Source organism: Amphiura filiformis, chromosome 1 (genome assembly GCF_039555335.1).
Source record: "Amphiura filiformis chromosome 1, Afil_fr2py, whole genome shotgun sequence".
NCBI lineage: Eukaryota > Metazoa > Echinodermata > Ophiuroidea > Amphilepidida > Amphiuridae > Amphiura > Amphiura filiformis.
Window position 1 is genome coordinate 8,522,403 of NC_092628.1, and position 111,248 is coordinate 8,633,650.

A 111,248-nucleotide genomic window follows, 5' to 3' on the forward strand; every position below is an offset into this window, starting at 1 on the left:
ACACACACATACCTAATTCACACCACAGCTACACCACACATGCCACTGAGCTCAATCATGCTTCAAAACACCTGGTACTCCTTCATGCTCCCACTCACACATACAAATAAAGAGATATATATAATATATAATATAATAAATAAATAATAATGACACCTGCATACATGTAATACATCAAAACTGTTTTTAAAGCACTAAAAATGGCAAGTGCAAAAGGATAACTACCGATTCAATAAATTAATAAAATATGGCACTGGACTATTAGCAAACCTGGATGTTCTTGCATTTCCTGAAGAGGCAGAAAGAAAATATGTAAAGCCATTTGATATCTGTCATCGCCAGTTTGTGTAACAAATCGAATAAATGTTTTTCCTGTACATATATATGCTGCTGGCAACACGTAGACATATCAAAAACCTTCGCAAATCAGTATTTGTACCAGACAATTTAAACCACAATATTGACATGTTAAAAAATGTGCTTGTCCAATAATAATTTAGTCATCGCCAGTTTGCGTAACAAATCGAATAGATGTTTTATCTGTACAGATTCTGCTGGCTACACGTAGACGAAACAGGATACCAATTTAAATATTTGCTTATCCAATAGTAACTTGTTTTCAGATATCAATGATTGCAGCCCTAACCCATGTCAAAATGGAGGTAGTTGTACAGATGGAGTAAATTCCTATACCTGTACATGTGCTGCTGGATACACTGGAAACACGTGCGATACAAGTAAGTAAAAAAGTAACGTATTTGTTGCACTGCCTGAAATTTCAAGATGAATATTTGTAAAAGCATTTGTTTCAATATATAAATGATTACGATCCTAATCCGTGTCAAACTGGAGCTGAAGAGCGAATGCATTTGTTCATTTGTGCATGCTCGTGTTTTACATAATTGATGCCCTTGTTTGAGCAGCCAAATGTTCCTAGCAAAGTTCCTTGTCATTCATAATGCTTCTTGGGTGCTGGTTGCTTAAAAACAGCATTTTTATCAGCTTTCTAGCATCTTCATTGGCTATGCTCTCTTTGCTTAGTATTTCTATGGTATTATTTGGTTTTTGTCTGTCACACCGGAAAGATGGCTTTTTGTCTCACCAACCCAAATATGGGGGTAAAGTAATGGGACAATATAAATTTTATTGTCCGGTGAACAAAATAATATTGTGCTGATTTAAATTTTATTGGTAATTTGTTTAGAATTATTTGTAAATTGTATACTTGTATAGTTGTATCATGAAATAATCTTCCTTTTGGGGATATATTTCAATGGGTCTATGCGTAAAAAGGGTTAGTAAAATGCTGAGTTCCTTTATATCCTGAGGGAGCTCTTTGGTAGAATTGAGTTCCCCTTTTCTACCCAAGATTTAGTTTAAAAGCAGAGTTCCTTTATATCCTGAGGGAGCTCTTTGGCAGAATTGAGGTCCCCTTTGCATGGTCTCCAATTTGGTTTCTTACAAATTCGTTGGTCTTATGTTCTTTCCACGATATTCTCAGCATCTTCCGCCAGCACCACATTTCAAACGCCATGATCTTTTTCTTATCTGTCATTCCAACCGCCCACGTTTCACAGCCATACAAGGCAATCGGGAAAACCAGAGCATCCATAATATGAATCTTGGTAGCTTTGGAAATGCCTCTGTCTTTCCATATATCTGTCAACGCAATTGCTGATGATCTTGCCATGGCTAGGCGTCTTCTGAGTTCCTGTGAACTGCCCCCTGCATTGTCTATAAGTGATCCCAGAAAGTTGAAAGTGTCAACTTGTTCCACATCTTCTCCATTCACCTTCATTTGCTGATTTGTATCTCCTCCACAGATCATTATCTTTGTTTTCTTGACATTGAGATGCAGCCCAAATTCCTCACTGCTTGCTTTTACTTTGTCTATGAGGTCCTGAAGCTCATCTGATGACTTTGCAATAAGGGTGGTGTCGTCAGCGTATCTGAAGTTGTTTATCTTTCGTCCTCCGACTGACACCTGACCTGTAACACCAACCAATGCTCTCCTCATGATGTACTCTGCATATAAACACAGCCAAAAAAGAAAGTCTCCAGTAGTTCCATCCCCATTTAATCAGAGTCTGATGAGTTTATGGCAAAATAATTTATATAATAGTTTTCTATACACTTTCTTTCAAACGTTGATACCAAATTTGATATAAAAAGTTTAATCATCATGAGCATAGGAGCCGTTGTTTGGAAATTCGTGCAATTTTAAAAATTACAAATTACGAATTGACCACGCAAAATCCAATGCATGGTATCAGCTTATTATGTGGCCTGAAGCAACCCGTACAGGAATCATTGCACACTTGCCTGCGCACAATTGAAAGAGCGGGGTATTTGATTTGCATTTTGACATGCATGGGTAAACCTTTAACCTGGCGGTCTATTCAGGCGACGTAATTCCTGGCACTCACGCTAGCTCTGCTACGTGATACAATTCCCTATGTCATTTTTAAAATTGCGCGAATTTCGAAATAACGGTTTCTATGCTCACGATGATTAAACTTTTGATATCAAATTTGGTATCAACCTTTGAAGGAAAGTGTATAGAAAACTATTATATAAATTATTTTTCCATAAACTCATCAGCCTCTGATTAAATGGGGATGGAACTACTGGAGACTTTCTTTTTTGGCTGTGTTTATGTTGAAAAGGTACGGTGACAGAATGCATCCTTGACGAACGCCTTGGCCAATAGTGAACCACTCACTGTCTCCACTCTCTGTTCTAATGGTGGCTTCTTGGTTGTGATATAATGAGCAAATCAGATTGGTCACATGCTCGGAGAACCCCATTTCTTTCATTATTCTCCATAGCTGCCTATGCCGCACACAATCAAATGCCTTTGAGTAGTCAATGAAGCAAAGGTATAATGGTTGCTGGAATTCTCTATTTTTCTCCATTAAATTCCTCAAATTGCCAATTTGGTTTCTTGTCCCTCTTCCTCTTCTAAAGCCAGCCTGCTCTGGTGGTAATTCATTCTCAAGATGATTTCTAATTCTCTCAGCAATGATATGGAGGAGGACTTTACTAGCATGTGAAATTAAGGCGATGGTGCGGTTGTTAGCACATTCCCTTGTGTCTCCCTTCTTTGGTAAAGGTAGGAATACTGCCTTTTTCCAGTCCTCTGGCCATTCTTTACTGTGGCAAATCTTGTTACATAGTCTGTGAATTATTACAACACCTTCCCCTTCACTCTCTTTCAACAGTTCTGCCTGGATCTTGTCAATTCCTGGTGATTTACCATTCTTGAGCCTCTTCATTGCTTGGTTTACCTCGCTCATCAGGATCTCTGGTTCACTGTCAGTGTCATCGCTTTCAACCCCATCTTCCTCCTCTGCCTTGTCTTCTTGAGATGCATATAATTTTTCACAGTATTGTTTCCATCTTGATTTAATTTCTTCAACCTCCGTTAGGATGGTTCCATTTTCATCCTTCAGAACGTTGAGTCTTGGAACAGGTTTGGAAGTCAGTGCTTTGATATTTTTATACATATCTTTGGTGTTGCCTGATACACTATCCTTTTCCACTTCAGCACATTTCTTGGTGATGAAAGAAGTTTTATCTCTTCTGATTTGTTGCTGGATTTTCCTGTTCAACTCACGATACTCTCCACGTTGATCTTTGTTCTTCAAACCATTTGCTTTAACCTTTCTTCTTTGATCCGCCAATTTGAAGACCTCTTCTGTGAGCCAGGGTTTTTTCTTGCTCTTACATCTGGGAAGAGTCCCTTGAGCTGTTTCTGTCACTGCTTTCTTGATGTTTTGCCACAGTTCTTCTGGGGTAGATTCTTCGGAGTCAGTCTCCATTAGACTCTGGAACTGGTTCTTAACTTCCACTCTGTATTGGTCATTGATCTTGCTTACATCAAATCTGGCTGGATTTCGCTGTCGCTTGATCCTCCTTAGTTTCATTTTCATGGTAGATATCAGAAGTTGGTGATCAGATCCACAGTCCGCTCCTGGGAGGGTCTTCGCAGATATGAAACTAGATTTCCATCTTCTTTGTACCAAGATGTAATCAATCTGATTTCTGGTGCTTTGATCTGGTGATGACCAGGTATATAGTCGTCTTGGGTGTTGTTTGAAGTAGGTGTTGATGATTGCAAAGACAGCCAGTGCAGTAAAAAGATACGGAGTCCAGTGACTTTTCTAATTACTGATTTCTTACTGATTATTAGCCAATAATATCGCCAGCTCAAAAATAGCTTGGTGTTTCTGAAATGTAATACATTTGGAAAGCTTAGCTAAATCTTCATAAAAGTGGATCCTGTTCATTCTTCATAGACAATTGTTTGTTTTAAGCCTTTGCTAATGTATTACATTAAGTTTATGCCACTTTGGATCTTTTTGAAACACTGATTTTTCCTCCAAAGGGTCTGTTTGATCCATGAAGTTGTTGGTGAGGCTGCTCTGTGTGATGTGGCTTTGTTGTCCAATGGCAACTGCGTACACAATATTACGGAAAAAGTGCGTCACATAGTGGCGTAGCTTTGTTCCATCCGATAGAAGGAAAAAAGAAAAGGCCATGCCATATCCCTCGGTCAGTGGACTTTCGCGGTTGGTGGGTGGGGCATTCAGAGTCTATGGGTAGACATTGTACTGCAGTTTATAATGTGGCCCTGTGATGTTCGTGACCAAGGGATAGTGGTCCAACTTCTGAGCACAGATGTGTTGGTGACTTATGCAGCTTGCATAGCGATATTCGACAAGCTTCTGTAAATTGTACTCGTGGTGGTATGAATTTTTGATAGAATGGTTTTAGCAGGCAGAGATTGGCCTTTTTCTATACATCTAATTTGCTAGTCACTTGCCTGGGTTTATTTTATCCGGGGATCACTGGATCTTCTAAAGGTACTGCGAGGGCTCTGATCAAGAGCTAATGGTGACGTATAATATACTATGCACTAGTAATACTATATATGTTTACGGAAAAGTGCAACATATAATGGCGTGATGCAGTTTTCCGTAAGCATATTAAAATGTGTATTTTTCTTTTTTACAATTTTCTTACCATTCCATACGCCAATTTAATTCAAGTACTATTATTACTTACTTTTCATCTTTTTGTCCTTGGCGTAATTGAAGAGAACGATATATAAACCCATAATACCAAAAATTGCAAAATTACCAAAAACACGATACGTCACTATGTGATGATCCTGACGAATTGCGATATAAATGGAATGATGTGTTCGTTCCATTCATTAGCATGAATAGCTAAAAACAAAATATGTCAGTTGGAAATTGCAGTCATACTAAATTTTACACACACGTAAGAGTTTCGTAAAAGGTTAGAGGGTGTTGAAATAAGGTACCGCTAAGATGTACCTCATTTCCTATCATATATACTGTACCGCTTGTCTTGAGTCAGTGAAATTTAAATGTAGTAATTGGATTCCTTGCCCCAATAATATACATAACTTTTGTTACCAGTGTGTTATTATTTTTTGAGAAAAATGCAAAAATAGTCACAAATTTACCACAGAGGTGTAGTACCCCCTTAACGCGTTAACGTCACTGCCACATCAGGGTGAAAATAGTATAGTTACGGCTTGTACTTTCCGAGCATGATCAATTTTGTTTGATTAACTTGCTTATAAGCGCAGCGTGGCAAACTGGTTAAGGTATTTGCCTCGTGGCACACTGGTTAAGGTATTTGCCTCGTGGCACAATGGTTAAGGTTTTTGCCTTTGGTGCGAGAGGTCCCGGGTTCAATTCCCAGCAGGACCAAATACAAACTTACGCGCTCTCCCCGTGGCTCATCTGGTAAAGGCGGGGCAGATGACCCATGATAAAAGACCTCGTTACAGTCGGTTCCGATCAGAATAATAAGCCCGATTGTTGGCTACACTTGACTGTTCTGTAAAAATTGCCCCGACCGACCAGCTATCTACGGCGACTCCCTTCATTAACCAGGTCACTTGTGCCTGGCCGAAGCGTTATCTCCTACATTTCAGCTGTTGATGCCTAGATATGCTACATTATCCATCTCACCAATATTATGACGTAAATATTCTTGGTAGCCGAAAAGGGCCATCTCAAATCCAAGTCAGTCAGTGAGTTGGTCAGTCATGCCAATTACCTGATTCAAACGTGGTCGCAAGATCACAAATGGCTGCATGTGTACATATGTTTCTTTAAATTTCTTTTTGTTTTGTATGCATATTTTGCTCCCGTTAGATGTAAGCGATTGTCGGTTGCAATCATGCCTTAATCACGGACGATGTGTGAGTGTTGTTAATAGTCCTGGCCCTGTCCTACAGACCCGTATACAATTTTTCAGGGAGAAAGTTTGAATGTTGATTCGAGTAGGGTATGCATAGGTCTTTCAAATTCTACTAGGTGGAAAATTCCAAACCCGGGCAAACTCTGTATATGGCCGTTTTTCAAAATGGCCGCCAAAATGTACTTATGAACCAGGTATAATGACAATAACTCTGAAACTATTTGACCTAGAGGGGTGATTGAGGTGTCTATCCCCACTAAATCAAGGCTGTCTGATTGAATGAAGGGGGTTTCATGGTTGTCCGAGGTATAGGACACCTGAAATCCAAGATGGCCGCCCGTAGCAACCATAATCATCATATTCGCCAGATGAAATGACAATAATTCGGAATCTGCTTGACCTACAAGGGTCATTAAGGTGTCTATCCCCACTAAATCAAGGCTTTCTGATTGAATAAAGGGGGTTTCATGGTTGTCTGAGGTCTAGGACACCTGAAATTCAAGATGGCCGCCCATAGCAACCAGATAATCATCATAGGCCTATTTAATATTAGCCAGATGAAATGATAATAATTCGGAATCTGCTTGACCTGCAAGGGCCATTTAGGTCTCTATCCCTATGAAATCAAGACTGTCTAATTGAATGAAGAGGGTGTCATGGTTGTCTGATGTCTAGGACCCCCGGGTCTAGGACACCCACAATCTAAGATGGCCGCCCATAGCAACCATATAAATATTCATATTAACCAGGTGAGATGACAATATCGCTAAATCAAGGCTGTTTAATTAAATGATGTGATATCATGGTTGTCTAAAATGTCATCAATTAGAACCTCTGTAACATAGAGGCTGGATTAATGCCGCCAAAATATGTTTTTTCGCTAAAAAAAATGGGTTAGAGTGTCATTGAAACAACATTATAAGCAATAAATATTCAAAATAATCGATGAAAAATGGCTTTGAGGGTTATAACAGAAACGTTTCTCCCTAAATGATGTTGCTAATATGTTTTTAATCCAAAATGGCGCCGATTATGAGGTCCAAAATGGCCTTGGTTAGAGTGGCATTAAAACAGCATTTAACACATTAAATATTCAAACTTATCAATGGTAAATGGCTTTGAAGGTTACAGCAGAAACATTTCTCCCCAATTGTGTTGTTAACATGTTTCAAATCCAAAATAATGCCGATTATGAGGTCAAAAATGGCCACCAAAATACTTTTTTTCACTCAAAAAATGGGTTAGAGTGGCATTAAAACAGCATTATAAACATTAAATATTCAAAATAATCAATGAAAAATGGCTTTGAGGGTTATAGAAGAAACATGTACAATACACATTGTGTATTCCTATACTTAAAACCCAGTCACTACCGGTTATTGATAAAATTCCCTTAAATGGAAATGCTTTAGCTAAATCTGACCATTAAAGGGTATCAAGAAAGGTAAATGGGGTGTTGAGGAAGCCGGTGGGTGTCAGTGTGAGATAAGGGTGTCATGGTGAGTTAAGGGGTGTCAAGATGGGTGAAGGGTTGGCAAGAGGGGTTAAGTGGCATCAGCAGTGGCGTAGCCAGGTTTTTTAAAGGGGGTACAACTTGTAAATGTACCGACAGGAATATTTGTTGCTGTTAGAAGCTGTGAATTGTTGACCCCAATTGTTTTTGCCCAGTGCGCTCACGAGTCAAAAAAGTGTGCGTTTATGTTTATATGACAACGTAAACATGCAAAAGGGGAAGAGTCACATCAAACATTTGAAGCATTTGAGCAACATGTATTTTGTTTCTTCACCCATCACAAGCAGTGCACAAAAAATTGTTTATTGTTGACCGCATTTTTATTCACCAAAGCCCGTCGTGTACCGACGGCTTAAGATGTACCGACGGCCATGATGAGCGGGGGACACCCCCACCATCACCACCACCACTGGCTAGGTATCAGTATGGATGGAGAGGTGTCAAGAGGGGTCATGTACTTGTACTTGTACAAAAATGTAAAATGTTATAAGATTTAGTATTTAAATGCTGCTGTGATTTATTGAAGGTATTAAAGCAATAATGTGCGATAATGTCCTCTTTTAATTTTGGGCCGAACAAATGAGCTAAAACAGAAAAAAATATATGCTTCATTCCGGGGCCAATATTTTTCACTGTGTGTATCAATGAGTTGTCGAATAAAACAGGGATTATGATCTTATTCTAAAAAAATTCATCATTTTACTGAATTAGAGCATTAAATCTTTGCTTATCCAATAATAATTGGTTCTCAGATAGCAATGATTGCAGCCCTAATCCATGTCAAAATGAAGGTAGTTGTAAAGATGGAGTAGATTCCTATACTTGTACATGTGCTGCTGGATACACTGGAACCACATGCGATACAAGTAAGTAAAGAAAGTATCATATTTGCTTCGGATTGTCACTATCTGAAAAGGTACATTAAATACTTGTAAAGCCATGAGATTTGATATATAAATGATTGCTCCTATTCTATGTTAACCTGGAGGGCCAGATCGAATGGATCTTTTACCTGCAAATAATGCTGCTGGCTACACGTAGACATATGTGAACACAAAAATCTTGTTTTTTTAAACCACAGTATTGACATGTTGAAATATTTGCCCATCCAATAATAATTGGTTTTCAGATATCAACGATTGCATCCCTAACCCATGTCAAAATGGAGGTAGTTGTACAGATGGAGTAGATTCCTATACCTGTACATGTGCTGCTGGATACACTGGAACCACATGCGATACAAGTAAGTAAAAAAGTAACGTATTTGTTGCGGGTTTGTACTGCTTGAAATGGTAGGATGAATATTTGTAAAGCCAATTGTTTTTCGTCATCGACATTTTGCATAACGAAACAGAAATGTGGGTAACACATTGTGTATTCCTATACTTAAAACCCAGTCACTACCGGTTGTTGATAAAATGCCCTTAAATGGGAATGATTTAGTAAAATCTTATCATTGATTTCAATACACTCAACGTGGGTTAATTTAGTGTTATTTTTTGATCGATTAAGGGGTATCAAGAAAGGTAAATGGGGTGTTGGGTAAGCCGGTGGGTGTCAGTGTGAGATAAGGGTGTCATTGTGAGTTAAGGGGTGTCAAGATGGGTGAAGGGTTGACAAGAGGGGTTGAGTGGTATCAGCAGTGGCATAGCCAGGTTTTCTGAAGCGGGCAAAACTTGTAAATGTACCGACAGGAATATTTGTTGCTGTCAGAAATTGTTTTTACCCAGTACGCTCACGAATCAAAAAAGCGTTTTAAGTTTATGTTTATATGACAACGTAAACAGGCACAAAGGGAAGAGTCAAAACCAACATTTGAAGCATTTGAGCAACATGTATTTTGTTTCTTCACTCTGCACAAGCAGCGCACAAAACATTGTCTATTGTTGACCACATTTTTCCACCGGGGGCGGTGGTGGGGCATCACCACCACCACTGGCTACGCCACTACGTATCAGTATGGGTGGAGGGGTGTCAAGGTGGGTTAATACATGTTACCCATTAAGGTGTATCAGGATAAGTTAAGGGTTGGTATGGGTTGTTCAAGAGAATAGAAATTGGTGTTTGCCCAAACACAACTGTGACATCAGACATTAATGACTGCGCAAGTGTTATATGTGTGAATGGTCTATGTCAATGATTACACATGTGTGTGTGTGTGACCCAGGATGTACAGGCACTAAATGTGATATTATAAAGTACCTGTTCAAGCTGAAGACAGTATACTTGCGTTGACCATATCGTATTGTTATGCCAACTATGACATTTAACTCATGCTCAGACATTAAAGTCCGATTCAGTTATCCCAGCGCAAGCGTAAAAAAATTAAAATTGTTTCGGGGCTGTGCAATAATTATGAGCCCTGGGGGAGGGTAAAATTGGGGGGGGGGGTTGGCGAGCCGAAAGGGGGGCAAGCAATTTTTTGGTACGCATTCACGGGGCGCCTTTTTAATAAAATGCTCTAAAATGGCTTAGGAAAACGGTACGAAAACGCTTAAATATGCACTTTTTCCTTCCATGCTGCGCTCGCAACATACATCTAGAGCATTTAAAGTTTGGAATTTGGGATCCCACAAATTTGGCATGTTCAAGGGGGGGGGGCAAAGAATTGTTGGCGAGAGGGGGGGGGGGGCAAGCGATTTTTGGCGAGCCGTTTAGAAATTTTACCCCCCGGGGGCTCATAACTATTGCACAGCTCCTATATATTTCCATCAAAGTGCAGGATAAGTCATTCAAATTGTCATTTGGTATTTTTGTAATGAAGAATTTGGCAAAAAAAGCAAAGCAAAGTAATGAATAATTTGGCAAAAAAAAAAAAGCAAAAAAAAAAGCTAATTTATATACTGTCAGTTTATAAATAACAGATTCATGAAATGCCTTATTTTGTCTTAAATACACGGCTTTCGGCTATGTTAGTACATCTATGATAATGACAAAGGTACCAAAATATGAATTTTGTTGATTTTTACAATCGTCCGGATGAGCAAATCACTGAATGGGCCATAAATGACTGCGCAATGTGTATATGGACGTGTGGATGGAATTAATGAATACGCATGTGTGTGTAAACAAGGATTGACTGTCATGTCAAGATGCACACATTGCTTAAAATAAAGACGTAATTCCCGGGGGGGGGGGCATTCCAACTTTGGAGGTGACGCGTATGTAGGGCTGTTAAGACCCCCTTTTTCAGCATCGCTGTCACCCAAAGACCCCATATTTTTTTACGAACACATGCTCGCTCCGCGCTCTGTCACCCGAAGACCCCCTATTTTTCCATTTGATCTGTCACCTAAAGACCCTTACAAGTTCAATTTGAACAGCAACTTTCATTTATCACTGATTTTGTTACTTATTTTGAAAAAATAAAGAAATTTGAAGCCATTTAGAACTAGAAATTCGATTTTCGAGGTTTTTGTGGCGCTGTTTTGGTTCTCACCCAAAGATTCCATTAAAAAAAAGGTCATGTTCTCACCCAATGACCCCATATTTTTTACATTTTGCTCTCACCGAATGCCAAAAAAATGCTCTCACCCAATGACCCCATATTTTTTACATGTTGCTCTCACCGAATGCCCCTTAGTGCGAAAGCGCCAGTCCTACACCTATATCCATTTCAAATTGAAGTGCCCCCCCGGGACGTAATTACTAATTACCAATTAACGTGGTTTAGTCGAAATCTGGCAAATGTCACAAACATTTGTATCCTAAGCTACAAATGATTCTTACTAAACTTTCGACTTCAGTTTTTAACCGTTTTCGACGTACAAAATCTGTATTCGTTTTCACTAATATATCTAAATAACCAAAAATCATATTTTCATCAAATAACTGTTATTTTGTAGCTTCAAAAGTATATAATCATGGGTAATTTCAACTGCCTGGCACGTAAGATACCAGAGATGTGATGATGGAAGTAAAACTTTTTGAATGACCCTCGTAAAAACGGAGATACAATATATTAATATATTCTTCCTTGTTGCCGAAATATCAAATCACGTTAAGACCAAGGAAAAGTTTCAATTTCGTGATTCCAGAGCTAGGACGTATTAAATATAACCGTATGACAAAAACGCATGAAGCTGTTGGAACTGAAGAAGCAGATCAAGAGCAAGTTCCTTAGCAGTGGACATAAAAAAAAGCAATAGAGAGATTGCGATTTCCAAACGTAGGTATCGGACGGACGTAGATCTATTCAAAACCACTCTCCTGTATCGAAGCGAGGTCACGTATTTAGCCATTTTTGAAGATTGTCCACGTGCGAAATCGACGTAGATACATCGTTGAAAATTCACAAAATTTGTCCATTTCACAATATGTTGAAGACAGTCAAGGATAATGAACATACGAAGGAAAGTCTAATTATTATTATGATCCTTTTGTTTGTAACAAATCATTATAATAAAGGTACAGCGATGTGTTAAAAATGGACTAAATTTAAACGCGATATTCATACGCAGAGATTGTCCTTTGAAATGTGTGTGATACTTTGCGTATAAAAAATGACATTGCGATTTCACATTTTGGACTCAACGTAGTATTAAAACGTACGTTCTACGTTGAAATAGGCTGATTTTACGTCGTGTCTAGGTAAAGTAAACGTAGAGAACGAGTGTTTCCCTACGAATCTTTTAGTCAACATATCATGTATTTTGACAGGTGAGGGGTGGCGCAATAATTTTGTGTATCCTCGGGGTGGGGAATTATTATAGGGGAACAGGTTTGTTGGCAGGTCAAAAAGGGGGAGGGGCAAGCATTCTTTGGCAGTGGCCCCCAAATATTTTTCTCCCCCCCCTCACTTTTGAGACAAAACCCCCAAAATTACGTAAATGTCCACCTTTTGCGGCAATTTTGCGCAAAATTTGTCGATTTGACCCCTCCCCTGAAATTCACTTTGCCCTCCCCCCATGCCCCTCGGAAAAAAAATTCCCGGTGCCGCCCCTATTTTACATAACCCCGATAAAGATTACGGTACTGTTTTGTTTTTATGGTAATCTAATCTTCCATTTTCTTAAATTATCTTGGTGTTCTATGCAAAAATCTTGAATAAAAGGGGGAAACCCAACGCATATACCCCGGGGACTATTTATATAGGCCTACAAGAAAAATGGCAGGCTCCCTATGTATTATGCGCAGCACAGTACACGTATTGTTGTATTTCTACTCTTTACGCTTGATAAGTGCCGTCATAATCGGATTAACTCCCATAGCAATAGATGAATACATTGTTTGAATAGTAGATCGCTCTGCACTTCAGCAGGTTGCACTCATCACCTGTCTTCATTCATATAATAGTACAGCAGTGATCGCCATACGCCAGAGTTTCTAGAATGTTGCTAAAATAAGAAAAATTTTAATGCTAATTTATTGCACATTCTAGGGAAGCGCGGTTACCTTTTTGAAATCTTCGAGTGGGAAGGTTTTTAATGAAATATTTTTGTGTTAAAACTGAAGCATCCTATGTATAAAAGAATATATGAATATTAACTGCACATCATATATAACGATTCGTGATACCCAATTGTGCTAAAATTTATGTGGTTTAGGAGGCAGAAAATTTTATTTCAATTTTATATACACCAAAATATTTTCTGAATTTAGTCAAAATTAACACTCAATTGATGGTGAAACGTGAAATCTAAGGCTAATACTAGCATTGTGGATCGATATCCCTGGGTTTAATAGGAATACCGGCATGGCTACAGTGTTGCCAGAACTTCAATATAGCAACGAAATTCCCAGGCCTAATAGCGCTCCTACTGATCATGTTTATAGCACGATGAGGATCTTTAATCACGTGAGTGATTAATTATTTGATTTCATCATCACCGTGATCATCGGACCAATGTGTTGAAATTTGCTTCTCCTCAAAACAACTTTGTCCAACAATCTTACATGCAATTGGGCAATATTTTAAACAAAACTTTCTTTTACAAAACATAATATTACGCTGTATGTTTTATGATCAAGCAAACTGTTTGGAACACACTTCCAAATAACCTTCGTTACGCCCCCAGACTTTCGTTATTTAAACGCCAGCTTAAAACCAATCATTATAAATTGATTGTTTTTATGTTTGTTTGTAAATTTCGTGCTTTACGCGCTTTGAGTAAAGCATCGCCTCATCAGAGATTGTACCTTATAAGAACCATTCATTATCATTGTTAACTTAAACAGGTTTTTGTTTTAAACAAAAACCTGTTCAAGCAATTATTTAAAATGCTTGCCTAAAAACAGAATAACTTGGATGTTAATACTTGACGTAGTGTTTCAATTGTCATGAAGGTGACTGGGTATGGTGCCTTTTGTTTGTGTTTGTTTGAAACTGCTTTTGGAAACCCACCGAAAGTCATAGGCCCTAATGAAGCAGCCAAAACAATACCAGGTAAAACATGGAAGTTTATAAAAACCTATTAAATAACCTTAAGGAAAAAAATAATAAGCCTGGCATTGAAATTCATGGTTAAAGTGGGTTGAGTACCACCCCAAAGTTTCCCTACATACACCCCCACTACCCACCTCACACACCTCTGCACCCACCCCACCCCATAGGCCTACATGTACATGATATTACATAATAATATATAGCATAGCTATACATTTAGGTATAGCGCTTAATTATGACAAATACGGTTCGGCCTATAGGCCTACATGTCAAATTAAAAACAAACCCGAACACAAGTCTGAAGGGTGTAATGAAAATGGCAACCCGCGACGGGGGGCGGGGGTAGGTCATACAAAATTCACCTAGAGATAGGAGGGACAGAAGATTATAATCCCCTATAATATTAATAACACGCCAATTTTTCTAGGTTTGGACCGTGGATTTTCCCATGGACCTCAAGCGTGCGTCTCTTAATACGGACTAACCTAGGTAAACAAATAAACAGACAGACAAAATGGTTTTCATAATCATGGAATCCATATAAATTGAAATTGCAGGCTATCACGGGAGCAAATTTTTAAAATTCACCTCATTTACCAGAAAATCCAATTGGGGATTTGGGCCAATGGATGTGGTCCAATGGATTAGCGCGTTGGACTTGAGTGTTCTGTATGTAGTCGCGGCGTGGGTTCGAGGCCCACCTCTGCCGAACTGAAATTCCTTTTTTTTTAAATTTCATATTATGGAAATGGGACTGGGCGAATTTATGTATAACGTAGGGAGGAGTGACCCCAGGCTGATTGGATGCAAAACAAATCACTAGATGACTGACTATAGGACATAGCGTCACCACACGAACGTTGGTTAAGTATGTGGCCTCACTGCGATGCATAGCTACGTAAAACGTACGGTCTACCTCTACGTTTGGAAAATTGCAATCTCTCTAATATATAGACGAATCCAAATCTACGCATTCCTACACTTGACTAGCAGCCTTTAGTTGGGTACCCGTCGGCTACAATGCACCCAAAATGTGAAATGATTCGGCCTTGGCGGAAATATTAAACTGCATTCCATCACCCGTTTTACACCTTACGCGAAAACACAGGTAGACAAAAAAAATGATTAAAGTTTACAACACAATACAGTTCCCTTCGGCAAAACACACAGCTTCTACATGGTCTATTCACTGTTGAAGTGACATAATAATCGGATTAACTATAGAAACATTGGATATATTTCCAATTCCAGCGTGCAAAATTGATCAACCATGGCGGTTTCATGTATACACCATATCAAACGCTACAAATGGATGTACTTGCGAACAAAAGGACTATGTATGAATAGATGCGACGAGATTACCTCCGGAATTATCTCTATTGTATATATTGATTAACCATCCTCGTCCTTGCATCTTCTCTAGGTGTTAGGCGGCTTTTATTTGCACAATTGGGCCCTCAAAACACCAGGTTGGTGCTAGCGGGTAACCAAAGATGGCCGACCAAATCCTGACCATGACTTGGCTCGTAGGATTCGTCTGTAGTTATAAACGGATGTCCCTTACAGGTTCAAATATCAGTACTTAGTTCTTAGATCTGCTCACTTTCTTGAAATCCAGCCAGCTTAATTATGAAGCTTATTAAGAGACAGGTCTGGTAAACCTGAGGTCGTGGGTTTGATTCCCGGGCGGGATCACCTTTTCTACCGTTTCGTTCAGCAATGTCTAGATGTATTTTAAATTGTTTTTAATGTGTTTCTTGCAACACTTTACCTATTTTCTTGTCTTTATTAGCACAAACAGGAATAAACTGTGATTCAGGCTCGTGTGGGCATTTGGGTTATCGTGTCCGCGCTACGTGTGAAAATGGTTATTGTGTATGTAATTCACCAGATTATAATAGCGAATCATGTCTTCGTAAGTATGACAAACAATGTAAAAAGTTAACCAAATATTACAAACCAGAAGACAGACTATTATGACAGCTGTCAAAGCAACCCAACTAAACATTTAATTGATAACACAACCCTCGGACAAGGCCGTAGGTCAATCTCATTTTGTTTTCCTAAATTGAGTGCAGCGCAAGATATAAACTTCCATTTAGTCTTTCTTTTCCGGCTTTCTTTATATTATCTAATCTAAGCATTTACTTAAGCGTTTTAGTGCCCTTGAAAATGATGTAAGACGAGGTTTAAGGTTATAAATTATACATTGTCTATCCATTTATTAATGAATTATATTTATATTAAATACAACAATTATTTTGCAAACACATTTAGTTGCTAAGTTGCATTCGCAGCTTGCCCGATGGAATGTTACCGGATATACGCCCATTTTGTAGGCCCATTTTACATGGAAACAAAGACTGTCAAAATATTTAGAAAAATCTGTCTTCGAAATCATTCTCTGGCATTAAAGTATTTTAAAATTAATTATTAGTTTTTATTATTCCATTGTATACTACATTGTACACCACGTGACTTTTTTCTCACAACTTCAGCCTCCGTAGGTAGTTGCCAGATCCAGCAAATCGTAGGTGCAGCAGCTGCCCATGCTTCATACGGTGGAACCGAACGAGACACTTACAGCTGCGTGACAGGGGAGTCTAAACCGCAGAGTATTCATGTGTTATCAGTCTATCACGGAAACACTAACAATCGTCCAAATAATATGAATGTTACTTTGAAAACGCGCTCACAAACCAACAAACCTGTGGTGCTCGTTTTATCATCATATGAACCAGTTAGATGGATACTAGACGTATCAGATATTGTGGTTATAGACGAGATTTTAATGGTAAGAGTAAGAGTTTATGTTACTCGTCATATTATTTTCCTATGACGTGCAAATTTGCTTTTCGAAATCATAGGTGGATTGAGGCGAAATGTTTTATGTCCTATTGTAACCAATATTGTAGGGGACGCACCATATGATTTTCGGGGAGGGGACGTGGGAGTTTGGGTCAGAAGTCGGCGGAATTTGTTTTTCGCCGCCTTTGCTGTTTTTTTAACTAATCAGTGAGGCGATATATACATTTTTTGTCTCTCCAGTGGGCGAAGTCTTTTTCGTATCACTAGTGGGCGAAGTTTTTTTTCAAAACACTTTCATGCCCACCCTTGAAATCAAATGGTGCGCCCCTACTGCATGTTACTCATGAAGGTTTGATTGGAATACAAGTTGGCACAGATAATGAGCTGACCAATACCACGAGGTTTTTAAAAATATTTTTTAAAGAAAAATGCCCGGGGCTAATTAGTGTAAAGGAGGGTACGGGGATGCGTGCCAGTATTGGTGTGCATTTTTAGGCTCTTTGGTGTAACTTGTAAAGTGCAGAATTCTTATTGTTCAGAAATAATAATCCTTACTGAACAAAAATAATCAAAAATTATGTTTTCGTAATCCCAGCCGCACATTCTTTACAGATTTTTTGGGTGTTTTTTTTAATAGTAAATTAATTCACATGGCAATATTGTAAGACACATTGATTAGACGTCTTTAGCAATTGGCTGAATGGTTTCAAGTGTAAAGAATTTGACATACATTCTATATGATACATTACATTGGTGGTTAAGGTTGGTTAAAAGTTTTTTTTGAAAATTTATTATAATAAAAAACTACTGAAAATATGTTATGCTGTTCATAAAACAAATTGGGTCAAAATGGTTCTGGGTGATTTTCTCCCAAATTTGACGTCACATATGGATTTGATAAGTGTTTCCTACTCTAAATATGTATACTTTTATATAAATTGACTTTAGACCAACAATTTAGTAGTTATGATATATGAAATAGTTTCCATAAATATGTTCATAATCATTTCGATAACGAACGTTTTGTTCCATGCAGATTTCATACTACCTTGATGAAAGCAGCGTTGATTGGTCAGGTTACTCACGTGACAACGTTCCTATAACAAGGTCTAGATCAATACCACGTGGTTACGGCATTGACAGTGGTGGAGGAAATACAGTTGGATTACTGAAATATGTACGAGACAACTATGGTCCCGTGAATTCATTTACAGGAACATACAGAGCGGATTCTTGGACACTTTATATAAGTTATTAGAAGATACAAATTGGCAACCAAATTCCTGATGGTTAAAGAAGCAGCATTAGTCAAGCAGTCAAGAGAAATGAAAATTGGTCAAAACTTTGTTTTAATTATTTGAAAGTATTTCTTTGTTATCAGAAAAAACCCAGTTTGCCACACCTAGAATGTTTCATTACCTTAGGTTATCCTATATAGCTCAAACACAATGCACATTTTTGGCATTAACTCAATAACCATATGTCATGGATAGAATCCTTATGGCTATAGGATCACGAAGATGTTTTTAACAAGTTTGAGTAACTTTGAACTGGACCCATGTTCAAGTTCAATTTCCAGTTTTAACTTAACAGAGTGCTGTTGTAATGGCTTCACAGCCTAGCATGATTAGCACTATAAATAGCGTGACACTTTGGTTAAAGTTAAGGTTTTTACCTTTGGTGCAAGAGATCCCGGGTTCAAATCTCCGCAGGACCAAAAATATCCACTCTCTCCGTGGCTCATCGGAATGATCGGATAAAGGCTAGGCAGATGAGCACGCTAAAAGACCTCATTACAGTCGGTTCAGATCTCAAGTTAAGAAGCCCGATTGATGGCTATACAATAGCCTATCTTGTAAAAATGCCCCGACTAGCTATTTACGGCTACCCACTTCACCGACTCTCGACTCGCTTGTACCTGGCTGACGTTTCGTCAGCGTTATCTCCTAAATTTAAGCTGCAAAATGTAAAATAATTAAGTATTTGAACTGAAATCCATTACACTCTTGTGAAGAGGGTCGCCGTGTATAGGAGAGGACATGTAAGTGTATTCGACAACCCTGATACATAATACGTAAACCCGTGAACAATAATTCAAATCTTCACTGAATAAAAGCACACTCGATATTATGCATGCTTTCTTCATTTTATTGGACATAGTTATTGCATTCACGGCACATTGTACAGTGTATTTTATATTGCTTATTGATTGTAAGTTCGCATTAAGACATAAGAGAGATTGCGATTTCCCGTGCAATCTATTCAAAATCTACTTTATTGTTTTGCATAATTCTTTATATGTATTCATCAAATTACACAGCCTACTTATACAGTCCTAATACCGCCTACCCTTAATAAGGATTATAAGTGAAAGAACATGGTTAGGTGTCTCTCCTTACTTAATGCAACGCATCATCCCTTGCGTTAACAAAGCTCCTAAGCTGCGACATAGATTATGTAATATATCCCAACAAACACAAAACGTTCAAGGAAAACGTTGAAATGTAGGATTATGTAAAGGGTATACAGCTTGAAAAATTGTAAAAATTGTTTGCATAGATATATTCTACAATAACATTGTAACAACATTTAAAAAATGTTTTTAGTGTTTTTTACATATAAAATGTTTTCAAGCTGTTTTCATGACCTTTTATCAATTTAAATGTTATAACACATTTATAAACAAAACCGTTATAAATAAACCAGGGTGATGCATGTAAATAAGGAGAAGAAATGTGTGTTTGTTTGTTTCTTTATTTGTTTAAGGGATCGGATAGCAACGTTTGCACAGTATTTTTGTGGGATCTGTGAGCACATCAGACATATCGAGTTGCATTCTGAATACGAGGAATGTCCTTGGTTCGCGATATAATAAATTTGATGGCAAATTATTAAAATTTGATATTTTTATGTTTTTGATATTTAGCAGTTCTCGAAGTAAACTTTACAAATCTAATCACACGCACTTAAAGTTTATGTAGCTGGGATGAAAATCCGACCATCAATTGAAAATTTGGACCTTTCATAAATTGAACATTTTTGGTGTTTCAGGGAAAAATCTATATCTTCAATACGAAAGGTCAACATTTTGCATATGATGGACGGTTTTCATCCCAGTTTCAAGTACTGTTTCAAAATATCAATTTTTAATCATTTGTGTGTATTATATCACGAATTAAAAAAAAATTGATATCAGAAAGGACATTCGTCGTATTTAAAATGCATTTCGATTTGTCTGATGTGTTCTCAGGACCCACACAAAGATGCGTTAAAACGTCGCTATCGGAGCCGTTAACACGGTTGGTCCATTAGGGAACAAACCAAAAGATCGATGACGTCCTATAAACGTAACTAGTTTCGTTTCTCAACCGACCCCCTTCCTCCCTGCCAGAAACGTAATAATGAAATGTTGAAAATTTTGACATAATAATAATATTGACACATTCTTCAGACCGATGTTTTTGTACAAACGTAATCAAGTATTTTTACCCCCTCCCCCCTAAACGAAACTAGTTTCGTTTATAGGACGTCATCGATCTTTTGGTTTGTTCCCAACATGCTTGTTATCTCATCTGTGAAAAAACACGAAGACAATACATGGGTTTGAAGGTTATCTGAAGAAGCTGCTTAAAATGTGCATTTTGAAGTTTGAATTTTTGATATATGTTTCCTCTCATTTGTCACATTCCTCGTATTTAAAATGAAATTCGATATGTCTGATATGTTCTCAGGACCCACAAAAGATGCGTTAAAACGTCGCTATCGGAGCCGTTAACACGGTTAGTCCATTAGGACATACGCTTGTTATCTCATCTGTGAAGAAATGTGTATTTTGAGGTTTGAATTTTTGATATGTGTTTCGTCTCATTATTTGTCATATTTGTTGAAATATTACCAAAATTCATCCGCATGACCTCGACTTTCGGCTTTTAAAGGTCCGTGACCCTATAGACAGCTTCATCTCCCATTTTTATTCATCAAAACTAAGGGTTTTTTTAACATCAAAAGAAATACGGTACTAGGTCCAGTAAGCATAATTTTTATACACACAAAAACAACAGCTCAAACTCAGGTTCCTTTTATCAAGCTAGCATTCATGATTGGGCTGATCTCCCAGAGTCAATCAAGGAGATAACTGATAGGGTCAACTTTAAAAAGGCTGTTAATAGTTAGGGGGAAAAGTTCACTTTGGTGACCACTCTCTGGCTAGTAAGGTTTGACGATTGATTCGACTTCTATGGACCATTTAGAAAAAAAAATAGCCACCATGTCCCTCGCGAAAATCCCGGCATTTTTCGCTAGAGGCCAAAATCCAAAATGGCCGCCACCACCATTTTGAAAATTTAAGTTTTGAACCAGAGCACCTATAATTTTTCGGGTATGTCGAGTACAAGGATTAGAATTTTGACATTAGTTTGACATTACGGCATCATTTTCACCCAGAAATCCAAGATGGTGGCCAGCACCATCTTGAAAAATTAGTTTTGAACAAGAGGACCTTAAATCGTGTACAAAGACACTTTCTTGGATAAGTCGACCACAAGGATTTCAAATTTGACATCACTTTGACATTACGAACTCATATTTACCCAGAAATCCAAGTTGGTGGCCGCCGGCGCCATCTTGAAAAAAATAAGTTTTGAACCAGATTACCTAAAATCGTGTGTACAAAGACACTTTTTTCCGGTAAGTCGACCCCAAGAAATCCGAATCTGACATTAATTTGACGTTACAAAATATTTTTTGCCCAGAAATCCAAGATGGCCCCTTTTGGTAGAGCGTAAATGTGATTTTTGAATGAAAGCAGAAGCATAAATGTGTCATTTCCGCCTTATCTGGGGTTCATGTCCCTTATATGGGGTTTAAACTGCCTTATCTTGTGTTTACATCCCTTATCTAGGGATAAGGCGCCTTACCTGTGGTTTAGACGGCCTTATCCTGGGTTTACGTTCCTTACCTGTGGCTAAGATGCCTTAACCTTAGCATATCGCAGTCTAAACCCAGATAAGGCATCTAAACCCCAGATAAGGGACGTAGACCGTCGATAAAGCAGTCCAACCCCAAATAAGGCGCTTTAACCCTAAATGAGGAACATAAACCTAAGATAAGGCATCTAAACCCCACATAAGGTGCCCAAACTCTAGATAAGGGTCGTTAACCCCAGATAAGGGTCGTAAACCTCAGATAAGACATCTAAACCCAAGATAAGGCGCCTTAACCCCAGATAAGAGACGTAAACTCAGATATGACAGTTTAAACCCCCGATAAGGCGCCGTAACCCCAGATAAGGGACGTACACCTCAGATAAACCAGTCCCAACCCCAAATAAAGCGCCTTAACCATAAATAAGGAACATAAGCCTAATATAAGAGAAGTAAACCCCAGACGGCGCCTTATCTGGGGTTTAGACTGCCATATCTGAGTTTACGTCTCTTATCTGGGGTTAAGGCGCCTTGTCTTGGGTTTAGATGCCTTATCTGAGGTTTACGACCCTTATCTGGGGTTAACAACCCTTATCTAGAGTTAAGGCACCTTATGTGGGGTTTAGATGCCTTTTCTGGGGTTTATGTTCTTATTTAGGTTAAGGCGCCTTATTTGGGGTTTAGACTGCTTTATCTGGGGTCTACGTCGCTTATCTGGGGTTACGGCGCATTATCTGGGGTTTATATGCCTTATCTGGGTTTAGACTGCGATATGCTAAGGTTAAGGCATCTTAGCCACAAGTAAGGAACGTAAACCCAGGATAAGGCCGTCTAAACCACAGATAAGGCGCCTTATCCCTAGATGAGGGATGTAAACCCAAGATAAGGCAGTTGAAACCCCATATAAGAGACATAAACCCCAGATAAGGCTGAAATGACACACTTATGCTTCTGCTCTCATTCAAAAATCACATTTACGCTCTACCAAATGGGGGCCATCTTGGATTTCTGGGCAAAAATTATTTTGTAACGTCAAATTAATGTCAGATTCGGATTTCTTGGGGTCGACTTACCGGAAAAAGTGTCTTTGTACACGATTTTAGGTAATCTGGTTCAAAACTTATTTTTTTCAAGATGGCGCTGGCGGCCACCATCTTGGATTTCTGGGTAAATATGAGTTCGTAATGTCAAAGTAATGTCAAATTTGAAATCCTTGTGGTCGACTTATCCAAAAAAGTGTCTTTGTACACGATTTAAGGTCCTCTTGTTCAAAACTAAATTTTTCATGATGCTCCCGGCCACCATCTTGCATTTCTCGGTTAAAATGATGCCGTAATGTCAAACTAATGTCAGAATCGGAATCCTTGTACTCGACATATCCGAAAAGTGTCATTGTGCATGATTGTAGGTGCTCTGGTTCAAAACTTAAATTTTCAAAATGGTGGTGGCGGCCATTTTGATTTTGGCCTCTAGCGAAAAATGCCGGGATTTTCGCGAGGGACATGGTGGCTATTTTTTTCTAAATGGTCCATAGAAGTCGAATCAATCGTCAAACCTTACTAGTCAGAGAGTGGTCACCAAAGTGAACTTTTTCCCCTAACTATAAAGAATATCTTATGCGAAATCTTACTTTGTAGCTGTGAAATGCTGGAAAGGCAATTCCCCTATGTACCTAGGGGAAGGGGGTTGGTGTGCTTTTTGGGTGGGCACGTTGTGGTGGTTGGGTTGATGGGGATGGGGATGGGGTCGGGCATTGAATCCCAGTTATCATGGTGGACTTGCCTTTACATATACACGTCTGCAATATTGGCTTTCTGATTTAATATTTGTGCAATAATAATTTTTGATAGTATCATATTTAGTTTTTTTGATATTTTGATGATAATGTGTGCAATGTTTAAAAAATTTAAAGGACCCCTTCGGAAATAAGCCCTTCGTAGGGCTTAAAGGGTTATCCTATGTATCCTATGCATAGAAAGCTTCATCTCCAATTTTTATTCATCAAAACTAAGATTTTTTATACCAAAAGAAATCTCATATGTTTCTCATTACCCCAGTGAAATTTAACGCCTGAGATATGTTTCGTTTAAATGGTGTGAAGAAATATGTAGTGACTTGTGGTTACCACACCGGAAGTGTATGTACTCTCCTATGGGCCATTGTTATGGTTATACACGATTCTGCTTCTCATATCAGAATTGCTGCAACGCTGCAACATTATTCAGCTGAGAATTTGAATACGTGCTGTTTTAATGGTAGGCCTCAATCTAAGATAGAAAACAAAACATGAAAAATCAGACCATGCCTATTTAACTGAGAGCGGTGTTATATTTATCTACACACTCCGATCTCTTCATTTACCCAAGGGAACCTCAAGTGTAATTCCAAAGGTCAAACGCGAAACCTCATTATGTCTGATCATCGGCTATTGCAGCCAACAGAATGTAGATTGGCTCAGGATTAATGTCGTATTCCTCTAGATGGGTCACCATACTGCAGTTACTGTCCGTTTTCCTATACACAATACACAGTGCTCTTTCCCATTGACGCGTGACCTCTACAAATAGCCCTACGTTTAAAGTATGGGGATATGACTAGTTAACGTCGCTGTGTGAAAAATAACCGGCCAATATTAAAAGTACGCTTCTAAAGTTCTAGAAAATATAGCTTTTTAACATGTCCTAAATTTTAGCTAATTTAGATGTTTGGAAATATTCGTACTTTGGTGTTTTAGTTAATGTTATAGGTAATAGTACATCGCCTAGTTAACGTCGCTGTGTGAAAAATAACCGGCCAATATTAAAAGTACTCTTCTAAAATTCTAGACAATATAGTTTTGTAACATGTCCTAAATTTTTAGCTAATTTAGGTGTTTGGAGAGGGTCGTACTTTTGTGTTTTAGGAAGGATATGTAAACGACAGATAACACCAAAAATATGAAGAAATTATTTCCAAACCGTGTAAGTCAACAATCATTATGTTGCTCATTTTCAAGAATGCTGGTTTACAAAAAGCACGCCATTGTCTCATTTCGTGAACAAAAGCACACATACCATTGTTTCCTTTCGTTTCCTTTATAATCGGTTACCCAACTGAAGCTATAATGCAAACTTTATTGCGATGTCGCACATGAAAACAGTCACATGTGCACAGCCAGAGAAGATCCGATTTAATCAGTTGAGCTGTTTCAATGAGTGTTATCTTGGTTTAATAGCTTTTAATGGGGTTAAGTCCTGCAAAGGTCGAGATGAATTCTACTGTAGACATGACTGCATCATGCTTGACATGTACTTTGAATTCATTGTAACAACATAAAAAATGGATACAGGGTTCCTGGCTGAGTTTGGAAAAGCTGTTGTCTATGGCGCCGTATCAATATCTCAAAAAAGGGCACGGCTAGCGAGAATGTTTAATATTTGCCACATGAAAGCTTGCGTCTACGTCTATACTTTACTGCTTTGGATACGTTGGTTGACCATTATTATGATTTATACTAAACTGTTATCAAACCTGTGCAAAGGATCTGAGCTAGTCTTATCTGATGGCTGTGTATCTTACAGGCACCGCTTACAGGCACCCTCCATACCACGTTCCCGCCCTCTTAACAAAATTTCCCGCCCTCTTAACAAAATGTGTGCGGGTCAGAAGTCTATAAAAGAGTACCTTTGGGATACGTATGAACAATGCATGGTACCACCTGCTCAAGTGGTGCATTTACACATGACCCTATTTGTCATTTAACGATTTTGTCATTTTGCATGAGGTAAACAGAAAAAGTTAAAACTTAACAGGATTTACATTAAAAATGTGACACACAAAAAAGTGGCCTAGTATTATTACAAGAGTGGCTTATGGAGCAGTGTAATACACTTAATCATGCATAACTCGCAAACGTGAAATCAGAATCAACTGAAATTTTGGGAATAAGCTTTTTTCGTGGATATCTAAAAACTGTCATAAAAAGCGGATGCTAGGATCACAAAATCCTCCTTTAAAGTAATTATCCTAACAGGATTGACTCAGGTCAATGCACAAAAATAATAGGTCCGATGAGGTCAAATCTCGCTACATTTGTACAGTCTACTTAGAGAGTATAACCAGAGAAGATGAGCAATATGAAACCTGTTCACACTCAACATGTAAAACTGACATGGGGGGATGGGGTTGGAAAAATTGTCTTGTTATATAACACCAATATCAGCAGTTAGATGGCTACAGTCGGCAATTGGTAACTACTTCATAAACACCAATATCAGCAGTAGATGGTTAACCCAGCAACAGTCAGCAAAGCAATTGGTAGCTACTTCATCAACACTGATAGCCAGAATTCTTTATGGTCAACAGTTGCTGGTTTAAAAGTTCAATCTCAATAGCTTGCTGGTAATGAACGGGAAGTATTCTGAACGTCTTCTTGTTAGTTCTCTAGAATAGATACCGTGGTATTCATAGTAACTGTTATATTCTGCAGTTGTTGGCTCTGCATCTGCAATAAATTTACTACTTGACGTTAGAATGAGAGTTTGTGTTTCACCTATCTCTCTCAGCAAAGAAAAGTTTAAAACTAGTCAACAACACTCACGTTTTTGTCCGAATAATTTCAGAGTAACCATACTCCGTCATCAGCGATGTTTCTAGAAGTAAAGTGTCGTAGATTTTGGAAAGTTCTCGGCCTGTCCCTATTAAGGGTGGGCTGGTCTCTTTCTTGATGAAAATGGCTTCTCTCACTTTTCTTGGCAATAGTTTTTCTTCTCTGCAGCTTATGTAGAGTCCAATTTTGCAGCTTATATAGAGTCCAATTTTGCGTCTCATCTGCGTTTGAGTTTCTGTCATCTGAGTCAGTGTGTGTTGCTGATTATGCAAGTAGGTTTTCGTCTCATCTGCGTTTGAGTTTCTGTCATCTGAGTCAGTGTGTGTTGCTGATTATGCAAGTAGGTTTTCGTCTCATCTGCGTTTGAGTTTCTGTCATCTGAGTCAGTGTGTGTTGCTGATTATGCAAGTAGGTTTTCGTCTCATCTGCGTTTGAGTTTCTGTCATCTGAGTCAGTGTGTGTTGCTGATTATGCAAGTAGGTTTTCGTCTCATCTGCGTTTGAGTTTCTGTCATCTGAGTCAGTGTGTGTTGCTGATTATGCAAGTAGGTTTTCGTCTCATCTGCGTTTGAGTTTCTGTCATCTGAGTCAGTGTGTGTTGCTGATTATGCAAGTAGGTTTGCGTCTCATCTGCGTTTGAGTTTCTGTCATCTGAGTCAGTGTGTGTTGCTGATTATGCAAGTAGGTTTTCGTCTCATCTGCGTTTGAGTTTCTGTCATCTGAGTCAGTGTGTGTTGCTGATTATGCAAGTAGGTTTTCGTCTCATCTGCGTTTGAGTTTCTGTCATCTGAGTCAGTGTGTGTTGCTGATTATGCAAGTAGGTTTGCGTCTCATCTGCGTTTGAGTTTCTGTCATCTGAGTCAGTGTGTGTTGCTGATTATGCAAGTAGGTTTTCGTCTCATCTGCGTTTGAGTTTCTGTCATCTGAGTCAGTGTGTGTTGCTGATTATGCAAGTAGGTTTTCGTCTCATCTGCGTTTGAGTTTCTGCCATCTGAGTCAGTGTGTGTTGCTGATTATGCAAGTAGGTTTGCGTCTCATCTGCGTTTGAGTTTCTGCCATCTGAGTCAGTGTGTGTTGCTGATTATGCAAGTAGGTTTTCGTCTCATCTGCGTTTGAGTTTCTGCCATCTGAGTCAGTGTGTGTTGCTGATTATGCAAGTAGGTTTGCGTCTCATCTGCGTTTGAGTTTCTGCCATCTGAGTCAGTGTGTGTTGCTGATTATGCAAGTAGGTTTGCGTCTCATCTGCGTTTGAGTTTCTGCCATCTGAGTCAGTGTGTGTTGCTGATTATGCACGTAGGTTTTCGTCTCATCATGACTATCTTGCTGAGCATCAGGCTGGTTGTGAAGTGCATCAATAGTGTTATTGCGATATTCATTCTCCTTCCTCCGTTGATTTAGTATGAGTAGAATTATTTCTGGAAGTTCTGCAGTAGAACTGCTATTCTGAAGCAAAAAGTAAGTAACCATATGCAAATCTTCTTGGTTGTTCAAAGATTGTTCCACATGTTGCAGAATATAGGATACTGTTGAAGTATCCGTAACATTTCGTTGGCTTCTTGACAATTACCACTATCGAAGGTTGCCATGATAGTGGAAAAAACGACCGCGAACTTAATAATAATAATAATAATAATTTATTCTTATATAGCGCATTACAACAAATCTCAATGCGCTTTACAAAGCATACATAAAAGCATAAACACATGGCAAGATACTTAATCTGTCATTATGAATTACAAATCTATCGGCCTAGGTAAGTTTGTTGAAATGATTTCTATAGTTCTGTTAATATACTGAGAATTAAACATGGAGTGCTTCAAATCTAGTCTTGCAGCAAGTGTAACAACAATGGCAAATATTGTTTTGGATCACTGAGTAAAGCTGAATTTATACTACATCGCTGACCTGGTTTGTAGCCAATGAGGTGGGACGCTTTTTGTTGCGTTGGAAAAAGCGCGCTACCTTATTGGTCAAATGCCAATTGCTCGTCGCTCAACATTGGAGTATAAATTCAGCTTAAGAACCACTTTCATGGTACCTGATGAATCATTGATTTCTTTTGTTATTGGTACGTGACTTCGTATTTTTGAATTTAAAGCGACAATTTTTGAACAAAATACTTGATCTTATTGCTCTACTTAGCGATCAACAATTTAAAATAGACCAAGTTGATAGATATATTAATAATTCAAAAAACATCACAAATAAGTTTCTCTGTTATCATGGTTAGCGTCGACCTTTCCCAGCGTCGACGCGCGTATGTAGGCCTATGTAGACCATGGGTTGCGAATTCGACGTACTTACTTGACCTTACTTTCATTTTGAATATCAACTGCTCAGCGCAAGAAGAAGGTAAGTGCAATAGCTGCCCTGTGGACATTTGGCAATTTACACACAGTATATTGTACTCATCTACACATGGAAACTACACATGGCAGCTATCTCTGCCACTGAGCAGTCGATGTCAGAATATTTTGTTATTGGATTGCCTTTAGGTTATAATTATAGCACCGCTATAATTGTTCTAATTTTTTTTGATTAGTTTTCTGACCCTAACATCACCGGATACTAAATCAGATCACATTGATCACCCTATATCTGAAGTTTGACAAGCACAAGGGAAAGAATCCCACAATTTAGAAAGAGTGTGTGCAAATTGCTTTGCCTCAGCGTTGATATTTTTAGGTGTTTCTGAGTACAACAGTATACTCTGTACTTGCCTTCACAGATCACAATCCCATCACCTTTATCCACAGGACGAAGAACAAAAACCAAAGACTAACAGTTTGACCTTGCAAGGTAGGCCAATCAAATTAAGAAAAAAGGGGGAACCCACCTTTAATTGCAACATAATCCATTTAATCATCATTTATTTCAGAAAAGCATATTTAATAACACATCTAAAGTCCCCAAAAATTAAAATAGTGGAACAGTGCCTAATTTATAATAATAATAATTAACAACATTTTAAAGCGCAAAATACAAAGGTTTCTAAGCGCTAATTTGCATCAATTCAAAATGGCCGCTTATGCAGGGGTGAAAAGTTAGTCAAATCTTGCTAACAAAAGTATAGTTTGACCAGTCTCTGACATATAATTAGTGGGTTTTTAGCGGGTTCGCCGTCGGACAAGTTTAGAACTGTCAAGCTTTCGTCAGGAGTAGCTCTGTCTTCTTCAGGACAAAGTACCTAAGAATTAGACATGTAGACCGCCCCTTGTCTACTGATGACTCTGAAAAGAGCCGTTTGCTGAAGACTGCCCCTTGTCAACAGAAACTAGCAGATCTCGCCTATCTGCTGATTTTTGTAAGTTTTGGTGGCTCTGAAAGAGCCGTTCAATGAAGACTGCCCCTTGTCTACAGAGAACTAGCAGATCTCGCCTATCTGCTAATATAAAGGTTTTGGTGGCTCTGAAAAGAGCCGTTTGCTGAAGACTGCCCTTGTCTACAGAAACAAGCAGATCTCGCCTATCTGCTGAATTTGTAAGTTTTGGTGGCTCTGAAAAGAGCCGTTTGCTGAAGACTGCCCCTTGTCAACAGAAAACAAGCAGACCTCGCCTATCTGCTAAATTAAAGGTTTGTTCGCTCTGAGGAAGAGCTGTTCAATGAAGACTGCCCCTTGTCAACAGAGAACATGTAGACTGCATATACTGTAATAGAAGTATACGGCTTACCAGGAACCGTTTGGCCACTCATGGACCGATTGATTGATTGTATGCACGATGAGCGTTTATATCACTTAATTGCGGACGTGGTACAGATTAGCGGCTCTGTGATTGGTTGTTTGAAAATAGAGAGCGCCACCTGCTTGTTTCTGTAGACAAGGGGCAGTCTTCAGCAAACGGCTCTTTTCAGAGCCACCAAAACCTTTATATTAGCAGATAGGCGAGATCTGCTAGTTCTCTGTAGACAAGGGGCAGTCTTCATTGAACGGCTCTTTTCAGAGCCACCAAAACTTACAAAATCAGCAGATAGGCGAGATCTGCTAGTTTCTGCTGACAAGGGCAGTCTTCAGCAAACGGCTCTTTTCAGAGTCATCAGTAGACAAGGGGCGGTCTACATGTCTAATTCTTAGGTACTTTGTCCTGAAGAAGTCAGAGCTACTCCTGACGAAAGCTTGACAGTTCTAAACTTGTCCGACGGCGAACCCACTAAAAACCCACTAATTGTTATGAATTCCCGTCGTAAAAGCCTATCCCACAATCACACTCTGACATATAGTTCTTGAGTTATTATAGACAAAAGGTCAATGGTCAAATGTTGGGGCCCCATGGGCGTTTACAATTGAAATATTCTCCAATTTTAATCCAACTGGTCTCAAATTGTTCCTTTGGCAAAAATAAATCAAAATGATAAAAGTTGTTTTGATGTTTTGTTACATAGCTTTCGACAAACTTCAATTATGGTAAATAAAAACACTTCAAAAAGAAAGTAGTAAAGAGCGAATGGAAGCTGTTCTCATAAAGGAGTAAATGGAGAAACTGTCATCAGTGCAAGGATTGTGTACAGCTGTCTCTAAGTCTACAGTGGCTTCATGGAACATAAAGTGTGTAAAATACTTTAGAAAGGCGTCTGTCTGGAACTTAACAAGTGAAATTAATCAGCAAATCATTGTAAATCATTAGTTGTATGCTTTCATGTTATACTTTTCATTAAAGAATTAAATTTTGTTGACAGTTTATTTGTTGAGCATTTGTTCGTGAACATTAAAAAGATGATGTCTGCATCTGTGATATATCATAACACCTGCGCTCTAAATAAAACCGTAAAAAGTACTACATGTTGAGTAAAAACGGAACAGAGGAACAAAAAATAGTCAATTGATTAAATTTGAGTAATTTTGTATTTGCGTTGTGTATATAAACAAGTCTAAAAGGGTCTAATCAGTTCATTGCACAAAAATAACAGGTCACGTGAGCATGCTGACGTCACATTTTGCTGCATCATTAAGTCGGCTTTAAGAGTACTGCATATACACAGTGTTTACACTTACCAAATAAGAATGGCATCTACTTATACAATGAAGTATTTCAGCCTTCTGTGTGTTTTATTTATTTACATGGTTGGAATATCAGGTGAGATTAAAATAAATATGAACTCGCTGTGGAATCATATACTGACCTCATTAATTCGGCAAATCTTGTATTATTAAAGCGATTGGTTGCCCGATAGAAGTCAGTACACTTCTATATTTTATGATTTGGCTTATGTGTGACTTGCCACACGTACATGTGATTATTTCAATGTAAAAACAATCTCGAAACTCAAAACGACTACAATAAGAACAGTAAAGGACCGCTATGTTCAGAATTCGCGTTACTTGTTGTGAAAATATCGCTAATGATAAGTAGGGGTGGTTGAGAGAGCATATAAATTCGGAGGCATTTTCGGTGCTGTTATGTGTAAATTTCCCCTTAGTATCTGACAATGTTCCTGCACGTATTTAGAGCAATTATTACAACATGGCTATTAGATGTGGCCATCATAATATTAATATAGTGATATGATATTAGGCCTATATTTTAGGCAGGCATGCAGCCAGAATTTATTGGGGGTGCGGGCTCAAAAATGTATCTTTAGTGAGTTTTTCTTAAATAAAGGGCCGATTTCACATTTTTAGAATCAACCACTGAATCATCTGCAGGGAAAGAGGTAACCCAGTCTGCATCTATCACTACTGACACTGCAGCAACACTAACCACACTAGAAGAAGTGACTGAAGACTTGACTTCTACATCATCATATTTAGGTAAAACGTGCCATTTATATAAAAAGTCCGCATAGAACCCAAAGTTAATTTCAGAAAATAAAAGATTAGATTATCATAAACTGACGGAGCCTTTTACACACACCTCCCACACACACCCTTCACACATAAACACCCCTGCAACATTAGCCAAAAAATAGTGATATTATATAAATCAAAGCGCATTTGATTAATGCTTTTATAATTTGTTTGACTATCGTCTTATTTGTGTATATTGGGCACAGGTTCTTGTCAGAGCCTCGACTTTCTATGTGACAATGATACCCGCTGCATTCCAGATTATTGGTATTGCGACGGATTTTTTGACTGTGCCGATAAAAGTGATGAACCGACTGGTTGCTACTGTAGAATCACAGAAACCGTATGCGATGATGGTGGATGTGTCGATGTAATTTCATTGTGTGATGGTAAAGCAGATTGTGATGATGGCAGTGATGAAGCACCCTGTCGCCTCACAACCATTTACTTGGAAGATTTAACGAAAACTGATATACCAGGTAATTTCAAAGAATTGAATTAAATCTCGTCATACCAATGGGATGTGGATGTTGTAGTAAACCCCCGATTTATGTTTTCCTGTGTTTAAATTGGAGAATAAAGGTATTGTTTTTAGCCGCTGTCGTACATCTATCGTCTCATATAATACGGGCGACATCATTATTTTAAGTAAACGAAGCGAAGCCGAGTTGTTTTACGCCCAAAATAATGATGTCGCCCGTGTTATATCAGACTATAGATGCACGACAGAAGCTAAAAACAATACCTTTATTCTCATTCTTAAACACTTCAATTTAAATAAAAATATCATAATTATTACAAATTTTAATCAAATAAAATCCTACATTTTACAAGGAATTACCCAGGGCTTAAAATCGATCAGTCCCATTGTTGCTATGCGCCTCCAATTGGTTCAAATAGCGAGTACGCCTATCGTGTCGATGCACACGCGCTAACCCGTGTGATATTGTGTCACATCACACGGGTAAGAACCAATAAGATTGCAGGAACGTTCTCAAGTGTTTAAGAATTTTCTGTACGATCATTTCTGCCGTAATCACATTTTTGTCTATCAACGTTTTTACAGCAGTGGACCTTTGTTTTATTAGGATTGGTAATGGGGTACAACCCCACTAAGCGATCCGAATGAAGGAAGTGGAAGCACTGTCCTCATAATTATAACTTCAATAGCTACTAGAGTAATAGAGGGCATATGAATATTTTATATCTTTGAACACAAATATTCCGTCATACCATATGGATGCGAAATTTGGGTTAAAACATGCTTTTTTCATGATTTTTATCATTTTTACCACATATGCCCATTTTACGCTATTATTGTTTGGAGTGAAAATTTATTTACATATTTGACAAGAAATGTATATTAATGTATTGAGCTGGATCTTTGAATTGAAAATGTTCACAGTGACTTATTTTGACTTATGCCTTCCAGAAACCAATAGGCCATTTTAGCATGAAATACATAATTATTTAGATTTTCCACTTTTATACATGTAAATAAATAGGCCTATAGCAGGAGGGCTGTAATAACAAGTCCTATGATTTAAGATTTAAAGAGGCCACATAGTGATTTTCAAGTTGTCGTGTTACATTTTGACCCGACTGGCACACCTTTGTCCAAAAATGTTGCCCAAAATCTTAACTACTCCACATTCCAGAAAAATACAGCACTAATTTTTTGGGATTAAAAAATATTATCCGTTTTGCCAAATGAAAAGTAGCCAACTGATCGGTGTGATTGAAGAGTTGCTATATACATTATAAGGGGAAGCATGTGAAGACTGGATCCATTTTGGAAGCAAGTACATCTTGGTCGTATGCATTGTTAATTAGTTCCTTCAGGGCACTGAGAGTTCATTTGTGATTGGTACTATTAGTGTGTAGATATTTCGGACTTTCTCGGGCATTGTTGTGGACATAAACTGTCAAAACAAAGACAAAAAACACTCTGCGCCCTTGTTTGTTTTGGGGTGTTTTTTTTGGTGTTACGATAACAGGCATTTGCCCAGATGTGGACCAAATTCTTAATGCAAAAGTGCAAGCTGCACAGCAGTTGGAAAAGTAGCCAACTGATCGGGAAGATTGACGAGCTATTATAAATACATTGCTGTCGCCGCGATTTGTTTACAGTATTCTCGGATATAGGCAGCGCCAGTGTTACGGTGCCATCAAGCAAGCAAAACGGCGTCGTCGAAGTTACCAACACGCTCGGGATGCACAAATAGTAGCCCTGTGATCGAGCACGTGAAGTGCCGGAAATGAGAATTTCCAGCGTTAGGAGTCGTCCCCTGGATAGGCGCCAGGTGTGTATTCTGTGACACGGGGCGGCGTCAGTAGCTGGTATCAGCAAGCAAGTTCCAGCGACTTTCAAAGTTGCCAAACCTTCCGGGATCGGCGGGATTGAAAGGTCGATATCATAGGGGCAAGTGGTTGTCTACGCTACGAATACGAGTTTGTCTTCAGAAGTACGTGGCTTTTCCAAGAGACGTGTCCAGCAGTTGCTATTTTAGGGGCTTGTACAATTTTAGAAATTTCACAACTCCCTTTTATAAGATGTTGTGTTAGTTTATATAAAACCATCTGCCCCAAGGAAACACACCGCCAGCATCCGTAGTTAGGTTCTTGCTTAAGTGATGCGCAGATGGCATCGTTCCGTTGTCATCACTCGCCAGGAGGGTCGGTCAGGAAAACTGTTTCCGAAAATTAACATTAAAATAAAGAGGGTGTGTCTGAAAGAGGGTGTGTCTGTCGAGCAGACAGGATGGTATATGCAAATAATATATGCACACGTGTGAATATAAAGTTCATACCGACCAGTCGCTTGACTTCATTCTTTTGCCAAGAGCATGCGGCCTTTCAACGACAGTTGTAAGCTGCGACCATCGAGTCCGCTGCGTGCTCTGACCACACAAGGCGTATAAGATGTTACGGTGATCCACGGGAGGGAGTGCAATTCGAACGAGTAGCCGAAAGGTGAGGCTAAGTCTGATTGGCTCAGACAGATACAACCTCGCCGCCGAGGTAAAAATTCTCTACGGCGGTGTATTTTGATTTGCGTGAAAGAGTTTACCAAATGGTAGCTATAAGGCCGTTGCTCACTAATGCAGGTGTCCTAAGGCCAGCTCAGCCAAACAAAATCAGCCAGGGAGTTCCTGGCCTCATCCGGAGGTTAAAGAATAAGTTAAATAAAGTAATAAGTTAAGCTAAGTTCACAAAATTCTAATTCGGGTAGCATGACAGTGGTGACAATGATATGGGGAATAATGGGCATTCACACATTATGCATTCCTCTTGTCAATATAACATTACATGTGTCCGTTTGGAACGGTTCCACAGACTATGGGACACCTGTTGGTCTGTCCACAGTTGGGACAACACTGCACACATGAGGACCTAGCTGAATTCAACGATTCTGCTCGTCACTGCGTCAGCTATTGGCTCGGGCGCATTTGACCCTGCGCTTGGACACGCTAAGAAGAAGTTTCGCTGATTTGTTTATCTCATTAAGTTCCAGACGACTTTCAAAGGCAATGTCCAGTTTCAAATTTGTGCAGACTTGAAGACAACCGGTAGAACATTCTTAGAAATCTATGGATATTATATAATGAAGATGGAGCGGCCTATATGATTCACCTAGCAGGGCGTAAGACAATGCGAGACACAAATTAATATTAGCGAGGATTAGAAATAAACGATGCAAGCCTGAGAAATTATGATTTAAATGACGTGTTTGGGGCTTGAGCAAACTGACATATGAAGATTTTGAGATTGAACCCCGGTCACGGGATTACCGGTTCAGAGTCTAACCACTGTACTACCTGAGTTCACAGTCGGTACTCGGGCAATCCTTGGACAAACGGTAATCTCCAAAACGGTGTTACGTTTAAAGCCTTAATGTACGATATTTTTACATTTTTAGATTTTTCTTTTTTTCTTCCAAAATGATAATATGCAATCATTATGAAAGTTCCCAATACATTTGGACGCGAAAAACATTGAGAATTTGCAAAGAAACAACATCATAAACTTCACCTCTATCACTCGAAACATCTCGCACTATTTGGATTAGGACAGCAAGTGCGGCCTCAGAGTTAGTCTCCTACGCGGCCAGTTTGGTTACCCTCCCTCCACATGTGGAGGGAGCGTAAACAAACTAGTTTTGTAGGAGACTACGGTTTGCGATCGTGGCTGACATAAAATCATAATCTAAAAAATTATGATTTTATGTCGGACCAACAGGAAATCATCCCATTTTACTACAAATAGGGCGAATTTGACAGTTTGCTCATAGATTTAAGTTGGAACACGTGTAAGTATTACAAATATGCCAAAAATCGGGTTTGAAAAAATAAAGGTAAATTCTGAAAAAGATCGTACATTAATATTAAGGCTTTAACAAGCAATCCTTTCTTTATACACTAATCCTATCTACTCCACATTGACAGACTACTTAAACCAGACTTCAGTATGTCGGCAGGAGACCATAAGCCTTTGCGGATACACCTGAGATATCGTCATTTGACGTCACGCTGATGCGCACATCGTTTAGCAAACATCGTTACTGCCCATTGCAAATCTGCGTGACGTCAAATGACGACATCTCAGGTGTACTCACAAAGGCTTACAGGATTCACCGAAAAGATGAATTGGTAACCGTTTGGCTACGCAACACAGTTATCTGATTAGCAGGTACTATTCTTTGAGAGCACTTAGGTACAATCTTATATACTGAGAGAAAACACTTGTTACAGAGTTATTCTTGTATCCATAATTTGTGTGGGGGTGTTTTGGTGTATGTATGTGGGGGGGGGGGGGAGGTGCGTGTGTGTGTGAAGTTACAAAAGTAATTTTCAAATTGAAATGAGATTAAAGAAACACATGCAAACAAGATAAAACAGCAAAAATAAATAAACGTCAGACGCAAGAGATGCACCGCATTAAAAGAAATAAATATCGAGGGCTTAGAGCAAGAAATAGCTATGTCTAAAAATGGCATTCTGAGAAAAAACGAGTTTGAAAGTTTGATCACAGCTGAAAAATTAGAAAATCTAGCATAAACAATAATCTTTCAGATATCTGTTACTAGTACTGTTTCAAAGTTGATGCTAGGGTCTCATACAAAATGGCCGAAATGGACATAACCAGTTCTTGCTCAAAATTATAGTAAGACTTCTAGTGAAAAACTGGACATAACAGGCATCGGTAATTTTTTTTTTCAAGTTTCAAAATTTATTTTACAAACAAAACTGGGCAGTACCAGGACCCATCAACTAGTTGCTAATGACACAACATAGAGAGAGTGTAATAATAATCACGCTGGACATAGCCACTTTTTGCTCAAAAAATAAGTATGGACATAAACTGGACACTGGACATAGCCATTTCTGGCATAAATAAAAACAGCTTTTGGACATAAACACTATTGACATTGCTAGGGCGCCCTCTTTTGTTTACTTTTGGGCTTAGTCACTCCTAGTAGAGAAAGAGTATCAATAAACATACCTCACAGTGGACTTAACTCATTTTGGCCAAAAGTGGACATAGCTACTTCTTGCCATAAGCCCTCTATATTATAGACCAATAATACTAACACACAAAACACGTTTACATACATTTACACAAACTATAGATGTCTCATATCGCAAAGGCAAAGTAATTATGGAGGAAAATAATCACACACAAAAATCATTTGATCAATAAGTTGAGTCATAGCTAATTATATCAAATACTGGAACAATCAAGTTTACAAGTTTGCAATCATATTTGCAAGTCACCCACAGTCCTGCAGCTGTTTTAAAGAAATTCGGCCAATTCCACTTAAAAAAAACCAACTTGGTCATATTTTGATTTTTTTTTTAAGTTTACTATCTTTTTAAGGATTTTGTTTTTCATTTTGACGCATTTGGCTGTTGAATCAGTTCATTGCACAACAATCACAGGCCATACGTGCATAATGCGTGCAGTATGAACCTTGTTCACATTTCACAAATAAAAATGGCAACTGCTTGTGCAATGAAGTGTTTCTGCCTTCTGTGGGTTATTTGCATTGCTGGAATATCAGGTGAGATTAACCTATGTAATATCAACTCATTTAAAATCGCTTTCCATGTATTTTTGTAGAGATTGATATTCCGGCATACGGTTTTAAAAAATCGGATATTTCAATTGTGTTTTTCTGACCGAACAGACTGACACCGTAGGTTACTATAATTCGGCAAAATTCGTTTTATGTTATGAGAATATTGTGGGACCCATAGATGTCATAACTGTTTAGTTATAAATTGGCTTACGTGGCACACGTGTAATGATTATTTCAATATAATAACAATCGTGAAAAGGATTAATAAGAATTGTAAACGATTATTTTTTAGTATTCTTATTATTTTTATTCTTCTTCTTCTTATTATTATTATTATTGTTATTATTAATATTATTATCATTATTATTATTATCATTATCGTTATTATTATTATTGTTATCATTATCATTATTATTATTATTATTATTATTATTAGTAGTAGTAGTAGTAGTAGTAGTAGTAGTAGTAGTAGTAGTAGTAGTAGTAGTAGTAGTAGTAGTAGTAGTAGTAGTAGTAGTAGTAGTAGTAGTAGTATTGTTATTATTATTATTATTATTGTTGTTATTATTATTATTATTATTATTATTATTATTATTATTATTATTACTATTATTATTATTAATAATTATTATCATGAAAGCAATCTCTCAATATGCCTTAAAAGAAAGGCCTACAATCAATGCATCCTCCTAGCTATTTCATACGGAGCAAAATCATGGACATTAACCTCAAAAATGGAAGGAAAACGGGTAGCAGCCCACCACAACATGAACAGAAGCTTACTAAATATCATCATAGACAGAAAAACAAACAAACAAATGGATCAGGAAATAGACCCAAGCTCAAGATATCTTGGCAAGAATTAAAACTAGAAAGTGGACATTGGGTGTCATATCAGACACAGACAAGACAATCGTTGAAGATCAACACTCACATATGGACACCCCAGAGAAGATATATAAGCAGTCCCATGATACTACTGAAACATCCGGGTACTTGAGAACCAGTCTAGTAATCACAGAGTTTCACACAATTCTTCACTGTTGATTCCCGTTCCAAAGACGCGATTTTCAAACATTCAAAATATGTCCAAAACTTCGATAAGCATTTTGAGATAATCCCTGAAAAGAACATCGGTACCCTGTTCAAATGAGCTCTTTTTTGTTAGTTACTATCGACCCACATTTGAATGAGGAATAAAACTATGAAAGTACAAGAAATCGGTATACTAAAAGTAAAAAAAAAATAATTTAATGGACACAGCTACCAGCAGCTGTACGCGATGCGACCGATTTGATTTCGTACGTCGTGTATTTCAAAGTACAACGCGAACGTACGACCATGGATACAATAATGAAAATACTAACCAATCATGAGTGAGTTAGCAAGGTTTCATTAGAGACTTTGCGAAATGAAGTTTGAAAATTTACTTTAACTAGAACGGCAACTTCAGAAATATCGATTGGATTTCTTGCTCAAATTTACTCCAACGCGAACGTATGGTTGGTTACTGCAACAACAGCGTCTTGTCGCTTAAACTCGGGACATGTGTATCATTGTGCGTTCAAAAGAAGGGCATGTGTAAGAGCTTGTAACCGACTACATCAAAATGTCTCTCTTTTGTTTAGTCAAGTGGTTATTAGTCCCACTTCAGCTTCGTTTGAGTAAACATGAATCAACTCGCGATACCACTCAACATGGATTATGTCGGGATCCAGCGTTAATCTCCTTATCATATTATTTTGAAACTAGCTATACGTTTCAATTAATATTCTTACAATAGTTATAGGCCTATATATATTATTTAATAAAGGCTCGTCAGCTTTGTCAATTTCATATTCCAATTTACTACGCAAAGCCTAATGAAAAACATATTCTTTATTTCTTTCCCCTCCTTCTGAAGCTCTCTCCCCTTCCCCTCTTGTTTCCCCTTCCCTACCTTCTCCATATTTCCCCTCCTTTCCCTCTATCTGTACTCGCTCTCTCAAACTTGACCCTCCTATAATTACCCACTCGCACTCCTATTTCCCCATCCCCAGTGAATTGTCAGGGGTTTTCTGTTAGGAGGGCCTGGGCCGATTCTCAAAGGGAAATGTTTTTACAAAAATGGGCTTCAAATGGCAGAAAAAGGCCTAAAAGCGTAAAATATCACGGCGGCCAGCATCCAAAAGGGGAGGGTCAAGAAGGAAGACAAGATGTCCCACGGGGAAGCTCCCCCCTCTTGGCTACCGGCAAAGCAACTCCCTGTCCACTTCCAATGCTATCCCTCTCCTCCTCCCTACCCCATCTCTTACCAGGCATAACCTATGACATGTTATGTATAAAAATGTTATGCACCTGCTTTACTCTTCCAGAAGTATCGTATACTGCTGGCTCAAGTAAAACCAGGCCATTTTTACGGGAACTTAATCCCCTCGGCGTTGAAGTCAAGCCAAAACTTGGTTCCGCAAACTGATTTGGTGTACGTCATGAGCACACACAAAAGTATATATCAAGTGTGACGTTTGAAACAAAAATTATTTTGATCTAATTCAATCAATAATTTTCAGCAACATGTAGCATGTTTTTTACCCAAACCAAATTAGATTTCCAATAATTGGTCTATTAACTAGATAATACATAAGTGGTAATTATGTAGTCTATGAGGAAATATGCAAACTATTGTTCTAAATTATGACGCATTTTCATCATAATTTACGGCACACTATAGATTCTCGCGTTAACTTTTACTTCAAGCGGCTTTAATGGCAGAGTGGTTTTGAATACATAATCCTCTATAATCCTCTAGACGTTAAAGTTTGTGGTTTCAAACTTCATTTCGCAAAGTCTCTGTTCACTTCCGCGTTACGCACACGCGGCGTTCATCACACAGTGTACGTAGAGAATCACCACGCTTTTGACAGCTGTGTTCATTCAATTGAAATTTCTAATAGACTGGTTCTAAAGTACCCGGATGTTTCACTTGTATCATGGGATCGCCTATAAATCTTATCTGTGGACACCGTATAGAATGCCAACGGACGCAATGGAGGACCAACCGCAATATTACTGGCGAGAAGTGAACTGGTATCAACAAGCACAAAACGGAGACACGTAAAGACATCATGCTAAGGCCTTCATCCATCCTGCAGTGGATTGACAAAAGAAAAAAAAAAGAAGAGAAAAGGTTAAAGACCACTAATTATGTATTACACGGGTTTCAATGGGAAAATGCCTAATTTCGGGTGGAATTTTCTCATATTCAGAACTCTCACAGTTCAATGCCACTAATATCAGGTGAAAGTATATGATTTAGATGCCAAATGATCAAAAATTCAACATAGGTTGACCTGAGACTTTTCTTGTTTTAACGCACTGAACCGTAAACACCTTAAAATGACATTGCGCCCTCGAAGCTGATAGTTACAATATGATAGGGCGAATGTTTACTAAAACCGAAGCCGTGCGTATGAATTTTGGTACTATTACAACAAAAATGTCATAGAATGAGAGAAAATGTACCATCTTGAAGCATCAAACTCTAAAAAGTACTTTGTTGGCTATATAACTTGATCAATTTCAGCGATTTTAATGCAGTCTTTTCGAATGCCATGAAAACAAATAGTTCCTCGTCGTATTTCAATGTATCGCCCAGGCCTATTAGTGGTCTTTAACCTATATAAGCACAAAAGTGCTCCAATCTCGGGTAAAATGCTATGAATGTAAACATTGACATTTCCAATACATGTTTTAACAAGAAAATTTCTGGAAAACAGCATGACGAGTAAAATATCAATGGTTTTCGGACACCCTGTATGATGACTGTTTCGGTGTTTTTACTTCAACCTAGGACTATATCTGGAGATTCGTATCTGCAGCATGTCCTAGCACGATCAGATCAGATTAAGATTGATTTAGGGTTAGTGTTCCGATTTAGGCTTGCTGATTAGTGTTAGAATGTTGATTAGGGTCAGGTTCGCATTAGGAATAGGGCGTTTTATAGGGCTAGGCTCGTGGATAGGGATAGAGATACGGCTAGGTCCGAGGATTAGATATGGGTTTAAAATAGAGTTATAGATCAAGTTAGGGTTTCGGCTTGAGTTAGGATAGAGTGAGGCCATACATGATGCTGTAGAGGCCCATAGACAACGTGTACACAAAGACTATAGGTTTTATTTTACACGCGACTATAGGCCTTACATGCGCCTTAAAGCTTAAGCAAAATGCCTAGCCTAGGCCTATACTGTATTTACACGTATAGGCCTATGTACGATATTTAGGGCAAGGAAATCACCAACAAAATGTGCATGTGGTTCTAATTAACAAAGTGGCATATCTATATGATCATCAACATTGATTTTTCATCATCATTAAGCTTTCTATATGTATACGCAGGCAAGCGAAGGTTGTTGAATTTAGAAGCCCTGAAATCACAGAAACCAGCCGTAAACCCAATACTAATGCCACAAGTCCCCCCCTCAACCCGTTACTACCTCAACGGGTTCTAAAAACATACCTTAGTAGTCGAAGAAGATGCACGTTTTCTTGCCAGGGCAAATACAGTTAAATATTGAGAAATGTAAGCAAAAAATAGCTAGAAAAGTCTCCATGACGAATATCAGATCCATAGAATTCAGTGTTTCTATAGGTTAAAGACCACTAATTATGTACCGGTTATTACACGGGTTTCAATGGGAAAATGCCTAATTTCGGGTGGAATTTTCTCATATTCAGAACTCTCACAGTTCAATGCCACTAATATCAGGTGAAAGTATATGATTTAGATGCCAAATGATCAAAAATTCGACATAGGTTGACCTGAGACTTTTCTTGTTTTAACGCACTGAACCGTAAACACCTTAAAATGACAGTGCGCCCTCGAAGCTGATAGTTACAATATGATAGGGCGAATGTTTACTAAAACCGAAGCCGTGCGTATGAATTTTGGTACTATTACAACAAAAATGTCATATAATGAGAGAAAATGTACCATTTTGAAGCATCAAACTCTAAAAAGTACTTTGTTGGCTATATAACTTGATCAATTTCAGCGATTTTAATGCAGTCTTTTCGAATGCCATGAAAACAAATAGTTCCTCGTCGTATTTCAATGTATCGCCCAGGCCTATTAGTGGTCTTTAACCAAAAGGGAGCTGTATACAAAACATAAGGCAACATTTAAACACCTACTTCAATATTACTTAAAACATTTTTGTAAGACAAATAACTGATCTCCGGGTTTCACCAACCTCCTTACTAAGATGTTGTCTTATACTTTTTATACTGCACAGGTGCTACATTGCGGAGTTCTACATATCAAACAACTACCCAAACAATATCAACAACCAAAGATAAAGGAACCCAGCTAATCTCTACTACTACTCCACTTAGTCTAACTAAATCCACGGGAGGAACAGAAGAAACCCAGACAGAAGCTTCCACACCGCTCAGTCCTACTAACTCAATAACCGAAGAAGAAGCGACACATTTAGAATCTTCCACACCTACCAGTTCTGCTGAATCAAAAACTGAAGAAGAAGTAACACAACTTACATATACCACTTCTGTCAGTATAGTAGAATCAACTACAGGAGCAGATGTACCACATTCAGAATCTACCACTCCTGTCAGTTCTGCTGAACCAACAACTAAAGAAGACGTAACACAATCTGAAAATACCACTCCAGGTAAGTCCTGCTGATTTTACAATTGGGGAAATGTAAGCAATTTGTTTGACTGGACGTGAGACTGAATTTCACTATAAATTACAAGCGTAAAGAATGACACCTTTTTGGATTTGAGTATACAAAAGAAATATCAGTGACTTTATATCACTGTTCCAATGATAAAGATGTTTAAGTAAACCGTGGTTAACCTACTGATGTAGTTTTGGTTATTCGAGTACACACTTTTTAAGGATTGGGTTTCTTTTATACAGTATGATATGATACCGACATAATTAGCAGCATTCTCCATTATGAAACCACTACGAGATCTTAAAAGAACTCTCGCAAATTAAGGATCTTTGATGTACACTATTATGGCCGATATAACACAAACCAAGATCAAATTCGGAAAATAATAATTATAAGAATGCTATGAACACTTATATTTTTGTGAGAGCAATAACTGATCACCATGATGTTATCTTAAACTTTTTTATACTTTTTATTATATTTTCACAGGTGCTACACTGCTGAGTTCTACATCTCAACCAACTACCCAAACAATATCAACAACCGAAGATAAATCAACCCAGCTAAGCTCTACTACTACTCCATTCAGTCTAACTAAATCCACAGGAGAAACAGAAGAAACCCAGACAGAAGCTACTACACGGCTCAGAACAACTAAATCAACAACCGAAAGACAAACAACACATTTAGAATCTACCACACCTACTACCAGTCCTGTTGAATTAACAACTCAAAAAGACGTTACGCAGCCAAAATATACAACTCCAAGTAAGTCCTGCTGATTTTACAACTGGGGAAACGTAAGTAATTTGTTTGACGAGACGTGAGACTGAATTTCATGATAAATTACAAACATAAAGAATGACACCTTTTGGGATTTAAGTATACAAAAGAAATATAAGTGACTTCATAACACTGATCTAATGATAAAGATGTTTAAGTAAACCGTGGTTAACCTACTGAGGTAGTTTTGGTTATTCGCGTACACGCTTTTTAAGGATCGGGTCTCTTTTATACAGTAATATGATACCGACATAATTAGCAGCATTACCCATTATGAAACCACTACAAGATCATACGAGAACTCTCGCAAATTAAGGAGCCTAGCTTACTCTATTATGGCCGATATAACACAAACCAAGATCAAATTCGGAAAATAATATAAGAATGCTATGAATACTTATATTTTTGTGAGAGCAATAACTGATCACCATTATGTTATCTTAAACTTTTTTATATTTTTTGTTATATTTTCACAGGTGCTACACTGCTGAGTTCTACATCTCAACCAACTACCCAAACAATATCAACAACCGAAGATAAATCAACCCAGCTAAGCTCTAATACTATTCCACTCAGTCTAACTAAATCCACAACAGGAACAGAAGAAACCCAGACAGAAGCTACTACACGGCTCAGAACAACTAAATCAACAACCAAAAGAGAAACAACACATTTAGAATCTACCACACCTACTACCAGTCCTGTTGAATTAATAACTCAAAAAGACGTTACTCCAGGTAAGTCCTGCTGATTTTACAACTGGGGAAACGTAAGCAATTTGTTTGACTAGACGTGAGACTGAATTTAATGATAAATTACAAACGTAAAGAATTACAGCTTTTTGGATTTAAATATACAAAAGAAATATAAGTGACTTCATAACACTGTTCCGTTGATAAAGATGGTTATTAACTCAGGTAGTTTTTGTTATTCGAGTACACACTTTTTAAGGATCGGATATATTTTATACAGTAATATGATACCGACATAATTAGCAGCATTCTCCATTATGAAATCACTAAAAGATCATAAGGGAACTCTCGCAAATTAGGGAAACCTAGCTGTACCGACGACTTCTCATTTTTGTTACCAGTTTGGGGTTATTTGTTTTAATATTTGAAATCATAGTAGTTTTATCTTCCCTAAGAGTTTTCGATCATTAAGATAGCATATTCTGTTCAGAAGTTTGGTTCTAAAGGAAAGTAGGTGTTTTTACACTTTTCATCGCAACGCTGGATCAGTAGCGCACCATTTTCAAAGCTTTATTTTACTACAAATACCTTTTAAATGAGAATGATATTTTGAAAATCTTGGAAATGTTTTATTTATTCTTTGTCTGTTTCTTCATTCATAATGTATATAATGATGTAATCGATATTTATTGAGTAAACTAATGTCAGAATCGGAATCCTTGTACTCGACATATCCGAAAAAGTGTCTTTGTGCATGATTATAGGTGCTCTGGTTCAAAACTTAAATTTTCAAAATGGTGGCGGCGGCCATTTTGGATTTTAGCCTCTAGCGAAAAATGCCGGGATTTTCGCGAGGACATGGGCGCTATTTATTTTCTAAATGGTCCATAGAAGTCGAATCAATCGTCAAACCTTACTAGCCAGAGAGTGGTCACCAAATTGAAGTTTTTGACCTAACTAAATTGAGGCTCAATTTCATGATAAATTACAGACGTAAAGAATGACACCGGGGGGGGGTGGAGTATACACAAAAATTTAATTTCGTCATAACACCATATGACACTGTTCCGATGATATGATAAAGATGGTGAAATAAACTGTGGTTCTCCTACTGAGGTAGTTTTGGTTATTTGAGTACACACTTTATATTATGATACCAACATACAGGGTGCACAACTAAATACTTTTTAAAATAAATCGAAAAATATTTGACAAACTTGTACAGCCTTATTTGTTTTACACATAGGGTCACACGTCATTGCGTTCAGTCAAAATGGTTTATTATGTAAAAAAGGAGACCGTTTTAAACTGTGTGAAAAGTTGCATCTGAGTCCATAGGAGTCAACTCTCAAACAATACAGCAGGCCAGATCTATTCATGTGTTTGTTAAGGGGTACTACACCCATTGTTTTTTTTGCATTCTTTGTGAAGAAATTACACACAAAAAATTGGACAAAGTGGTATGCAAAATGAAGGGCCAAATCTTTTCGTTTTATTGGTGGCATCGGTATCAACGTAGCTTACATGCTTTTAAAAGTAGAAGCCAAAAGGTGGTACATCACTGATGATTTAAATTCACTTCATTTTGGAAAGCTTACTATCAACGGATTTCGTTAAAATGTTGGATATGTGTTGCTAACACATTAGGGAAATAAAGTTGATATGTAAAATGGGAATATGTGGTTCTTGATTTCTTTTATGACTTAACAAATATAAAAAAAGGAACTGGTTAAAATGCTTCTATTTTCAATGTTGAGCTATATTTTGTATTTTTAACTTGCGACATTATTTCACTGAAACTTAATTAAGCCACAGGTAACAGGTTACCACAACCATACTACAGCAATGTTGAAAAAATTGTATTTCTTGTCACCTATACCACCATATTGGGTAGTTTTCCGTAAGCTTAACTTTTGTGATTTTGGTAACTATTTTATATTTATTTGTGAAATCCATCTCAACTAGGCATTCTAAATTGTACTCACCATTTACATCCCAAGGTATATTAGTATATCCACCTTGCACTTCTCGATATATATCCAGTTAAAGACAGAATATCAAAATTATGCCTCATTATGATATCACAGACTCCCACATGTGTATTCAAAATTGATGCTTAAATTTGACCTGAACCAATTGACCTATAACCTGACATACGGTGACCTAATAGCCTTTTCTGCTCCTAAGAACACAAATTATAGTATTAAATTGACTAATGACTATGCATCCATTGTGTAAGTGTTTATTTAATGTATTCAGTGTTATATATTTTGCATGCACCACTAGATTTTCTATAGAGAGTATAACAGAGGATTTAATGCATTCTATTCATGTACCCTACTTGAACATGTTCAATAGAATAAATTATGGTTTGTTATGAAACACGCATCTGAGTTACTAGGATACAGTAAACAAAAAATATATAGGGCTAAAATGACTTACTAAAATGGTTTAAAAGTACTTTGTATGTAGATATATTTTATAAGTTCACGACATGAGATGATGAACATATTTATGTACTTTATAAATTTGCAAGAAAAAAAAGAAGAGGGGTACTGATGAAAATTAGGTATTATTCCCCCTTAAAGAAAACCTGACTGCTATGGGCTCAGGTGCAACTTTTAAAACGGCCTCTTTTCTTACACAGTTAACCATTGTGACTGAACGCAATGATGTGTGACGCTATAAATTGGTCCACATGGGTAAAACAAATAGGGCTATACATATCTTTTACATTTTTACAATTGGTAAAATGTTTTTTCGACTTATTTTCAAAAGTATTAGGGGGCACTTATAAGTTGTGCACAGTGTATTTACTAGCATTCTCCATTATGAAATCAAGAAACTAAATGGAACTCTCGCAAATTAAGGAAACCTAGCTGTACACTATTATGGCCGATAAATCACAGACCAAGATCAAATTCTGAAAAAGAATGGAAAAATTCTATGAACACTTATATTTTGTAGGAACAATAACTGATCACCGGGTTTCACCAACCCTCTTACTATTGATGTTGTACTTTTTATACTTTTTTTATACTTTCACATGTGCTACACTGCGGGTTTATACATCTCTAGCAACTACCCAAATATTATCAACAACAGCAGATAAAGGAACCCAGCTAAATTCTACTACTACTCCACTCAGTCTAGCTAAATCCACAGGAGGAACAGAAGCAACCCAGCCGGAAGCTTCCGCACCGCTCAGAACAACTGAATCAAAACTCGAAGAAGCCACACATCAAGAATCTACCACACCTACCAGCCTAACTGAAGATGTAACACAACCTGAATCTAGCAATCCAGGTAAGTCCTGATGATTTTACAACCGGAGAAACGTCAACTATTTAAAATACCCATCCACATAATGTAAGAATGTAATTTGTTTGATTAGAACTGGAGCTCAAAGTATACACACAAAATGAAGTTGATTTCATAACACTGTTTATTTCGATGATAAAGATGGTTAAGTAAACCGTGGTTTTCCTACTGAGGTAGTTTTGGTTATTTGAGTACTCGCTTTATATTTTATAAGGATCGGGTCTCTTCAATAATATGATGAACATATTAAATTAGCAGCATTCTCCATTATGAAACCACCATGAGACCATAAGGGCACATTCGCAAATTGGTGAAACCTAGCTGAACACTATTCTGGCCGATAAATCATAGACCAAAATAAAATGTTGAAAAGAATAGAAGGATTCTATGATCACCGGGTTTAACCAACCCCATAACTAAGATGTTATCTTATACATTTTACACTTTTTGATACAGATGCTACACGGCGTTCTACATCTCAACCAACTACCCAAACAATATCAACAAGCAAAGATAAAGGAACCCAGCTAAGCTCTACTACTACTACTCCACTCAGTCTAACTAAATCAACAGGCGGAACAGAAGTAACCCAGCCAGAAGCTACCACAGCGCTCAGCCCTACTGAATCAATAACCAAAGAAGAAGCAACACGTCCAGAATCTATCACACCTACCAGTAATGTTGAATCCACTACAGGAGCAGAGGTACCACTTCCAGAATCTAACACTCCTGTCAGTCCTGCTGAATCAACAACTGAATCGACCACTCCAGGTAAGTCCTGATGATTTTACAACAAGGGAAACGTCTACTATTAAATACACAACCACAAAATGTAAGGAAGTAATTTGTTTGATTAGACGTGACACTGGATTTCATGATAAATTACAAACGTAAACAATAAAACCTTTTTGGGTTTGAGTATACAAAAAAAAATAGAGGTGGCATCATAACATTGATAAGGATGGTTAAGTAAACCGTGGTTCTCCTGCTGATATAGTTATTTGAGTACACGCTTTTGACGTCATGGTTATTTATGCTCATTTGTCGTCAGACTTCATTGAATTATTGGGACGGCATTGCTCGAGACAATATCGGCGCGGGAATTTTGAATATCGCGTGTTGAGAGATGGCTGTTTTTATTCGTTTTAATGGTTAATATGAGTTTATTTTAAATAAAACCATGTGATTCGTGCTTGATAATTATTTTTCTAAAATATAAAGCATAATGTTGTGATTGTCGTACATTTCCTTTATCATGCTGGAATTTGATGAACTTTAATACGGCGTTGGCCTATATATTTTTGATGGTTGATATGTGTATAAATTAAAATTTGATATAGTTTTTATACTGCGATTTGTTCAATATGATATGATATGGAGAGGGGCTTATAAGGCTATAATGATAAGAGTATTGGATTTTTTTTAAATGTTAATAATCGCGCAACGAAAGGACGAGGTACAAAACACACCAAGGATGCAAGAGGATACCTAGAATATATAAAAATAGAAAGATTCGAGCCCGGTATAACAACTTGGTATGGGGAACAAGACAAATACAAGGTAAAAAGTAATGCAGTATGTAAACCATCAATGGTGTACACAGTTACTACACTAGAAAAAATCCAAAACCACAGGATTGTAGACAATGTTAAACCAAAATATAACCGACGTGTCGAGCAAATAAACTGCCCTTTCTCATGGACAAAAAAAAAATATAAACAGCAAATAATTGAATCTAGTTACAAGTGGATAGCAAGCATGAAAATTAATCAAATCAAAGCAAATAATTAAACCAAGGTAGCAAGCAAAATATCATAGAGCCAAAAATATAGCGTCTCTACAGAAAGTGAACTAGCTTGCTACTAAAGCAAAAACAGAAAGTGTACTAAAGAACGACTTGAACTACTCCTCTTTTCGCCAAACGGCAAGAGAATGTTGTTAAAATAAGAAAAATTTTAATGCTAATTTATTGCACATTTTAAAAATAGCCGAGTGAGAGGGTTTTAAATTAAATATTGTTTGTGTCAAAACTGAAGCATCCTCTGTATAAAAGAAAATATTAATATTAATATTAACTGCACATCATATATAACGATTCGTGATACACATTTGATGTCGTTTAAGAGGCAGATAATTTTATTTCAATTTTATATACGACAAAATATGTTTTTAATTTAGTGAGAATAACGATAGAAAAAACGTTGAAAACTCAATGTAAAAATTACATTAGACCGCGCCAAAGATTACTGTTTCGTTTTTATGGTAATCTTTTATTTCCTGAAATAAACTTTGGGGTCTAATGTGGATTTTTTATATAAATGATAAAAACATCGACGTGTATACAAAAAAAATTGGTAGGCTCCATATATTTACCCACATGTATTATACGAGTACCACGTGCCCGAACACGTGCAATCCGGCGAGTCAAAATCGATATAATGTATTGCGCATGTATTATAAGAGGCCCATTTATTGTCGGATTTCTGTATGTAGAACACGCCGTTATCAACAATTGAGCGCTATTAACACACGTTAATGTTTTTAGGCAAATAAAACTCCAAAATATGGTACGTTTTCTGTCTTTGCTTGTCACGTGGTAGGCCAATGTTGAAGTTGAGATTGTATGTTCAAATAAGTTTTAAATTGGATATCAACAAGTCGGGTGGCCGAGCTGTCTAAGGCGCTAGACTCATACAGTATCGATGATAGCGGCGCGGCGTGAGTTCGAGCCCCACCTCTGCCGAACTTAAATTTACTTTTTTAAATCTCATATCATACGATTATTAGGGAAATGTGGCTGGGAGAATTTATGTATGGTGTAGAGAGGAGTGAACTTGAACAATTACCTAGATATCAGGAAAGTTCAATTGTCATTAATAATATTCATCTCAAATGGGTATGACTAATCAATAGAATTATTAATCTATGTTTTATATAATGTATGGTGTGTTTATGTACAAGTAGACCAAAATAATAATTTGGAGTGAAATAAAAAAAATATATATAGAAAAAAAGGGAAGAAGGCCTATATGAATTATCACGAAAAATAAATTAATTCAAAGATGGTGAAGTAGAGCCAGACCTATATAATTGTAGGCTATGAAAGAAAATGAGCTGACATATTAATTATTATTAATAAAAGATTAAAAAGAGGATGAAGAGCAACATAAGATAAGAGCAAAACAAGTTTTGGTAAAAGTAGACCTAGATTTAATATGGTATCGATCGTAACTATGTCCTGTTTATTTATTTCATCACATTACAGACCTGAGGCTGAATTACCATGATAAAAAAAGTTGAGAAACATTTAAAAAAAATATTGACAAAATATTTTGAATATATTAATGAATCATTGAGAATAATATTATTATTCCACATTCTGCAGGACCAGCCTGGGCAGGGGGAAGTTTTATGTATAAAGAACAAAACATCAATTGTGTTTTTTTTAATCAAATATTTATACAAATATGGGGTTAGACTATTGTTACGAGCCGTACTTGACTCAAGGCCAAAATCACCTTTTACCCGAACTCACACGAATGCACAACACAAATACACTGTTCGTTTAAGCTAACAAAATCTAAGTCTTTAATTGAAAGCAAGTTTCGTTTGGTACAATATAATGACTACAAATGCACATATACATTAATCAAATATAATCACTCTTTATCTATTTTGTACTTAGCCAGCATTCTTCTTCTTGGTGATCATAAAGTTCTTGTAATGTTCTGGACGACTGATGTAATATATCCCTATTCACTTGTCCTGCGACAATCAGCGAAGTCCTTTGTACACTTGCATTGATAACTCCTTGCGTATAAAATCCTTACACGAAAATGGTGTTCTCCAAACACGTTTACAACTCCTTGCGCAATTATCCTATACTAAACTCCTTGCGCCATCCTCCTATGCTAAACTCCTTGCGCCGTTCTCCTATGCTAAACTCCTTGCGCAGTTCTCCAAATTTAACTCCTTGCGCTGCTTTCTCCAAATTTGGTGCTATTTCCTCCTTTCACACAATATCTTCAGGAAGCAGGACTGCGATGCAGCTGTCCCCACTTATTTTGACAGTTGCGTTGAATCAAAATACCAGACTTCAGCAAGTCGACAGAAGAATATATTTCCTTTCTTGGAAGAATAACGTTCTTTGACGTATTCTAGATCTTCTCCGACAACACTGGTAAATAGTAGTACTTTGACTACATAAAATATTTCTGGTTTGTAATTTCCTTTCTTTCAAGGAATTGGACTGTAAGCATAGCCCAGATCAACACTATCAACTGTGAATCATTGTTTACATTTTCTTATTATATACCAAGCATAAGAAAAAACCCATTCTATTCTGGGCCATTTACTGCCTTCACATTATGCTCAATCTGGGGAATTCCAAAGTCTTAATTATAACATTAACCTTTCACATGACATCACTTCCTGAGGGAAATCCCATTACATCACTTCCTGAGGGGAAATCCCATTACATCATTTTCAGGGGTTTCCAAATATTCCAAATTAGATATGATTCAGCTTGTTTTGCTCAATTTGAGAGGGGAATTCCCCAAAATGTCATCACTCATGTAACTTTGTAAACAAAGATAAATCATCAAATTAAATTACTCAGGGCACATCACACTATTATGGTACGCGGAAAATAGTAAGACAAAACATTTTGTGTCAGCATCCAAAAGGCATCAAGCATTACAATCCTCTGCATCTACAACAATACTTAGTAAAGTTGCCATAAAGGCAATATCTGACTAAGAACATGATTGCCGACACCGGTCGTCAAAAGACACGGCTCAGAAAAGGTAATTAAACAATAAGTTAAAATGTAATATTATAGAGTCCTTCTTTGAAGAGGCTCAGCTTTGTGCAATCAAGTAATGAAGAGGGCAGATCATTCCATTCCGGTATTGTGCGAGGGAAAAAGCTGAATTTGTAGGTGTTTGAGGATGGACCCATGACCCATTGTATGTAGTCTGGGATTGGAACCGATATTTCTTGATGCTGAATCTTGTGCATTGTGATGAGTCGTGACGTTTTTCTTCTGTGCTGTAGTGTTGGCCAATTCAATTTGTTGAGAATATCTGTGACAGTGCCCGGGGTGTTCCTGTAGTTGTTGGTGCAAAACCGCGCTGCTCTTCTTTGTATCATTTCCAGTTTCTGTATATCTGTTGCGGTTTGGGGATCCCACACTACGCTACTATAGTCTAGGATAGGTCTGACAAGTGCGAAATACATTTGTTGCTTGATTGATGAAGGGCATCGCCAGAGGTTACGTCTAACAAACCAGATAGCTTTGTTGGCCTTAGTTGCAATATTATTAATGTGTTCAGCCCATTTGAGATTATGAGTCAGTTCGATTCCAAGATATGGGTGGTGTTTTACGGTTTCAAGGTAATCTGTAGCCATCGAATATGTATGAATTACCGGGTTTCCTTTGGTGGTGATGCAAAGTGTTTTGCATTTATTAGTGTTAAATGACATTTGCCAGTTTGATGCCCAGTCCACAAGGGATGAAAGATCTTTTTGCAGAGTGTCTGTATCTCTTGATGAATGGATGGCACGGTATAATAAACAGTCGTCTGCAAAGAGCCTGGTGTTTGTTCCGCTGTCGATTTCATTTACAATGTCATTAATATAAACCAGAAACATAAGCGGGCCCATAACGGTTCCCTGTGGGACGCCCGACTTCACATGGACTGGGTTTGAGGTTTCCCCATCAACGACCACGCTTTGAGTTCTTGATATTAACCAATTTGTGATCCACGCCAAGATGTTTCCACGGATTCCATAATATTCTAGCTTCTGTATCAGCAGTTGATGGGGTACCATGTCAAATGCTTTCTGAAAGTCTAAGATAAGCATATCAGTTTGCTTGCCACGGTCCAAGTTTCTGGCAAGATCTTCCACGGTTATTAACAGCTTTGACTCACACGAGTGATTTGCTCGAAACCCATGCTGGAAATGAGATAAGATGTCATGTTGTTCTAAATGATCCATAATGTGTCTGAATAAGATGTGTTCCAGTAATTTGCATGTCACGGAAGTGAGTGATACGGGTCTATAGTTCGCCGGATTGCATTTAGTTCCCTTTTTAAATATTGCAGTAACATTAGCAGTTAGCCAGTCGTCCGGAAGCTCCCCTGAGCGTAGAGAATGAGTAAATATTTTGGTTATTATAGGAGCAAGTTCTTCACTGAAGTCCCTTAACACATGTGATGGCACTCCATCGGGTCCGCTAGCTTTTTTAATATTGACATTTTTAAGTAGATTTTCAACACCTTCAACGTCAATAGTAAGCTCCCCAATTGTTGGGTAAGGGCGTCATTTCATTTTTTGGGATATTAGACAGATTTTCGTCAGTGAATACGCCATAATATTGCTTACTTAGAGCTTCAGCTTTGCCTTTGGCATCTTGGATCTCACAGCCATCAACAACCAGTGTACATACACCACAACCATTGCTTTTCATGGACTTAATGTAATTCCAAAACTTCTTATTTACACTAATATTGTGATCCATGTTTTGATTAGGATGATCAACTGTATTGGTGTCCCTTTTACAGTTTTCTGAGAGAAGACCCATGAGGTACTCATTCTTTGCTTCATGCATTTTTCTTTGAACAAGTTTCCGGAGCATTTTAAACTTTATTTTCAGGGGTATTATACTTTTGGGTGATATTGTACACACGATGATTCTTTCGGATCAATTTGTTGATATTTTGAGTCATCCAGGGAACGTCCCACTTTTCTTTCACTGTTTTCCGTGGAACATGATCTTGCAAAAGATCATTAATCTTTGTTTTAAAGTATACCCAACTGCCAGGGAGAAGAAAATCTTTTGTTTTTATTTATGGTGTTGGAAGCCCTTTGGGAAACCTTAAATAATGACAATGACCCAACTCGTAAACATTTCAGTACTTTTGGAATAAGATGAAAAATTCCTGCTAAGGGGCAGGGCGATCTTGCAAGACCGTTGAATAGAACAAGTTTGTTTCCAAACTTGATCGTTGTAACTTTTAACTTATCCTTAACATCTGATTGTTGTCCCGTTTTGTTTTTGATTTTGTGAATATGATCTACTGTTCACCTCACCTCACCCAGCTCAGGTACCATCCTCATCATACTCTCTTAAAACCAAAGATTGAAAAATCAATCTTAAAGATTGTGTTGAGGGAAAAGTCTAAAATAAGATTGAAAATGCAATGGAATTTAGTTTGAATTTTCAATCTTTAAGACTGATTTCTCAATCTTAATTTGGACTTTTCCATCATCCCAATCTTTCCATTTAAGAGAGTAGGTTGCTATTGGGAATATGAGTGCCGGAACCAGCCTGGTTTTGGCTTTGATTGTGAGTGACTGGTCTTTGAGTAGGTTTTGGATTGGGCTGAATTTGTTTCTTGCTATTGCAAGCCGCCTTCGTACTAGTACATTTCATGTGCTTAATGTAGGTGTGTAATATTCATTGATCACATCAAAACATAAAGCCGTTTCCTGTTTCAACGATTAAATTAAATGTATCAATCGGTGGCTTATAATACCAGCTTATTTGATGCAGTATGATCTCCTAGCATTTTGACACCATTTTCATCCAAATCGGCCAAAAAATGAGTTGGTGCATGCCAAAACAAGTTTCTGGACAGAAGGGGTCTGTGGGGGGTTTGAAAATCAATATTTTCATCAACAATCATTATTTTATGTCTGATTCTGCTAAAGTTGGTATTGATTTGTATGTAATTGAAGTCTAGATTTCCATTTTTGAAAGTTGCATGAAAATTGGAGTTGTCGTTTTCTTAAAATGATCATTTTATGTCCAAATAAGGATGTGAGGGCGCTTTGCATGAAACATACAAACGATCTTTCAAACGGAAATTTCAAAAGTGTATGTATGAGGATAATCATAGGTAGTACTTGCTCAAGAAATTTCAGCCGTTCACATAGTATGGTTTGATTTTGGCAGCCATTTAAATATTTCATAGAACGCTGCCATCCATACTGTACAGGGGTCAATGCACTTTTAAACGTGTACGTTTCAATGGAAGGCTTCCTGAGAATACGAAAAATGGTGCCACCGTCAAACTGAAAGAAATATCATGCCCACATTTCTTGAGGATATGCCACATGTGATTATCTTCAAACTGGCATCATTAAAATTTCCTGTGAAAAGAGCGTGTGCGTGCTTTATGCAAAGCGCCCTCACATACTTATTTGGATGTAAAACAGCCATCTTAAGAAAACAACAACTCCAATTTTTATGCAACTTTCAAAAATGGAATTCTAGACATCAATTACATACAAATCAATACCAACTTTAACAGAAGCATGAAATAATGATTGTTGATGAAAATATTGATTTTCAGACCCAAATACTTGTTTTGGCCGACACCAACTCATTTTTTGACCGATTTGGATGAAATTGGTGTCAAAATGATCAGGAGATCATACTACATCAAATAAGCGGGTTCTCTAAGAAATGTGAAACATCACCCTTTTTTAAAGGCTGCATAACCTACCACTAATAATAGGGTTTTTTTTGTGTTTGTCAGATGCAAATGAAGTTCTGTGTAAATACTATACATACTGCCATGTCATGTATAGGCCTGTTATACTCTTTATGAGACCCAGAGGGGCCCTCCTTTAAGACCACGGTGAACTCGGACTATGACCTCACAGTATAATGTAGTAGTGCTATTTTGCTTTATGCAGCCGCACACGAGCTATTAGTAGGCATATCACCTCAAAAATAATCGCAGCAGAAACACGTTATTTAATGTTCCTACATTATTGAGCTTTATTAAAGCATCAAAATCAAAAACAGAATTGAAATCGGTCAATGCATTGTGATGTAGTGTCAATTTAAAGATGCTCGTAGATGGAATGAAATCCTGCCACAAATGGCTGTAATGACAAAATTGGCACATTTCGAGATTTTGAAGGTATATTTGGACGCTTGCTTGAAAAAGCAGCGTTAATTTAAATATCACATGTTAAATGCATATCTTTCCTGACTTCGTTACAGAAAACAAAACTAAAAAATCTATCATTGAATAATCATAATAAATTAACCAAATATACTATTTTAGCAATTTCGGCCAATCTGCAGACAAATTAAATCTCAAAAAATGACTAAGTTCAGCTAATTAATATGCAAAATTGATGCCAATAGAAAACCGCATAAAGGTGCGGGTTTTTTTGCACACATCTGTATACAACGTTCTTTCAATTGATAACAAAAATACACAAAAAGTAATTAATTATGCAAATTAGGTAATTACAGCTAATTATGTATTTATGCTATTATTATGCAAATTAGGCATGAGTAATTTTAGGTTTTTTCAATATTTAATGAACGTCTGTTCATTCATCATAATTTTTTAAGTATGATCCTGTTATGAGGTTGAATAAATGAACTGCAGTTAATTATTTAAAAACAATAAAAAAAAAAAAGTTTGACATTTTGACGGTGTCTAGAATATAATTTTCATTTTACTGTAAACATGGTATGTGTCACCATTACTCAAAGCCAAGTCCGAAAAGTAAAAATTAAAATTCAGTTGCAATGAGACTTTAAATTAACATTTTGTCATCTGGATTAACATGGGAGGATAATCGGTAAAGTGAACAGCAATTTTACTGTACCGCGTATACAAAAATAGTATGGCCTTGGACACACACAATGGCTTAGAGCTATTGTGGTTTGGAAAATTACTCCCTAAAAAAAACATTGATTAATATTTTGCTTCAACTGGTTTTAGGGAAGTGTTTCATTTGTTGTCGACGGAATTAATTTACATGCTAAGAAAGATTAGTATTTCAGCTAAATGGTGGTAGTTCCTCATTACTTCAATAGGCCTATATTTACTGATTTATGAGCGATCTTCAAAAATCCATAAAAACAGGCAGTAGCTCTTAAACAAAACAATTTTTAATTTTGGAGGACCCGATGTTAGCCTCGGAAAGGCTTCACACATCATATATTAAAAAATTAAACAATTTGGATAAATGAAGCATATAAAGAAATTCATTTATCGACATGGATGTTTTCTAAAATTGGCCAAATTTGAAGCGCGCCCTTTTCAATTCACTGTTATGCTTGCATGCACAGTGTAGCAGAATTATTGTGCAGCCACTGTGACATACCTACTATTAGACTAATCGTCGGTTAGTAGACCAATCGAATCGGTTCGTAGACTAATTGCTTGTTAGACCAAATGGTTTGTAGACCAAATGGCTATTAGACCAAATGGCTATTAGACTTATTGGTTATAGACCAAACGGATATTAGACTAAATTTTTATTAAACTAAATGGTTTTAGACTTATTGATTATTAGACCAAATGGTTTGTAGACCAAATGGCTATTAGACCAAATGGCTATTAGACTTATTGGTTATAGACCAAATGGATATTAGACTAAATTTTTATTAAAATGGTTTTAGACTTATTGATTATTAGACCAAATGGTTATCGGACAAAATGGTTACCGAACAAATGGCTATAGGACCAAATGATTATTGGACGTATATAGTATATGTATAGTAGTGGATATAGACCTAATGGGTATAGACAAAATGGATGTAGACGAAATGGATATTAGGACGAAATGGTATTGGACCAAATGGCAAATCCCCTATGTTCCTGACATTTGAAGATTATACTGATACCATAGATTCTGTTTATGAAAGAGATTTCTGACATTCACAGGTGCTACACTACGGAGTTCTACATCTCAACCAACTACCCAAACCGTCTTAACAAGAGAAGATGAAAGGACCCATCCAACAGCTACTACTCCAATCAGTGAAGGTAAATCCACAGGAGGAACAACGGTAACACATCAGCACAGTTCATGCTGTTCTGTTTCTTCAATTATTGTCTTTCAGAAATATTCACAAAGTAAAAATATTTCAAGTGAATATCTGTATTTTCATAACAAACAACATTTATGTTCTTAGAAGACGCGCTCCAGACCAAAAAGTTCTTAAAGCACGTGTTTTCTGTTTTGTTATACCAAAAGTATAATTCTATTTTATGGTATCGATCGTAACTATTTTCTATTTATTAATTTCATCATATTACAGACCTGAAGCTGAATTACATGACAAAAAACAGTTTAGAAATTTTATTTTTTAAGTATTGACAAAACATTTTGAATATATTAATAAAACATTAAGAATAATATTATTATTTCACATTCTGCACTAGCAGCCTGGGCAGGGGGAGGTGTTTAAGAACAAAATATTAATTGTTTCAAAAAAGAATTTATGACATTTATACAATATGGGGTTAGACTATTTTGCTATGCGGAAAGCAGTAAAACAAAACACTTTGTGTCAGCATCCAAAAGGCATCAAGCATGATAATCCTCTGCAAGGGGGAAGGAAATCGTTTGTTCTTATTTATGGTGTTGGAAGCCCTTTGTCTTCCTGTCATCAGAGAGAGAACCAACTCGCAAACATTTCAGTACATCCGGAATAAGATGAAAAATTCCTGCTCAGGGGCAGGGCGATCTTACAAGACCGTTGAATAGAGCAAGTTTGTTTCCAAACTTGATCGTTGTAGCTTAAATTTATCCTTCACATCTGATTACAGCAATTATTGTTGTCCCGTTTTGCTTTTCATTTTGTGAATACCGTAAAAACTCGATAAAGTCTTATTCAGATTCCCTTTTACAAATTAAAGCCATTTTATAACATTTGCTGAGGAAGACGCCCTCACTGAATTTTTAAAATTCCTTTTTTACACGATTAAATTGTACTTTATTAAACCAATATACCCTGCAAAAATCAAGACTCTAGGTGCTGTAGTTTTGTCAAAATCCGAGATTTTGAATAAAACGCCGGAATCCGCGCTTTATTATTACGATAGAATTATTAGTCGAACGCATACACGATGTTCATAACACACAGTACGTACGGCGTGCGGGACGGTGATATACACAACAAAGGGTCGTACCACAACATGACCGAAGGAGTGGTATGTATTGGCGATATGTGCGCTGGTAGTAAATTCCAATTTTCTTTGCTTTGCCGTAGTTGTTCGGCTCCAAATTAAAAGGGGATATATCTGACAGTAAAAGCTAACATTTTATGGCAAAGAAATACTAATCTATTTTGTTTGAAAATGTTATAATATTGCTTTAAGCGTACTGCTAGCCGTCCAGTGCGTTTTATTTGCACAAGGTCCAATGCACACGCTTGACGTCGCGCGCGTATACGCGATGGTTAAGCTGTCAGATGAAATCTGAATAAGACTTTAGTTAGCATAATTCTGTGTATGTTATTATGATTCCAGGTTTTGCATGCCCATGTAATTATTCAACTTCTCCACCTACATTAGATGACTACATCACAGAGTTTCCTGAAAGTAAGCTACTTTAATATTGGAAGTTTTGGTACAAATTGATAAAAAGAAATCTGGGAAATGCATGTGTTATTCCAAACATCTCAACTCTTCAGACATGAACGCGGGGGAGTTTGCAGATAAATGTTATTATTATTTATATCAGGCTTTTGAGCGATACAATAAAACGGTATATTGTACAATATTTTCAAAATACCCGGATGCAATACAATATTTCTTGAATATTGTACGCGTATCTCGTACGCGTCGCGCGTTACCATGGTGACGGCACCAACACGCGTCATGATACAACAGCACAACAATACACTACAGACATCGTAACGGCTCACAGGAGATTTCGTACTGTATAAACAAGTAAATTCACAAACTTAATTCGCGGCAATTCTGGATGATGATAACCTTAGGAAATATAATCCACATCTACAAATAAACCTATATAATTATTCCGAAATTGTCTTTGGAGAGTAAAGAGCAGAAAACAAGAAGGTCAAAAGGTAAGCTTACATTACAATACATATTGGCTTAACCCGGTGGCTAGGTAAGCTTAAATTTTCATTTTACCGCATAGCAAAAGCCTGATATAAATAATAATAATAATATTGAATGGCTTATTTTCGTGTGATACAAGAATATATTGCACTCGATAGAAAAATATTGCACTCGTCTTCGACTCGTGCAATATTTTTCTATCTCGTGCAATATATTCTTGCAGAGGATGATTTAAGCACTTCCCACCACGCCACTGTGTTGACTTGCGGTTAGCACAGCTGTGTGAGTGAACACGACAACACTGCTCGCACATTGCATTGACGGCCATGGTTAAATTTGAATTTGGACTGATATATTTACAATAAAAACGCATTCACAATGCTGGTCGATTTCACATTTTATGTTACCTACAGAAGGTGTGAATTATCCTTCATGCATATATCACTTTAGATCTGAAATCGACTAAGTAATAATGACACACGCACAATTCTTAAACAACATCTTTTGCACAGAATTCAATGGGATTTGAAAAGTGAAGTGGCAGTTGAAACTCTGGTGATAACACGTTTGCAGTGCATGATGGGGCTTCCTTAAATCATCCTCTGATATTTTTGTATCACACAGTATAACAATGAAGTTGCGTACAAATGTCATAATTTGTTTTACTTCAAGTCAGAGTAGGCTATTCAGAATTTGCCGAGTGTCAAGAAGACATCCTTGAGTAAATTGAGTTATAAAATAACACAAGTTGCTCGTCTGGTTCCAAGGAATAAAAAGAAAAGTCAATGGTTATATATCTCCAGGATGCCTATGCTAAAATGAGGTAATAATGGGCTCAAGTTCAACAACTTTATAGAGTATAATGTAGCCTTGACAGTTTAGAGGTTATAACATTAAATCTAGATTATGTAACTATATTTTTTCTCTTGCCATGTTGAGACTGTTCTAATTGTATTTCGAGCATTTTGAAATTGTTACCCCTGTACGATTTGGGTTTTACCCTTTGACCAATACCTCATTAATTATGCATTCTAGAGATATAATAATGAACATTGACTAGTTTACTCCTTAAGACTAAAAAAAGAAGTTAGACAAATTTGAAATCTTTCCTCAGAGTAGCCAGTGCACATAAAGCCCAAAGTGCATCTGGCCGGATTCGAACCGGCGACCTTCGTAATACTAGCACGACGTTCTAGCTAACTGAGCTAAAGAGACACGCTGGAGAAGAGCAGAAGTTATAAATCTATAATAGGTATTAGGTTCGAATGATGTTCGTCGCATATTTACAAATACACAAAGTCACGAGAAGAACTTGTGATATTGCATAACTTGATTAGAGAATTTTAAAATGTAATCTCCCACGTGATCTTTAACCTAAATAACTCAATTTGCTCAAGTATGCCTTCTTGGCATCCCACGAATACTGAATCTACATGCCCCTAGTGCCTCTTGATATGCAACTGCAACTGGTAGGCACCCATTGGGTTATTCTCTTCAACTAATTATACGGTAAATTCAGCAGCAGCTTTCCCTCAAAATGTCACTACTTTGTGGTTCCTCAGGTATCATCAGAAAACACTCTTTTGCATCTCACATCACATTAATTATTGTGTGTGTGTGGGTTTTGAATGTCTTTTCAGAAGTCTTCTGATCTTTTTACCTCTTGTGCTTTACATCTGTCTTGTGTCTGCTGTTTCAATTAAATAAACAATGTTACACTTTTACACACCAATCACTCTGCTGGCGCAATTCGCTGGAATAGTCATTACATCATCACCTTGGATAAAGACAGCCATGCATACAATTTGAAGAGTTTTGGTTCAAGCACCTCTCAAGGACAGTCCCCTGTGTACCATGTTTACACAGTATGACCAATTGGATTTTTGGAAACCAACCAGTTGGTAAAAAGAATATGATAATTTCTGACAAAATTTCACATTTTTAAGACATGTAAGCAGGATATTACGATTTATTTTACTAATCACTATAACTGGACAAATTTTTAGCTCTTAAAACTGTCTAGTTTTTGAGATAATGCCATTTAGGTGGATGTAAACTTCTTTTGATCAACACTAAGTCAATAGGAACCATGCATGACTGGGAACATGTCCTTGAACCAAAGTAGGCATACAGGCTGTATTATGACATCACACTATTCCAGCGAATACATAATTAAAGAACACGAGTAATTAATATTGATGTTAAGCGTGATTAAGGGTATCACTAAACTTGGATGGTGGCGCTCTTTTAAGTTCTTTTATTAACCTAGAAGAAATCCAAATCATCTGAGTTCTGATATAATATTCAGAATTTGAATTCCTCCTAGGTTATTATCCAAATCAATTGTTAACCTTGTATTAGTTTTTATCGACAGGAAATGGATCAACAACAGAGATTCTGACGACTATGACACAACTTACAACTCTTACCAGCCCTGCTGAATCACCCTGTATGTAGCACAATTAATGTTGTTCTTGAATTATTTTCTTTAAACAGTAATATGCAAGAAGTAAAGTAAAAGTAGTAAGACCACTTGTTCTTTCAATAATAATTTGGATGAAAAGATTCAAATACATGTGGTATGTTTGAAATGTCCCATTCTTATATGTAATAATCCACTTTCAAAAAAGTATCTATTTTGTATTATTTTGTTTCTCGTGACAGTAATTGGGTCGACAACAGAAACACTGACCACTCAGTCACCAATTATCAGTCCTGTCAGTCCTGCTGAATCAACTACTGGAGAAGGGACAACACAGCCTGAATCTACCACTCCTGTCAGTCCTACTGAATCAACTACAGGAGAAGAGGTAACACAGCCTGCATCTACCACTCCAGTCAGCGCTGCTGAATCAACTACAGGAGAAGAGGTAACACAGCCTGCATCCACCACTCCAGTCAGTGCTGCTGAATCAACTACAGGAGAAGAGGTAACACAGCCTGCATCTACCACTCCAGTCAGTGCTGCTGAATCAACTACAGGAGAAAAGGTAACCCAGCCTGCATCTACCACTCCAGTCAGTCCTGCAGAATCAACCACAGGAGAGGAGGTAACACAGCCTGCATCTACCACTCCTGTCAGTGCTGCTGAATCAACTACGGGAGAAAAGGTAACACAGCCTGCATCTACCACTCCAGTGAGTGCTGCTGAATCAACTACAGGAGAAAAGGTAACACAGCCTGCATCCACCACTCCAGTCAGCCCTGCTGAATCAACTACAGGAGAAGAGGTAACACAGCCTGAATCCACCACTCCAGTCAGTCCTGCTGAATCAACTACAGGAGAAGAGGTAACACAGCCTGTATCTACCACTCCAGTCAATCCTGCTGAATCAACTACAGGAGAAGAGGTAACACAGCCTGCATCTACCACTCCAGTCAGTCCTGCTGAATCAACTACTGGTGAAGAGGTAACACAGCCTACATCTACCACTCTAGTCAGCGCTGCTGAATCAACTACAGGAGAAGAGGTAACACAGCCTGCATCCACCACTCCGGTCAGTGCTGCTGAATCAACTACAGGAGAAGAGGTAACACAGCCTGCATCTACCACTCCAGTCAGTCCTGCTGAATCAACTACTGGTGTAGAGGTAACCCAGCCTGCATCTACCACTCCAGTCAGTCCTGCAGAATCAACCACAGGAGAGGAGGTAACACAGCCTGCATCTACCACTCCTGTCAGTGCTGCTGAATCAACTACGGGAGAAAAGGTAACACAGCCTGCATCTACCACTCCAGTGAGTGCTGCTGAATCAACTACAGGAGAAAAGGTAACACAGCCTGCATCCACCACTCCAGTCAGCCCTGCTGAATCAACTACAGGAGAAGAGGTAACACAGCCTGAATCCACCACTCCAGTCAGTCCTGCTGAATCAACTACAGGAGAAGAGGTAACACAGCCTGTATCTACCACTCCAGTCAATCCTGCTGAATCAACTACAGGAGAAGAGGTAACACAGCCTGCATCTACCACTCCAGTCAGTCCTGCTGAATCAACTACTGGTGAAGAGGTAACACAGCCTACATCTACCACTCTAGTCAGCGCTGCTGAATCAACTACAGGAGAAGAGGTAACACAGCCTGCATCCACCACTCCGGTCAGTGCTGCTGAATCAACTACAGGAGAAGAGGTAACACAGCCTGCATCTACCACTCCAGTCAGTCCTGCTGAATCAACTACTGGTGTAGAGGTAACACAGCCTGCATCTACCACTCCAGTCAGTCCTGCAGAATCAACCACAGGAGAGGAGGTAACACAGCCTGCATCCACCGCCCCAGTTAGCGCTGCTGAATCAACTACACTAGAAGAGGTAACACAGCCTGAATCTACCACTCTTCTTGCCAGTCCAGCTGAATCAAGTTCAAGAGAAGACGTAACACAGCAGGTGACTACAGGTTTGACTTCTGCATCAATGCAAGGTACACTTATTTTTCATGCAATTTTTGCTCCTAATGTATATATCATCTGCATTAATAATAGATGTAAAAAGTCAGGACCGACTGCGATGTTTCACTCTCAATGTACTATACGTAATGCGCCAGTCACACTACACCGAATAGGTCTTCCGTACAAGAAACGGATGGTATTTTAGTAAATCCGATTTTCGTTAGGTCAGTCGGCAAGTTTTGTGCATGCCGGCCAGTCGATATGTAGGGCCCGTGACATTTTGTCACCAAAGTCAGTATTTAAGACGGACTTAGGTCTATTACTGACTTTAACATATCAATCCATGCATGCTTTACCTGAAATTACGAGTCTGAAGTCTTATATCTAAGTGTCAGTGGATCAGTGTAACATTTTAAATTTTGCAAATTCAGTTCGGGCCTTCTTTTTTTTGTTTAAGGCAAAATAGTGTAAAAATGATGCACCAAAAACAACTTTCCAAATTTTCCGTTTTTAAAACTAAATTTTTACACAATAGGCAGTGGACTTCGGTTGTATATATAAATGCGCATATATAAATGCGCACGTGACCAGATGGCCAGTGCCATGTTCGTGTTACCTCACTGTCAATCACTGAAATTGCGACCACAGTTCCAGGTGGTGTCCGCATTGCATTCTCTAAATTCAGTAAATTTTCATCGTCAACCGTGTAATTGAATGGGATTATTTTGAAATTTTAAAACGCTTGAAATATCACAAACAAATAGGCCTATGTTGATAAATAATATAAATACAAGCTAAAACCGTTGGGGTTCGATAATGAACCCCACAAAATTAACCGACTATAGAGTGTATGCAAAAACCCAAGCGGAACGAGAGTTGCTAAGTAACCGCTAACCGAACCATAAACACATGCATGATCAGAGAGCGAGTCTTTAATTTCCCCATAGCTTCCCACGTTGTACACACGTCAGTCGAATTTGGCGGTGTTCGTTTGTTTGTCCTCCAAGTTATAGCATTGTTCACTTTGTGTTGAACATTGTAAGTGGGCCTCACTAATGACATAAAGGTTACTGTTATATCATGTCAAGAGGCCACTTTCATGAATAAGCTAAACAGCCTATGTGGAGGAATTGTATGCATGAGCAATCACACCAATGACGTAGTAATGAATACCCTCTATATTGGAAAATGCCATACGGCCGGGCGGTTTCACAAGTTGCCGGCTCGATCATGTCATCCGCCGCCTGCACAGTTCTGACCTTGTCCCCTTTCATACTTTCATGCCGTTGCGATAAGAGGCATGACTTATCAGCCATTCACAAGTCTTGATTGTGTCTGTTTGTCTACAATGCGCGTGTGTCACGCCGCTCGGTGGCAAGCAGCATGATAGTATGAAACCAGCACTACGTCATAGATATGGCCAATTGGCACGCCCATTTAGCACGGAAATTATGAAATATAAGTTTGTAAATCAGCTATATCTAGCTTTTCCGTAGTTTTTTTTTTCCGTGATGGAAAACGTTAATAAAGAGTTTATCTTTCGGGTCAAGTTATTTTACCCTTTGCAATCAATGCCACTATTTTGCAAAAGCAATTTTCCTTGCGACCTGTCATTTTCCCTATACTTTTGCACGGGGAGTTTATGTACATCCGGGTACCTTATATCGTTTAATACGGTATGGCGACTTGTAGATGTCACGTGCGCATTTATATATGCGCATTTATATATACAACCGAAGTCCACTGATAGGCCTAGGCCTAATAATGTAAATAGGCCCTACAGTCCCCATGCAAATGGCTTCAATTAGACCTTCATTTTGAAATATGGACAAGTCTTCCTTTTTGCTTCTGCTATAGACATCCACGTGTTATTTTTAAAACAATTGTTTATATTATACAATAATGGTGAAAACTTTTCAATGGCTTCAATTAGGCTTTTGTTTCACCAATTTGCGGCTTTTTCAAACTAAAATAGTACCCAATAATAGTGCTAAAATTGATCCAAAAATGACAAATGGCTTCAATTGGGCCTTCATTGTCCAAAGGTTTCTCACCTCTATTGCCCCCGGACGCTGGTTGCCCTGATATATCAGATTTGTAGCCCTTTTGTACTTATTAGCCAATATTTAACCATTTTCGTCAAAGTTTTCCCCCTTAAAAGTTGTCTTTCCCCACTTTGTTCACCCTCTGAAAAGTGCTTGCTACGTCACTGCCTCTAAGGGGTCAAAAACCCTCTCAAACACCCTCTCCCCCCACTTTTCTGATAGGGTGGACGTCCCTGTTGGTGCCACATGCCACGGATTCGCCGGTCATTTGTCGGACGTTGAACGATTGAATATAAAACGCCTGCAGGATTATTAGCGGCCACAACGATCCTTTTAAAAGTGATTGCACTTCAGTGAAATGGGGTGATATTAATTTTTGTATTGACTTATATAAAACAAGGCAGCGTTTTGCATTAATAGATAAACATCACTAGACGATTACAGGGCCGGATGCTGATTTTTGCTAATTTTCCTGGTGACACTGATCACGCATGATTACGACACGACGCATCTTCGAAAGCAACCTTTATAAAATATTTTTGCAAACCTTCTTTGCCAAATATTTTGTCAACACTTATACCGTATAGCATTATGTTAGAATATTTGCAGTAGCTTATCAACAAAAGTTTTTTGAATGTTATGAAAACGTTTTATACCATTTATATGACCTTTATATAACCCGGCATTTAAACGATTTCTGGCAACCTTTTCTAACCTTTTGCGAATGATGTCGAAAACGTTTTGTGTTTGCTGGGCAATGATGCAATAACTGGCTCAAATTCAACAACTTTATAGAGTACAGCCTGTTTTCCGTGGTCAGATGTTCAATTTTGTTTCTGTCCTCTCCGGTCTTGTGGGAGCACGGTGGCCTAGCGGAACGGGCGCTGACTCATAATCGGAAGGTTGCGGGTTCGAGCCCCGGCGACGCCATCGTGTTGTGCCCTTGAGTAAGGCACTTTATCTCGATTACTCCTCTCCACCCAGGTGTTTAAATGGGTACCGGCATTCTTAAATGCTGGGAAGGTAACAGACTCGCTGTAGAGGAGGTTTAGCGATCCCCTATAGCAACATTACATGGAGGAGTCTGGCCCAATCGCCAATGAAAGAGAGATGGGCACTCCGATCACTGTTTATACAGGATCGTCTCCTTTACCTTTTTACCTCTCCGGTGTGCCCGAATGGTCTGTATTGGGGCCACTGTTTTATAATATTTATGCCTATGACTTCCATCTTCACCTCTGCTCCAAGCTTTTTAATACGCTGATGATACTTTTTTTATTTCGCAGAATTACCAATGATTCTGATATTGATCTTATTGCGCTTCAGTAGTGGTCAGAGAATAATGCTCTTCAACTAAATTCTCGAAAATACCAAGTCATAAAAGCAAGCCTTCTCCAATTTATCTTGTGTCAAATACTAAGCTTTCTCAAGCTAACAGATTTCTTCTGACCTCACATTGAATGTAAATGTATCTATCTTACTAAAATGAAATAGATTGTTAGGTTTTCTTAGAACTGTGGTTTGAAATCAAAATATTCTCATCACATTGTATCGTTCTCTTGTTTTACCTATTATTGATTTATGTTCCCAAGTTTGGGTTGTTTATCTCAAACATCACATAAGCATCCTGAAACTATTAACCGGCGTGCCACCCGGTTCATATTGGAGTCAAAGGAGAGGGATCAATCATATGGGGAACGTCTCAAACAACTCAATATCAATGACCTTAAAATCAGAAGGAAATATTTGTCTATCTGTTTTGCATGTTTTTTAATTTTTACCTAGCCGTTACTACGGCTAGGTCTTGAAATCTAACTGTTTCTTTCTCGCACTTCAGCGGTTTCTTCTTCTTCTGCTGCTTCTTCTTCTTAGTCTAGCCGAGCTGCGGCTAGACTCTTGTATTTGAGCAATTTCTGCTTCTTCTTAGTCTAACCGAGCTCAGCTAGACTATTGTTTTTCAGCAGTTTCTTATTCTTATTCTATATGATTCAAAGTATGATGGAGATCATTTCAAGGTCACCAGAGGTCAACCAGAGCTCAAAAGAGGTAAAATGCTACTTCTCGCAAAAATTAAGTAGTACAGAGTTGGGATTTACACACATGCATTGACCTTAAGGGGTGCACAGAAGGGTCAAAGGTCATTAAGAGGTCATTTCCGGGTAAAATCTAAAAATCTTTGAAAATTTATATCTGCTATATGTAATATAGTATGTTGATGCCACTTACACAGATATGATCCTTATGGCATCCTAAATATATTTCTGCCGCAAAGGTCAAAGTTTATGGGTCAAAGGTCAAATTTTTAAATTGATCCGATCGAGCTCAAATTCAACAGGTATGATGCTTACGACATTCTAAACATGTTAAAATATTTATGACCCAGTTATTATCTAATTTGGGGTCAAGGGTCATTAAGGGGTCACTTCCGGTCATTCACAAATACATTAAAATGCTATTTCTTGCACACAATAAGTAGTAGTTGCGACTTACGTATACATTGACCTTAGCTGATGCAAAAAATTTAAATTCCGAATAGGGGTTAAAGGTCAGGTGTCATTTTTGCTTAACGGCTACGGCTAAGTTCAGATCTATACTTAGATCTATTTTAAATTGTAACCCTTTTGTTTTTAGCAATTGGTCTGTAAACACACGTCATTCAGAAAACTTAGTTTTTAATCATAATATCATACCCAAACCTGACGCCCAGTTTCAAATTCAAAGTCTTTTAAAGTCTTTTTAAAAAATCTGAAAAATTATTTTGTAAATAACAGTATTGAGAAGCAGGACACTTAATTTTTGATTTTTCGGTTTTCTGCTCAGTGACTTATCTGTCTTCATGTCCTTGTTGGTTGGTTGGGTGGGCAATATTATTGGTGTTGCTGTCCCGGTTGCAGAGTGGGTTTGGTTCTGGCGGGAGTGGTTAAAATTACATATCATAGACGTCACTGAGCAGATATACATCGTATTATACTGTATAAATCCATATTGGGAGGATGTGCTTGCCGGCTGCGGGCATGTGTCTCCTTTCATGCCTTGGCTGGGGGTAGATGCCGGACTTGTCTCTGGTGCGTCGCTTCGGGTTGTCCCCGAGTCGGCTGGTTTGGGAATGTTCTATGTATTCCATCGCGGCATTGTTTTTGTGTTTGTTCCTGGCTGATGTGGGGGAGGCGATTGTGGCGGGCGACATGCGCATCCTTGTGATTTTGATGCAGTTGGATATATTTATATGTAGTTGCCCCAATGGGTTGGAGGAGTCACACTTCTTGGTGACAGTATATTGATTATTGATACTTCTGACTCTTCCAGGCTAGTCTATTGGGTCTATTCTCTTTGTTTCCTGTTGCATTTTATGTATAATTGTTTTATGTATTTTCGCCAAATTTGTAAAACAAAATAAGATAAAATGTTAATATCGCTATGACGGCATATTCTATGAAAGTAAAGGCAAAGTATTTGCATCACAACCCAGCTGAAGACCGAAGGTTTCAGTCGCAACGTCGGTTCGTCCGTCAAAAATTGGTATGTCTGGTTAACCAGATTTAAATTAAATCTTAATTCAACATACCCAGATGAATGAGAGTCTACACAGTTTTATAGGCAAACTTGATTTTCTGGCAAAAATCACACGAATATACGATTTTCACTAGATTTCCTGCTGAATATCAAAGGAAATGTATAGCTTAAACTACCTATCTCCCAGTTTTAAGTCTATAACTCTTAGAATAATTTCACAAGAGCAAATTAAAAATAGTGGTTTTACTGTAGAAGCCTAAATTGGGTTACACCCCTCCGCTTATGGTAATTTTTGATGGTCTGTCCAACCAGTGGGTAAGATGGTGGGTAAATATTCATCACTAAAATGAGCGCAAAGGATGGATCTACGTTTAGCTGAATTCATTTAGGTGTAAATGTATGTATAGTTTGCGGGGTGGCGGTAAAACTTCCATCCCCCTTTGTATTGCAGCTATTGATGCTAATCAATGCTTATCCAACCCTTGCTTGAATGGGGCAACCTGTAAGGACAGAGTAGGGTCGTATACTTGTACTTGTGTGCCAGGTTGGACTGGAATTAATTGTGACCAGGGTAATTTTCACAGAAAACATACATTTATAACTGTTATTTAAATATTAACATGAATAAAGTTTGTTTCGAATATTACTTGTTTGTTTCCCGGGGTTTGTTTATTTGTGGATTAGGTTCCCGTACTCATGATAGCGTAAATGAATCTACGCAGATTCAGAGTCAAGGCACCCCACCCAGAGAATCTTCTGATAATCTGGTTGCTGGAAGAGTACGACCGATCCTTGACATGCATTTTTTAAGTATTAAGCGACTGTTAACAAATATTAACCGACCATTTATCATCTTTATCATTTTACGTCGAGTAGCTAACTGCGTGTTAGAACAATTAATAATGTATTGTCATCTATTTGCAGATATTAACGAATGTGCTGTAGTCCCTTGCCTTAATGGAGGCACCTGTCTGGATAGAATTAACGAATACCAATGTATTTGTGATGCAGGCTACACTGGTACCAACTGTGAAATAAGTAAGTGTAGGATACCCGGGCCAGGATAATACTGAATGGCCGTTTATTATGCTCACTACATTGACAGTTGGTTGTTCCACACAGGTGACCACTTGACATCACTGTTTATCAACAAAGGCGAGGGACTCGTCTATCGATATGCTCGAACGAGCCGCTACACTGTTCAATGGCTTTCCTGTACTATATGAAATGTGGCGGGCGATTTAAAATGCACGTGCCCTTAGCAGACTACGATGCGTACGCACTCTGCAGGGCAAGGAACAATTGAAATTGCCATAATGCGCGCGCATACTGCCGGGCAATGACGTCAGATGCCAAGTGGTCTATAAGACCACTTGGCATCTGACGCACACCGACATCGCCTGGCTAATAATTATTTGGTGCAGCAGTGACATTAAGATGAATACACGGGTTCAATACACGTGAATTGCTATGCACGATTTTGATATCAGACGAAAATCTTCGGATACTGAGTTAGAAAATGATGAATATCTCCCGTAAATGAATTTTTCTCAAGAAACCAGATGTGGTCTCATACACTTGAAAATACGTGTTGAACAGATATTATAGTCGTTAGCGTGCGCTTTGAAAATTGGCCGTGCGCTTTGAAGTCAAAATTTGACCAAGACTCTCAATTTTATATTGCGTTGGTCTTGTATGGACTACAGCGCGCATGCTATAGCGGCACTCACTCAAGTGGAGAGAGTATAACCATTGACCGCAATGTCGTATACAAGCTTGCTCACAGAGCGAGAAATCAATTACCCCGTCTATGTCAGTAGCCTTAGTCAGGTCACTTCGCTAATAATATGCATCTCATAAGGTCCGAATAAAATGGTCATGGGTGGCTGTGGATTTAACCTACCATGGCGATTTCTACTATGAAGATATCGGGGCGATGTCACTGTGTGACGTATAAATATACCATCCTTACAGTGATAGTTTTATGAAGATTTTACTTTATCACACATGATTAAGACGTTCATCTTGGTACTGGGTTATATCATGCATGTGTGATTTCAGTGGTGAACATGTGCAATGTCGTCAGTATAAATAGTCAATCTCAAATAACAACGATCTAAAAGTAGGATTGACACAGAGCACAGAGGTATAGGCTCTTTAGGTTTTCAACTATCATGAATGAAATGAAATGAAAGTATTCAATACTAAATGCCGGAAAATGTTGTTGGCCTGACACTTGAAAATAAGAAGATAACTATTTGTTTGTTACGAGGTTATATAACATGATACCTTTTGTTTCGGACAAAACCGCCATTGAACTGGTAACTAGCCTGACAGAATAGTAACGCTTTACCGACAAGCTGCTGCAAAGTGATCAAAAAAGTCTATGAAACTAGCACCCGTTTGAGAAAATGGTACCTTTGATTCTCATACAGCCTGAAAATGTGTTTGAGTTATCACCATCGTTGTCTACGCTTTCCGGCTATGTTGCCATTGTGCACGCTGCTACTGCTCTCCAGGCTATTCTGTCTTTGGTCTGTGTCAGAATTTGTTGATCTACTTCTTTCTGGATTTGCGCCATCCACGTTGGTTTGGGTCGCCCGACAGGGCGCTTAGTTTTATGTTGGAATTCAGCCAGGGCTTGACGTGCTGTAGATTCATCTGGGAGTCTGTATAGATGACCTACCCAGTTTAGTCGTCTTCTTTTGATGGTTTTGCTCCATCGTTCAGTATTTGTGCTTGTATATAGATCAGCATTTGTCATTTTATCTAATTTTGCACGCTAAATCGGAATGTTAAAGATTAAAATTTGTTCATCCTGTTAACCTAGAGAACTATGTGACTTTGCGTAGTTGTTATAAATATGCAGTTCTGATGCCTTCTGATAGGAATGCGACGAACATCATTCGAACCTAATACATATATATATAGATTTATATCTTCCGGTCTTCTCCAGCGTGCCTCTGTGGCTCAGTTGGTTAGAGCGTCGTGCTAGTATTTGGAAGGTCACGGTTTGAATCCGGCCAGATGCACTTTTTTTCAACGTTTATCTGCACTTGCTACTCTGGGGAAAGATAAAAATTTGTTCATTATATTAACCGAGAGAACTAAGTATGATGACTTTGAACGACATAATATTATTCCAATAATGGAGGAATGTCATTTATAATGATATTTGATTTTTTAATCTGCTGTTCAGACGTTGATTACTGCGCAAGTGCACCATGTGTGAATGGTCTATGTGTGGATGGAATGAATCAATACACATGTATTTGTGACCAGGGATGGACAGGCACTAACTGTGATATTAGTAAGTACCTGATGAAGCTTACGACAGTTTGCATGCGTCGAACATGAAGCTATTTTCATTCATTCCTCTATTAAGTAAAAGAGTGCGATCGCGTAAAGTCCATTTATTATAGCTGTCATTGTAATCAAAATACGGACGAGATATCGCTAATCGATGATCATTAGCGGCAATTACTGGTACTTTCATATCACGGTAGTTTACTAGCTTTTACTTCTGATATTTTGTATATTTTTATACTTAAAGTAACACATATGCTGTATCTCTATTGTGCTATTTCAGTTGAAATCCATACGCCTCCTATGAATTACATGGGAGAGTAAATTTCAAATGGGGCTGACTCCATTTAAATTCTTCACCCCATGTGTAAGTCAGAGTGAGATCAAAATTGTGATGCTTTTCCCCATTCGGACAATGGTCGAGGTCCAATTATAATGATTTTCTTTTTTATCAAATCAGATATTAACGAATGTGCCTCCGCACCATGTTTGAATAACGGAAGTTGTGTTGATACGGTTAATATGTACACTTGTCAATGCCCGCAAGAGTTCACAGGGTTAAGATGTGAAACTGGTAAGTAAATACTTCAAAACATTTAGGAATTTGATAATAAATCACCATAAAAAGTGATGTAATCTACTTTCATTTCAATGTTATTCAAACACATCTAATATCTGAATGGCCTCTTATATAGTACAGAATATAAAGCAGTATTAATTGGGAAAATAAATGCTAAATAGTGAAAGATGTTACCCAAAGCATTCAGGACCGTATCCACCACCTTTAAACCGCAGAATACGCTTAGGAGTGCGCTAGTAGCCCCAAATATAAGACGGAACCTTTAAACAGTCGATCGTATATGAAATAACCTGCGCTGACTGTGAGGCTAGTTATATTGGTGAGTTCGCCAGGAAGCTTGCGAAAAGTCTTAGAAAAGTCTGCTGGCAGCTACAAATCAGCAGTCAGGGAACATATTTTAAGATTTAAAGGTGACCAGATTGATTGAGAAAACGTTCAAGTGCTCGAACGGGAACACAAAATATTCCCGGAGCGTTCTTTAAGCAAACACAAAGCTGTGAAAAGAGGAATCGATTTTCAACCCTCCCAAAGTTGTTTCATTTGCAAAAACAATATTTTTGGTCAAAAATAATCACATTTTTCAAAAATGATGCTTTCAGAAAAAGTTGCACTTTACCACATTATGTACGAAACATTATCGATATTAATGTTAAGGTTAATTTAATTCTTGTTTTTTTTTCCTTCACCTTTCTGTCTCTGATCCGTCAGGCACCCATGCAACCATCATTCATAACTTAATTTCGGCGTAAAATGAGATTTTCTTTGACGTTTTTAATCAGCAGTTGTTTCAAAATGATAAAATCACTTGGGAGGAGAAATGAGCTCTCCACACATAAATTTGACCAAAAGAGTAAACATTTACCTGTATTGGGTCAGTTGAAGCATCTTGCATTTTGATTTAAAATGATGGCTTTCTTGGATGAAGGTGTAACATTCATGATGTGGCCACAAGAGATTGGCTGCATGCAATTAATTGGCTGAATGCTGACGTCCAACCTCCAATCTTTGTTGGCCATTTCTTCTTTGTCATACCCCTTTATTCAAGAAAGCCGTTGCTATAGATCTTTGCAACTGTTTCAGTCTACAATTTTTACTTACTTATTTCTACTCCTATAGTGATTTTACCATTTTTGAAATACCGATTGAAAACCCCATTCATGTCAAAATTCATGTCAATGAATCATTGTTTTATACTGAAAGATGATTGCATGGGTGACTGAGTAATCGGATACATAAAATTTAAGACAAATTACCTAACAATTTACATTGATCACGTTGATATCGAGTACATTTTGTACATTACATGTATAGGAAAATGTGATAATTTTTGACCAACGAAAAACGATTTTCAAAAAGAAAAAAATTGGGAGGGTAGCAAAAAAGATTCCTCTATTCACAGGTTTTTAATTTTTCAAATCAACCAAATGCATTTCAAGTTATGCAAAGAAATATGTTGTAATTTTAAGGGGGGTTATTTCTTTTGAACCCTGTAGCTTTCCATGATACATTGTTGAAACTGTGCATGCTATAGCTGTACTCTGTATCTTCCCATAATGCATTGCTGTTGCTTGTATAGGAATGGCTTCCCAAAATGCATTGTTGACTTTATGCTATAGGCCTAGTCATGGTCATGGAGTCATTGTAAGCACCACTACTCTATAGTGGAATGACTTCCCATAATGCATTGCTGTACCCTGTATTGGAACATCTTCCCATATGTAACAATTTCTTCCTTTTCTGCAATTTTTAATTTAGAATTATATAATGCATTATGCATTTCTCTCTAGCTCTAGTTATTTGCAGCACTTCTAACCCCAGGAATTGTATTCTTGTATCAAATTTCATACCCTAAAGAAGGATATTTTGTAAAACCACATGCTTTTTGAAGATCATTTCCCTTACATATTTCTCTCTTCATCTGTCCAATTTACATACCCTTTCCACATTTTAGCACATTGCAATCTTGCTACCCTTTTCCCAATGTTTCATGTTTTTGACGCCCTCAACACGATATGCGCATATCGTGCCTGCCCACGAAAAACTACCCTTTTTCCACATTTTTTATTATCGTGGATGGTGTACACTAGGCTACAATGGGAGTGACCCCGGGCTTCTAACATAAATTTCCACACATTTTACATGCATCGCGTTCCTGAATTCCATGCGAGATTCCAAATGTACCTGCGCACCATCAACGTCTGTGGGACAAACACATTCTAATGCAAATGATGTGACGCATCAGCAATGGGTTTACATGTGGACAAACATGATTTTAACCATTTGGCTTAAAACTGAATTTAAATTCCTTTTCATTCATATTTTCACCATATACTCTTAGGAAGATGGTCATTAAGAATATGTAACAACTTTGAGATATTAACCTTTGAAAAGTTGTTTTTGGACCACCCTGTATACTACCCAATCAATTTTAATAATTTGTAATAACCTGAATCAAAGCGCAAGAAAATTTTGAAATTTTAATGTTAAAAATGGGTCTTTGGTGAAAAAGAACATTCGTGTTCCCCACTTCAGTTAAGGCAGTACTACACCCCCTGATAAATGTTGTGACTACTTCTCAAAAAATAACTACACACTCACTGGTAATAAAAGTTATGTATAAAGGGGCAAGGAATCCAATCATTTCAGTGATTCAAGACAAGTGGATCATTATGTTAAGAAATGAGATGCATTCTAGTGGTACTTCTTTTCTTATCATAAATAACGTACCGCTTGTCTTGAGTCACTGAAATTCCAATGTAGTAACTGGATTCCTTGCCCCTATAATATACATAACTTTTATTACCAATGTGTTATTACTTTTTGAGAAAAATGCAAAAATAGTCACAGAAGAAAGACAGACAGGCATAAGGTGACCAGAGCCTCAAATCACAGCTATTAATTATGCTAATAGTCTCCCACAGTGAAAACAAATAATGCCATCATAAAACTAAGTCCCTTCTTTATTATACCCTCCAGTAATTTAAACAGAAAAGAATAGTAGCATTAATGTGGAGTAAATGAACTAGTCAAGGGCAGGGTGCCGGGGAGATTTGAACTCAACTATAACTCTTTAATTATAACTCTAAATCCAGCTATAATTTTAACTACAACTATAAATGCAACTATAATCCAACTACAATTATAAATGATTATAAAATTGTGACTACAATTACAACTACAACTATAACTACAAAGTCAATGATATAAATACATTTACTCGACATTTTGGGTACAGCAAAAAGCCGAATAACAGTTAAAACGAGTTTTAAGGCATATATCGATTGTTTGAAAACATGCAAGTATCGTAAATAATTCGTGTACATTCACTTCTATAATATACATTTCAAATGAGTGCTCACGAATGTTCTAATTTTTTTAAAGGATCAATGAAATGGTATTAAGATTTTCAAAAGCCGTTTACTCAGAACAGCAATTTTGCGTATTCGGCACTCTGCCGTGTTCATAACGATATAATGTGTCATATACAGGTGCGAACTAAAATGATTATTGTCTTTTTTATATAAATCAAATCAGATATTGACGAATGTGCCTACGCACCATGTTTTAATAACTGAATCTGTGTTGATACGGTTAATATGTAAACATGCCAATGCCTGCCTATATATTAGAACCCCGCCAAATATGTAAGAAGCAATTTGAATGAAAACTTATTATTATTTTCATGCCAACTATTATATTTGTTTTTGTTTTGTTTTGTTTTGTTTTGTTTTGTTTTGTTTTGTTTTGTTTTGTTTTGTTTTGTTTTATTTTGTTTTGTTTTATTATTTTATTTTATTTTATTTTATTTTATTTCTTGTTCTTTTTATTCAGATATTGATGACTGCGCAGGTGCTCCATGTGTGAATGGACAATGTGTGGATGGAATCAATCAATATACCTGCTTTTGTGACCCGGGATGGACAGGCACTCACTGTAATATAAGTAAGTACTTGATGAAGCTGAATTAGGGAATAAACGATAGGAATTTTTGTTTTTACTATCCTCTACTGTATGATAGACGACAGGCAAGTCCAATATTTTGAGTAGTGGATGCCGGTGCAGCCGGTATCCACTACGATTAAATTATTGGCCCTCCCTATCGTTTATTCTCATTCTTAGTCAATAAAATATTATTTTAATAACTGTAAACTATTTTTAGGACTACACTGCGAGCCCTTTGCTTGAAAAAGTTTCTGGTTTCCAAATTTGATTTTAATTTAATTATTAACTTGTTGTGAAAACCATCGAAATGGTATTTTAAAAGCACACATTACTTGTTTTTATTTTACTTTTACTTTTACTTTTTTGAATTTATCCACATTTCGAAAATGTGTTAACCCAATATTGGTTAAGATAAAGATATAGGGTGGACGCAGGGTGGACAGGCACTAACTGTGATATTAGTAAGTACTTAATGAACATAGTGTACTTGCGTCGACCAAATGCACATTGACCCACTTTTTGTCATGTTCGCACGTGTAAAATTTGTATCGCGTAAAATGAACTTTCATGCTTATCTTCAAAGATTTCATAACAAAAGCAAAGCTATGATATTTGATTTTTTCCTTGTCATTCTGCTCAGACAATGATGAATGCGCAAGTGCTCCATGTGTGAATGGCATATGTGTGGATGGAATCGATCAATACACATGTAGATGTAACGCAGGGTGGACAGGCACTAACTGTGATAGTAAGTACCTGATGAAGCTTAAGAGAACGTACTTGCGTTGAACATTAAGCTATTATTAATCTATCATTTATTGGAGAAAGTCCATTGCATAGGTCCTATTGTAATTACAATAGTGACAGAGATACCGCTGCACACCGACATCGCCTGGTTAATAAACAGCAAAGACACTAAAATGAATATTTGATATTCAGACGATAAATCTTTGGATACCGGGATAGAAAAGGGTTCCGGCATTACATTTTTAACTGACCTGACAGATTAATAACGCTTTATCAGACAGGCGACTGTAAATAAATGTTCAAAAGTGTTTGAGATCTTGCATACATAGAAAATGTTGATAGAAACAAACGTTGATGGAACGAAGTACCAAGCATGTTTTGTTTACATCGCAGGTGATGATGCCAATGAATGCTTATCCAGCCCTTGCCTTAACGGAGCAACCTGTGAAGATAGAATAGGATCGTATACATGTACCTGTGCGCCAGGATGGACTGGCATTAATTGCGAACAGGGTAATTGTCATAGAAATTTAATTATGTTTCATTAGTGATCATGAATAACTAAAACAAAATGTGTCTATTGAAATAACAGAGTGTTGTACATTTGTACATAGTTCAGAAATCATTGAATCTCTACGATCACCCATCACCCCATAGTGCGACAATTTTGGAGCATGAACCATTTTGTTTAACTTGCGTATTGTTCAAACCTTATCTACTACACCAATTATGGCTTAAATTATGTCTTGGTAATCAAAAGGCGCCACCTCAAATCCAACTTCGGTCAGTCATACCAATTACCTAATTCAAATGTAGATGTATTAAATGTATTACCGGTGGAAAGAATAAATGAGAAGAAAAAATAAAGCAATATATAATAATTAAGTCTGCATCTTCCTTTTTAGCAAGAGCAACATGAAGATTTTTGCCCATATAGAGTAAAATTGCAAACCTTTCCTAAAGTCCGCGCACTATCCCATAAAATAGCAAACCACTCCTTCATTTGGGACTTAAATACTTAAACCGGAACAAAATTATGCCCCCTGTTTTAACAATGAAATTTGCTTTTTCTGAACATGCTGGAGAAGTAAAAAACAAATTTTTATATACTCGCTGAAAATATGAGGTGCTTTGAGAAACACGGGCTAAACATAAAACAACTTTCCAAGGCAAATTTTGGCTCCGAATTGTGTTGAACTTTCATTTCGTATTTGAAATGTTCATAATAATCACTACACTACCGCCCGGCACTACCGACTACGGTATAAGAACTAGACCGATAACGGAACGAGAATAAAGGGTAGAAAAAGGTAGATGAACTGATACATTCTGTGTTGATTGTCCGAACGGCTTTTTGCAGCATGCCATCTGGTCACCTTGCTTGTTGCAGTGATATTTAATACCTTTATATATTGTAAATAAGTGGAACTTGCAGCGAGAATAATTGCGGAAAAATACAGACACAGTCGCCGGTTATGGCAATATTTGTAACCGCGGTTGGTGAAATGTTACTACAACATATCATCATATTATTATTATTATTATGAGATACGGACTTAAAGGGGGGAAGAGAAATACTCGGTCTCTTTTAGCTTCTTTTAACATTACCATTATTTATTGTTAGAAAATGACCACAATTCTTACCCACTAAGCTGCTATTCTTCTCTATTTGTCGCTTATGTATTGCTATACAATAATGATTATCAATGAACTTCTCAATATTTTATGATATAGGACATATTTATTCATAGTCAAACCACGTAGGACGTTAGTCAGTCGATGGCTATTGTTAAACAAGACCCACTCAGTCACTTAATTAGGCGCTTGAAACTATCGAATTCGGTGTTGAAATTAGCAAAATTTTAAGTTACACCTTTTCACTTTATAATTAATTTTCTCGGTCAAATGAAAAGCAATAATTTTCATTTCTTCGGTAAATGTCAGCAGAAAGCTATAATGCTTGATACTGTATATTTTTTACAGGCTACAACTTACCCCACGAGCTTTTTTTTTTTTGGGTCAACGTTTTTCAATGTAGCATAATTCGCTAACGAAAGATATTTCCCAACTTTCTGAAGCACGTCATATAACGCTCATAGTTTTTTGATTGCACCATTCTTCAACTCCGACTACCAATTTTGTAAAAATCAACTCGCGAATGTACCCATGGATGGATGATTGTGCAAGTACTGGTTGGACATTTTGGCAGTTCAAGTGAAAAAGGTGAAATCAAAACGGATATTCTGACAAAACTATAATATATAGACCCACACGATGCGCCTAACAGAGGTGGGAAATCTCTTAAGCGAACTATAGTAGTTTGAAACACAAAAAGTTAGTTCCGAAAAAAGGCCTGTAAAAATCAAAAATCTTACACTGAAAGACCGAATTTCATGCCTAATTTTAACACCAAGATTAAAAAAAAAACACGTATATCCAAGCACAGTGTTATTTCTGAAAAAAAAAAAAAAAAAAATATTGCTTTATATTTGACCAAGAAAATGAATTTTATTGCAAAAGGTATATCTCTAAATTGTGCTTATTTCCACATGTATCGATCGATCGTTTAGCCCGACTATGCATAACAATAGAAGCTGGTCAGTACCGTACTGAGTGAAACTATGCATAAAACGCACGAGCATTGCACAACAGCTTCTTACTTATTCATGAGCCTCATTTGATTGCATGATGATAACAACTTGGCTGGCTAAGTATGAATATACATCATTGTACAAAATGAAGCCATTAAATGAATGATGTACGCTAGTGCGATAAATAAGGTAAAGTAAGGAGAAGATCCTGTATAAACAGTGATCGGAGTGCCCATCTCTCGGCCAGACTCCTTCATGTAATGTTGCTATAGGGGGTCGCTACAACTCCTTCACAGCGAGTCTGTTCCCTTCCCAGCATTTAAGAATGCCGGTACCCATTTAAACACCTGGGTGGAGAGGAGTAATCGAGATAAAGTGCCTTACTCAAGGGCACAACACGATGGCATCGCCGGGGCTCGAACCCGCAACCTTCCGATTATGAGTCAGGGCCCGTTATGCTCGGCCACCGTGCTCCCTGATTGATTGATTAGTTGATTGATTAATTGATTAAGTGATTAATTTTGACTGATTCATTTGTTCATTAATTCATTGACTCGAGATGATGAATGGCTGGCTACATGTTCCTTCAATTTGTTTTAAAATATTTTGTATGTTTGCTTATTTTGGCTCCATTAGATTATAACGAGTGTCTTTCGCAACCATGCCGTAATCAAGGACGATGTTTGAATGAAATTAACGAGTACAGTTGTATTTGTCGACGGGGATGGACTGGAACTAGATGTGAAACATGTAAGACAGCGGAAATGAAGGAATCGTGATAGAATAGTAGCGTAAAGGAATTAACTGAAATTCACAGGCAATCACAGTAACCCCCGTCAATTTAATATAGATCGTTATAGTTTAATTTGTACTGTTTGGCCATTAAGGTAACACCCGATTTTGCGAGAGTGCTTAAGTTAATGGCTTCAAATATGCCTTTTATATATTGCAGCTCTTGATGATAACCAATGTCTATCAACCCATGCCTTAATGGGGCAACCTGTGATGACAGAGAGAAGGATCGTATACATGTACTTGTGCTCCAGATTGGACTGGAATTAATTGCGAACTGGGTAATGTTCACTGAAATGTGTAACTTTATAAACGGTCATAATATGAACACAATTATCTAAACATGATTTTTAAAAACCTTGTTTACTTCTTTTTGGTTCAGGCTGGGGCTGCGCAATAATGGGGGAGGGGGTTGTAAGTAATTTCGGCAGATCAAAGGAGGCAAGCGATTTGACACATTTAAAAAGAAGCCATAGGAAAACGGTACAGAAACTTGCTACTTGCTACGCTATCATTATATATGTAGACCATAAGGTCTGCAAATCTGAAACCCCAAAAGTTTTATCGTGCAAAGGCGATGGTGGCAGAGATTATTTTTCAGGCTGAGAGGAGGTAAACATTATTGTTAAAAGGCCAAGAGAGTGGGGCAAGCAATTTTGGCATTAGAAATTTCAAACATAATTAATATACATTTGCCTTTTCAGATACTCGTATAAATGAATGTGACAGCGTTCCTTGTCTCCATAATGGTATTTGCATAGACGGAATCGGCGAATATTTGTGTCTATGTGCAAATGGATGGGAAGGGCCCGGTTGTGAAATTGGTTAGTTGTGCAATAATAAAATCATTACAATGAATAATATACAAATCACCCAAACGTTTTTCAACAGATTATAAACATGTATAAAATAACAATATCATCTGATCATACATGCTTTAGGTAAAGGTGGGCGTCCTTGGTATGTCTCTTTTGCAGTCTTTAGAAGCGGGTCGTAAACGTGGCTTAGAAAATAAAATCGTAAAACTAATGAGCTTAATAAAAACTAGAGTAATTCGGGAAGCTATGTAATCGAAATAAGATGAAGAGGGGCAAGACTATGACCAGAGAGGGGAAACATATTTTCTAAATCAAGTTTACGATCCACTTTACAAGACTGGAAAGTGACTCGGGAAAGTGGATCAGATGACCATAATTACTCGTATTATTAAAAATTATTTTAAAAGATTTTATCAAGCAGACCTGAAATAATGTATGTATTGAATATTTTGATGTTTTTGTTACTTACCAAGAAATTAACGAGTGCTCTTCAGATCCATGTCAAAATGGAGGACATGTATAAATGGAATTGCCGAATACACCTGTCAATGTGGTGTAGGTTATACAGGAACCAATTGTGAACAGATCCAAAGTAAGTAAAGTAACTTCAAAACAATTCTTAAATCCATGATCTAAATTTACATATAAAGCTGAATTTATACTCGATCGCTTTTGCAGAAAAGCGATTCTCACGCACGCTCAGTGTTTACTTCCGTTTTCAGAGCGTCAAGCCGATCAATCGATACAAATCGCTGAGGCAAAAACGACGTCGCTTTTGCAAGTTGATGTCTTGACGCAAGTTGAAGTCTCAACTTCAGAGCGATGACGCTTGACACGTGAATGCATCAACCAATCATTTCTAACCAACATGACCAACTGAATCTATAAATTTGCTTAATTTATCTTTCTCGATTATTAACTTTCGGTGATGAATTAAATCAAGGTAATAATTATTAACATCAATGGATGTTATAAAAATGTATTTTGTGGCATTCGTCTGTAATCGCTATCATCGTGATAAGTATAAATGCAAAAATGCTTTCCATAAGCAGTATATCGCAATTGCTCGGCGATCGAGTATAAATTCAGCCTAACTGTCAAAAGTTAAGTACATGATGTACAAGTAACTTGAAGAGCTGTTTTAAGGTAACGGTAATCGCTCTCCAGAACCGTGTCAAAAAAGAGGGACATGAGATAATGGCATCGTGAATAAAAAGTAGTACGAAAAATAATTTAAGAGAAGAGGTGTCGTAAAACAACACAAAAATGTATTGGTTGTTTGAATAAAACCAAATAGGATGTCGCGATCAATAATAGCAAGGTAGTACGCCCAATTTCCTAAAATTAGAACCACTGTCTAGAACACCCAATCACTGAAAGTGAAATCATAGAACAGTTTGAACGTGACATCGACACTTGACGGCATGGCAATTTGTTTGCATCAGCCCCCTCCCCCTAAGAGTTTGGTCCCCTGAGTTACATTGGCGTAGTCAGGTTTTCGGAACGGGTGTCTTGTTGTCAAGCCTGTCACGTCAGTTATCTCCCCTACCCCATACCCTAGCTCAGTGTCGTACCGGCCAATAAATGTGCTATATGAATAATTTAATACCCCTATTGAAAAGTGCTACAACAAATATTTTATGTGAGAAAATGGTAACGATTTACCGAATTTAATTTGATTGCTGAGGTTGAGCAAAATGAAAGAGAATATCATTAAAATCACATGTGCTAATTTTCACAATATGACCCAAAATCACTTTATTCCAGTATGGAACGAAGCCGACGAATTATGTAGATTAAGTGGTAGAGTAAAATAATTAAACTGAAATTCACAGCCCTAAACCACCAAAGTGTTATTTTTCAACAATATATTGATACTCAGATAATTAAAATCGATTTTTTTTGGGCTGCTTCGACCAACAATACCTCGTATACCCTTAAAGAAGTGACCTGTCTAGATAAAATTAATTAATACAAATGTATACTACACAAAATCACAAATGACTATTAGAAGAACTTATATGAACTTTTCAAGCTGCAAAAGAGGGCACTTCGAATTGTGAAAATAGTCATTACCTAAGTCATTCAGCTCCTCTCTTTCAGAACTATAAAGTACTTAACGTCTACGATACCTATGATCTTGAATTAAGTACTTTTATGTATAAACATTTTACCAATCAACTTCCAGAAGCATTTCAAAAGTATTTTGTAAGGCAGAGTACTCTGCACAAGTACCACACGAGAAACAACGAAGATTACCAGGTTCCTAAATCTAAAACGACTTTCGCTCATAAAACCTTAAAACAGCGGGCCCAATCAAAGTGGAATTCACTTGAGAAACATATAAAGACTATAAAGACGATCAATCATTTCAAAACCAAAGTGAAAGATAATATTATTATTCTTAATTACAATAGTTTTATCTAATTTCCTTGTACGGCTTAAAGTAGTTTAATTGTGTATCGTATTATCTGTAATATAGTTAATGTAGTATTGAATTTATCTCGGTAATTTCTTGCATACTCTTGATCAAAACAGGCTCTTTTGGTTTTGTTAGAGTAAATGGGGTGTGTGTGTTTGACATTTTGCGGTATATTTTTGTTGTTGTTGTTATTTTGAAACTTTTTCTTGTTAGGACAGGGGGTTCTTAATACAGGCCATCCGGCCTTCCGAGAACCTCCTCATTCAATGTATGTGTTTAATTGTTGTGCTGTTATATTTTATATTTGAATGAAATGAAGAAGTATGAATGAATGAATGAATGAATGAATGAATGAATGAATGAATGAATGAATGAAGTAAAGTCTGCACAAACAGTATCGCAGCTGTTCTAAATACACCTATTGCTTCAAAAGTAATGATTCTCACAATATTTCAACATAAAAAGGATAATTTATTTACGCGAATTTTGTTCAATATTAACAATACAACAGTGTTTTGAAAGAACAATACCCGAATTAAAAAATTGAAGCCATTTGTACTGATTTGAGGTAAGCGCGGAGATAATAAATGGCGAGCTTTACGTGCTTTAGTTTTGGCATAAAAAACATTTATCGCTGTTAAATTCGGGTATTTTTCTTTATATTGAACGACATTTGACAAATGGGGTGTCAAATAACAAATAAATCATCCTTCTCTCTATGTTGAAATATTGTGAAAACAATAATTATTAGTTCTGAAGCTATAGACCACTTGGCATGTGACGTCAAGTGCTCTATGCGTATTTATAACAGCTTCGTTACTTTTGTGCAGACTTTAGATAATTACAAGATCAATAGTATTATAGTAAAACACAATACATTTTTTTTATCTTTATTTCGCAACCTTTTGACGCTTTTTATATCTTTTGTAAAACATGGCAGACAATGACCGGATAATTGTGGGAAATCCCAAACTTTAGTTTTACACCATAGAAAGTAAAACAAAATAACTGGGGATATATGGGCCTCTTCATATTTCATATTCATATTCATATTCATATTCATTTATTTCCATAAAAAACTGACATTCACAAAAACAATCAAATTAATAATTTACAGAAAACAACACATTATGGAGGAAGAGGCTAGAAGGCCAATAAGGCCAGATATATCGCCTCCCCCTAGAAATTAGAAAGTTACAAATAACATTTATACAAAAAAATCAATCAAACATCACATAAAAGGAATCACTAACCAAAAGACAAGACAAGGACGGTGCTCAAAGATAATATATTAAGTATATTTTGAGATTAACATTTCTTTTAATTGATAACGGAAATGTTTAATAGATCTGGAGTTTTTCTAAAAATACCTAGTGAATTCCAAAGGATGGGGCCTTTAGTACGGATTGCGTGATCAGAAAAAACTTTTTAGTCAAATTTAAGTCGTTTACATGTCTTGTCTTGTAGTTATGTACATCAGAGCGTTTGGAAAAATAATTATTAAATATAAGAGGGAGTTCATTAATAGAATACTTGTACATGAATGTACCCAAATCTAGTGTGTACATATCTTCGATAGTTAAGATGTTATAGTTTGCAAACAACGGTCCTGTATGTTCTCTGTAGTGACTGTTTGCTATCGTTCTTATAGCCCACTTTTGGAGTTTCATTAATTTACTTAAGTAAGTTTTACAGGTATCCCCCATACAAGTATTCCATAATTAAGATAGGGCATTATCAAAGTACAATAAAGGGTATGTAAAATACGTTCTGGTACATAATGTTTTTGTTTGGTCATGACACCAACATTTCTTGACACTGTTTTTGAAATACAATCTATGTGGCTTTTCCAAGTGAGACATTCATCTATTAACACACCAAGAAACTTGGTTTGTTGTACTCTTTCTAAGGTAGTGTAGTTAAGTATGATTCTCAGATCATTAATTTGTGTCATATTTGGCGTTCCTAGTATCATGTAATTTGTTTTACTGGCATTAACAGACAATTTATTTGCTCTGAACCAATTGCTCACTTCCTCTAGTTCTTTGTTTATAAGATTGACTTGCTTTTCTATGTTTTCATGTGAATATAAAATTGTTGTATCATCTGCAAGAGGATGAAATCAAGTATATTAGATGTATTAGTTATATCATTTATATATAGTATAAATAAAAGAGGGCCGAGAATAGATCCTTGCGGAACTCCGCAAATCACATTTTCAATTCTGATGAATGGCAATTATAAGATACATATTGTTTCCTGTTACTTAAATAACTTCTGAACCAGTCTAAGACAATGCCACGAAGGCCATAGTGTTCTAGTTTGTGAAGGAGAATATTGTGATCAATTGTATCAAATGCCTTAGACAAGTCCAAAAATATTCCAACAGTCGTCTCGTTTCTCTCAACCGCGAAATTTATTTTATCTACCATTTGTTCAATAGTCATAGAGGTTGAGTGCTTTGTTCTAGAACCAAATTGTTTAGTGTTAAGGATTCCTTGAGTATCAATATAATCCATACATCTGTTAAAACTAATCTTTCAAAAACTGTTAAAACTAATCTTTCAAAAACATGGTAGGAGAGAAACAGGACGATAATTTGAGAAAACTTCAACATCTTGTTTTTTGAAAAGTGGTATGACCTTAGCTACTTTCATTTTATCTGGAACAATTCCGGTATAAATAGATAAATTAAATATCATATTAAGAGGTTTAGCAATTTCTCGACTTACTTTTTTATTATTAGATTGCCAATATTGTCGTGACCACCACTCTTATTTAACTTTAACTTATCTATAATTTTGATTATATCAAGTTCAACAATTGGTTTCAGGTACATACTCCCAGATATGGTATCGTTTAGATAATCAAAATAATGTTTCCCTTTGTGTTGAATGGTTGAAGCAAGATTAGTTTGATTTCCGAGACCTTTCTAAAAGTGAAGTGACACTCTTTATTGCATACGCTACTGAACTGTGGATTCATCACGGATTAACAACGGTTGGCTCCTGTACAAAGGTATAGGAAGAGTTGTTGAAAATATTTATCAGAACTACACCACTACAATTTATAAGCTGTAGATCCAATTCAAAAGGGATAAAAAGATAGCTATAACACCAGCAACCAGTTTAGCTGGTTACTGCTGCCTATATAATTATGTACGTTCTTGTAAGATTAGTCGTCACACAAAGATTTAATTCATCTTTTAGGGTTTCCCTTGTTGTCGTTACATTTGAACGAGAAAAGGTATAATTCTAAAATAACAACATATTTTACTGTAGGAAATCTACACCATGATTTCTTTGATTATCATAATTTTATAGTTTGATCATGTTAAGTGAATTATGGAAATAATTTATCTTTAACGAGGCCAAAAATAATAACTCACTTTAAGAAAATTAAGTTACCAAAAAACGTAACAAACAACAACAACAATCTCAATCAAACAAACAAACAAACAAACAAACAAACAAACGAGAGGACAATGCTGACGACAATTGAGTAAATGTTGTCAATTTTATCACAGGCAATATTGATTTAATAGGGCCCAAATATTTTAAGATAATTTTTAAAGATTATCTTTTAGATTTTTCTCACTATTGTACAATATTAAAGAGTAATTTAATGGTTGTTACTTTAACCAGATAGTAATAATGGGCTCAAGTTCAACAACTTGATAGAGTATAATGTAGCCTTGACAGTTTAGAGGTTATAACATTAAATCTAGATTATGTAACTATATTTTTTCTCTTGCCATGTTGAGACTGTTCTAATTGTATTTCGAGCATTTTGAAATTGTTACCCCTGTACAATTTTGATTTCACCCTTTGACCTATACCTCATTAATTAGGCATCCTAGAGATATATGGTATGACCATTGACTAGTTTACTCCTTAGCACTAAAGGAATAACTTGAACAAATTTTAATCTTTCCCCAGAGAAGCCAGTGCACATAAACTTTGAAAAAGAGGCAGGCTGGAAAAATTATTAGTATTATGGATTGAAACTCACCGAGATCCATCAATCAGTTATTCTGGTGAACGATAAAATTCACACCATAATGAGATGACCGATGGATCCCAAAGTTTTCACGGGGAAAGACTCGCTGAATACTCGAACAGAAATAGACGGATAACAAAATATAACTTCACAATAATCTTTAATTCCGCATCATCAAATCAACAAAGTATATAGATTACGGATTGGTACGCTTGCGATCTGTCTCCATCCATAGCTAGTCGCTAACTACAATGATTCGTATTTAGCCAGAATCGATGAGAGAGACCATGAAGCGACATATTTAAATACCCTAATTAAAAATAGAAAGAAAATAGCGCCATAACATTAGCTCCGACTGATATTCATCGCATTCCTAGCGGAAGGCATCAGAACTGCATATTTATAACAAATACACATACACAAAGTCACGAGAAGAACTTGTGATATTGCATAATTTGATTACAGAATTTTAAAATGTAATCCCCCATGTGACCTTTGACCTAAATAACTCAAATTTGCTCAAGTGTGCCTTCTTGGCACCCGGCGAATTCTGAATCTAAATGCCCTAGTTTTTACTTAAATTAACAAAAAAATGCATTGGTATGCAACTGCACACCCAGGCTATTTTCTTCAGCTAATTATACGGTATATTCAGAAGCATTCCCCCCAAAATGTCACTACTATGTGGTTCCTCTGGTATTATCAGAAAACTGTCATCATGTATGCTGTTTCAATTAGTTAACAATGTGACACTATTACACACCAGTCACTCTGTTGGCGCAATTAAAGAACAAAGTAGTAAAGAGTATCAGTAAACTTGGATGGTGGCACTTTTAAGTTCAGACATAATATTCTAGGTTATTATCCAAATCAATTGTTTACCTTGCATTGGTTTTTATCGACAGGAAATGTATCAACAACAGAAATGCTGACGACTATGACACAACTTACAACTCTTACCAGCCCTGCTGAATCACCCTGTATGTAGTACAATTAATGCTGTTTCTCTAATTATATTCTTTAAACAGAAATATGCAAGAAGTAAAGTAAAAATTCTATTTGTTCAGAAACAAAAACGCAAGTGATTAAGTGAGTTAATCTGTAACTTGAATTCATTGTTAAGCTTGAAGTACCAATCAGCTTATTTCAATAGGGGTAGATGCCTGTATCAATAAAGGCTGGATAAGACAAGGTTATGGAACACCGGTGCTTTTAGTGGTCTAGCGCCCCTCTCGTCTTTGATGGTGTTAAATTGGCTCACATTGATGTGACAAATGCCAATCCGAATGAAAAGGTCCACTTTTTCTGCAAAACGTTGAAAATAACCCCTTAAATCGCAAACGGTCCGCTTATGAGCCGGTCGCACCGCCAATAACTCCTGGCTACGGGCCTATGCAGGGCCACCCTTCCCTCGTATCAATGTTTATCTCCCTATTTCGCCTCCTCCTCTGCCCGAATCAGTCTCCCCCGCCTCCTCCCGGGTCCCTTCTCTCTCCTCTCGAGATCTTCTTCTCTAGTCTTTCCGTCTCTCTCTGCTCTCTTTCTCCCTCGCCCTCTCCCACTCTCACTTGTTCAGTCTGTCAGTCTCAAGTATTTCCCCCTCCCTCTTTGCGAAATTTATCAGTATGACCAATGACTGACTAAAATCAGCTCTGCAAAAATAAGCATATAAAATAAACTCGGATCTCGCATATAGGCCACACCACTCTTCGCCATACAGCCACATTCTCCCAGCCATATTTCTGGTTGGTGGTTGGTTTCGAACCCACGCTGCACTGAGCAGTACTATACAGTATTGACATAACACCAGCGCCTTAGACCGCTCGTCCGTAAACAGTCCGGTCCGACTGCCTGATCAGGAAGTACTGCCGAATCAGGCAGTATGTTTGAGTCAGGCAGTATGGTATCCCACAATGCAATGCTCTATTTCAAATAGAGCATCTTTTAATATACCGTTATTTCTTGGTTTAGAGTAAAATATATAAAATTATCAATGAATGTACAATTAGTAGTAATTTTTCATCAATTTTAGTTAAAATAAAGTTAATTTGCATATTTAAATCAAATTTTTTAAAACCGTTAGAAATTGTTTTGTTATTTAAATTATTTTTCTCCCGGTGGAATCTTTTTCGCCCGGTGAAAAATTGTCAACTTATGTAGCTCATGTGTGTCAAAGTGAAATGTCCCCGATCTTTTATAAAATCACCATGAACAATTTAGTCCTTAGTCTGTCGAATTCGGAAGGGTTGCAAAGCCTGTGTTGCCCCTAACTCGGCAACATGCTGCCTGATTCGGCAGTACTTCCTGGATCAGGCAGTCGGACCGGACTGGTAAAGGCTTGATGGTGTCATGATGAAAATTTAAAAATATAATCGAAACTTCATTACTTCAACATACCACGTGACAAGTAAAGACAGAAAACGTGCCATATTTTGGAATTTTATTTGTTAAAAAACATTAATGTGTATTAATAGCGCTCAATTGTTGATAACTGCGTATTCTACAATAAATGAGCCTACGCACAATGGTTTTTCATACATTATATCGATTTTGACTCGCACGTGCTCCCCGTATACTAAAAGTATGTCGGTGTGGCGTGGCCTACCAATTTTCTTGTAGCTTCTTGTATACGTCGATTATTTCATCATTTATACAATAAATCCACATTCGACCCCTAATTTTATTTCAGGAAATAAAACATTAGATTACCATAAAAACAAAACAGTAATCATTGGTGGGGTCTAATGTCATTCTTACATGGAATTTTCAGAGGTTTTTTCTATCGTCATTCTCGCTCAATTAAAAAAAATATTTTGGCGTATATAAAATTGAAATAAAATTCTCTGCCTCATAAACGACATCAAATGTGCCACAATTGGGTATCACGAATCGTTATATATGATGTGCAGTTAATATTCATATTTTCTTTTATACAGAGGATGCTTCAGTTTTGACAGGAAAAATATTTTCTCGAAAACCCTCTCACTCGGTTATTTCAAAACGGTAACCACGCTTCCCTAGAATGTGCAATAAATTAGCATTAAAATGTTTCTTATTCTAACAGCAAGCGTTTCTAAAATGCAGTATGGCGAAATGTATTTGTACATATAGGCCCAATGTATTATCAGATTAGCTTTAGAAATCAATCAGTTCCACTTCAATGCAATTCTTTGGATTTAAGGTGTATTTTGGGACGAAAATAATTCCCCGTTTCATCTCTACATAATCATATGACCGATTTTTGCGCGAGTTCATGAACAAGTATACCTACATGATATAAAGTCACCCAATACTTCCTGGCAACACTGATTAGTATCCCATTAGTATATATTTTGATGCTAGACTATCTTCGCGAGCAAGACACGCCTTGGCGTAAGTACACACAAGTAAATGAAGCCGTGCAATTTCTCATGAAATTTGGACCGTAAAATTTAGATACTTAGATACTTCTTTTATCTAAATCAGCACGTACCCACTTACCTGGAGTTTTGATGTCAGAAATTTACAGAAACGAATACCAATATTCACTTGCTTCAAGTTATTAGTAAGTGACAAAAGACTAGAATAAAAGATTGGTCACACCTGGAAGGCTAACACTCCAGAATAGCAATGACATACGAAAACGGTGCGGAAACAAAAACTGAAAAGATAAAAATACCCATAGATTCAAATACATGTCATATGTTTGAAAAGATCATAGACGTAGATCCCGGTGGGATGGGGGGATAAATCCCAGAATATTTTGATGGTCCATACAATCATTCCCCAATATTGACTCCTCTAAGTGCGTTTCTGACCAAATTAACCTCCTATGTTGCCATTTTAACCTAAAAGTGCCTACTTTTGCACCATATGTCACTAGTTAAGCTTCAATATGCCAACATTGTTCGCGCGCTTCAAGAATTTTCCCAACCTCCCCACCCATCGCCAAGTCAAAGAGAAATCTACGCCACTCTTTGTTTTTCGTGACAGTCACTGGGTCAACAGGAGCAACACTGACCACCCTGCCACAAATTATCAGTCCAACCAGAATCAACTACATTAGAAGAGGTAAAACCGCCTGAATCTACCACTCCTTTCAGTCCAACTATATCAACTACACGAGAAGAGGTAACACAGCCTGAATCTACCACTCATATCGGTCCTACTGCATCAACTACAGGAGTGGAGGTAACACAGCCTGAATCTGCCACTTCTATCAGTCCTACTGAATCAACTGCAGGAGAAGAGGTAACAGTTAGTCCAGCTTCATCAACTACAGGAGAATATGTAACACCACCTGATTCTACCATTCCTGTCAGTCCTGTGGAATCAACTACAGTAGAAAAGGTAACACAGCCTGAATCTACCACTTCTGTCAGTCCTGCTGAATCAACTACAGCAGAAGAGGTATCACAGCCTGAATCTACCACTCCTGTCAGTCCTGCTGAATCAACTACAGGAGAAGGGGTAACACAGCTTGAATCTTCCAGTCTCGTCAGTCCTACTGAATCAACTACACAAGAAGAGGGAATACATCGTAAATCTACCGTTGCTGTCAGTTTATCTACACCAACTACACGAGAAGAAATGACTGTATCAACAACAAAAGGTACTACTTAATGTATAGACAATGACATTTGCGCAGAAGGATATGAAGCGCCAGGGCCTGCTTACATGGTGGTAGTAAGGATATATCTGCAATATTTTTCTCTTTTGATCAAAGATATCGTATCTTGCTTCGTTGACATCTTTGCCCTTCATTCCGTATAGAAGTGAAACGTACTTCTCTAACTCTTTGCATAAACTTTCTGACGGAAAATCTAATACTCCAACGCCTTCCTGTATTGGCCAGTGTTTGTGTCCAGAATTACTCTGTCTCCATCATGAATGAAATGGGATAAAGCAATGACTGCAATGTCTATGTCTCCCGCATGTGAACGGATGATTGCTATACCCTCGTTGTTATTCCTCACTGCATGCTTTGCATGCAAGATGACCAACTTTGTGTCATCTTCTTCCTGATTACTACTAAGATCGAGAATCAAAATTCATTCATTCATTTCATTTTATTAGAAAAAGCATCGTGGCCCTAAGGCCAAATTGAGCAATTTTTTACAATCATTAAAAGACATCAAATATTACAAAATTACAAATACAAAATATATAAACAACAAATTTAAATTAAAATAATGCAAGATAAGAGATGAAAAATATTGCACAGTATATAAATGGATATTGCTACATATTAAAACATCAGCATGCAGGTGTGAGTCGGTTCCGGGAGTCGGTGTGGGTGGAAAAAGAATTTACACAGGTGAAAGGGTGCATGAGTGCACGCATGCAGATGCACGAACAGTGGCATGCCAGCACTCATGGTCCCTTCATCTCTGAACACATACAACACCCAACCACCACAGAAAAACAGCCACTCACACCTGCACACCCCTACTCACACACACACCCCCACAACCCTAATTCACACCACAGCCACACCACACATATCACTGGACTCAAACAAACTCCAAAAAACACCTGGTACTCCCTCGTGCTCCCACTCACACATACAACTAAAGAGATCATATATAAATTATATAAATAATGACACCTGCATACATGTAATACATCAAAACTGTTTAAAATCACTAAAAATGGCAAGTGCAAAAGGATAACTACTGATTCAATAAATTAATAAAATATGGTACATACTGCAGTTACTGTCCGTTTTCCTATACACAATACACAGTGCTCTTTCCCATTGACGCGTGACCTTTACAAATAGCCCTACGTTAACAGTATCGGGATATGACTAGTTAACGTCGCTGTGTGAAAAATAACCGGCCAATATTAAAAGTACTCTTCTAAAGTTCTAGAAAATATAGTTTTTAACATGTCCTAAATTTTTAGCTAATTTAGATGTTTGGAAATATTCGTACTTTGGTGTTTTAGTTAATGTTATAGGTAATAGTACATTGCCTAGTTAACGTCGCTGTGTGAAAAATAACCGGCCAATATTAAAAGTACTCTTCTAAAATTCTAGACAATATAGTTTTGTAACATGTCCTAAATCTTTAGCTAATTTAGGTGTTTGGAGGGTCGTACTTTTGTGTTTTAGGAAGGACATGTAAACGACAGATAACACCAAAAATATGAAGAAATTATTTCCAAACCGTGTTAAGTCAAAAATCATTATGTTGCTCATTTCAAGAATGCTGGTTTACAAAAAGCACGCCATTGTCTGATTTCGTGAACAAAGCCACACATAACATTGTTTCCTTTCGTTTCCTTTATAATCGGTTACCCAACTGAAGCTATGAATACCAGCTTTATTGCGATATCGCACATGAAAACAGTCACTTGTGCACAACCAGAGAAGATCCGATTTAATCAGTTGAGCTGTTTCAATGAGTGTTATCTTGGTTTAATAGCATTTAATGGGGTTAAGTCCTGCAAAGGTCGAGATGAATTCTACTGTAGACATGACTGCATCATGACTGGACTATTAGCAAACCTGGATGTTCTGACTGATATTTTTGATATTGCACTTGAATTGCGGAGATTTCTACCATGGGCTTCAAACCTAGTGGGGGGAATGAGATGACTAGTACGAGCATTGGTTGATAGCCCTTCAGCAAATGAATGACAGAGTAATTCTCTTCTGTTAGTTAAAAAATCAAGATTGCACGAAGTAATTGCATCATCATAAGATGTATAGTTCCAACCAAGTATTGTCCTACATGCCCGTTTTTGGATTCTTTCAATATCAGCAGATTGTTTTGATGTAATACTTGAGTGCCAAACAACAGCAGCATATTCGAGAACTGGTCTAAGGTAACTTTTAAGAACAATGGTGAGCTCATCTTGAGAGAAGCCAAATTTTTTTAAAGTGCGAAGCATAAAAAGACGCCTATTGGCTCTGGTTAGCATGTCATTAACCTGGGCGTCCCATTTTAGGTCATTTTGTAACCAGAGACCGAGCACTTTCGCTTTGTCAACATAAGGAAGAGGCTCATTACCAATTCTCAAATCTGTGTGTAGTGGCTCTGATCTACCAAAATTAACAAGTAGAGCCTGGCATTTGGATGGGTTTAATTTAAGGCTATTGTTTTTGGCCCACTCAGTAAAATCATTCAAATCATCTTGAAGACAGCCTTTAACATTACGATGACGGTTCTCACCAAAGGTCATGTCATCAACGAATTTCCAGTATTGTGATTTGGCATCTGTGGCAGCATCATTAATAACAATTTGGAATCCAATAGGACCCAGTTTTGTGCCTTGAGGAACCCCCCCCTTTGACCGTAACATACTCAGATAAAGAATCATTGAATTTCACACACTGCTGCCTGTTGTGCAAAAAATCACAAATCCATGGCACAATGGTTCTTCTCACACCAACTTCGATCATTTTCTCAATTAACAAGGTGTGATTGATAAGATCGAACGCTTTTGAGAAATCTGTCAGAACCACTGTGCCAACGTTGTGATTTTTTCCGCACCCTGGTGGAGAAAATGCATGAGATTAACTAAATAATGGCTGGTAGAAACTCCAGAAACATTGCCAAACTGTTTGATGTCAATAAAATTCTCAATGTCTTTCAAAATCCATTTACAGATAAACCCCTCAGCAATTTTGGAGAAAATTGAAGTGAGAGACACAGGCCTAAGTTTTTTCAACATTAGGAGGGCTGGTCTTTGGAACTAGCACAATTATTGCTTTTTCCATAGGGTGGGCACAATTCCCTCCTTATAGGAGGAATTTAAAATATCTGTAAGTGGAATACTGAGTTCATAAGCAAATTCACGCACCAATTGAGGTTTAAAACCATCGGGGCCACCAGCTTTAGATGGATTCACTTTCTTCAGTTCAGAGTAAACATTCCATGGGTAGAGATGAGGGACTGGATTTTTTGCAGGTAAATAAGCAGGAAGCTTAGCCAGGACAAGAGGCTCAATGGGCTGACACACTAGCGAACATGTTGTTAATAGTGTTAGCCTTACCTGTAGAGTCATCATCATCTACTCCTGGGACACTCACTCTGAGCTCAAATTTGTTGTTATTTGTGACCATTTTTATCTGCTGGTGCCACTTACGGGGCTCGGTTTTTTGAAGAGATCTAATTCTCTGAGCATGATAAGTTAACTTAGCTTTAGTAATCTCTCTTTGAACCTTGTTACGTAATTTACGCCACTCAACAGGGTTAACCTCAAAAGCCATTTGCCGTTTCTTTATCAACTTCTTAACATATGGCGTGATCCATGGTTTATCATTATTGTGAATCTTTTTCTTTTTAATTGGGAAACACTCTTCAGAAGCAGAATCAAGCATGGCATAAAACTGATCAACTTTGCTCTGAGAACCCTCGCATTCAAGGATTTCATGCCAGTCTTGTTTCTGAATCCATGTACCAAAGCGATTAATTCCATCCTCAGTGATGGGACGACCAACATGTATTTTAACAGAGTTATTTCTATTTGAAATCACTTTCGGATTCCATAAGACACCCTTGTGATCACTGCTCCCTATTGGAGAAATAGCAAAGGATCACTGTACTGTTCAATGAGTTTACTGTTCGTAATCACAAGATCTAAAATTGCATTTTCACGAGTATTGAAGTTTACAATTTGAAATAAATCATTTCCCCTCATGATGGGGTAAACTTTCATGCGATTAAAGTCACCTGTTATTATAATACCAATCTCAGGATATTTTGAACGTAAAAAGTCCACACTTTGTAGTAGGTGATCAGACAGTAGTTCTTGATGCGGCGAGTCAGTTGTAATATACACAGCACACACAGCGATGGCAGAAATACCACGAGGCAGTCGTTTAGGACGCATCAGTACCCATGTACATTCCAGTTGGACAGGGACCACAATGTCAGCAATATAAGAAGTTGGAATGTCTTGTCTGACGTAGATAGCTACACCCCGCCGCGTTTGTGTTCGCGACTCTTGGAAAATAGGGTGTAACCTCCCAAGTCCACTTGATGATCAGGATGGTACTCTTAAACCATGATTCACTAACCACTGCAATGTCAACATTATTAAGTTCAAAATCACTGATGCCTCATCAAGTTTGTTAACGAGAGACCGGGCATTTGTCATGAATAAAGTTGGCAACATGGTACCACATGAATTATTATGGTGGGTGGTATTGCAAGGATCAAGAGAAATGTTGGTGAGAGTTCTTGGGCGGAAGTCGCAAGAATCGGCATTAATATCATGGTTATCATTATCACTACGGTTGGTTACCAAAACGGGAATTTTTCTCCTTCTGTTTCTACCTCCTCGGTGTCCACGCTGGCGTAGTAAAATACCAAGGGATGTAATGTTATCAACAGTTTGTTTTGGAAGTCTGCTTTTCTTTCTAAGTGCAAGTAACTCCTCACGGGTGTAAGAAATTACAAAGTCAGAACTGTTAACAGGGGCTATAATATCATAGTTTGAATCAGTATTATTCTTAAGCTGAGTGTTGTGAAGGCTACCTATATCATTCTGATGCCAGTGTTCCCCGATGTCATTGTGTAAGCTTAACGGATGTGAGCCTACATGTAATCTGTTGCAAGGCTGCAGAATTTTGCACCGTAATTGATGAGTATCATGTCGAGTTTCAGCTTCAAAAGCTGGAAGATTTTTGATATATTGCACAGTCAGGTACTCACATAGTTTATTATACAGATCAACTTGATTGATGTAAACAAGGCTGGTAAACAAGACAAACGAAAATAAACGAGGAAAAACGGAGAACAAAATCATGTTGCTGGCATCAGCTGAGGTGCGCCATCTATTGATTATAGCATCTTGTTTTGTGACACGAAGGCCTTTAAATGGTCGGAATGAGCGATATTGACTTAACAGCAGCTCAGAAGTCACCCCTGATTGGATTTCATGCATTCACTGGCAATGATTACAACTCAGCTTTTTTTCGCAAGGGAAACGTCAGTGCTGGAAGCTTCTGGAGTCAAAGTTTGTGGACACATTCTGCAACATTGGAGTATTAGATTTTCCGTCAGAAAGTTTATACAAAGGAGTACGTTTCACTTCTATACGGAGTGAAGGGCAAAGATGTCAACGAAGCAAGATACGATTTTTTTTTTCGAACGTTTTCAAAAGATAAAAATATTGCAGATTATATCCTTACTACCACCATGTAAGCAGGCGCTGGCGCTTCATATCCTTCACGCAAATTTCATTGCAAGAGAGTGGAGAGCACCAGATGACACTGTATACGATGGTGGAAACATTGTTGACAATGGGTGGAACGAAAACATGGAACCTAAGTGGGTTGAAACAGTAATGCCTAAGGACGTCCAAGAACTATTGGTAGAGAATGACTATGAAGATTTGTTAGCAAATAGCGATTTGAGTGATCCTAAGGATTAAAACATAGAGAAATGCATCAGTGAAACCATGCAAAAACGGACAATTTATAACACTGTAAGCAACACTTTTGCGGCATTCTAGTTTACAAGTTGCTTTTGGGGTCTTCTTGAATACATAAAGGCAATTCTGGTAGTCATCATCATTGCTGCCATTTTAAATCAGAATCTACCTTTACCACCCTGAAGTACTTCAAAGTACAAGTTCAAAAAGTCAAAGACAGCTATTACTTTTTTCAACTTAAGTAACATTTCCTGACGCTTTTTCGTTGATATCATACTTTCCTTCAATTTTGCCGGCCATTTTGAAAAAAAAGCACCCTTGCCTGTGACATCCTATTACCTCCGTATTAATAATCTGAGCAAATCACTGAATGGGCCATAAATGACTGCGCAATGTGTAAATGGACGATGTGTGGATGGAATTAATGAAGGGTGTGTGTACGGGTGTTGGACAACCGCATCTTTAAAAAAACCCATTTTTATGAAGAATATCCAAAGCTAAAAATGATTCTTACTAAACTTTCGACTTCAGTTTTTAACCGTTTCCGACGTACAAAATCTGTATTCATTTTCACTAATATATCTAAATAACCAAAAATAGTATTTTCATCAAAAAACTGTTATTTTGTAGCTTCAAAAGTATATAATCATGGGTAATTTCAACTGCCTGACACGTAAGATACCAGATATGTGATGATGGAAGTAAAACTTTTTGAATGACCCTCGTAAAAACGGAGATACAATATATTAATATATTCTTCCTTGTTGCCGAAATATCAAATCACGTTAAGCTGTTGCTCCAACGACCAGGGACAAGTTTCAATTTCGTGATTCCAGAGCTAGTTATCTCCTAGATTTCAGCTGATAATGCCTAGATATGCTCGACATAAAAGCTCTTATATTTCAACAATTATCCATCTCATGACATACATATTCTTATTATTATTGCTTATCCAATAATAATTTGTTTTCAGATATCAATGATTGCAGTCCTAACCCATGTCAAAATCTAGGTAGTTGTACAGATGGAGTAGATTCATATACCTGTACATGTGCTGCTGGATACACTGGAAACACATGCGATACAAGTAAGTAAAAATGTAACGTATTTGTTGCAGGCTTGCACTACCTGTCAAGGCAGATTGAATATTTGTAAAGCCATTTGTTTTTCGTCATCGCCAGTTTGCATAACGAAACACGAGACAAACTGAAATCTTTGCTTATCCAATAATAATTTGTTTTCAGATATCAATGATTGCAGCCCTAATCCATGTCAAAATGGAGGTAGTTGTACAGATGGAGTAGATTCATATACCTGTACTTGTGCTGCTGGATACACTGGAACCACATGCGATACAAGTAAGTAAAAAGTAACGTATTTGTTGCAGGTTTGCACAACATGAAAAGGCAGATTGAATATTTTTAAAGCCATTTGTTTTTCGTCATCGCCAGTTTGCATAACGAAACAGGAGACAAATTGAAATCTTTGCTTATCCAATAATAATTTGTTTTCAGATATCAATGATTGCAGCCCTAATCCATGTCAAAATGGAGGTAGTTGTAGAGATGGAGTAGATTCCTATACCTGTACATGTGCTGCTGGATACACTGGAACCATGTGCGATACAAGTAAGTAAAAAGTAACGTATTTGTTGCAGGTTTGCACAACATGAAAAGGCAGATTGAATATTTTTAAAGCCATTTGTTTTCGTCATCGCCAGTTTGCATAACGAAACAGGAGACAAATTGAAATCTTTGCTTATCCAATAATAATTTGTTTTCAGATATCAATGATTGCAGCCCTAATCCATGTCAAAATGGAGGTAGTTGTAGAGATGGAGTAGATTCCTATACCTGTACATGTGCTGCTGGATACACTGGAACCATGTGCGATACAAGTAAGTAAAAAGTAACGTATTTGTTGCAGGTGTGCACTACCTGAAAAGGCAGATTGAATATTTGTAAAGCCATTTGTTTTTCGTCATCGCCAGTTGCATAACAAATCGAATGGATGTTTTACCTGTTCCGATGCTGCTAACTACACGTAGACATGTCAAAAAACTTCCCAAATCAGTATTTTTATCAGAGAATTTAAACCACAATATTGACATGTTGAAAAATGTTCTTGTCCAATAATAATTGGTTTTCAGATATCAATGATTGCAGCCCTAATCCATGTCAAAATGGAGGTAGTTGTACAGATGGAGTAGATTCATATACCTGTACTTGTGCTGCTGGATACACTGGAACCACATGCGATACAAGTAAGTAAAAAAAGTAACGTATTTATTGCGGGTTTGCACTGCCTGAAATTTCTTGATGAATATTTCTAAAAGCATTTGTTTCAATATATAAATGATTACGATCCTAAACCGTGTCAAACTGGAACTGCAGAGCAAATGTATTTGTTCATTTGTACATATGCTCGTGGATAAACTTCGGCACCTTTAAAGCAGAAATAATATTAACTCAATAGATGAAATAGATGTTATAAGTGAATTGGCCCATGGATATCCCGTGTCCAGAAAATTTTCCGCGAAAATTTACCTATTAATTCTGACTGCTATCTGAATCGGTACATGTATATTAAATACTTGTTTGACAAGTAAATGCTCGCCAATGACTTTCTGTAAAATCAGGGTCCTGGAGAACGTCATTTTCCTGACTTGAGAAGAATCCGCTCTTCAAAACTTGCATATTCTGCAAGTTAAAGGTCAGATAAAGACAGCCAGTGCAGTAAAAAGATACGGAGTCCATTGACTTTTCTAATTACTGATTTCTGACTGATTATTAGCCAATAATATCGCCAGCTCAAAATAGCTTGGTGTTTCTGAAATGTAATACATTTTGAAAGCTTAGCTAAATCTTCATAAAAGTGGATCCTGTTCATTCTTCATAGACAATTGTTTGTTTTTAAGCCTTTGCTAATGTGTTACATTAAGTTTATGCCACTTTGGATCTTTTTTTTATTCTGTTTTTTCCTCCAAAGGGTCTGTTTGATCCATGAAGTTGTTGGTGAGGCTGCTCTGTGTGATGTGGCTTTGTTGTCCAAAGGCAACTGCGTACACAATATTACGAAAAAGTGCGTCACATAGTGGCGTAGCTTTGTTACAAAATCTGACCTATTTTCCATCCGATAGAAGGAAAAAGAAAAGGCCATGCCATATCCCGTCTGACACTATAGTTTGAAGACAGGCTACGCCTCGGTCAGTGGACTTTCGCGGTTGATGGGGTGGGGCATTCAGAGTCTATGGGTAGACATTGTACTGCAGTTTATACTGTGGCCCTGTGATGTTCGTGACCAAGAGATAGTGGTCCAACTTCTGAGCACAGATATGTTGGTGACTTATGTAGCTTGCATAGCGATATTCGACAAGCTTCTGTAAATTGTACTCGTGGTGGTATGAATTTTTGATAGAATGGTTTTAGCAGGCAGAGATTGGCCTTTTCTATACATCTACTTTGCTAGTCACTTGCCTGGGTTTATTTTATCCGGGGATCACTGGATCTTCTAAAGGTACTGTGAGGGCTCTGATCATCAAGAGCTAATGGTGGCGTATAATATACTATGCACTAGTATACTATATATGTTTACGGAAAAGTGCAACATATAATGGCGTGATGCAGTTTTCGGTAATCATATTAAAATGTGTATTTTTCTTTATTACCATTTTCTTACCATTCCATACGCCAATTTAATTCAAGTACTATTATTACTTACTTTTCATCTTTTTGTCCTTTGGCGTAATTGAAGAGAACGATATATAAACCCATAATACCAAAAATTGCAAAATTACCAAAAACACGATACGTCACTACACGACGAATTGCGATATAAATGGAATGATGTGTTCGTTCCATTCATTAGCATGAATAGCTAAAAACAAAATGTGTCCGTTGGAAATTACAACCATACTAAATGTTACGCACGTAAGAGTTTCGTAAAAGGTTAGAGGGTGTTGAAATAAGGTACCGCTGGGATGCACCTCATTTCCTATCATATATACTGTACCGCTTGTCTTGAGTCAGTGCAATTTCAATGTAGTAATTGGATTCCTTGCCCCAATAATATACATAACTTTTGTTACCAGTGTGTTATTATTTTTTGAGAAAAATGCAAAAATAGTCACAAATTTACCACAGAGGTGTAGTACCCCCTTAACGCGTTGACGTCACTGCCACATCAGCTTTTACTTTCCGAGCATGATCAATTTTGTTTGATTAACTTGCTTATAAGCGCAGCGTGGCAAACTGGTTAAGGTCTTTGCCTCGTGGCACACTGGTTAAGGTCTTTGCCTGGTGGCACATTGGTTAAGGTTTTTGCCTTTGGTGCGAGAGGTCCCTGGTTCAATTCCCCGCAGGACCAAAAAAATCTTACGCGCTCTCCCCGTGGCTCATCTGGTAAAGGCGGGGCAGATGACCCATGATAAAAGACCTCGTTACAGTCGGTTCCGATCAGAATAATAAGCCCGATTGTTGGCTACACTTGACTGTTCTGTAAAAATTGCCCCGACCAGCTATCTACGGCGACTCCCTTCATTCACCAGGTCACTTGTGCCTGGCCGAAGCGTTATCTCCTACATTTCAGCTGTTGATGCCTAGATATGCTTGACATAAAAAAGCTCTTATATTTCCAACATTATCCATCTCACCAATATTATGACGTAAATATTCTTGGTAGCCGAAAAGGGCCATCTCAAATCCAAGTCAGTCAGTGAGTTGGTCAGTCATGCCAATTACCTGATTCAAACGTGGTCGCAAGATCACAAATGGCTGCATGTGTACATATGTTCCTTTAAATTTCTTTTTGTTTTGTATGCATATTTTGCTCCCGTTAGATGTAAGCAATTGTCGGTTGCAATCATGCCTTAATCACGGACGATGTGTGAGTGTTGGTAACCAGTACAGGTGTATTTGCCGACAGGGATGGTCTGGAACTAGATGTGAAACAAGTAAGACAAATGAAACCCTAGGCAACATTCATGATCATCTTATTCTTTCTAAACTTGAAATTCAAGGTGCTTAAAGCCTTTGTGACATAAGAGGCAGCTATCGTCGTCTAATTATGACAATAGATAGCTATAAAAGCTCGAACGTTCAGCCTTCCCCGTGTAATTACTTAATAGTAATAGTGGAATACCTTGGTTAGGCTTTTTCAATTTCAGGAAATGCTTGTGGAAGTTATACCTAGTCCTTTTATGTAATTTGTTTGCAATACGAACTTCGAAGGGGTAGGTCCTTGCAACCCCCTTATTAACAATAATATGCCGTTATACATGTATTTAGTAATGGGTCTTTCCTATCCAATGTTACCAAAATAAGTACACAATGTTACCATTGACTTTATCTCAGTTGATCTTAGTTACAGTTCCGCTTCTGATTCCATCTCTCATTAAGTTCTTTTGGCAAAGCTGCATCGCACTTATGGTTTTAGGATTCCATTTTTACTTAAGTACAAACCTAAGGCCAAGACCGATAGGGTCCCTCTAGTCGTGACCTACAATCCTGCTTTCCAACAGATTAACAAGATCATATCCAAACACATGCATATCCTCCACTCCGACGATGTTTTGAAGCAAATCTTCTCTTCTCCTCCTTTACTTGCCTTCCGCCGTTCAAGAAACATACGTGACCTTCTTGTCACTGCCAAACTCAACCGTTCCCACACTGTAGATAGTCCCTGATGCACCAAATGTCCCTCACAGAAGTGCAGAATCCAAGAAATTTGTCAGTTCAGTCACTCAAGAAACATTTCCCATCACATCACACATTCACTGCAGAAATACCCCGTGAAGGACCCGTCAACCAAAATCCTTTGGATAACTTTTAAGTATTAAAATACATGTATTATTATGTTCGACTAAGGGGTAAGGGGAAGCCTGTTTGACAGTCAATATTTCGTAGAAATATGTCTAGCACCTTCAGAAGATATCATGGGAAGCTGCAATTAGACCAAATGGCATTTACTGACCCAGTGAATTATATATAAAAAAACCCTAATTTTCTGCACAATATTATATTCTATAAAAACAGGCTTTTGGTTAAAAATCTTATGTAAAACTTGACCGTAACCCATCAAGTTTGGTATCATCATATTTGTTGCAGGTTTGCACAACATGAAAAGGCAGATTGAATATTTTTAAAGCCATTTGTTTTTCGTCATCGCCAGTTTGCATAACGAAACAGGAGACAAATTGAAATCTTTGCTTATCCAATAATAATTTGTTTTCAGATATCAATGATTGCAGCCCTAATCCATGTCAAAATGGAGGTAGTTGTAGAGATGGAGTAGATTCCTATACCTGTACATGTGCTGCTGGATACACTGGAACCATGTGCGATACAAGTAAGTAAAAAGTAACGTATTTGTTGCAGGTTTGCACAACATGAAAAGGCAGATTGAATATTTTTAAAGCCATTTGTTTTTCGTCATCGCCAGTTTGCATAACGAAACAGGAGACAAATTGAAATCTTTGCTTATCCAATAATAATTTGTTTTCAGATATCAATGATTGCAGCCCTAATCCATGTCAAAATGGAGGTAGTTGTAGAGATGGAGTAGATTCCTATACCTGTACATGTGCTGCTGGATACACTGGAACCATGTGCGATACAAGTAAGTAAAAAGTAACGTATTTGTTGCAGGTGTGCACTACCTGAAAAGGCAGATTGAATATTTGTAAAGCCATTTGTTTTTCGTCATCGCCAGTTGCATAACAAATCGAATGGATGTTTTACCTGTTCCGATGCTGCTAACTACACGTAGACATGTCAAAAAACTTCCCAAATCAGTATTTTTATCAGAGAATTTAAACCACAATATTGACATGTTGAAAAATGTTCTTGTCCAATAATAATTGGTTTTCAGATATCAATGATTGCAGCCCTAATCCATAGTGGAATACCTTGGTTAGGCTTTTTCAATTTCAGGAAATGCTTGTGGAAGTTATACCTAGTCCTTTTATGTAATTTGTTTGCAATACGAACTTCGAAGGGGTAGGTCCTTGCAACCCCTTATTAAAAATAATATGCCGTTATACATGTATTTAGTAATGGGTCTTTCCTATCCAATGTTACCAAAATAAGTACACAATGTTACCATTGACTTTATCTCAGTTGATCTTAGTTACAGTTCCGCTTCTGATTCCATCTCTCATTAAGTTCTTTTGGCAAAGCTGCATCGCACTTATGGTTTTAGGATTCCATTTTTACTTAAGTACAAACCTAAGGCCAAGACCGATAGGGTCCCTCTAGTCGTGACCTACAATCCTGCTTTCCAACAGATTAACAAGATCATATCCAAACACATGCATATCCTCCACTCCGACGATGTTTTGAAGCAAATCTTCTCTTCTCCTCCTTTACTTGCCTTCCGCCGTTCAAGAAACATACGTGACCTTCTTGTCACTGCCAAACTCAACCGTTCCCACACTGTAGATAGTCCCTGATGCACCAAATGTCCCTCACAGAAGTGCAGAATCCAAGAAATTTGTCAGTTCAGTCACTCAAGAAACATTTCCCATCACATCACACATTCACTGCAGAAATACCCCGGGAAGGACCCGTCGACCAAAATCCTTTGGATAACTTTTAAGTATTAAAATACATGTATTATTATGTTCGACTAAGGGGTAAGGGGAAGCCTGTTTGACCGTCAATATTTCGTAGAAATATGTCTAGCACCTCCAGAAGATATCATGGGAAGCTGCAATTAGACCAAATGGCATTTACTGACCCAGTGAATTATATATAAAAAAAAAACCTAATTTTCTGCACAATATTATATTCTATAAAAAACAGGCTTTTGGTTAAAAATCTTATGTAAAACTTGACCGTAACCCATCAAGTTTGGTATGGTAAACTATTCCCTTTCACCTGACACTATCCAAACTACATTGACAGGTTACTAGGGTGATGGGTGATTAAAATATTGTTTACATATCAAAACAGCGGCCATATTGGATGTGAAGGTTATCGCCACAATATTTCAAATAAATATAAAAGCTGATCAATAAATGTGTCAGATAATACCACACACATCATGCACACAGAATGACACAGATGGTTCTTCTTTTAAAGCCATATTATAACATTTTCATACAAAATAGATTAGCATTTCTCTGCCATAAAATGTTAGTTTTTACCGTCAGATATATCCCCTTTTATTTTTGAGCCGAACAACTACGGCAAAGCAAAGAAAATTGAATTTACTACCAGCGCATGTGTCGCCAATACGTACCACTCCTTCGGTCATGTTATAGTACGACCCTTTGTTGTGTAGATCACCGTCCCGCACACCGTGTACGTACTGTGTGTTATGAACATCGTGTATGCGTTCGACTAATAATTCCATCGTAATAATAAAACGCCGGTTTCATCGTTTTATTCAAAATCTCGGATTTTGACAAAACTACAGCACCTAGAGTCTTGATTTTTTCGGGGTATATTGGTTTAATAAAGTACAATATAATCGTGTAAAAAATAATTTTGAAAAATCAGTGAGGGCGTCCTCGTCAGCAAATGTTATAATATGGCTTTAAACAAATAGTTAATCTTTTTTGTAGAAAACATTTTGCATTTCCTCCTTTCGTAAATATTCTAAACTCTTGAAAATAATTCAGAGTATCTGTTTACTTATTTCAACAGGGCCGGACACAACATAGAGGACTTCAATCTGCCCAAAGGACATTATTTTAATAGAACAATAGAATATAAATATTGTATCTTTTTATTTACAATTAATTTTATTTATCAACGGTCACTAACAGATAAGCAAATATTTTTTACAAATATTTTTCTTCAAGTGTAAAATTTTCTTCGTAATTAAGTTACCCGGATAACGTAAAATAACGTTGCATTACAAAAGGTACAAAGTAAACTAAATACCAAAGGTATATTTTAAAACTGGTCAACAACACTCACTTTTGAACCGACTGACTGATGATTCTCCAGTGTTTTTAGATGTTGTTGACAATGTCCTTTTGTCCTTTGTGACGGTGTTTCTAGAAGAGAATCATATATTCTAGAAAGTTCTCGGCCCCGTCCCTATTAGGGTGGGCTGGTCTCTTGTTTGATTTTAATGGCTTCTCTCACTTTCCTTGGCAAAAACTTGTCTTTTCTGCAGAGGACTTTAACATTTCCAATGTCCGGTTATGCCCGGTGTCCTTGCTGTGCTCTGCTAATGCCGATTGATTTGAGGTTGTCTTGGCAGTGTGTTCTTTAAGGGATCCAAAATGAGCGTTTATTGCGTTTCGACAGTATTTTTGTGGGACATGAGAGCACCTCAGACCTATCGAATTGCATTCTGAATACGAAGCATGTCTTTCTGATATCAAATAATTTTCATTTTTAAACATCACAATATAATACAAATTTTATGACAAATTATAAAATTTTATATTTTTCAAATTTTGATATATAACAGTCCTCGAAGTAAATTATATAAATCTAATGATATATTCTTAAAGTGTATGTAGCAGGGAGGAAAAGCCGACGGTCAATTGAAAATTTTGACCTTTCATATTGAAGATATGGATTTTTTCCCAAAAAGACCTAATTTTTTTTGGTGTTTTGGGAAAAAAATCCATATCTTCAATACGAAAGGTCAAAATTTTCAATTGATCGTCGGCTTTTCATCTCACCTACATACACTTTAAGTATAAATCATCAGATTTATAAAATTTACTTCAAGTACTGTTAAATATCAAAAATATCAATTTTAATGATTTGCCATAAAATGTGTATTAAATTGCGAATTTCAAAAATCAAAATTATTTGATATCAGAATGACATTCTTCGTATTCAGAATGCAATTCGATATGTCTGATGTGCTCTAATGTCCCAAAATAAATACTGTCCATACGTTCATACCCCAGCCCTTAAGGCGCTCACACCATCACAAAGGACAAAACGGACATTGTCAACAACATCTAGAAACACTGGAGAATCATCAGTCAGTCTTCCAACAACATTACACCGCTGATATATTCGGTTCAAAAAGTGAGTGTTGTTGACCAGTTTTAAAATATACCTTTGATGTCTATTCCCAACACGTATAAATTTCTTCATTCGCGTAAACTAAATACCTAAGGGATTATGGCAAAC

At 37.3% G+C, this 111,248-nt stretch overlaps 2 protein-coding genes across 15 annotated transcripts; both read left to right on the forward strand.

The window, feature by feature from the left end:
• Positions 1 to 7,539: 7,539 nt before the first annotated feature.
• On the forward strand, positions 7,540 to 19,076 carry LOC140155266 (uncharacterized). Its single transcript, XM_072178028.1, has 5 exons — positions 7,540 to 7,567; positions 8,506 to 8,619; positions 8,883 to 8,996; positions 16,637 to 16,932; positions 17,983 to 19,076. The coding sequence occupies exons 1-5, from the start codon at positions 7,540 to 7,542 to the stop codon at positions 18,202 to 18,204; spliced, it is 774 nt and encodes a 257-aa protein (XP_072034129.1). The 3' UTR covers positions 18,205 to 19,076.
• A 12,384-nt stretch (positions 19,077 to 31,460) lies between these two features.
• On the forward strand, positions 31,461 to 110,458 carry LOC140145692 (uncharacterized). Of its 14 annotated transcripts, XR_011858150.1 has the most exons (23): positions 31,461 to 31,527; positions 32,073 to 32,201; positions 32,444 to 32,716; positions 43,587 to 43,982; positions 44,481 to 44,759; positions 45,251 to 45,511; positions 48,545 to 48,772; positions 49,244 to 49,558; positions 59,491 to 59,592; positions 61,081 to 61,152; positions 64,013 to 64,087; positions 64,303 to 66,057; positions 72,035 to 72,154; positions 72,508 to 72,621; positions 74,783 to 74,893; positions 75,350 to 75,463; positions 79,301 to 79,411; positions 80,052 to 80,159; positions 80,552 to 80,671; positions 84,246 to 84,365; positions 84,833 to 84,951; positions 91,686 to 91,760; positions 94,753 to 95,353. XR_011858150.1 is itself a non-coding variant. In XM_072167564.1 (22 exons), exons 1-21 carry the CDS (start codon positions 31,473 to 31,475, stop codon positions 83,809 to 83,811), a joined length of 4,962 nt encoding a protein of 1,653 aa, XP_072023665.1. In that variant the 5' UTR covers positions 31,461 to 31,472; the 3' UTR covers positions 83,812 to 83,822; positions 105,983 to 106,097. The 14 variants fall into 14 exon arrangements, 12 of the variants coding, with proteins under 12 accessions (XP_072023665.1, XP_072023586.1, XP_072023888.1 ...); XR_011858155.1 differs by lacking the exons at positions 91,686 to 91,760; positions 94,753 to 95,353 and adding an exon at positions 105,983 to 106,096; XM_072167564.1 differs by lacking the exons at positions 84,246 to 84,365; positions 84,833 to 84,951; positions 91,686 to 91,760; positions 94,753 to 95,353 and adding exons at positions 83,386 to 83,499; positions 83,702 to 83,822; positions 105,983 to 106,097.
• The last annotated feature ends 790 nt before the right edge of the window (positions 110,459 to 111,248 follow it).

Coding starts and splice junctions, on each gene's coding strand:
- LOC140155266 (XM_072178028.1), top strand. CDS start 7,540: ATGGCTTTGAGGGTTATAGAAGAAACAT. Junction 7,568..8,505: donor GAGGGTTATAGAAGAAACAT/GTACAATACACA, acceptor ATTGGTTCTCAG/ATAGCAATGATTGCAGCCCT. Junction 8,997..16,636: donor TGGAACCACATGCGATACAA/GTAAGTAAAAAA, acceptor TCACAACTTCAG/CCTCCGTAGGTAGTTGCCAG.
- LOC140145692 (XM_072167564.1), top strand. CDS start 31,473: ATGAAGTATTTCAGCCTTCTGTGTGTTTTATTTATTTACATGGTTGGA. Junction 59,593..61,080: donor TACTACTCCAATCAGTGAAG/GTAAATCCACAG, acceptor TTATGATTCCAG/GTTTTGCATGCCCATGTAAT. Junction 83,500..83,701: donor TGGAACTAGATGTGAAACAT/GTAAGACAGCGG, acceptor TATATATTGCAG/CTCTTGATGATAACCAATGT.